We start from the raw sequence: 144,179 nt of genomic DNA, 5'->3' as shown, positions 1-144,179 counted from the left end.
TCCTCCAGAGTGATCCATGTTGATGAATGTGATCGGAGTTTCTTCTTCTATAGTTTAATAGTATTTCATTGTATATAAATTCCATGCTTTTTTACCCCCTCACCATTGACGGACATTTGGATTGCATCCGCACCTTGGCTATTGTAAATGCTAAGGCAACAATTCTGAATGTACTGACATCCTTTTGCTACCCGCTAGCCCATGAGTTTAGTATTTTCTTCAGAAAATTTTTCTTTGAATATGGTTGTTAGGAATTTAGGTATAGCATAGTACCCTGGGATAGGGTATCGTTTAACATTATAAAGCCCAGATTTGTGATGTTCTTCCCAGTCGGCTCTTTGTTTCTCTTTTTTATATTGTGAGATCTTTGTAGTATATCTCGTATCTTACAGAATGATTTCTTATTTTGTATCTTTTTAAAATGAAGTTTAAATTTGTCAATTATATACACACACAAATCCATATACACTAGTCACTTGACGTCTAGAGGAATTGTCACTGTTATAATATTTAACTCAATCATCCAAAAATATTGTTTTTTCCACTTAAGGTAGTCTTGTTTAACAATAATTATTTAATAATGGTTGTGAATGTTTTGATAAATTAAACTCTACATAATTTACAGTGTGTATTGGTGTTTTTAGTAATATTGATATTTGATTTTACTTTTTGGTTGGTATGTAAAATGCATATCATTTCTGTTGATTGATTAATTTAACAGCAAATTTGCCAAGTGATATTAGTCTAATCTTTTATTTCTTAATTATGTTTTTAAAATTTTCAATGATCAAACTGTCCAAAAATAATGAATATGTTATTTTTCTTCAGATCTTTACTTCTTATTTTAAATATTTGACAGGATTTCCAATAGCTTATTAGAGTCAATAACAAAATAAGAATCATCATTTTCTAATTCTTAATATTTAATGATAGACTTCTAGTGAATCTCCAGTAACTATGACATTTTTTATAAATTTTTTGTTTGTACCATTTATCAGTTTTAGGGAAATCCTATTTAATTTGAATTTGCCTATAGTTTTTTTTTTTTTTTTTCCATGCTGGGGATTGAACCCAGGGCCTTGTGCTTGCAAGGCAAGCACTCTACCAATTGAGCTATATCCCCAGCCCTATAGTTCTTCTTTCAATAGCTGTGTATTATGGAATAATTTTCCAGTTGGCTATAAATATCTCATTTCTCCTCTTTCTTCAAAAGGAAGAACCTCAATATTTAATTGATCTAATGATGAACCCAAATAAAGCTATTTCCCAGGAAGCCACGTGATATCTTGTAGAAGATAAGCAAACTATCACCAGAAAGTGTCTTCAATGGGAGGGCACAGTCTCATTTATCTTTTCCAGAGCCTCAATTAAGATATGATTGTGATGGCCAAAACACAGTGGTCTTCTTAAAACAAGACGGGGAGGTCACATGTGACATCTGTCATATGGTAAGTATCAGGAATCTATGTTCCTAAAAATAAAGAAGCTATGCCAACTCTCATGGATTTCCTCCTTCCGAATGGACTTTTTCATGAAAGAGAAATAAACATTTTTTTTGTTGTTGAAGTCAGTATATGTAAATTTTCTGTTATGGTTAAAGATTCTCTCAAGACAAATGTGACAATCTGGTAACCTCAAGGCTCAGTCAAACTTCTGGTCTGATAAAATGAACAATTTTTGTTATAAAGTAGGGTATTGAACAAAAGATGTACTAAGCTTGACACAGTATTTCTTAAAAATGTTTGGTTCCAGGATCCCCTAATTCTCCTGCATCATCCCCCAAATTTGAGCAGACATCTTTAAACATTCAGACATTGGAACACAAGTTATTTCACATATAAAAATTATTTTAGCCCGGCTCATTGGTACAATTCTGACATCTCAGCATCTCAGGAGACTTCAGCAGAAGTATCACAAGTTCAAGGGCAACCTCACCAAATTTAAGAGAACCTGTCTCAAAATAAAAAATACAAAGGACTGAGGATGTAGCTCAGTAGTAAAACACCCCTTGGTACATTCCCAACTACAAAAAAAAAAAAAATGTTATTTTTAAGGTACAAATTAATGAACTGCCTTCTATAGATTTAGGTAGCAAAATGTAAATTTCTTGTCATTACCAAATCTTCCTCTGGAATATGGACTTTTCAATAAGATATTTCAAAATGTTAACAAGTGCTGCTGATATTCCTAGTTAGAATGATTGAATTGGCAAATATCTGTCTTCAAGCTTTAGATGGAATTTAACTTGCAAATACAATATGCTATGCAAGGTATTTTAAAGTGAGTAACAGACAATTCTACACTAAATATGTCCAACAGATTATATGTAAGACATATAATAACCATATAACTTGATATTGCACAGCCATTAAATACAAAGGAAAAGTAAAACAACTAAAAATATTATACAGGGGATGATATATAACTTTTTCAGATGCATTTTTATTGTAAATCAACATTCATCTGTCCCTATCAAAATATTTAAAAATAAATATTGACCAAAAGAAAAGAAACTTTCCTTGACTTTGAAATTCAAATTTATTCTTTTGAGCTGATACAAGTAATACATAGAATTCATTCATTTTAAGTGTAAAGTTTGAACTTTGGCAAGTGTATACTATCTTTTAAATAACTCCTCATTCAAGATACAGAACCGTTGTTATTGATTTGGACCACTCGAGGCCGAGTAAATGCAATCACTCATGATATAGTCCTATGTCATCAAGCCAAAACTAAAGTTGTTTAATCTGACTTTCCAATAAATCTAGAGGGTTAGAGATAATAGCCACATCCTCAGGGAAGACAGCTTTAATTGGCATATTAAGGAGACCTCTTCTGCTGTCACTTTTATAAGAAAAATAACTGCAAAATGACAAATCTGCTTTTAGATCTCTCTATTTTCCTCAGGTCTTTTCTGTCTTAAAGCTAAATTCCTCTGCCAGTTAATGGACACCTCCTTGCATTGTATACAATGAGATGTTCAATTCTAAAATCACAAGTAAGGGTCAATTAAGATTTTTAGACTAAATTTGTTGTAATTTGTCTTTTGACAGTTCTACCATTTCAAAAGATCCCATGTACCCTTAGTATTTCCTCCCACAGGCGGTCCCATAAATTAATAATCTGCTGTCACAAGTCAGCCCTTTTCAGAACTTTATGTAAATGGAAATATAGAGTATACTATTTCTTGCAACTGAGTTATTTCATTTAACATAAAGCTTTGGTGATTAATCCATTTTTGTTGAGAATATTAATAGTTTGGTGAATTTTCCCCTTTTTATGGCTAAGTATTTTGTGATATGAATATGCTCTAACTTACTTATAAATTTTCCAGGAAGAAATTTGGATTTTCTTCAGGTTGCGGATTGATGAATGAAGTTTTAAGAATATTCTCCTACATTTCTTTGTACAAATGTTTTTTACATTTCAATTAATTAAGTAATGGGGAATGAGATTGCTGGGTCACATATTAAGTTTGTGTTTAATTTTATAAGATATACCAAACTCTTTCCAAAACATTTTTCAAAAAAGCTATACCATTTCGATAGGTCACATACAAGAGTTGCAATAGATCAAATGTTTGTGTCTTCCTGGAATTTGTATGTTGAAATTATCATAATCAATGTCATTGTATTAGGAGTGGGGCATTTGGCAGGAAATTAGGTCATAAGGGGGAGTCTTCATGAATGAGATTGTTCTTTGAAAATCTCCACACTGCTTTCCAGAGTGGCTGCACTAATTTGCAGTCCCACCAGCAATGTATGAGTGTACCTTTTTCCCCACATCCTCTCAACTCCTATTGTTGCTTGTATTCTTGATAATCGCCATTCTAATTGGGGTGAGATGGAATCTTAGGGTAGTTTTGATCTGCATTTCTCTTATTACTAGAACATTTTTTCATATATCTGTTGACTGCTTGTAGATCTTCTTCTGTGAAGTATCTGTTCATTTCCTTAGCCCATTTGTTGATTGGGTTATTTGTATTCTTGGTGTAGAGTTTTTTGAGTTCTTTATATATTCAGGAAATTAGTGCTCTATCTGAAGTATGGGTGGCAAAGATTTTCTCCCACTCTGTAGGCTCTCTCTTCGCATTGCTGATAGTTTCCTTTGCAGAGAGAAAGCTATTTAGTTTGAAACTATCCCAGGTATTGATTCTCGCTTTTATTTCTTGTGTTATGGAGTCCTGTTAAGGAAGTCTGATCCTAAGCCGACATGTTGAAGATTTGGACCTACTTTTTCTTCTATAAGATGAAGGGTCTCTGGTCTGATTCCAAGGTCCTTCATCCATTCTGAGTTGATTTTTGTGCAGGGTGAGAGATAGGGGTATAGTTTCATTCTGCTGCATATGGGTTTCCAGTTTTCCTAGAACCATTTGTGTTACTATTGCTTTGTAATAGAGTTGAAGATCTGGTATTGGGATACCCCCTGCTTCACTCTTTCTGCTAAGGATTGCTTTAGCTTTCTATTTCTTATTCTTATTTTTTCTTATTCTTCCAGATGAATTTCATGATAGCTTGTTCTATTTCTGTGAGGTACGTCATTGGGATTTTAATTGGAATTGCATTGAATCTGTGTAGCACTTTTGGTAGTATGGCCATTTTGACAATATTAATTCTGGCTATTCAAGAACATGGGAGATCTTTCCATCTTCTCAGGTTTTCTTTAATTTCGTTCTATAGTGTTCTGTAGTTCTCATTGTAGAGGTCTTTCATTGCTTTTATGAGATTGATTTCCAAGTATTTTAGTTTTTTTTTGAGGCTATTGTGAATGTGGTAATTTTCCTAAATTCTCTTTCTGAAGATTCATCACTTATGTATAAAAATGCATTGGATTTATGAGCATTGATCTTGTAACCTGCTACTTTACTGAATTCACTTATGAGTTCTAAAAGTTTTCTGGTGGAATTTCCAGGTTCCTCTAAATATATAATCATGTCATCAGAAAACAGTAATAGTTTGAGTTCTTCTTTTCCTATTCGTATCCCTTTAATTTCTTTGGTTTGTCTAATTGCTCTGGCTAGAGTTTCAAGGAAGATGTTGAATAGAAGTGGTGAAAGAGGGCATCCCTGCCTTGTTCCAGTTTTTAGGGGGAATGCTTTCAGTTTTTCACCATTTAGAATGATATTGGCAATGGGCTTAGCATAGATGGCCTTTACAATGTTAAGGAATATTCCCACTATCCCTATGTTTTCCAGTGTTTTGAGCACGAAGGCATGCTGTATTTTATCAAATGCTTTTTCTGCATCTATTGAAATAATCATATGATTCTTGACTTTAAGTCTATTGATATGGTGAATTACATTTATTGATTTCCAGATGTTGAACCAACCTTTCATCCCTGGGATAAAACCCACTTGATCATGGTGCACTATCTTTTTAATGTATTTTTGTATGCGATTTCCTAAGATTTTATTGAGATTTTTTGCATCAATGTTCATTAAGGATATTGGTCTGAAATTTTCTTTCCTCGATGTGTCTCTGTCTGGTTTAGGTATCAGGGTGATTTTGGCTTCATACAATGAGTTTGGGAGGATTCCCTCCTCTTCTATTTCATGTAATATTTTGAAGTTTTGAAATGAGCTCTTCTTTAAAGCTTTTATAGAACTTGACTGAGAACCCATCTGTTACCGGACTTTTCTTTGTTGGTAGGCTTTTGATAACTTCTTCTATTTCATTACTTGAAATTGATCTATTTAAATTGTGTATGTCCTCCTGGTTCAGTTTAGGTCATTCATATGTCTCTAGAAACCTGTTGATGTCTTCAATATTTTCTATTTTGTTGGATTGGAGTTTTTCAAAATAGCTTCTAATTATGTTTTGTATTTCACTCATGTCTGCTGTGATATTTCCTTGTTCATTCCAAATTTTAGTAATTTGAGTTTTCTCTCTCCTTTTCTTTGTTAGTGTGGCTAAGGGTTTATCAATTTTGTTTACTTATTCAAAGAACCAACTATTTATTTTGTCAATTTTTTCTATTGTTTCTTTTGTTTCAATTTCGTTGATTTCAGCTCTGATTTTAACTATTTCCTGTCTTCTACTACTTTTGGTGTTGCTCTGTTCTTCTTTTTGTAGGACTTTGAACTGTAGTATTAGGTCATTTATTGGTTGATTTTTTTCTTCTTTTATTGAATGCACTCCATGAAATAAATTTTCCTCTAAGAACTTCTTTCATAGTGTCCCAGAGATTTTCATGATGTATCTTTGTTCTCATTTACCTCTAAGAATTTTTAATTTTCCCTCTTGATGGCTTCTGTTATCCATTCATCATATAATAGCGTATTATTTAGTCTCCAGGTTTTGAAATAGTTTCTGTTTTTTACTGTCATTTATTTCTAATTTCAACCCATTATGATCTGTTAGAATACAACTTAATATCTCTATCTTCTTGTATTTACTAACAATAGCTTTGTGGCATAGAATATGGTCTATTTTAGAGAAGGATCCTTGTGCTACTGAGAAGAAAGTGTATTCACTCTTTGTTGGATGGTATATTCTATAAATGTCCATTAAGTCTAAATTATTGATTGTGTTATTGAGATCTATGGTTTCTTTGTTCAATTTTTGTTTGGAGGACCTGTCCAGTGGTGAGAGAGGTGTGTTAAAATCACCTAGTATTATTGTGTTGTGGTCTATTTGATTTCTGGAATTGAAAAGGATTTGTTTGATGTATATGGATGAGCCAATGTTTGGGGCATAGATATTTATGATTGTTATATCTTGCTGATTTATGCTTCCCTTAAGCAGTATGAAATGTCCTTCTTTATCCCTTCTGACGAACTTGGGCTTGAAGTCCACATTATCACATATGAGGCTGTTTACTCTGGCTTTTTCGCTGAGTCCGTGTGCATGGTATGTTTTTTCCCATCCTTTCATTTAATCTGTGGGTATCTCTTTCTATGAGATGAGTCTCTTGCAGGCAGCATATTGTTGGGTCTTTCTTTTTAATCCAATCCGCCAGTATGTCTTTTGATTGATGAGTTCAGGCCATTAACTTTCAGGGTTATTATTGAGATATGATTTTTATTCCCGGTCATTTGGTTCATTTTTGTTTTTTTACACGACTTGGTTTCTCATTTATTTGGGTGTTCCTTTAGGAACAGCCTCCTTTTGCTGATTGACATCATTGTTTTTCATCTCTTCCTCATGGAATAGTTTTCTGAGAATGCCAGCTTTCTTTTTGTGAATTCTTTTAGCTTTTGTTTATCATGGAAGGATTTTGTTTCATTGTCAAATCTTATGGTAAGGTTTGGTGGGTATAAGATTCTTGGTTGGCATCCGTTTTCTTTCAGAGCTTGAAAAATGTTGTTCCAGGCCCTTCTAGCTTTTAGGGTCTGGGTTGAAAAATCTGCTGATATTGTATTGGTTTCCCCAAATGTAATTTGATTGTTTTTCTCTCGCAGCCTTTAAAATCTGTCTTTATTTTGTATGTTAGGTATTTTCATTATAATGTGCCTTGGTGTGGGTCTATTGTAATTTGTATATGTCCTGTAAGCCTCTTATACTTGATTTTCCATTTCATTCTTCAGATTTGGGAATTTTTCTGGTATTATTTCATTGAATAGATTGTTTATTCCTTTGGTTTGTTTCTTTTTGCCTTCCTCACTCCAGATAATTCTTAAATATGGCCTTTCATAATGCCTCATAATTCTTGTAGATTCTTTTCATGATTTCTTACCATCTTTTCTGTTTGGTCAAGTTTGTTTTCAAGTTAAATATTTTGTCTTCAATATCTGAGGTTCTGTCTTCCAGTGTTCTATTCTATTGGTTATGCTTATCCTATGAGATAGTGTGGATTTCCTTTATTGACTGCTATCGTCTCTGTAGATTTCCAATAACTCACCTCCTAGCCTTCGGTAGCCTGAAGTCTTGGAGGAACTTGATAATGCGGTGCTCCACAAGGAAGCTGTCCCTCTAGGGGTGGTGGACTTGAGGTGGGGTATATTCCCTCTCAGTGGGCAGAGGCACCTCTACTTGTTGACTGATGTTCAGCCAAAGGGGGACTAGACTGCAGACTGGGGTACTTCTGTTCTGCGCCTGTTTCTCTGGTTCTACTGCCCCGGTGGGAAAGGCTCGCACAGCGGGGAAGACTCACATGGTGGGGAAATTTCGCTGGGCAACTCTCCTCTGAGAAGTTCCCTTCGGTCCAGAACTACCGTCTGAACTGGGCAGCCCTCCTCTGTGACATCCAGGCCTACCACCTGGGCTGGGGAGCCTACACCTGTGAGGGACTCCTTCGCTGAGCAGTCTTCCTTTGCTATGTTCCCTGGGGACCGGAGCCACAGTCTGGGCCAGGGAGCCTCACCCTGCAATGAAGCCTCTCGCTGTGAGGCCCTCCTCTGCAATGCTCCAGGTTGACTGGGTTCACGGCTCCAGCATGGGAGTCTCACTGGGCCACTGTACTCCATGAAGTTCCCTGCATTCCGGGACTACTGCCCCATCCAGGGAGCCTGCCTAGTGGGAGAGACTCACCTGGTGGCTCTGAGTTGGTCCCGAATCTCTCAATACTTCCTCTTCTTGACTCCTGGGTCCCATCAAAGGTCCTGCAGTCTCCTGCATGTATCTCAGGAAGGGAGTTGTCCTTCCAATGATGATGGCCCTGCCCTCAGAAATAATTCAAAATGACTGCACCAGCCTATAAAGAAGCTAGGGAGCCCCAGCGAGGGTGCACTGACGCACAGAGGCAAGTGCAGTGTCCCTCAGCAGTAGGGGGGCAGGCAGGCAGGCTCAGCAATGGCATCTGACCTCAGTGTGGGGGTTGGGCAGGCTGGTTCGACCAATGACTCACTTAGCAATTGCAACCGACCTTGGCGTGGTGATTGGGTGGGCTGGCTTGCCCGCCATCTAGCTGCAGGATGCAGGCGGGCTGACTCTCCCGGTTCACTCTGTGATTGAGACCAACCTCCTATTTTCTGTTTCTTAACAGTGTCCTTTGGAGATCAAATATTTTAAATATTGATAAATTCAAATTGATTACATTTTAAATGTCCTTATTCTTTGTGTCCTATCTAAAACACTTTGCCAAACTCAAAAATCACTAAAACTGTTTTCCTGCAGAATGTTCATGATTTTATACTTTATGATAAATCTATGATATATTTTAAGTTAATTTTCCCTCCTCTTTTTGACTTTTTAGAAGATGTTGTGAAGAATTGATATTAGTAGTAGTAGTAGTAATAGTAGTATGGATTGAACCAAGGGGTTCCTGACCACTGAGCAACATCCCAAACTCTTTTTATTTTTATTTAGAGACAGAGTCTTGCTAAGTTGTTTAGGGCCTCAATAAGTTGCTGAAGCTTGCTTCAAATTTGCAATCCTCCTGCTTCAGCCTCCCAAGTCACTGGAATTACAGGTGCACGCCACCACACACAGTGATATTATTTCTTTCTTAAATAGTGGTTCTCAATGTTCAAGTCATCTCAAGGATCCTGGAAGATGGCAGAATAAAGGAGATCACTTTCCTGGTTTCTTTGCGGCATGAAATGAAGAAACAGGGAGTTTCTCAGCATGGTGGATGAGAATTAATTCTGAACATTCAAAACCAGATCATGGACTCAGGAGATTGGCTATAATAAAATAAAGAAGAAATCCCCGGCACCACCATCAGTGACGCCTTCTTGATTGGTTTCCCACCCCACCATGAAAAAAGTAAAAAGGGAATTAAAGAAGCTTGCATTTTTAGGAGACCAGAGCAATGTCTCAGTACTTGAGATCAGAGATCAAAGACACTGCTCAACTAAACTGAAAGGCATGCTGCACAATATCCTTGTGTGAGAAAGAAGCCACATCACCCCTGTTGCCTCTGGAGGACAGAGGAAGGAACCATTTTGCAGCCACAGTGCAGGAGGCTAGCAGCTAGGGGAACTAATGGAATTCCTGGCAAATCAAGCTTGGCCCAAAATAGAATCCTGCTAAGCCCACACTTCATGACATAGAGTGTGCCTAAATGACCAGGAGAAAATCAAACATGGAGAGGGGTTTACACAGGGGAATGCAGGTGGTGGAAATTCCCTGGGTGCTCCCCTCACCCTAGAGTCCTGGGGCTCACAGGACCAGCTGGGAGAGACAAGTCCAGCTAGGAATTAAAAAAGGTAAGGATGGAAGAGTTTTGTTTGAGACTGAACCTTAGAGACCAGGAAATATGGGGTCTGTGGGTGATGGAGGGGACTAAGAATTGGCTTCTCAACAAAACATGAGGGAAACCCAGGGGAGATTCCCTGGGAGGAAGTCTTCCAGCATGGACCAGGAAGTGCTGGACCCTGGAGGTTCACTGATTTAAAATCTTCAGATCAATCACCATTCAACAAAGAACCTAAAATTTTGATGTAAAAGGAAATGTCATGACAGACACTAATGAAATACAGACAATAATCAGAAAATACGTTGAACATTTGTACTCTGATAAAAATAGGATATCTTGAAGACATTGACAAATTTCTGGAGACATATGACATACCCAAATTGAATCAGGAGAACATAGAAAATTTAAACAGATCAATTTCAAGCAATGAAATTAAAGACACCATCAAAAGCCTACCAAAAAAGTAAACCACAGAACCAAAGGGATTCTCAGCCAAGTCTACCAGACTTTCAAAGAAAAACTTACACTAATACTCCTCAAATTATTCCATGAAAGAGAACAGGAGGAAACCCTTCCAAACTCATTCCATGAAACTAGTATCATCCTGATACCAAAACCACACAAAGGCACATTAAGAAAAGAAAAGATGAGACCAATATCTCTGATGAACATAGATCCAAATATTAACAAAATACTGGAAAATTGCATACAAAACCATATTCCAAAGATAGTGCACCATGATCCAGTGGGGTTCATTCCAGGGATGCAAGGTTAGTTCAACATATGGAAATCAACAAACATAATTCACCATATCAATAGAATGAAATACAAGAATCACATGATTATTCCAATAGATGCAGAAAAAGTGTCTGATAAAATAGTATATCCATTCATGTTAGAAACACTAGAAAACCAGGGATAGCAGGAACACACCTCAAAATTGCAAAAGATATGTAAGTTAAACCCAAGACCAACATCATTCTAAACAGAAAAACTGAAAGCATTCTCTCTAAAAACTGGAACAAAACAGGGATGCCTTCTTTCACCACTTCTATTTAACATAGTCCTTGAAACTCTAGCCAGAGTAATTAGGTAAAAGAAAGAAATTAAAGGAATACACATAGGAATGAAGAGTACAAACTATCCCTGTTTGTGGACAACGTGATTCTATATGTAGAAGACCTAAAATACTTCACCAGAAAAATTCTAGAACTCATAAATGAATTCAGCAAAGGTTCAGGATATAAAATTAACACCCATGAATCAATTTATTTCCTATATACCAATGGTGAAGCAGCTGAAAGAGAAATTAGGAAAACTACCATATTCACAATAGTCTCAAAAATATTTGAAAATAAATCAAACAGAAGAGGTGAAAGGCCTCTACAATGAAAACTACAAAACATTAAAGAGAGAAATTGAAGAAGACCTTAGCGGATGGAAATTTCTCCCATGTTCTTGAATAGGAAGAATTAATACTGTCAAAATGGGCATACTACCAAAAGTGCTATTCAGATTTAATGCAATTCATATTAAAATTCCAATAATGTTCTTCATAGAAAAAGACAGTCATGAAATTCATATGGAAAAATAAGAAGCCCATAATAGTCAAAACTTTCTCTTAGTGAGAAAAGTGAAGTAGGAGGCTTCAAAATACCAGAATATAAATTGTACTACACAGTTATAGTAACAAAAACAGCATGATATTGTCACCAATACAGACATGAAGACCAATGGTACAGAACAGAAGACACAGAGACAAACCTGCATAAATACAGTTATCTCATATTAGAGAAAGGTGCAAAAACCTACATTGGAGAAAAGATAGCCTATTCAATGAATGATGTTACGAAAAACTGAAAATCCACATAGAGCAAAATGAAATAAACCCCCTATCTTTCACCCCGCATAAAACTCAGTTCAGAGTGGATCAAGGACCTATGTAACAGAAAAGAAACCCTGCACCTAATAGAGAAAAAAAGTAGGCCCAAATCTACATCATGTAAGCTTAGGAACTGACTTCCTTAACAAGACTCCTAAAGCACAAGAAGTAAAATAAAAACAGAATAGAGGACACGGACACAAACCCAAATAAATACAATTTTCTCATACTAGACAAAGGTGCCAAAAATATGCAATGGAGAAAAGATAGCCTCTTCAACAAATGGTGATGGGAAAACTGGAAATCCATATGCAACAGAATGAAATTAAACCCCTATCTCTCACCCTGCATAAAAATCAACTCACAATGGATCAAGGACCTTGAAATCAGACCAGAGACCCTGCATCTTATAGAAGAAAAAGTAGGTCCAAATCTTCACCTTTTTGGCTTAGGATCAGACTTCCTTAACAGGACTCCCATAGCACAAGAAATAAAAGCAAGAATTAATAACTGGGATAGATTCAAACTAAATAGCTTTCTCTCTGCAAAGGAAACTATCAGCAATGCGACGAGAGAGCCTACAGAGTGGGAGAATATCTTTGCCACTCATACTTCAGATAGAGCACTAATTTCCAGAATATATAAAGAACTCAAAAAACTCTACACCAAGAATACAAATAACCCAATCAACAAATGGGCTAAGGAAATGAACAGACACTTCACAGAAGAAGATCTACAAGCAATCAACAAATATATGAAAAAATGTTCACCATCTTTAGTAATAAAAGAAATGCAAATCAAAACCACCCTAAGATTCCATCTCACCCCAATTAGAATGGCAATTATCAAGAATACAAGCAACAATAGGTGTTGAAGAAGATGTGGGGAAAATGGTACACTCATACATTGCTGGTGGGACTGCAAATTAGTGCAGCCACTCTGGAAAGCAGTTTGAAGATTCCTTAGAAAACTTGGAATGGACATACCATTTGACCCAGCTATCCCACTCCTCGGCCTATACCCAAAGGACTTAAAATCAGCATACTACAGAGATACAGCCACATCAATGTTCATAGCTGCTCAATTCACAATAGCCAGACTATGGAACCAACCTAGATGCCCTTCAATTGATGAATGGATAAAGAAACTGTGGCATATATATGCAATAGAATATTACTCAGCTATAAAGAATAATAAAATTATGGCATTTGCAGGCAAATGGATGAATTGGAGAATATGCTAAGTGAGATAAGCCAATCTCAAAAATCCATAAGAGGAATGATCTCACTGATAAGCGGATGATGACACTTAATGGGGGATTGGAGGGGGACAAGAATGGAGGAGGGAGGGACTGTATAGAGGGAAAAGAGAGGTGGGAGTGGTGGGGGGAAGGAATAAAATAATGGAATGAATCAAACATCATTACTCTATGTAAATATATGAATATGCAAATGGTATGCTGTTACTCCATGTACAAACTGAAACAACATGTATCCCATTTGTTTACAATAAAAATAAATTTTAAAAAAACCAATAATAGGATGGAATCAAACTAAAAAGCTTTTTCACATCAAAGGAAACAATCAAGAACATGAAGAAGGGAGAAAATCTTTGCCACCAGCACCCGAGAGCATGAATATCCAGGATATATAAAGAACTGAAAAACTCAGAACCATAAAACCAAATAATGCAATGAATAAATGGGCAAAAAAACTGAACAGACACTTCACAGAAGAAGAAATACAAATGGTCAACAAGTATATGAAAAAATGTTCAACATCTCTAGCAATTAGAGAAATGCAAATCAAAACTACACTGGCATTTCATCTCACTCCAGTCAGAATGGCAGTTATCAAGATTACAACAAATAACTAATGCTGGTGAGGATGTGGGGAAAAAGGTACAGTCACACTGCTGGTGGAACTGCAAATTGGTGCAACCACTCTGAAAAGCAGTATGGAAATTACTCAGAAAACTTGAAAAGGAACCACCATTTTATCCCACTCCTCATTTTATACACAAAAAATTTTAAAGTCAATATTGGACAGTGATGTAGTTACATCAATGTTTATAGTAGCTCAATTCCAAGCTATGGAACCAATGTAGGTATCTTTCACCAGATAAATGAATAAAGAAAATATGATATATACATAATGAAATATTACCCAACCATAAAGAAAGAATGACTTTATGACTTTTGCTGGTAAATGGATGGATTTGGAAACTATCACGCTAAATGAATTAAGCCAATCCCATGAAACCAAAGGTTAAATGTTCTCTCTGATATGTGAATGCTAACACATAAGAGGGTCAAAGAGGGGAAGTATAGAATTTCATTGGATTAGACAAAGGGGAATGAAGGTAACGGAGGAGGGATGGGAAGAGAAAAGAGTAAAATGGATTGGACTTAAAAAACTGGTATATTCATATATGAACACACAAGCAGTGTAACTCCACATCATGTGCATCCACAAAAATGGGATCTTAATTAAAATAAGTTATACTCCATGTATGTATAATATATCAAAATACATTCTACTGTCATGTACATCTGAAAAGAACAAATAAAAAGTCATCACTACTTAAAATTATATTAGGTTAAGTATTTTAATAAGAACTTCAATAAGTTTATGTAAGCTATGCATAGTTTTTTGATGGAGCCTTGGTTGTTTCTGTGAAGGAGTTTATTATTTAATCTAGTTGCCCAAATTACTGGCATAAAGTCATTTATGTTATCCCTCTTAATATCTTTATGAAGCCTGAATGACAACATCCTCTTTTTCATTCCTGATATTAGAACTTTATGTGTGTTCTCTCTCTCTCTCTCTCTCTCTCTCTTTTTTTTTTTTTTTTTTGTGGTTATTTGGTACTATGGAATTGAACCCAAGGGTGTTTAACCACTGAGAAACATCTCCGGCCTTTTTATTTATTTGTTCATTTATTTTTATTTTGAGACAGGACCTTGCCAATTTGCTCAGACTGGCTTTGAATTTGAGATTCTTCTGCCTCAGCCTCCTGAGTTGATGGGATTACAAGCATGTGCCACCATTCCTGGCTCACTTTTTTAAAAAAAATTCTGACTGGAGATTTATCTATTTTATTTATCTATCGAAAGAGCTATCTTTTGAGTCAATTGATTCTAACATTTTTACATTCATTTATTTCCAATACTGTCTTTATTACTCTCTTCCTTTCACTGATTTTTAATTGAATATGTTCCAAGCTATGGAACGTATTCCATATGGGGCTGGAGGTATAGCTTGGTGGTAGTGTTCACCTGTCACATACAAGATTATCGGTTGAATCCCCAGAACTAAAAAAATAATACTAGCAATCATATGCTTTTATTTTTTTATAGTTCCTTAAAGTGACTGTTTAGCTTATTGTTTTTAGCTATATCTTTTTTCCCAATTATTTTAAAGTCTTAAATTTCTGTTTGTGTTGCGTTAACATTATCATACAAAATGAATATGTGGTTTTTCCAATGTTTACATTCCAAAATGCTTCCCACTTTCACTTTGCATTTTCTTTATCCCATGGGTTATTTGTAGTTTGAACTATATGAGAGTTTCCTGAAATTTTCTTTCATTTTCTTGTTTGCATTTTTCCTGTGATTTCAATCCTTTTAAAATAGATTAAGGCTTGTTTAATGACTCAGGATACTATCTTTGCTGGTGAATGTTCCTTGTGCTGTTGAAAAGTGTATGCTTTCCTTAATTTTTTGATGAACTAGGTCAAGGTGATTAAGTCATTCAGGTCTTCAGACCTCAAAGTTATCTTTTTGTCTCCTCTCTGTTATATTTTCACATCTTCTTGGCTACCTTCGTACTCAATTATAATTAATATGTAAATTATCTGAGCTTAACTCCAGCACCACCTAAATACCACATGCTCATAATGTCCTTATGTCAACTCTCAGAAAATTGAAAGATTCTTTATTTTTGTCTCTTTATTATAAAAAGATAATATCTTATGTGGTTTGTGTGCATGTAAATGTACGTGAACATGCACTTTGTGTGTGTATGTGTTTGTGTGTACACATACATGTGTTAATCTACAAAACATTTTCCTAACTTCTCTAGGTAGCCTTATTTTACAAATAAGTAAATAAAGAACTGTAGAGAGTTACAATATTTTCTAAAAAAGATCAAGTGAAGACAAATAAATGATTTTCTTTTAGGTAACCATCCTTTAAATAAAAAGTTAAAAATTCCCCCCCTAATTCCAAGTTAAGAAACCCTCAATGATGTTTCTGAAGTTTTTGGAGTAGAACAAACTTTCTATCCAAGTTCACATTTTGGTGTAGGTCATTTCAGACAAGAATTTCAGGCAAACATTCTTCCAGTTTCAGACAAAAATGTCTTCAGTTTCAAGATAACGAGTGACTTTCCATGAGTGAAAATTATTTTGGAAGAAAGCTCCATGAGGTTAATTAATTCAGACAGCAAAAGCTCTGGGTGAGAGGACTCACCAACTGGGTGAAAACCATTTTATAGATGTGAAGATAGCCTTCTTTCTCGGAAAAAAAAAAAAAAATGCAACTTTAACACGTCTTCATACTATTGACAAATATAAGCATTTCCATTTAATGTTAATTGCATTAACCAGACTTTTTTGTTGTTGTTGATTTTTGGTGTTTTATTTTTTTTTGTGTGTGTGTGTGGGGGGGGGGGGGTGGTGTTGTTGTTGTTTTTGAGACAGGGTCTTGCTACACTCTCCGGGCTGGCCTCAAACTTGCAATCCTGCCTCAGCTTTCCAGTAGCTGAGATTATAGGTGTGCTGCCACATCCATCTCAGTAACCAATTCTTGTCTGATGTTTTGTATTTTTTAAATTTCTATTTGAAAAACATGAAATATGTTAATTCTTTTCCATTTTCCCCTGACACACCTGTTCCTAACAATCCATTTATAGAATATTACCACTTTTCTTGCTAAACTATTTTTACTCTCCTTGAGAATAGGGACCATGATCTCTATCACAAGCAAGACTTAAATTGAAGTAACTGGAAAATTACTTTTAACACATAGCCAATGTCCTATTTCCCTCTTTATTTCCTTAATGGAAGCAAAGTTCCAAGTCATCTTTAACCTTTTGCTGTTTCTGTTGATAGTTTCAAAACTGTCATCCTAGGGTTCCTTCAGACACATTATTCTGCAGGAGTGCTGTTTCCATAAACAGACGCATAATTTACCATGGGCCCAAGTACACGCTCAGAGCCTTCCCTTGATTCCACCACAGTGACTTCTGTGGACATATGGCAACTATCAGGATGATTTCAATCAAATTTCAGGAATGAGAGAACATAAAGTTCATAGAAAATAAATTTTTTATCTTAATGTAATGTGACATTTTTTTCAATGATGTATCATTTAACTTCTAGAGTGCCCAGCATTTTAGATTATATAACCAGGATTTATCATCATTCTTTTTGAGTCCAGTACTTTCTCATTTTGCATCATGATTATTGTAAATGTCTCTTTATTGATACCCTTAAACCGACCCTCTCCATTACAGACTTGGCTATATTTCTAAAATTAAAACATTATAGCTTCCCTAGCAAAACCTTTCCATGTATCAAAAAATAAATCAAATATCACTAAAAAAAGAAAAGGGTGAACTGTGTCAATAGCATATTTGTGTATAGCTCAGGCAAGGAAAAAAATCCCCTGGCAAAGGCATGCTTAAAATCAGACCTTGTGTTCTTTCAGAACTCTGTTCAACCCAGATTCATGTTCGTTGCTGGGGAATAAAATGATGTTATTTCAATTTGAGACACATTTGCTTCTCTGTCTTTATTCAGTAATAACATTGCTCTGTGCTTTAGGCATTTCCAAATCCTTAGAATCCCAACATTCAAAATTGGAAAATTATCAATCTTTTTCATCATTAGTTAATTAGTTAAGTTTTAATGGTATTAGGGATTGACCCTGGGGTGCTCTACCACTGAGCAACATCCCCAGTCCATTTCATTTTTTATTTTGAGAAAGATTCTTGCTAAATTTCCCAGATTGGCATCAAACTTGAGATCCTCCTGCCTCAGCCTCCCAAGTATCTGGAATTACAGGTGTGGGGTACCACACCTGACCGCCATGCCTTTAATTCCTCCATTTGGAGTCCCATCATGAGTGAGCTTAGTTCATCAATCACCAGGTAACTCTCAGCTTATGTTGAAACTCTGAAGCCTGTTCTATAACACAACAGGAAGAAATGACCACCCCTTGTTCTAGGGTCTTTACCTATCCCGCAGTACCAAACACTTGCTCCTGACTAGCAATTCTAGCATTGCCTGCTGGTTATTTTTTATATGATTTACTCCACCATTTCAGTATAGTTCTAGAACTTGTTTTGGTTTGTTTGTTTATTTTCAAATAAGCATCTTCTGCATGAATGCTTCCAATTCTACACTGAAAATCAAGGACCTGCTTTATCTCTCCACTAGCTCAGAAACCTAATTCTGTTTCTGTTCCTTCCACCACTGAGTCTGTTCCTTCTACAGTGTTATCTCAGTTCATTGTAATTCCAAATAGATCCTGTTGCTCAGAAGAGAAACTTAGAGTCATTTCAAACTCTTCTTTTTTACCTAACATGGCAAATGAAATCTATCACCAAATTCTATGTACTATGGATTTTTTTTGTTTTTTGCTCTGCCTTTTTTTTTTTTTTGAGATGGGGTTTGTTATATTTTCCAGGTTGGTCCTTACACCTAGGATTCCCTAATAGCTGGAACTTTAGTGCACACCAGCATACCTGGCTGACTCTTAGTTTCAAAACACACACAGCTTAATCACTTTTCCCATCTCCACCTCTAGCTATGTGGTTTACTATTATCATCATCTTCTTGAATTATTAGAGTAAACTTGCTTCCACCCTTATTCTTGTTTCCAGGTCTACTCTTGACAAAGCAGTCAATGATCCTTTAAAAATCAAGGCAGACCAAATCTCTTCTCAGACCAAAACCTTCCAATAATTCCATCCTAGTCAAAGAAAAAGTCATGAAGTCTCAGAGTGACCTACAAGACCATAAATTACCTGGAGGCTCACATTTTTAGGACCTCATTCTGGTCCCTCCTCCTGAACAGAATGTTCAGGGGAGAAGAGGACATCAGAGGCAATGAGTTTGCATGTGTTTCAATTACTTCCTTGGATAGAATTTGAACCTGTTGATGTCTATGCTTATTGTCCAATGAAATTTTTGTGTATGGCTGAGAAAACTCACTAATATTTGTGAGTTTTCTTCATGTGATTTTTTTGTAACACATGAATAGGTCAAACTGAATTCCTTCAAACACCAAACACATTTCTTCTACATAGTTTTACAGAAAATACATGGCTAATAATAAAATGTAGAAAATAAATAGGTGAAATTAATGAAACACTAGAAAGGTCACTTCTAGAGGGAAATAAACTAGGAGTTTATGTCAATTTTATAGTATCCTAATATATTATGCTTATTTTATGTTATAAAATTTTATAATATGTTTTAATAAAATATTTTTTTTCATTTTCTCCCATGAGAACTATAGAAATTCTAGGAATAAAATTAATAAAGATTCAGCTGAGCATATTTGAGAATAAAATTCTAATTTTTGTCATGAACATTTAAAACTGTCTTCCATATCAGCTTTAATTCCCCAACCCTTCTAATTTTTTGAGATAGGTTCTCTCTATGTGGCCCAGACTGGTCTCCAACTTGCAATCCTATTGCTACAACTGGAATTACTGTTCCAGCTATCTTTGTCATTTTTCTTTCAACAGTGTCTGAGCTACTATAATTATGCTGTATTTACTTACTACTTTGTAAATTGCTAGTAAAATGTACACATAATAGTATTCATTATAGTTATTACACAAAAGTTCTTAGCATTTAATACAAATATTAAGGCCAAGTAAAATGTGTTTCTTCTTAGAATACGAAGATTTTAGTTTGTATAGTTATCCTTTTTAGAATATTTGACTAACTCATCATATTGGAATGCACATTGAACTTAATTTGGGCTTAGTTATTTTATGTAACTGTTGGGAAGGCAAGTTTATGCACATGAGCTTTCAGTCCACCCTGGGTCATTTAACAATGGGCCTGGAACAATTCTTTACTGATAAAGAGCAAACACAATCCCTGCCATGTTTACCATGTTTGGTGGAATTATCTTTACATATTTCAGGCTCACTGAGGCCTGACAGATTGCCTCCCCCTCTGAAAAGGAGATTAGTATGGATGGGCATAGTCCTCTGTGTTATTCATCAAGACAATGGGAGAATGATTCTAAAGGCTTTCGGGACTGCCTAGCTCATTGCAGACCAAGTATACTTGGTATTTGGGTGGAGACAGATTTTAAGACCCTACTCCACAGATCCAATGCAATGCTTCTCAACCAATTTAGCTATAGCACTAGCAAGGCCATGCATGGCTCATTCTGCCCCTTGAAAGAGTATAAGTGGTAAACCACAATAGCATCTATGTGCAGGATCACGGAGTGCAAGAGCTGTGGGGGCATGGATTCTTCCACCTAGATTTCAGGACCTGGGGCTCAGGCAGAGAACAGTCACAAGTACAGGGCCATTGCAAAGTCCTCACCAGGACAATGCCCAGTGAAACCATGGGGGCAAGCCTATCTCCAAGATCCCAGACTAGAAGAGTCACTACTGATCACCTTCAGCCTGGGAACACCATCCCTGATCCCTGGCATGTGACTCCAATCCATGGGAAATGCTGCCTGGGTGTCACCCACCAAAAGCCATTGGGGCATAGATTCCTGGAGCTTTGTAGTCCTTACACCCCTGCCCAGTACAGAAGATGGAAGATGTATTACCAAACTAGGACGATTTTGCTTGCTGTGCAATAAAATGAACAACAAAACTGCAATAGAGAAGGAGTTTATTTTACATGTTGTACAAATTGTGAGAAGACAGAACACCCAAGTCTCAAATCAGCCTTCCTGAGGATAGAATCAAAAGATATTCATGGCATTACAAAAAAAAGGATTGGGTGAGGTACAGAGAAAGGTGATTGTGGGTAATGAAAAGTAAAAAAATCAATGCTCTGTACATTAGTAATCAAACTTATTGTTCTACATAGGATACAAGTTCAAAAAAGTGGAGTGTTAACATGATCTGAGTCCATAGGGTTTGGGCCTCTGATATCAAATGGAAGCAAATTTTGTTATGTGCATATATGAATGTCACATTGAACCCCACAATGTATATAATTAAAAAGCATCAATAAATTTTTTTTTTAAAACAGATCACCTATCAGACATCAGCACAGGTTCAAGTGGTTTCAAGTGATTTTAGTTGTAGAAAAACAACCGAGACTGGTTAACATTGTGACACTCAAGTCAAAGTTGTTATTTATGATGCTGCTTAGCGAGATGACCTCTAACATTGGTGATAAAAGTAAGTAGCTAAAAGCTAGGAAAGCTAGAACATTTATTTGGGTTTTCCCTTGGTTTCACATGGAACCAAAAAAGATTACTCTCAATCTTTAAGATTCAGTATTATTTCTCTTGTTCTGTTTTGGATTTACTTGGAAACTATTATCTTTTTCTTCTTTCCTATTTCTTCTTTTGGAATGGGAATGTGTATCCTACACCTGTCCCACCATTGTATTTTGGAAGTCCAACACTTGTTTGATTTCACAGGTTCACAGACATAAAGAATTTTGCCTTGGGACTAATCATACCTGAAGTCACATCCATAACTGATTAAGATGATCTTTAGAGGCTTTGGTCTAGGGTTTTAAAGTTGATGATTGAATAAGCTAAGACTTTTGAGGCTATTGGGATGAAATGAAAGATTTTGCATGAATATGGAGGTATGGGAGGACATACCAGGGTCTAAATGTTTGTGTACCTCCAAAATTCATTTCTAACATGTTGCTGTTAAGAGGTGGAATCTTTGGGAGGAGACTCAGTTGTGAGGGTAGAATTCTGATGAATGGGATTAATGGCCTTATAAAAATAGCTTCTCCTTTTCACCATGCAAAGACACTATAGGAAACAGGGGTTCACCAAATGCCAGATTTGATCTTGAAATTCCAGCCTCCAAAACTGTGAGAAATAAATTTTGGTCATTTATAAATTACCCAGGTTAAGTTATTTTGCATGACATGAGCTAAAAGTTCAGAAATTCCAGGACCCAGCACAGAAATTTACAATTCCAAGGAGCCACTTTGGCAAGACATCAAAGAAGTATTCCAGATACAATAAGGCAAAAATTGTTAACATTGCACTCAATAAATAGAGAGGAAGACCAAAAACTAGAGGGCTTCTTTGGGTTCTGAAGACAGCATACACCCCACCTGTGCCTTCTCTTGGTCCCCACTGTCAAGGTGGCCTTCAAAGTCACCAATTTCAAATGGGACAGGCCTTAAAAGTCATTCAACAAGCACGGGACCTGGTAGGTCATAATAAGTATCAAAAATCATTCACTGAATATATCAATGGACTGGACGTGAATGTACACCTCAGATATTAAAATGGGCCAAGAACCAAGAAATGATCTTGGAAAATTCCAAGACTAACACCTTAGACCCTTTGGAGACTTTTATCCTGTGGAACTGTAGGTAGCTACAACCACCACACATGCTCATTGGAATCTGTGATGACAGGAAACCAATAGTGGTGTGCACTGGCCTCTAAGAATGAAAAAGTAGTTTGCCTAAGGTGATTACCAGAAACACCCTTTTCAAATATCAGCTCCTTGCTTGCCATTTAGCATGGTGGGGATTGAATATCTTATGGCCAGAGTAATTTTTCATTCACAAATACCACCAATAAAGTTGGATAAGCTCAGCAGAGCTCAGTCATCAAATGAATGGTAAATCTAAGATCAGATCTGTGAAATGAAATAGGTAAATCTAAGACCAGACCTGACCCCAGGAGACCAGTAGACCACATAAACAAATTCCCAGCCAATCAGAATAAATCAAGAAAAATATGGAGGATACTTTGGTCCCTCTTTTGAGTATCTGGAGTCCAATATTTAGTGGCATGCCTATTGATGACATAATTTACTGACTCCTCTGCAAAACTAAAGGAAGACAGGATCAGCTGGGCTGGGGACACCATCTGGTTAATAGATGTTATCTTTTAACAGATTATACATTGGACGTTTTACCCTGTGGGTCAAACTACAAGCTATGGTAATGACTATGCAGGTGACTCCTGACTACCATATTTTGCTACACTTTCACCAACATTTTCACTAAGCCTTTGCCAGTGGTCTAACTAACTGGTCAGGATGATAGCAACTAAATGAGTTAACTGTTAAGAGATTCTTTGTGTGAAGGCAAGGACTAAAGCAGCAGTTTGCTGCCTGGAAAAGACAAATACATAGTACTAATATGGATACTCATATAACAAAGATGTTTCTAAATTAAAATATACAAGACTTCTGCTGGTCAAGCTTATGCTGAAGAGGTAGCAACAATCACCCACTGGATACCTCAGTGAACTGGCTATATATAAAAATGAACCAAGACCCAAGAAATGTCTGGAAAAATGTTTAGATTAAGGATGCAAATAATTGTGATTCTTGACAATGGACCAAAATCATACAAAAAGAAGATGACTACACACTTTTTGAGGACTAGTACCTAAGTCTGACAGATTGACTACATCAGACTCCTGGTCCCTAGCCATGAGCCCTAAGGGTGTCTCATTCCCATTAATACCTTCTCCGGCTAAGGCATTGATATTTTAGTCAACCATGTGGTATATGGTGTTCTGATCAACAGGAACCAAGTATATTATAAATGATATGAATCCATTTTCAATTATTTTTTACTTGATTGTAAAATAAATAATACTAGAAAAAAGATCTCTTGTAAAGACCTCTCACGTTGTTGGATAGGCAGATTCAATATTGTGAAAATGGCGATACAAACAAGAGCAATATACAGATTCAATGTAATCCCCACAAAAATATCAATAGCGTTATTCACAAGCTATAAAAAAATTCCTAAAATCTATTTGGAAGAATAAGAGATGCAGAGTAGCCAAAGCAATACTGAGCAAGAAAAGTGATGTAGGAGGTATCAAAATAACCAATGTCAAATTATGTTAAAAAGCTATAGTAACATTTCTCTTATTACTAGAGATGTTGAACATTTTTTCATATATCTGTTGATTGCTTGTACATCTTCTTCTGTGAAGTGTCTGTTCATTTCCTTAGCCCATTTGTTGATTGGGTTATTTGTATTCTTGGTGTAGAGTTTTTTGATTTCTTTATATATTCTGGACATTAGCGCTCTATCTGTAGTATGAGGGGCAAAGATTTTCCCCAACTCTGGAGGCTCTCTCTTCACATTGCTGATAGTTTCCTCTGCTGAGAGAAAGCTTTTTAGTTTGAATCTATCCCAGTGGTTGATTCTTGCTTTTTTTTTTTTTTTTTTTTTATTGTAAACAAATGGGATACATGTTGTTTCTCTGTTTGTACATGGCGTAAAGGCATACCATTTGTGTAATCATAAATTTACATAGAGCAATGTTGTTTGATTCATTCTGTTATTTTTTTCCCTTCCCCCCACCCCTCCCACCCCTCTTTACCCTCTATACAGTAGTTCCTTCCTCTATACTTGCCCCCCTCCCTAACCCTAACTCTAACCCTTCCCTCCCCCCCATTATGTGTCAACCTCCACTTATTAGCGATATCATTCGTCCTTTGGCTTTTTGAGATTGGCTTATCTCACTTAGCATGATATTCTCCAATTTCATCCATTTGCCTGCAAATGTCATAATTTTATCATTCTTTATGGCTGAGTAATATTCCATAGTATATATATACCACAGTTTCTTTATCCACTCATCAATTGAAGGGCATCTAGGTTGGTTCCACAGTCTGGCTATTGTGAATTGAGCAGCTATGAACATTGATGTGGCTGTATTTCTGTAGTATGCTGATTTTAAGTCCTTTGGGTATAGGCCAAGGAGTGGGATAGCTGGGTCAAATGGTGGTTCCATTCCAAGTTTTCTAAGGAATCTCCACACTGCTTTCCATAGCGGCTGCACTAATTTGCAGCCCCACCAGCAGTGTATGAGTGTACCTTTCTCCCCACATCCTCGCCAACACCTGTTGTTGCTCGTATTCTTGATAATCGCCATTCTAATTGGGGTGAGATGGAACCTTAGGGTGGTTTTGATTTGCATTTCTCTTATTACTAGAGATGTTGAACATTTTTCCATATGTTTGTTGATTGCTTGTAGATCTTCTTCTGTGAAGTGTCTATTCATTTCCTTAGCCCATTTGTTGACTGGACTGTTTGAATTCTTGGAGTAGAGTTTTTTGAGTTCTTTATAGATTCTGGAGATTAGTGCTCTATCTGAAGTATGATTGGCAAAGATATTCTCCCACTCTGTAGGCTCTTTCTTCGCATTGCTGATGGTTTCCTTTGCTGAGAGAAAGCTTTTTAGTTTGAATCTATCCCAGTGGTTGATTCTAGCTTTTATTTCTTGTGCTATGGGAGTCCTGTTAAGGAAGTCTGGTCCTAGACCAACAAGATGAAGATTTGGACCTACTTTTTCTTCTATAATCTGCAGGGTCTCTGGTCTGATTCCGAGGTCCTTAATCCATTTTGAGTTTAGTTTCGTGCATGGTGAGAGATATGGGTTTAGTTTCATTCTGTTGCATATGGATTTCCAATTCTCCCAGCACCATTTGTTGAAGAGGCTATCTTTTCTCCATTGCATATTTTTGGCCCCTTTGTCTAGTATGAGAAAATTGTATTTATTTGGGTTTGTGTCCGTGTCCTCTATTCTGTACCATTGATCTACCTTTCTATTTTGGTACCAATACCATGCCGTTTTTGTTACTATTGCTTTGTAGTAGAGTTGAAGATCTGGTATTGCAATACCCCCTGTTTCACTCTTCCTGCTAAGGATTGCTTTAGCTATTCTGGGTTTCTTATTCTTCCAGATGAATTTCATAATTGCCTGCTCTATTTCTGTAAGGTACGTCATTGGGATTTTAATTGGAATTGCATTGAATTTGTATAGCACTTTAGGTAGTATGGCCATTTTGACAATATTAATTCTTCCTATCCAAGAACATGGAAGATCTTTCCATCTTCTAAGGTGTTCTTTAATTTCTTTCTTTAGTGTTGTATAGTTCTCATTGTAGAGGTCTTTCACCTCTTTTGTGAGATTGATTCCCAAGTATTTTATTTTTTTCGAGGCTATTGTGAATGGGGTAGTTTTCCTAATTTCTCTTTCTGAAGATTCATCACTTATGTATAAAAATGCGTTGGATTTATGGGCATTGATCTTGTAACCTGCTACTTTACTGAAATCACTTATGAGTTCTAAGAGTTTTCTGGTGGAATTTCCAGGTTCCTCTAAATATATAATCATGTCATCAGCGAACAGGGATAGTTTGAGTTCTTCTTTTCCAATTCGTATCCCTTTAATTTCTTTGGTTTGTCTAATTGCTCTGGCCAGAGTCTCAAGAACGATGTTGAATAGAAGTGGTGAAAGAGGGCATCCCTGCCTTGTTCCAGTTTTTAGGGGGAATGCTTTCAGCTTTTCACCATTTAGAATGATATTAGCCATGGGCTTAGCATAAATGGCCTTTACAATATTAAGGAATGTTCCCACTATCCCTATTTGTTCTAGTGTTTTGAGCATGAAGGGGTGCTGAATTTTATCAAATGCTTTTTCTGCGTCTATTGAAATAATCATGTGATTCTTGACTTTAAGTCTATTAATATGGTGAATTACGTTTATTGATTTCCTGATGTTGAACCAACCTTGCATCCCTGGGATGAAACCCACTTGATCATGGTGCACTATCTTTTTAATATGTTTTTGTATGCGATTTGCTAAAATTTTGTTGAGAATTTTTGCGTCGATGTTCATTAAGGATATTGGTCTGAAATTTTCTTTCCTTGATGAGTCTCTGTCTGGTTTAGGTATCAGTGTGATATTGGCTTCATAGAATGAGTTTGGGAGGGTTCCCTCCTCTTCTATTTTATGGAATACTTTGAGAAGTATTGGAATGAGCTCTTCCTTAAAGGTTTTGTAGAACTCGGCTGAGAACCCATCTGGTCCTGGACTTTTCTTTGTTGGTAGGCTTTTGATGACTTCTTCTATTTCAGTACTTGAAATTGGTCTATTTAAATTGTTTATGTCCTCCTCATTCAGTTTAGGCAATTCATATGTCTCTAGAAACCTGTTGATGTCTTCGAAATTTTCTATTTTGTTGGAGTATAGATTTTCAAAATAGCTTCTAATTATGTTTTGTATTTCCATCCTGTCTGTAGTGATATTTCCTTGTTCATTCCGAATTTTAGTGATTTGGGTTTTCTCTCGTCTTCTCTTTGTTAGTGTGGCTAAAGGTTTATCAATTTTGTTTATTTTTTCGAAGAACCAACTATTTATTTTGTCAATTTTTTGTATTGTTTCTTTTGTTTCAATTTCATTGATTTCAGCTCTGAGTTTAACAATTTCCTGTCTTCTACTACTTTTGGTGCTGTTCTGTTCTTCTTTTTCTAAGGCTTTGAGCTGTAGTGTTAGGTTGTTTATTTGTTGAGTTTTACTTCTTTTATTAAATGCGCTCCATGAAATAAATTTCCCTCTAAATACTGCTTTCATAGTGTCCCAGAGGTTTTGATATGATGTTTCTTTGTTCTCATTTACCTCTAAGAATTTTTTAATTTCCTTCTTAATATCTTCTGTTATCCATTCATCATATAATAGCATATTGTTTAACCTCCAGATGTTGGAATAGTTTCTGTGTTTTACTCTTTCATTTATTTCTAACTTCAATCCATTATGATCTGATAGAATACATGCTAGTGTCTCTATCTTCTTGTATTTGCTAACATTAGCTTTGTGGCATAATATATGGTCTATTTTAGAGAAGGATCCATGTGCTGCTGAGAAGAAAGTGTATTCACTCTTGGTTGGATGGAATATTCTATAAATGTCCGTTAAGTCTAAATTATTGATTGTGTTGTTGAGATCTATGGTTTCTTTGCTCAATTTTTGTCTGGAAGATCTGTCCAGTGGTGAGAGCGGCGTGTTAAAATCACCTAGTATTATTGTGTTGTGGTCTATTTGGTTTCTGAAATTGAGAAGGATTTGTTTGACATACATAGATGAGCCACTGTTTGGGGCATAGATGTTTATGATTGTTATATCTTGCTGATTTATGCTTCCCTTAAGCAGTATGAAATAACCTTCTTTATCCCTTCTGACTAACTTTGGCTTGAAGTCCACATTATCGGAAATGAGGATGGATACTCCAGCTTTTTTGCTGAGTCCATGTGCATGGTATGTTTTTCCCCATCCTTTCACCTTTAATCTATGGGTATCTTTTTCTATGAGGTGAGTCTCTTGCAGGCAACATATTGTTGGATCTTTCTTTTTAATCCAGTCTGCCAGTCTATGTCTTTTGATTGATGAATTCAGGCCATTAACGTTCAGGGTTATTATAGAGAAATGATTTGGTTTCCCGGTCATTTGGTTCATTTTTAAAATTTTGTTTATTTATTTGTTTGACACAACTTGTTTCCTCCTTTATTTGACAATTCCTTTAGGATAATTCCTCCCTTTGCTGATTTGCTTCTTTGTTTTTCATCTCTTCCTCATGGAATATTTTGTTGAGAATGTTCTGTAATGCTGGCTTTCTTTTTGTAAATTCTTTTAGCTTTTGTTTATCATGGAAGGATTTTATTTCATCGTCAAATTTGAAGGTAAGTTTTGCTGGGTATAAGATTCTTGGTTGGCATCCATTTTCTTTCAGGGCTTGAAAAATGTTGTTCCAGGACCTTCTAGCTTTTAGGGTCTGGATTGAAAAATCTGCTGATATGCGTATTGGTTTCCCCCTGAATGTAATTTGGTTCTTTTCTCTCACAGCCTTTAAAATTCTGTCTTTATTTTGTATGTTAGGTATTTTCATTATAATGTGCCTTGGTGTGGGTCTGTTGTAATTTTGTGTATTTGGAGTCCTGTAAGCCTCTTGAACTTGATTTTCCATTTCATTCTTCAGATTTGGGAAATTTTCTGATATTATTTCATTGAATAGGTTGTTCATTCCTTTGGCTTGTTTCTCTAGGCCTTCCTCAATCCCAATAATTCTTAAATTTGGCCTTTTCATGATATCCCATAGTTCTTGTAGATTCTGTTCATGATTTCTTACCATCTTCTCTGTTTGTTCAGCTTTGTTTTCAAGGTTAAATATTTTGTCTTCAATGTCTGAGGTTCTGTCTTCCAGGTGTTCTATCCTATTGGATATGCTTTCTATGGAGTTCTTAATTTGGTTTATTGTTTCCTTCATGTCAAGGATTTCTGTTTGGTTTTTTTTCAATATCTCTAACTCTTTATTGAAATGATCTTTTGCTTCCTGTATTTGCTCTTTTAACTGTCGATTGGTGCGATCAATCAATGCTTGCATTTGCTCTTTCATCTCATCATTCAATGCTTGCATTTGCTCTTTCATCTCCTCGTTTGCTTCTCTGATCATTTTAATTATGTACATTCTGAACTCCTTTTCTGTCATTTCTTCTGCCATGCTGTCATTGGGTTTTATTGATGTAACATCTAGATTTGTTTGCAGCATTTTCTTTCCTTGTTTTCTCATGTTGTTCAGATATCAGTGGACCGCTGAGATATTGCAGATTTCCTCTGTTGATTTACAATGACCCTGAAGATTTCTATATATATCCCCTCTTAGCCTTCAGTAGGCTGAAGTCTTGGAGGAGGTTGATAATGCGGTGCTCCACAAGGAAGCTGCCTCTCTAGGAGTAGTGGCCTTCAGGTGGGGTATATTCCCTGCTAGTGGGCAGAGGTGCCTCCACTTGTTGACCAATGGTCATCCAAAGGGGACCTAGGCTGTGGGCTGAGGCAAGGCCTGTTTGGGCCTGAGCCTCTGGTTTTACTGTCCTTGTGGGAAACCTCACCCAGCAGGGAAGACTCACCCGGTGGGGAGGTCTCGCTGGTCAGTTTCCTCCTAGAGGTTCCCCTCAATTTACATCTACTGCCTGGGCTGGGCTGCCTTCCTCTGCAAAGTTTCCAGGGGCCCGGCCCTACCTCCTGGGCCTGGGAGCCTCACCCTTCGCAGATGAATCTCCTTAGGCTGCCCCTCCTCAGAGAATTTGCCCATAGGCCTGGAACCTTCGCTCCGCCCTAAGCCTGTCTCTGTGCGGCTCTTCCACCCAGAAGCCTCCTAGATCCTGGGACCCTGTTCTGCACCTAATCGCCTGGCTGCGTGGCCCCTCCTCTGAGCAGCCACCTGTGGCCCCGAACAATCGCTCTGAGTCCCAGAGACCCGCCACAGGCCTCTTCCTCCAGACAGCTGCCCAGTATGCCGGTGCGGTCACTAGGAGTCCAAGAAACTCACTTCGTGCCTCCTCCTCCCACCAACCACCCGTAGCCCGGGGCAATCAATCACTCCGAGTCGAAGTGACCCTGCCCGTTCCTCCTCCTTCTCCAGATAACCCCCCGGGTGTTCAGGAGCAGTCCCTCTGAGTGGCTCTGAATCCACGTGACCCGCTGCACGGGTCCTCTGGGCCACCGCCCGGAGCTCTGGTGTGGTCCTTCAAGACCAAGCGTCCCACCACGCTTCTCCTCCAGGCAGCCCCCCTGTGTTCAGGAGCTGTCACTTTAAGACCAAATAACTCACCACTCGCCTTCTCCTCTGAGCAGCCGCCTGGAGCACTAATGCAGTCACTGTGAGTCCAAAGGACCCGCCGCGCTCCTTCTCCTCCTTCTCCTACTCCTCCGGGCAGGCCCCGGGGTTCAGAAGTGGTCAGGGTCCAAACAGCTCGCCACGCAGCCCCTTCTCTGGCAACCGCCTGTAGTTCCCGTATAGTCGCCCGAATCCAAGCGGCTGCTCCTCTTCCTCCTCGTCCTCAGGGCAGGCCCCGGGGTTCAGAAGCGTTGTTCTGATTCCAAACAGCTCGCCGCGTGGCTTCTCCTCTGGCAACCGCCTGCAGCTCTGGCGCAGTCTCTCTGAATCCAAGTGGCCACGCTCCTCTCCTCCTCCTCAGGGCAGGCCCTGGTGTCCTGAGTCCACACAGTTCTCCCCGCCTCTCCTCCCCCGGGCAGCCGCCGGAGCCCCAGTGGCTGTTCCGAGTCCCAGCGCTGTGCCGACCGGCCTCCTCTATGGCGCTCCAGCGGGGGGAGGGGCGTCTCGCCGGCAGTTCTACTTCACAAAGTTTCCTGCGTTCCGGGACCCCCGTCCCATCCGGGATGCCCCCCCAGGGGGTGAGAGTCACCCGGCTACTTTGAGTTGGTCCCAAGCGTCTCAATATCTCCTCTCTTGAATCCTGAGTTCTGGAGCAACACGTAATGCAGCCACCCTCTAGGCCGCCATCTTGAAAACCGATTCTTGCTTTTATTTCTTGTGCTATGGGAGTCCTGTTGAGGAAGTCTGATACTAAGCCGACCTGTTGAAGATTTGGACCTACTTTTTCTTCTATAAGATGCAGGGTCTCTGGTCTGATTCCGAGGTCCTTGATCCATTTTGAGTTGAGTTTTGTGCAGGGTGAGAGATAGGGGTTTAATTTCATTCTGTTGCATATGGTTTTCCAGTTTTCCCAGCATCATTTGTTGAAGAGGCTATCTTTTCTCCATTGCATATTTTTGGCCCCTTTGTCTAGTATGAGAAAATTGTATTTATTTGGGTTTATGCCCATGTCCTCTATTCTGTACCATTGATGTACCTATCTATTTTGGTACCAATACCATGCCATTTTTGTTACTATTGCTTTGTAGTAGAGTTGAAGATCTGGTATTGTGATACCCCCTGCTTCACTCTTTCTGCTAAGGATTGCTTTAGCTATTCTGGGTTTCTTATTCTTCCAGATGAATTTCATGATTGCTTGCTCTATTTCTGTGAGGTAGGTCATTGGGATTTTAATTGGAATTGCATTGAATCTGTATAGCACTTTTGGTAGTATGGCCATTTTGACAATATTAATTCTGGCTATCCAAGAACATGGGAGATCTTTCCATCTTCTCAGGTTTTCTTTAATTTCTTTCTTTAGTGTTCTGTAGTTCTCATTGTAGAGGTCTTTCACCTCTTTTGTGAGATTGATAGAATGGCTATTATCAAGAACACAAGCAACAATAGGTGTTGGTGAGGATGTGGGGAAAAAGGTACACTCATACATTGCTGGTGGGGTTGCAAATTAGTGCAACCACTCTGGAAAGCAGTATGGAGATTCCTCAGAAAGCTTGGAATGGAACCACCATTTGACCCAGCTATCCCACTCCTCGGCCTATACCCAAAGGACTTAAAATCAGCATACTACAGCGATACAGCTACATCAATGTTCATTGCTGCTCAATTCACCATAGCCAGATTGTGAAACCAACCTAGATGTCCTTCAATTGAATGGATATAGAAACTGTGGCATATATATATACAATGGAATATTACTCCGACATAAAGAATGATAAGATTATGGCATTTGCAGGCAAATGAATGAAATTGGAGAATATCATGCTAAGTGAGATAAGCCAATCTCAAAAAACCAAAGGACGAATGATCTTGCTGATAAGTGGATGATGACATATAATGGGGGGTGGAAGGGGTTAGCATTAGGGATAGGATTAAGTTTAGGGAAAGGTTAGGGAGGGGGGCAAGAATGGAGGAAGGAAGGACTGTATAGAGGGAAAAGAGGAGTGGGTGGGGGGGGGCGGGGGAAAAATGGCAGAGTGACTCAAACAACATTGCCCTGTGTAACTTTATGATTACACGAATGGTATGCCTTTACTCCATGTACAGAGAATCAAAATGTATCCCATTTGTTTACAATAAAGAAATAAATAAATAAAGTACCTAAAAAAGGTGCTTTTAAAATACTTAAAAAAAAAAAGCTATAGTAACAAAAACAGCATGGTATGGACATCAAAATAGACATGAAGACCAATGGAATAGAATAGATGACTCAGAGAAAAACCCACATACTTCAACCTTCTGATACTTGACTTCTGATACTTGACAAAGGTACCAAAAATACATGTTGGAGAAAAGATAGACTTTTAAACAAATGGTGCTAAGAAAACTGAACATCCGTATGTAGAAGAATGAAACTGTCACTCTGCACAAAAAATCAAATCAAAATGGATCAAAGACTTAGGATTAGACCAGGAACTTTGCATCTGCTAAAAGAAAACACAAGGTTGGCACTCCATCATATTGGTGCAGGTGTTAACTTCCTCAACAAGTAAAGGTCAAGAAATAAAACTGAGAATCAGTTAGTGGGGTGCCATCAAATTAAAAATTTCCACCTATCAAAGAAATGGTTAAGAAAATGAAGAAAGAGCCTACAGAATGGGAAAAAAAAAATCTTTGCCAGCTTCTCCTCTGACAGGGGATTGATATCCAAAACATATGAAGAATTCAAGAAACTTAACACAGATTTCATCTCAGTCCAGTTAGAATGGCAATTATCAAGAGTATTATACATAAAAAGTGCTGGTGAGGATGTGGGGGAGAGGCACATTTATGCATTGTTGGTGGGACTGCAAATTAGTTCAAGTACTCTGGAAAGTAGGATGGAGATGCCTCAGAAAACTAGGAATGGAACCATCACATGACCCAGCTATTCCACTCCTTGATATTTATCCAAAAGAACTTAAATCATCACACTATATCGATATAGTCACTTCGATGTTTATAACAGCACACTTCAAAATACCCAAATTTTGGAGTCAGCCCAAATGCCCATCAGTAAATGAACAAGTTAAGAAAATGTGGTATAGATACACAAAAGAGTTTTACTCAGTCTTAATGAAGAATAAAATTATGGCACTTGCTGCTAAATAAATAGAAATGGAGAACATCATTCCAAGTCATACACAGAAAATTAAGGGCCAAATATTTTCTTTCACATGTGGAAGCTGGAGCCAAATAAGGAAAAGAAAGCAGGAGGGGATACGATATCATAAAGCTAAAGAGAAGAGCAATGGAGCAGAAGAAGGAGGTTGAGAGGGAGGGAGAGGGATAAGAAAGGGGAGGAAACGTAGAATCAATTTAACAAAAATCACATTATGTGCATATATAAATATACTATAAAAATTAACTTTTATGTATATGTAGAAAGCATCGATCAAAAATAAATGAATGAAAGGAAGATTTTTAAGTAGAGAAAGGGGAATATAGGCAGAGGGGAGGGAAGAGAAGAGGGAAACTATAATGGAGTAAATTAAATTCCATGCATTTACAGTTTTATTGAAGTGCACCTAACTTCTGAGTATAACTAAAATTCTCTAATAAAAATGAATGAATAAATAGACAAATAGGAAAAAAATTCTCCTGTATTTGACTCAATATGTACTTTTTATGACTACTTGCCTTATTACACCCCTGTATAGCCTTGCCTGCTTACACAAACATACATATAAATGAACTTATAATTATAGAATGTTTTATGCAAAAATTCTATTAAAATTAATAAATATTTCTTGATATGGTGATACACATCTGAATTCCAGCCACTTGGGAGACCAAGGCAGGAGGATTGGCAGTTCAAGGTCAACATGGATGATCTAGCAAGACCAATAAATAAAAAGACTGTGGGTATAGCTCAGTGGTAGAGCCCAAGCCTAGCATGCACAAAGGCCTGGATTCAGTATCTAGCATAAAAAAAGGAAAAAAAGAAAAAGAAACAATAAAAGGCAATAAATATTAAACACATTCTATAATATTCTAACATTTTTCCATTTAAAAAAGTGTTTATTCTGTTTTCATTTTTTTGAGAATTGTTATTGTCCTTCATTTGAAAACTATTGGTAGTCTAAATACTTTCTTGACCCACACACACAAAATAATGGCACCAACTCTCTCCGGGAAAGGAATTTCTCCTTTTCCTTTAAATGTAAAATCTGAATGCTGGCATAATACATAGGTATCTTAGTGGCAAGCAAAGATGCCACTCCTAGTTTTTTTGAAAAAATTTTAAGAGTGAGGATTTGAAACTACTTTTTAGTTCTTTTAACAAATTGAGTTCAAATTGAGTCTAGGTAAATTCCATGTGATTTCTTACCATGATTTAACCAGCTAATTTGACCAGCCAACTGGCCTAAAGGAAAATTATTAAGAAATTCTTTATTTTATCCCAAGAGACAGGTGAGAATCAGAAGCTGATGTTATTGCACTCAGGAGACTTCAGATGACTAAAAACAAGCAAGGCAGCTCCTGGAACTGGTTTTCAAACTGAGGTTTGAACTGAGGAGTAATCCACAGTTCTCTCTATGAAGCATCCCTCCATAAAGGCACCTAAGAATTGCTCCAAAGTTTTGAAAGAAATATGTGGTAGCAACCCTGGATATAGATATCACTCTCTCACTGTGGAGAACAGCAACTGTAACCAGCACTGCAGGCAGCAGAGAGTTTGCAATTGGAAGTGTGGCTGGAGAGGAACACACAAAGCAGGTGCTGCTTGTAATTTGCTGAAAGGCTGACTTGTGGAGATATTTAGCAGTTCTGAATTTGTTCTGGTACAGACAAGGTGGTTGGGGGAGGGTCACAGTAATTTTGGTGTAGATATAATCATGCTCCTTTTGTAGTCACAGATGGTGACCCCAGGTGTGATACTTGTGTTTAAGAGTTCACTTTTTTTTAAACTACTATATTGAAGTATGATTGACATGAAAAACAAAACTGTACATCTTGTATAAGACTCAATGAATTTGAGAAGATATGCCCATGAAATAATCACCACCAAGGCCACACATATATCTATCACCTCCTAAAGTTTCTTACAATTTTGTGAGTTACAGACACTATGAGGTCTAGTACATGTCCAGAATAGGTTATTTATTCATAACTGAAACTGTACACCCTTTAACCATCACCCCTCCCCCCCAGAATTTCTTCTTCCCGGTAACTCCTGGAAACTGTGATTCTGCTCTCTACTTCCAAGAACTCATCTCCTTTGCTCTGCAACAATTTTCAATACCTGTGCAATGGCCTTTAAGATCCTTAAATGATCTGATTCCAACTCACCAGCCTCATCTGCTACCACGTTCCTCATCACTTGTACCGGTCTAGCTATTGTATTTCTCTTGGCTTTTAGAAAAGTCCCAGTATCATGACACTCTGATTCTAGTTCCTTTTTGTGGAATGCTCTTCCCCCAAATATTCACAGATTGCTTCTTGTTGTTCCTTGAGGTCTCTTCGCAAATGCTCCATTCTCTATGTGGCCCACCTGTTCATGATATTTAAAATGATGGCCCTTGTTTCTCTCTGTTCATCTCTTCAGTTCTCAAAGCACATCTCACTACCTTATATGTAATATTTTGGTTTACTTACTGTCTGTCTCCCAAACTCCCCCACTATCAATGAAAGCTCTGTAAAGATAGGGTATATTATTTGCCTCTGCTGTATTTCATTACCTGTAAAAGCATTGATCATATAACAGGTTTCTAATAAATATTTGTTGGATGTATAGAATAGTAGCAAAAGCAGAAATTTTAAAGAAATATTGTCTATAACACTTGGTAGTTATGTGACCTTTGTCTCCCCATCTATTATACAGCAATAATAGTGCCCACTCAAAATTATTAGAAGGACAACATGAATTAATATGAATAGGTATGCAAAGAGCATATGACCTACCAGGGACTCCATTCAAAGAAATTTTATTATTCCATCAGCCTTAACCAAAGAAGAGACACTTGCCATTTGCTTTAATAATTGAGTTCATGCTCAATATGTGATTAGTAATTTGAGTTACATTTTTGGTGGTGTTGTTCACACTTGGACCAGCATCATAAAGGGAATGAGAGATCAGACAACTTGTAAGAAGGCATTGGTGCTGGCTATTCAGGAAGAATGACAACACAATCCAAAGAAAGCTTTGATCTTGATAAACTAGTCCAACTCTGGGACTATTTGCAGAAGAAAGTGAGAATGGGAAAAGGGTAAAAAGATGATGAAGTGGTTTTCAGAAATTAAGGGTAAAGTCAAAGTTCCAGAAATCTCTAGGTACTTTCTGTGAGTAATATGAAGAAATAGTCCCATGCTTCAGCCATGCTGCTGCCTTTGAACACAGGCTCCAGGGCAGGTGCTGCATCCATATCTTTTCAAATCTGCAGATGGTGTTTTGAGAGGCCCAAGTTCCAGTTTCAGTTTATGATGTTCCTAAGCAGGTCTTCCACGTCCTCAGCTTAGCTCATTCATCAGGCAGAGAATATCACGCAGGCATCCTCCACCGCTCCGGTTCTCTGAGTGAATATGGCCACCATGCCTTTTTTGCTTTGGCCCCAGCATCTTCTGATTCTTCATGTTTTCCTGCAACCTCCTCTGACAACAATGCTACTTCAAGAGAAATTTACCAGCAAGAAAGAACGCTCCCCCAATCTCTTGTTCCCAAACTCAACATTTGTCATTTCTAGTATATTTGTGTTTGCAGTGGAACACAGTAAGATCTGGATTTGTACATTATCTTCTTGGTTTTATATTTGGTGGATGCAGAAACTGCTATCTTTCGTTCTTTTTAAAAAAAGTAGTTTCTGTGTTTGAGCCAGAATCATATAGTTTCCAATCCTAGATAGCACCTCTCTCCTAAGGTGATTTAGTGTCCTTTATAATTCAGTACAAACTTCTAAATCCTGAATTGGTGTTTTTTTTAATAGAAAAATCTGAAAATTTCTTCTCTATCTTTAGTTTTTTGTTACAATTTGTTTATTGAAAAACCAGTTTCTGTGTTATTTGAAATTCCACAGTTATGCTGATTGCATCCTCATGATGTAATCATTGAGTGAATGAACTTTCAAGGATACTTATTTTGAACTTGTGATGTTTAGGGAAGGAGGTCAGGAATCATATATGTTTATATATAATCTCAGTTTTTTAGAATATGTTTCATTATTTTAGTCTTTTTTTGTTCTTTTTAATTATACATGAGAGTAGAGTGAATTTTGACATATTTATACAAGCATGGCATATATCTCATTATAATTAGGATCCCAATCTTGCGGATGTACATGATGTGAAGTTCACTTTGATGTATCATATATGTTATAGAGAAGTTATGTAGATTCATTCCACTGTCTTTCCTATTCCTGTGCCCCCTCCCTTCTCTTCATTCCTCTTTGTCTAATCCACTGAACATCTATTTGTCCCCCTTGTTCTGTGTTAGCACTCATATCATAGAGAACATTAAATCTTTGGGTTTTGGGGATTGGCTTATTTCACTTAGCATGGTAGTCTCCAGATCCATCCATTTCCTCACAAATATCATAAAGTCACTCTGCCTTATGGCTGAGTAATATTCCATTGTGTATATATACCACATTCATCTGTTGAAGGACACATAGGTTGGTTCCATAGTTTGGTGATTGTGAATTGATACTATATATTATATAACTATAATATATAAATATTGATAATATAATACTATAAACATTGATGTGGCTGTGTCACTGAAATGTGCTGATTTTAACTCCTTTGGATATATATATATATAGGGAAGTGGTATAACTGGATCAAATGGTGATTTCATTCCTTGTTTGTTGAGGAACAACCAAACTGCTTTCCAGAGTGGTTATACCAATTTATAGTCCCATCTGCAATGTACCCTTTCCCCCACATCCTAAACAACATATATTGTTACTTATACTCTTGATAGTTGCCATTCTGATTAGAATTAGGTAAAACCTAAGTGGAGCTTTAACATCCATTTCTCTAATTGCTAGAGATGTTGAACATTTTTTTCACATATTTGTTGACTTTTCTTATTTCTTTTGAGAAGAGTCTGTTTTGTTCCTTTGTCCATTTATTGATTGGGTTGTTTGGATTTTTGGTGCTAAGCTTTTTACATTCTTTTTATGATGAAATTACTCAGTTTAAAGGTTTACATGGCAAGGATAGCATAAAATGTTTCTGACAATATCCCGAACTAATATTGAAAACTTCCCCAAATTATGTTGACTTGTTATTTTTTATGGAATGATTATATGTCCTCTGACTTTTTAAAAATTTATCTGTGTCAGTTTTATAAAAATTGAGAATGCACATATATAAGTAGCCCTCATCCATCTCCCCAAGAGGTATGTCTTGTGCTTCACTCAAATCTATGTCCACATCTCAACCATAGCACCTTCTCATAAAAAGAATCAGATTGCATTAAGTTATCATGTTCAAAGATCTAGAGTTTCCTGAGAATCAAAGCACACAACAGTCTTCTTTCCCTAGGAAATTCCCTGGGATTTACCAAAGTACAGCAAAAAGAAACCCAGAGTAGCACCTTATGGGTAACTACGCTTGCCAGTCTTAGGACAGAAGACTCAGATAAGATGCTCTGAGATTGCCTCCCTCTTTCCTAAGTCTACATTTATACATAAGCACACAGAAAGATAATAGCTGAAGGAAAGAGAGAACTTTGAGCATTTTTTCATCTTTAAACAATATAATGACCTACCTTTATCTTTAAGTGACACCAGAACTTTGGAAACTCCTGGAAATCTATCACTTATCAGATAAAGATCAGTGTCACTAAAAGCTCTTCTTGAAAGCCAACATTTAATATCATTTTCCAATTCAAATATATATTTATTATATATATATATAATATATATATATTATATATATTATATATATATATATATTGGCCCAATATGTCAAGCTATAATCTGATCAGGAGGCTACAAGCGTGATCAAGTCAGATGGAATTTAGGATGACATACTTCCTCTATTTTAAATGAAAAAGTCAATAAATACATAAAATGAGGTAATTACAACTAAATTAAATATTTAAAATAAACAGAGTATTGGAATAGGATATGACTGAGGTGGAGTGGGTTACTTAGACTAATCAGCAAATTTCTCTCTATACAAGTGACACTTGAACTGAGAAAAAGTTTGACATAATTGAGGGACAGAAAGAAATTAAGTGTCACAGAAACACAAGATGTGGTAGAGAAAAGATCAGGCATGGAACCATGGAAGTTGGCTTGCATCAGATGGGGACCTCAAAAATTATTGTGATGGCAATAATGGCAAAAATTATTTCAATGAGAAACATGGGAAAGATATTTTTCACTACACCCCTTGTGTCAGAATTGTACTTGAACCTCTTTATTTTGAAAGAGCTCACCCTTCTGGATTTAAACCATGGAGAGAACGCTTGACCGCCAACATTTGCTGCTCCAAACAACCCCTTAGAATTCTACTTTCCTCTCTGGTCTGGAGAGCGCTGCCCCTAGATAAGCTAACTGAACACATCATACAGAGGGTGATGGACTCTCACCTGTGGAAGGCAGCCTCATTGCTTCCTTCTTAGGTAAATACTATACCTGCATAAATGACCGTTGAACTTGAAAATGCTTCCCATGAAGTTATAAACTTGCACCAAGAAACCTCCATACTCTGTTCTATGATCTCATCCAAAGAAAGAAGTTGAATGGACATCTACATGAACTCTGCATTCTAATAGTTCCCTGCTTTCCAACAAGCTAATTCAAATGTACTGCAACTCAACTAGATAATTTAGTAATTTATATAAAAAGAAGAGAAACAAACTGTATAATGATGATGATGATGATGAAGATGATGATGATATGATGATGGACCAAAATAAAGTAGGCACAGAGCTAAACTGGCATCAAATCTTTCTTTCCAATCATTGCCTTTCCTCTGACTCTTCCCATTAAAATTGTCCTCAAATCCCATGTTGTCTTCCTAATTGCTCAAAATGTGACTTTTTTTCCCATAATATGCACATCAACAAAGACATACACATTCTCCTGGAAGTAAGAATGACAATTTGAACCCCTTCTTGCTTGACTGGTGATAGCTCACATGGTATTATTTAAATATCTTGAAGATGCATTAACACTAATCACAGTGTAGTCTGAGGCATTTACCTGCCTCCTTTACCTCTGGTCAGGTATAAAGGGAAAGAGGAACTGTTTTAATAAGCACACAGTCAAATGATGGAGAGATTTCAAAGAAGAAATGGGCTAAGACAATATTGCTTTATCTGAAAGTAAACACATTTTGGTCAGCATTTGTTGAAATACATTACATTTAGGCAGAAATAGAATCAAAATTTATGATGTTAGTGTGAAATAAAAATGCAATATTTCCTGGGATATTATGAAGCTTTAAACCAAGATGAGTCCTTTCAGGGCAGGGGACCATGTACTTACAAGTACACACACCTAAATCCTACTTTCAAACATCTTAAAAAAGAGAGAAGAGCAAAAAACCTAAGTAAAGACTGATCAGAGCAAGAAGAAATAAGTGTGTTCAGGAAGACCAGTCTAATCTGGGTAGTATAGGAGACCTTTCAATTGGGAGACCCTTGGAATCATCCATGAGAAGGAGGCACCTGAGTTACATCTCGAAGGATCAATGGTGATATACATATGAACAAAGCAAAACAGATATCACTGAAAGATAAAAAGCAAAGGTGTCCAAAGAGATCAATAGCTCTGCCAGAATAAGTTGTTTGAAGAAAATCGTATGTTCTTTAGAGATCATAAACCACATATAAGGAGTAGACAAGGAGTACGGAAAACCGTGCTCGCACAGCTCCTTGCTCTTTCGGCCCTACCAGCGGGACAAAAGACACGTACTCTTCAGAAGTTCATGAAGCAGCTTCCCCCTTTATTCAGATAATACCCTCAATATATAAGCAGTTTCATGCATAAGCAATGTAACCAGATATGTCCATCCAATCCTGTTAAAGGTCAAGTGATCACTTGTTCAAGCATACATGTAAAGTATATCTGTCCACGTGCTAGGTGGCTGAACTGATTATCATACAGCCAATTGTAAATGCTTCCTGCCTCTTTCCAGGCATAATCAGGACGCCGTTTGCTCTCTGCCAGTCGCCATCTTTAGATGCACGTGGCATAACCCTGGGCCCCGGGTTTTGCCCACCACAAAGGAGTTTACATGCAAGGTAAGCTAATGTAACCCTAGTTGGTTTAGACTTGTTTTCCATTTCAAAATTCTCATTTTGATCCATGATTCTGGTGTCAAGCGAAGCTGATGTGCTGGATTCCTGGGGTCCTGGGTTTTGGCTCCCCAGGGAAAGGCAGAGTTGGATAGACAAGGAGAGTGGATTTTCCAATTTGAGCTGTGAAAAAAGAAGAGGATTTTAATCTTCAAGAAGGGAATCACAGAGGAAGGGGAAAAGGGAAAAGATACAAGAAAGGAGAACAAGTTGACAGAGGATGAACAAAGAATAAGAAAAGGCCCACCTCTGCTTTCTATACCACGAGTGCAATACAATCAGCAGGACCAGGGTGACGATGGCAGTCAAACACATCAGAATGAGAAGGTTGAGGTATCCACCTGGTTGGGATAAAACAAGCAGAGGCATCCATGAAATCCTCCTGATCCACCACAGGTTAGGTTTCTGTCATGAGGGCAGGGGATTTCCTAGAGTTCTCAGCTGTGTTCTAGAGCCCATATTTTAATTCCTCTTGAATCTATGTCTGTCATGTACCCCCAACACTCTTCCACCAATTGATATTTTCCTCCTTCTTTTTTCTTTATTTCCTCTGATTTTGAATATTGAATTTCTTCAAATTTACTTGCTCTCATTCCCTACCCTTCTTTATGTGGATTTTTTCAGTTTTATGCTTCCCGTGCTTAGCATTCCTTCCTATTTTCCCAGCTCCTCACTCAAAATCTCTGGGACTATCTTCCATCATTCCCAGTAGGGTCCCAGTTCTCTCACCCCAGTGAATGATTATGTCATGGCTTCCCAGACTGCTGTGCTTCACCCTGCAGGCCAGTCCTGCTGCCTCCTCAGTTGCCACATTCAGGGTTACTCCAAGATACCACGTTCCATCTGCATTAGGTAAGGTGTCACCTCGCTGTGTGGCCCGTTGCTCCTGCTCACCCCGCATCCACATCACCCACACAGGCTTTGGGTAGAAGCCAGAGATGTGGCACACCAGCAGCAGACGTCCAGGTCCAGGACTAGGACCACTGGACAGCCAGACCTCGGGTTTTACTACACAGGAAAAAAGGGGAGAAATGAAAGTATGGTGAGCACTTTGGGCTAGAGTTCAGGTACTTGGGTGCCTTAGAAGTTTGAGTAATCACTTCTTTCTTTTCTCTGAAAAATAATCCTAAAGTCAGACATCTCTCCCTCTGACCTCATTGCTTGTTTCAACAAGATGATGAGAAAGATTAAATTCAAACACAAGAGTAAAAGCAATAGGAACAGGAGGGGAGGGAGGGTCAGGCTCACCTTGCCGTTCCAAATCTGACTTCCCTGCTTCAAGGAGGCCTCCCAGATATTGAGGACAAATGTCATCGAGAAGGCTCTGCACTATTTCCTTGATATCTTCATAGAGATTGAGCACCCTACAGACCTTCTGGGCCCGACTCCCTGCTCCTGGAGATGGCTCCCAGGAACTTCCTTGGAAACTCAGGAAATCTGATCCTTGATATGCTCCATTTAAGAAGCTCTCTGAGGCCTGCCCGGCATGCAGTCTACACCCTCCTGATATCTGGAGCTCAAAGGGGTCTGAAAGTAGACAGAAAAAAGATTCAGTATGAAAAGAGTGACAAGAAGGGAACTTAAAAAAAAAAAAAAAAACCAGAATGATGGGATTCATGTGAGAACATTGCTGGGGAATCATATAGAAAACTAGAATTGAGATGCAAAATGAAAGGTAAATTTGTGGGAAGAAAATTCGAAGACAATAAATGTATATTAGAATAATTGATAGGGAAGGGGTAGAAAGAAAGGCTGTCAGGAAGACAGGAGACTGATCTGGAAAAACTCACATAAGAGTGGTGAGGTACAGATCAGTCCATGTGAATCCTCAGGTCAAAGTTAGAGGGGCAGAACATGAGGGTGTATCCAAGGGTGTGAAGAGATTAGCTCATGCAGGCCCTGTTGTGTCTATGGCAGGGTGGGGGTGGTGAAGGGTGAAGCAGAGAAGTGAGTGTGAGCCAAAGGGAGACAGGGAGTAAGGTCAGGAAAGATGGAGAATGGTAGAAGCTGGTAAGCCAGCTTCCCCCTTTGAAGGGTCAGAGACCTCAGGCAGAAGATTAACTTGGAACATCAAACTCACATTCAAACTGGAACTGACTAGAAAAGGCCTGCACTACCCTGGTGAAACCATGGAAATACAGCTGGAACAGTGATTGAAGATTCTTCAATTCCTCCTTGCTGAAGTTTCCTTGGGACCAGGGCTTCAGATATTCGAAAGTGTTTACAACATTGTCCCAGCTAAGAATCTGCAGGTCATCCAGCCATCCTGAGGCCTGGGTGTTGGCCCAGCTGTGGTTGGCAAAGGAGGCGATGTGGAGTAGGTGGAAGGAGTGGGGCTCTTCTGCTGCTGCATGATGTGATCCAAGAGTCTGAGTAGCTGAAAGAGAGGAGAGTGACCATTGGAGAGAATATAAGGGATGATAGAAGAGATACTGCAGGAAGAAGAGGAATGGAAAGGAAGAATGGAGAGAGTTATAGTTTGCAAATATCCCAATAGCTGCTATTCCCTAATCCAGGTCCCCATCCCTAAAATCAGAAGACAGAAACAGTCGAGAAGCAAGAATCCTGTCTGAGGAAGTAGTCTGGAATGTAGACCCCAAGAGCATAGTGTAAGAGGATTGCCACCTTTGGGCAAGTACCCCAAGAGCTTTCTCTCCTGTGCCTGACCACAGATATCTTTCTACCTGAGCTCTTCTTACCAGTTGTGCTTTGCCCATGGCAGAGAAGTCCCTCGAAGAGGAGAAGGAGCAGGAATAGCATTTGGAGCTTTGATATCTTGGCCAGAAAACTCTCCTCAGAACTCAGATATATGCTGCCCTTCCTACACCTTCTCATGCTCTCATCTGTCTTTCTGTGTGGCACAGATTAACCTCTCCCTCTACCCACTTCCCTGTCAGAAAATCCTCAATTGCCTTGCTCAGCAGCAACCTCCCCCAGTGTCTCTCATTTCCCTCTACCTTTCCCACTGTTGGCTTTCAATTTTCTCTTCTCTTGCCTGCATTCTCCCGACTTCCCCTACTGCACCAACTGCACAAATCCTGGAGACTTGGATTTGGACAAAGAGTATAGTCTGTCATGTGGCTGAAAAAGATCAATGGCTTTTGGTCTTAGAGGAATCTAGCTCACATGTGAGTTCGTAATGTTCTCATCTGCAAAAAGAAGTGGCGGAAGTTGCTCAGATGGTGCACAGTTACCTTCCTGCAGTCTCCCCTTTTCTTGTCTATCTGTGGTCTTCTCCTGCTCCTCACCTTTTCTCCCTTTTATTGGTTCTCCCTATCTTTCTCTACTTAGCCATTATTTTTGCCTGAGTCTACTATTGTTCTGTATGATTATAACCCATGAATTTCTTTCTTAGAATGACCTGTTTGCTGGGGTGGTATCCTAACCTGAAAACAGGCACTGTGCTTCCAAGAGAAACTAAAACAGCAAAACCTCCAACAGAAACTCCTTAATTCTTGCTAGAAATTGAAGGAGCAAGTGCATCATATGCCAACAAGAGTGGGGCTTATTGTGAGTGACAGTTTCCTATTTGTACAGAAAATTCAGGTTGGTGTGACATATTTATTTTAAATAGCAGAAAAAGTTGAAGCATAGTATTCTACATATTTTTACTAAAGATATTGAAAGAGGTATATGTCATACAACATGATAAAAACAAATTAGAAAGCTGGTGTTAAAACAGATGGAAGACATAGAGGGATTTGCATGTAAGAAGTTAGTATTACAATTTAGGGAACAAAGAAAAGCAAAACAAGAGAAATGAGTAAGCCTCGATTATGAAAGATTATTCATGCAACACTGGGGAATTGTCTTTTGTTTTTTCAAGAAAGTGAAAGATGCCAAACACAAGAGTGAAGTGGCAAAATGCCATTTAGGAAAACTGCCTAGATCCCAATTGGATTTACTGGAGGACACATCAGAGTGATAATACAAAGATGGCGGATGATCACAGTGACCAGAATAAAGGCAGCAGCAGTGAGAACCAAGAGGAGTGCCCAAAAGAGGAAATGGCAAAGATAACATGGACTTCAGAATCGTGACTGTGGGGAGATAATATGGCAACACAAAGAGAGAGAACATAGTTGTTACATCTTCAAACTTCAGATGCACAGTTCAATGTGTCAGCATGGGCCACTTTGGGATTCAGGCTATATTTGAAGATCTCAGGAAGAACTGAGATGGTTCATGGTATGTGGGTTGTTGCAAGGGGGTGTTATGAACTACAACCTCCCACGCATATGGTGGCACAGAAAGAAGTGAAGACTTTTCCAACTTTTTCAAATCATATTTTAAACTTCCTTTTTATCATCTACACTTTGGGAAATATTAAATTATCTTGATGTGTGTTCATTTATTTATTCTTGAATCATTATAAATATTTATTCAGTGCTTACTCTGTGACAGGCATTTTACTTAGCACTGAAAATATATAATGGTAATTCAAATTAAGAGTGGGGAGAATATATAGTACTTGTCCGGGTAGAGTTCAACATGGAGAGAAGAAACCACACAAACAAATATATAACCATAATTGTGTAAGCACCTAATTGAGAAGTACACTGTACTTTCATAACAAATGATAAGAGGAATAGACTAGATCAAGGGACAATTTCCCAAACCAGTAACAGACCTGGGTCCAAGGGAAGATTAAAAGTTAACTCGGAAAAGAGAACACAGAGCAATCAAAACCTGTGTAAGTATAGGTAGGATCTCCCATCTGAGGAACTGAAAAAGTGATTCACATATATTTCACAACAAAATGTCTCAAATACTAAAATCTACTTCTCTGTTCTAATCATGTCTTTTCTTGAGAAGATGGGAAAAATATAATTTCAGATATGACCACTCATTGAATCTTATAGCATACCCTAGTAAAAGTTATATTAGTTTCTCATTTAAGTGACAAGCTCGGAAGACTTATCTTCTGATCTTGACATTATCCATGCACAGTAACCTGCCACGTCTGCAATTCTCCAACTCAGTAAAAGAAGTTTCAGAGCTCATTCTTCTATCCATTCATCAAGTTCTCAGTTTCCTTTGTTCTTGTCAACCATCACTTTCAGAGAGACGGCCTCTGGGGTAACCTCTGGGAGGCCTGGGTCTTCCTTCTCCCCACTACCATGTTAGGCAGAAATAAGCTAAACAGAGTACCTCACTTCTGCTACATCACCACCTCACTTCTGCTACATCACCACCTGGTGGGCCTCTGAGGTCCTTTTGAACATCCAACGAGACTCTTCTAAAGTTCTTTGATTCTGCGTGACCCTGAATCCTCACAGGAGTGAGAATATTCACAGGGCATGTTAAGACCATGCAGTTGAAGAGTTGTTGCTGTAATTTTACTGTGGGGAATTTCCAGAATGAGAGAGTAAAGAGCTTGGCTAATCATCTTCACCTAAAACAGTGATAAAACTGCACAACTGTGGTCAAACTATTCAAAACAATCATATTGTAAATCTGGAAAGGAACCGGAGGTATGGAACTAATTGAGAAGCGCTTATTCTAAACCACAACTGAACCTGGATAAGCACAATTGTAAGCACATCTTCTTCCCATATCCAGTAGCTTTGTACCAGTGCAGCCAAAAACAACAACAACAGAAAACAAAAAACAAAAAAAAAACCCCAGAAGCATCCTTGCTGGATGTGGCTAACATGATGAAGAGTAGGAGGAAAAACGAGAAACCCAACATTGTCATCAGAAACAATAACAAACCCCTTGGCAAACAAATGGGAAAAGTTTACTTCCCAGCCTGAGGATGTAACACTGAATGAGGTGAGCAGTATACCAGAAGATTAGCCAGAAAATCTTGAGACACATACTGTGAATAAGATAAGATTTGGAACCTAATTAGCCCCCTCATGTTCCTGGCAAACTGGAAGAAAACCTGCAGGTACACAGCTGCACACATGTTCAAAGAGATCAAAAATGACCATCCCTTGCTTTCTGTAAGTCCCTGCAGGAATGTGAGCCACCCCGCCCCCTTATTGTTTTTCCTCCTTGCACATCATGGGAGGAAACAAAAAAAAACAAGTGGAGCAGAAAGGAAAAGTCAGGACTGACTTGCAAAATTCCAGAGCTTGCAGTGAATTTCCTAGCCTCAGAGAAAATCCATTGGCAAAGGGTGGAAGCCTTAACAGCTCAAAATGCTGGAACAAAATCTCTGACCAATCACAAGGCAACCACTAAGCCATGTTGACCTCTAAGAAATTAGACTTAAAAGAAAAAAAAAAAAAAAAACTATTTCTACAACTCAAAAGGAAAAACAGCAGTGGCTATTGTTCTGAACAGCATTAGTGCAGGAGACATAGATCACACAATGCAGATCAGTGTCAATGACTATTGTAGAATCAGAATAAATACATAATCTGTAAATGCATTTTTCAAGAATAAAAAGTGTGTAAAAATGAAGAAGCACTGAAGCGGGGAAGAAGTCAATAGAAACATCTCTTGATGTTGCTTAGATGTGGAGCTTAGCACAAAGATTCTGAAGCTCCTATGAAATAGTATAACTGACCAAAGCCCATATTGAAGAATTATGCAAAGTAAGACAACAATAATGAGAATGATAGATAATATAATTAAAGAGACATAAATGATTTTTTAAAAGTAAATGGAAATTCTGCAGTCTAAAAATACAATAAATTTCTGGCAGGATGACAAGGTAAATATATAAAAGTGATAATATTTCTATATACTTAACATAAGTTTCGCAAATCTGAAGTGTGTGAAAATGATTTTATTCACTGAATTATCAGAATGAATAAAATATCTCTTATGATATTTAATCAAAGAAATGCAATTTTAATCAAAGAAATGCAAAGTAGGTACATTGTAAACTATAAAAATTGCTGAGACAAATTAAAGATTTAAATAAGTAGAGATAATTATTATGCATTCATAATGGCATGTAAAAGAATAAAATAAGAAATAAATCATGTAACACTTGTATTCATTGGCATATACATATATTGTAAACAACAACTCATCTTGTATTTCTGCCAATGAATTGATTTTCTTTTTGCTTGATACCATTTTAAATAAGTAAGGTTCAAAGAAAATTATACCTTATATTATTGCTGCATTTATTTAGCATGATTTTTAATTCTTTACTTTTTAATTTCTATTGTCTAACAGTTTCTGTAAGGGAAAATTCATGCTCATAAAATCTGCAATGAATGACCATCTTTCTTACACCATTTATTATTACTTACTCATTGGCAATAGCAGTAATACTTATCTTATTCCTAATTTTTATGTGAAATATTCCAAATTTTTATATTTAATTTTATTTGCTGCTTTTTGGCTCTAGTGACACCAAATCATATGATAAACTCCTTTTTTTCTTGGTTGATAAAGTGCTTTTCCCCATCAATTAATACTTAATTATATTGATGGTTTTATTAACCATGTGATTAAGAAATCAGGTGGCTTATTTTTTTCCTTTTAAATTAATTTTATATTCCATTTTGAATATTATGTAATAATCATACATATTTATGAGGTGTTGTGTGTATTCCGATAAATGTATGCAATGTATACTGACCAAAATCAAGATAATTAGCATTTACCTCTCCTTTCCATTTTTTAAATTCATTTTTATTGTAAACAAATGGGATATATCTTGTGTTTCTGTTTGTACATGAAGCGTGATGGACTGACAGATCTGACTCCAAGAGAATGTTATAGGCCAGACTCTAAGGGAAATGACTAAACAGACTCCATTTTGCCCTGAGACTCCATGTTATGTAGGAAATAAGCTTCTCCCATGGGAACACCCCGCCTCTGTGCCCATCATCAGTTACTTGGTGTGACATGTAATATCACATGTAATAATATACAATGGCAACTCCTATGTAGTAAAGAATTGCTCTCTTTTGATTCCTATTGCTCCTAAACAATGTACCATGTGAATGGTGATTGTGTGGATGTCAGCAACCATTCTTTAGTTTGTACCTAGGTAAGGGTCATTCTGACCCACTTCCCCTTCTGTCAATGATCTCATGATGTTAATGTGCAATTTCAAATCATAGAACAGACACTTATGACTAATGTGATATTTGATATAAGAACCCCTACAACCCTGTGGTCAGGGCTACTCTCCCAATAGCCATTTTTGGGGGCATTGTATGAGACAGTCAGCTGGTCAGCTTAATAAAGACTGTCAAATTGGACTTCTCAGTGGTGATCGGTCTGTTCTTAAGTTGCGCCCCATAACAGAGGTAGAGGCATATCACGTGTGTAATCATACATTTACTTAGGGTAATAGATTCTGATTCATTCTGTTATTTTTTTTCTTCCCCCCCGACCCCTACCAACCCTTTTTCCCTCTATACAGTCCCTCCTTCCTCCATTCTTGCCCCCCTCTATTATGTGTCATCATCCGCTGCTCAGCAAGATCATTTGTCTTTTGGATTTTTGAGATTGGTTTATCTCACTTAGCATGATATTCTCCAATTTCATCCATTTACCTGCAAATGCCATAATTTTATTATTCTTGTAGACTGAGTAATATTCCATTGTATGTGTGTGTGTGTGTGTGTGTGTGTGTGTGTGTATATATATAATCAATCACAGTTTCTTAATCCATTCATCAATTGAAGGGCATCTAGGTTGGTTCCATAATCTGGCTATTGTGAATTCAGCAGCTATGAACATTGATGTGGCTGTATCTCTGTAGTATGCTGATTTTAAGTCCTTTGGGTATAGGCCGAGGAGTGGGATAGCTGGGTCAAACGGTGGTTCCATTCCAAGTTTTCTAAGGAATCTCCACACTGCTTTCCAGAGTGGCTGCACTAATTTCACCCCACCAGCAATGTATGAGTGTACCTTTTTCCCCACATCCTCGCCAACACCTATTGTTGCTAGTATTCTTGATAATCGTCATTCTAATTGGGGTGAGATGGAATCTGAGGGTAATTTTGATTTGCATTTCTCTTATTACTAGAGATGTCAAACATTTTTTCATATATCTGCTGACAGCTTGTAGATCTTCTTCTGTGAAGTGTCTGTTCATTTCCTTAGCCCATTTGTTGATTGGGTTATTTGTATTCTTGGTGTAGAGCTTTTTGAGTTCTCTATAGATTCTGGATATTAGTGCTCTATCTGAAGTATGAGTGGCAAGATTTTCTCCCACTCTGTAGGTTCTCTCTTCACATTGCTGATAGGTTCCTTTGTTGAGAGAAACATTTTTAGTTTGAATCTATCCCAGTTATTAATTCTTGCTTTTATTTCTTGTGCTATGGGAGTCCTGTTAAGGAAATCTGATCCTAAGCCGACATGTTGAAGATTTGGACCTACTTTTTCTTCTATAAGATGAAGGGTCTCTGGTGTGATTCCAAGGTCCTTGATCCATTTTGAGTTGATTTTTGTACAGGGTGAGAGATAGGGATTTAGTTTCATTCTGTTGCATATGGATTTCCAGTTTCCCAGCACCATTTGTTGAAGAGGCTATCTTATCTCCATTGCATATTTATGGCACTTTTGTCTAGTATGAGAAAATTGTATTTATTTGGGTTTGTGTCCGTGTTCTCTATTCTGTACCATTGATCTACCTGTCTATTTTGGTGCATGGTATGTTTTTTTCCCATCCTTTCACCTTTAGTCTGTGGGAATCTCTTTATATAAGATGAGTCTCTTGCAGGTAGCAAATTGTTGGATCTTTCTTTTTAATTGAACCTGGTAGTCTATGGCTTTTGATTGATGAGTTCAGGCCATTAACATTTAGGGTTATTATTGAGATATGATTTGTATTCCCTGTCATTTGGTTCATTTTTGGTGTTTTTTTTTTTGTTGTTGTTGTTGTTGTTTGTGTGTGTGTGTTTTTTTTTTTTTTTTTTTTGACACAACTTGGTTTCTTCTTTATTTGGCTGTTCCTTTAGGCTAGTTCCTCCCTTTGCTGATTTACATCGTTGTTTTTCATCTCTTCCTCATGGAATATTTTGCTGAGAATGTTCTGTAATGCCGGCTTTCTTTTTGTAAATTCTTTTAGCTTTTGTTTATCATGGAAGGATTTTATTTCGCCATCAAATTTGAAGGTAATTTTTGCTGTTTATAAGATTCTTGGTTGGCATCCATTTTCTTTCAGAGCTTGTAAAATGTTGTTCCAGGCCCTTCTAGCTTTTAGGGTCTGGGTTGAAAAATCTGCTGATATCCATCTTGGTTTCCTCCTAAATGTAATTTGATTCTTTTCTCTTGCAGCCTTTAAAATTCTGTCTTTATTTTGTATGTTAGGTATTTTCATAATAATGTGCCTTGGTGTGGATCTGTTGTAATTTTGTGCATTTGGAGTCTTATAAGCCTCTTTTACCTGGTTTTCCATTTCATTCTTCAGATTTGGGAAATTTTCTGATATTATTTCATTGAATAGAATGTTCATTCCTTTGGTTTGTTTCTCTAAGCCTTCCTCAATCCCAATAATTCTTAAATTTGGCCTTTTCATGATATCCCATAGTTCTTGTAGATTCTGTTCATGATTTCTTACCATCTTCTCTGTTTGGTCAACTTTGTTTTCAAGATTAAATATTTTTCTTCAATATCTGAGGTTCTTTCTTCCAGGTGTTCTATCCTATTTGTTATGCTTTCTATGGAGTTTTTAATTTGGTTTATTGTTTCCTTCATTTCAAAGATTTATTTGTTTTTTTCAATATCTCTAACTCTTTATTGAAAAGATATTTTGCTTCCTGTATCTGCTCTATTAACTGTCGATTGGTGTGATCATTCAATGCCTGCATTTGCTCTTTCATCTCATCGTTTGCTTCCCTGATCATTTTAATTATGTACATTCTGAACTCCCTTACTGACATTTCTTCTGTCAAGGTCTCATTGGATTTTATTGCTATAATGTCTAGGTTTGTTTGGGACATTTTCTTCCCTTGTTTTCTCATATTGCTCAGGTATCTACCCCTCTAGTATTGAAACTCTGAGATATTGCAGATTTCCTCTATTGACTAATATTGTCTCTGTAAATTTCCAATAACTCACTTCCTAGCCTTCAGTAGCCTGAAGTCTTGGAGGAACTTGATAATGTGGTGCTCTACTAGGAAGTTTCCCCTCTAGGGGTGGTGGCCTTCAGGTGGGGTATATTCCCTGTCAGTGGGCAGAGGCACCTCCACTCATTGACTGATGGTCTGTCAAAGGGGGACTAGACTGCAGTCTGGGCACATCTGATCTTGGTTTGTGTCTGTGGTTCTACTGCCCTGGTTGGAAAGCCTCGCCCAGTGGGGTAGACTCACCCATAGGGGAAGTTTTGCTGGGCAGCTCTCCTCTGAGAATTTCCCTTTAGTCCAGAACTACCACCTGAACTGGGAAGCCCTCCTCTGCGATGTTCCCAGGGATCCTGACCTACCACCTGGACTGGGGATCCTATCCCTGCAAGGGACTCCCTCTCTGAGTGCCCCTGCTCTGCTATGTTCCTTGGGGTCCAGAGCTACTGCCCAGGCCTCAGACCCTCACTCTGCATCTAAGCCTCTAGCTGTGCAGCCCTCCTCTGCAATGCTCCAAGTTGACTGGGTTCTCGGCTCCAGCAGGGAAGTCTCACTGGGCCACTCTACTCCACGAAGTTCCCTGTGTTTTGGGACTACTGCCCCATCCAGGGAGCCCAACCAGTGGGAGAGACTCACCCGGTGGCTCTGAGTTGGTCCCAAGTCTCTCAATACCTCCTCTTCTTGACTTCTGGGTCTTGTCAAAGGTCCTCTAGCCTCCTGTAGGTGTTCAAATAGGGAGCTGCCCTTCCAATGATGATGGCCACGCCCTCAGTAATAATTCAAAATGCCTGCACCAGCTTGTAAAGAGGCCACTGGCTAGCTCCGGGATGCAGGCAGGCTGGCTCATCTGCCAGCTTGCTTCGTGATGGCAACAGACCTTGGTGTGATAGTCGGGCAGGTTCACTCAGTGATGGTGTCTGTCTTCGGCATGGTGGTTGGGTGGGTTGGCTGCCCACTGCCTAGCTCTGCAAGGCAGGTAGGTTGGGTGCCCACCTGCTACCTCCCCGGCGCAGGTGGCCTGAATCACCCACCAGTTCGCTCAACAACTGCAACCGACCAATGATGGTGCCATCCTAGGTGCAGGGGTCAGGTGGGGTTGGTATGTGGTGGCGTCTGTGTTTGGCCTGGTGATTGGGCAGGTTGGCTGCCTGCCACCTAGCTCTGCAAGACAGGCAGGTTGGGTGCCTGCCTGCTACCTGCGCGATGCAGGCGGCCTCTCCTTTCCATTTTATTATGTTGTGAGTCTTCAAGTTTCCTTGTTTTAGTTCTTCATAAAATCTGTAATGGCTCCTGTGAACCGAAGTCACTGTACTTTGCTATAGAATACTAGAACTTTATTCTCGTACCTAAGTTTTGGTGCCCATTGTTCTCCTTCCTGCCTTTCTCCCTCTTAAAGGTGATAGACTAGTTTGCTTGAAATCTCTTCAACTAAGATTAAAAAAAAAAAAAAAAAAAAAAACAGCATTCAGAGTGCAGCATGAATATTATGGGATACTTTTATCCAAATCTACAATAAAAATCAGGAGGCAAAGTTGTAGATTGGAAATATTTGAAAAATTCAGAGGACAGGAAAGGAGCATTTATTTGTAAAGGTACAAACAAGAAGGTTATAGTTGTTAGCAAACTGTCAATTTAAAAAAAAAAATGACAGACTGGGATTGTAGCTCAGTGGTAGAGCACTTTCCTACCATGCATAAGGCAGTGGGTTCGATTCTCAGTACCACATATAAATAAATAAAATAAAGGTCCATTGACAACAACAACAAAAACAAAAAATTAAATAAAATCCCAGTGCTTTGCATTAAGACAAAAGAAAATATGCCCTCATCTGAAAACCTGCAAGATTTCCTTGCCATGATAGCTGCATCAGAGACGGAGAAATATAAATTTGTTTCAAATACTCCAAGAAGGAATCATTTCAGGGAAGCACTCCACAATAACCTAGTGCCTCTGAATATGTTGAGATTTATTCTCCCATGCTCAACTAGTAAAAGACTAGGAGACCACTGCGATCATTGTTCAATGGCTGCCAGGTATAGCTCATGTCTGTGGCAGACCTTGGCATTACCCATGTGAGGCTGGTTTGGAAGACATACAGAAATTCAAGGCTTATGGAGTTATGTAGACTTCCACCAATATTTCAAGTCCTGAGAGTGGACCATAGGGTCAGGGTCCCCTAGGAAGCTCCTAGCTGGGCAATGTGTAATGGAGATTTAAAACCATGGAAGTTAAAGTTCACTGGGAACCCAAAGAAGGTCATGACACCCACAATGTGAAACTCCTGCCAAGGAAAAGTATAGGCAGCATGCAGAGCCAGTCCAGGAAACTGTCTATGTGCTGTAATAAGCAAGGCTATGGGGACAGGGCCATCCCAGACCTTGGTAGTCCACGTTCTACTCTAGTGTGCTGCAGATGTCAGACAGAGAGCTTTAGAATTGAATGGTTGCCCTGCTTGGTTTCAGTCTTGCTCTGGGATGATCCCTTCTTACTATTTTCTTATCCTCCCCTTTTAAACAAGAAATGTTTGATCTGTGCCTGCCTCACATTGTATCCTGGAAGTGTGGAACTTTTTTAAAAAACAGGGGCTCACATTAAATTTGCCTTGAATCTCAGAGCAGAGTTTGGACTTGAACTGTTGAGCAATGTGGGACAGTTTTCATTGGAACACTTAGTGATGGAATGAATGCATTTTGCTTTGTGAGATGTATAAACCTTGGGTATTAGAGGCAAAAAGCTATGACTTGAATATGGATGTTGTTCCCCAAAAGATCACATGGTAAAGGGAATTTCCCCAGATTGGCTCAATTTGCTCAATTAGAAGGTGCTCTGGGTCTTTCAGAGGTAGGGTTTTATAGGAGGTTCTTTATTAATTGAGGTGTGCCCCAAGGTTGATCAAGGTACCCAGACCCATCCTCTGTCTCTGTTCTTTCTCTTTTCCATGATGTAAAATGTCTGCTCTGACATGAACATGTCCTGTGGCATCCTCACAGTCTTACAGAAGTCAAAAGCAAAGGAGCTGCCCAATTTTGAGCTGGGGCCCTGAGAACTAGGAGCTAAATAACCTCTTTACCCATTAGGCATTTCACTTTAATGGTAGAAAACTGAATAACACAGTAATTAAATTAAAGATGATTACTTTCATTTTATTCTGATTTTCTATAAAGTATATGTGTTCAGTCCACAAACCAGCCAGACATCCCCCCACACCTGTATCCTCAAGACAGATTCTGTTCAGCTCAATCAGGAACCCATCACAACTGAATGATGACTGCAGAGTTTCTTTTAAGGACTCTGTGGGATGTATCACTACAACATACAGCTCTTCTCCATACACACTACCCACACTGTGATTTATTATATCCAATGACTAATGATTATTATTACTTCGTTCCTTGCACTATTAATGAGGTATAGGGTAGGATGGAGGGGCCATTGCAGAAGCTGGTTTCTCACTATCAGGAGTGCACTGTTCTGATCAACTCTAGGCAAAACAGGTGACACATTTAATAGGTTCAAGAAGCTACACAATGTGAAATATTTGAGTAATAGATTTTATACTGAATTAATTTCATCCCTTAAATATTTCATCCTAGTTAGTTCAACATGATGAATACTGATTTAAAATTTAAAATTTCCTTTCTAGTATTTCACTCCAGGATTTTTAAAATTTGCTTAGTTTTTACTTTAAATCATAGAAGCCTGTGACGTAGTTCATGTGGTACACACATCCCTGTTCTAACACTGTATGAAAAAGTCCTAAGTTTCTCCTTTTCCAAAATGTTATCAAAAAGTAAGAATTGAAACAAGAATAAAATAAGATGTGAGACAAGATGAATCCTAACCAATTTTATTGACTTTTAAAATATCCTGGAATTTTTACTTATGACAATGTTGGATTATATTATTTAGGGGAAGCTATCCTGATGAGTATAACTAGTAATAGATTTTGAAAAATTCTACCTATCTGATGACATCTGAGAGCTATTACCACAGTGAGGAATTAGAGGACCAGAGGCCAGGAAAGAAAAGAAGTCCTGAAAGGTAGAGCCCAGTGTCTGCAGCCATATGTCTCCACCTGCAGACATCTATGAATCCTAAAGGGAAAAGGGACTGAGCAAAGCATTTCACAGGCTATGGAACCAAGAAACAAAAATTAGGATATGGTGTCTGTATGGGAAGAGAAGTCCTGGAAAACACCATGGACTTTAGGGTGCAGTTCTAAAACCTACATCCTCAATTTCTATGCCCTAGGACCAAAGTGAATCATAAATAGGGAAAAAATATAGAGCAGTAATGGTTGAAATCCAGATCTGAATATTGTATTACTGATCTGATTAAGATCAACAACCTTTGTTGCTAGTCCAGAACCCTAAATGTGAAGTTGAGAAATGAAAAGGGTAAATAAATCAAAGTCAATATTACCATGTTGTGTTCAAAATTTATTTTGAATGTTTATTTACATGTGTTGTAAATTGAAAGACACAACAACTACAGAACACAGGAAGTGGATAAATGATAGGAAAATATTCCAAAGTCACTGAACAAGAAGAAAGTGGTAAAATATTAATTAATGTTAGGGTGTAATGTTTAGGATTAAGTGAAGGTTTAGAGGATAGCCAACAAAGAAATAGTAAAAGATCTTCAAACCAAGTTAATAATTGGGAAAGTAGTGTATATTAAAAAATATTTGATCTAAAGGAGGTAAAAAAATTTGATCTAAAGGAGGCAGGAAGAAAAGAAGCAATAGCAAGATAGCAGATTGAGCTGTAAACACAAATTCAGCAGTTAATTAAATTAAAATAAATAGCCTAAATGACTAAATGACAAAGACTCAAAGTGAGTAGGAAATGACTTACCTGTACTCTATTCACAGAGAACTATAAAAAATATATCTAAAGAGAAGGTTTAGAGTTTAAAAGATGCTATAAGAAAATACTAAATCCAATGACCCTGATAAGGCCCTACTAAGTCCTAAAAACATGACCTTACCAGAAAGGAAATATTAAAAGAAGAAATATATCACAAGGAAGAGTTAGCATTTGTAAATATTTAGGCATGTAATAGTACATTCTCTAAATTATGAAGCAAACAAAGTTATTTAAAAAAGGAGATATTAAAAATGTTCAATTTTGGTGGAGAATTTTATTAACATATCTGTGTGAATGATAGAAAAAGCATTGTACAAAAGCATCTGAATATGTATTAGATGCAAACAACATAATTAATGAAAGTGAACTAATGGATATATTTAGAATTCACATTTTTAACACCACAACCATAATTCTCTTCAAATAAACATAGAACATTTGTATTGAAAGTGATGCTTATCTATAAAACAATATGAACAAATTTCAAGAGTGAAAACACACAAAATATTTTTACTGACACAATGTAATTAAGTCAAAGCAATGATATTACTGGCAAATCCCTACCCTGCCTGGATGTTCAGAAACACTTTCTAAATAATTAACATGTCATGGTGAACAATTAGAAAATATACTGAACTGACAAAGACAATACAGTATATCAGATTTACTGACATGCACTGAAGCCCTGCTGCAATAAAATCCGTAGCCTTTAAATCAAGCAAATATGGGAGAATAGGTACTTAGGAATTTCCGTCAAGAAACTAGAACAATGAAAGCAAATTAATCCTGAAAGAAGTAGAAGGAAAAAACTGAAAATAAATTGCATGATTTGGATGACCTGTACAAAATATTTGAAACTTATCATATCTGACAAAAAAAAAAAAAAGAAAGAAAAAGAAAATTCTGAATACACAGTAAGAAACGTTAGAAATATTCTCAAAAACTGGCCACAAATCCCAGCTGGGGAGGCTAAGGCAGGAGGATCACAAGTTCAAAGCAAGCATCAGCAACTTAACGAAGCCCTAAGTAATTTAGGGAGACCCTGTCTCACAAAAGGGAGGGAGGGTGCTGGGGATGTGGCTCAGTGCTTAAGCACCCCTGGGTTTAATCCCTGGTGCAAAAACATAAAACCAACTGGCCATGAAATTTAATACTTTTCTATTTAAAAAAAAAAAACAAAAAACTTCCCAACACCTGACGACACTAGTGAATTCCACTAAATCTGCACACACACACACACACACACACACACACACACACACACACACAATGTAAATAAAAATAACTACATACAAATGCCACACACTGGAAAGAAAAAAACAACAACAACAACAACCATTTTTCATCTAATTTTATGTAGTCAAAAATTCTTAATATCAATACCTAATGAGGATATTGTTAGAATTAAATGAACATAGATGTAAAACCCAAAACAAAACATTTTAAAACTGAATTCACATGTATACATTGCATGCAAAACAGGGAAGTTAAGGACACATAATTTTGTTTTGCCTTTTTGAAATCATTAAAGTGCAAGTCACATATTTACTGGATAAAAAATATTTAAAACTCTCAAGAAACTCATAATATGTACTCGCAATGATGAAATCTGAGTGGGTACTACTTCTGACAGCATTTCAAAATAAATTCTCTGTTCGTAATTGTTTTTCTGATTGGATATAAATTATGATCTTTTTGCAATGTATGGGGAAAATGATTTGATCAACATGGATGATTACTTGATAAAATGTAACAGGATTGACTCCTGGGCTGACATCCTAAGTTTCTGGACTTCTTGGTACTTATTCCAAGTACCAAGACATGATGGGGGAGAAGACATGATGAGTGGTCACTGGATGTCCTGATATGACCTGTCAAGAAAGCCAGAACAAAAAGCCAGGTGTATTGAAGACATATGTGCACATCCACATTTGTAGCAGCACTATTCACAATGGCCAAAAGTGGAACTGATCAAAGATTCAGTAATGAATGCATGGCTAAAAAAGTGTGGTGTGTACACATGCCATGGAATATTATTCATCCTTAATAAGGAAGGAAATTCCGACATATGCTACGACAGGATTTACGTCACTGATGACAATTACTGTATGCTTTCGATTGCAAGAGTTACACAGGGTAGTCAAATTAGGAGACATGGAAAGTGGAATGGCCACCAGCCAGCAGGGAGGAAGGGAACAGAGAAGTGTTTTTAAGTGGAAAGTGAGTTTCCACTTTGCAAAATGGGAAAGACTTTAAGAGATGAATGATGGTGATGCATGCAAAGAAGGTGAACGTAGTAAACACACTTGATAATAATGGTAAAGATGTGAATCTTATGTGATCTTTACCATTGCTTTTAAAATTCCTTCTAAATGGGAAATAGGAGTTAAGAGGAAGTTTTGGTGGAAAGATGGAGGCTCTTGGGCTACAAAATAGATGAGAGGCAAAAAGAGAGGGAGTGAGACAGACAAGAAAGATTAAGAAAATAAAAATGCACCTGCGCCTCCAAAACCACAATGCAAGTCCCAGCAAAATGAGCACACAGGGCACTGTAATTGCCAAAATGATCAAGCCAATGGAGAGGGAGTGCCCTGTTGATTGAGAGAGAGAACAAGGAATAATGTCACTTCAAATCCCATACGTTCATCCCCTGGCCTTCTGTTGCAGAGCTACGTAGCCTTCATTCTCTAAAGTTCCTTTCTCCATTCTTTTCTCTCTCACTACACCTTCCATTTTCTTTCTCCCCTCAACCTTCTCCAATCTCTCCCTCTTTGCTTGAGTACCATCTACCCTCATCTCCAGCTGGGCCCCCTACCCTTTCTCACCCCAGTAGAGGACAAGGTCCTGCCCTCCAAGGCTGCTGTGCTTCACTCTGCAGGACAGGCCAGCTGCCTCCCCAGTTGCCACATCCAGGGTTGTTCGGATATACCATGTCCCATCAGCGTTGGGCAGGATATCACCTTGCTGAGTGTCTTCCTGCTCCTGCTCACCCTGCATCCACATTACCCACACGGGCTTTGGGTAGAATCCAGACACATGGCACACCAGCAGCACACGGTCAGGCCCAGGACTAGGACCACTTGACAGCCAGGCCTCAGGCTTCACTGGGACAGAAAAGGTAGGAAGGGTGTCGCATTATGACACTAACCCAGAGCACAGAGACTCAGAAACCCACTTCTATCATCCTTCTTTAGGAAGGAAGAAAGTTATCAATGAAGTCCCTCTTCTTTTTGGGGTACACTCCTATACTTGGGTTGAAGGAGGTAGTGGACAGTGAAACAGACTGGACCAACCTTGCTTCTGCAGATCTGCCTTCCCAGCTTCCAAGAGACTCAGGAGATATTGGGGGCAGGTTTCTAATAGCAGCTTCTCCACTGTTTCACAGATACCTTTGTACTTTGTGATTACCGTGCAGAATTTCTGTGCCCTGAGTTCACCTTCCGGGGAGGGCCAACCTGTCTTAAGGCTCAGAAAATCCAGTCCTTCTAAAGAACCCCTCAAGAAGCTCATGATGGCTCCCCCAGCGTATAGCTCACAGCCTGCTAAGCCCTGGATCTCAAATGGGTCTGTGCAGAAGGAAAACAGAAAGGTTATTCAATAGCAAACAAGAAAGAAAGGGTTGTGGGGAGGACCCAGGATGTTGATTCTGGGAGAGGAAAAAAATCTGGAAGGTGAAAAAATGAATCTGAATAATGACAGCATTTACTTTCAGAAAGAAATCACTGGAAAGGTATGAATATTGTGAACAGTAAGAACCTGTAAAAGTATACAGTGGGTATAGGGGAGAGGAAAGGTAGAGGATAAGGAAGAGTGCCATGCAGTTACCAACACAGCTTTCCAAAGGGAACCAGAGGTTCACATGGAGAGGAGAAGGTTGAATGGATGGAAGCGAGGAGGAGCCACACTTTAGGTCTTTCAGGAACAAGTAGGAAAGTAAGAAGCAAGTTTCACAGGAGACAAACCTGGAGCTGGTCATAGATCAGATCTATCAGATCTGGCAGAGACAGGTGCACATGTATCAAGATACGGAATATTTTGTGGAGGTGTGGAGTCTCAGAGAGGGAGTCTACTCCAGAGAAGTGTGTGCACACAGCTGGGTGAAGAAAGGAAGAGGGGGAAGGACCAAAGGGAGCAGTGCCCTGGAGCAGGAGAGAATAAGTCACTGACAAGCCCCCAGGTCTGAGGACTGGACTTACATTCCAACTCGAACTCATTGACATGATCCTGCACTTCACTGGTGAATACAAAGAAGTAGACTCGGAAGATCTCCTCCAGCATCAGAATGGTCTCACTGCTGAAGTTCCCCTTTGCCCATGGTTTTAGGAATATGGCAGTGCCTGTGTCACTATCCCAACCATGAATCTGCATATCATTCAACCAGCCTGAGCCACGATTCTGTGTCCAGGTGCTGTTGACAAAGGATGAGATTTGCATGACATGGAATGAGGTCGAACTCAGGGAGGCTGTAAAGAAAGGAAGGAAAGATAGTGAAGAGAAAGGGAAAAGCAGGAGGAAAATAGAACCTGTGCATACTGAAAAAGATGCAGGAAACAAGATCCCGGGGTCTGCAGAAACATAACGCCTGACACATCTGAGAGCCTGAGGACCTCAGCTGCAGCCCCACCTCCAGCATGATGGAAGACGGCTTGAGTCAAGAGGGGCAGGTCCTCAGAGGCCAGGTGCACCTGGGCAAGTGCAGCCTGCTTTCAGGGAGACCCTCTGCACCAGAGCAGGAGCTGGCTCAGCTAGGCTTACCTTCCTGATTGTCACCACCTGGGAAGAGGACTGCTAGCAATACAAGTAGCAGGAGCAGCATTCCACTGACAGAGGCCTTCTGACTCTCAGCTGGTGTTTGATCTCTCATTTCAGCAACACTTTCTCTCCACACTCTGTAGTGACTTCCTCTCTTCCAACTGACAAAACTCTTCCTCATACAAAGTGCATATTGGAGAAGAAATGTGCCTCCCACAGCCCTGGGTACTCCTACACCACCTCTCATTTCCCCTGTAGCCCTGGCTTCTAGACTTATTCTCACCTCCTTGGCTTTCAGCTTCTCTCCAGGTCTTCAGCTTCCTTGAGATGAGCTCAGAAAAATTCCTATGTGATTTCGAAGGGTCGCTTCTTCTCCCAAAGCCTTTATTTGTACGTCTGTAAATTGAGGGAGTAACACTAAGCAATTTCTCAGCTGCCGCTCTGCTGGGAAGGATGCTTCTGGTTTATCCACCCCAGTCAGCCTCTCCCATGTCCCTATCTTCTCTGGTCCTGTCATTCTCCTTCCCAAGGTTCTCAGTGTCTCCTTTATCCTGTGTCATCCCCCTTGTTTTGTCTCCCTAGTTCACCTTCTTATTTCTGATTTTCCATTTCATATCTTGACTGCAACTTTGTCAAAGCCTTTATATTTCCAACTGTAACTGTAAAATCAGCCAATCTATCAAAGTCCTGGGAGAAAAATAAATAGATACAATATAGACAATTAGATCAGACTACTCAAAAACTAAAGAAAAATATCTGTCTTATTTTACTTTCCCTTTTTTATTCGCCAAACAGAATACAAGGAAATGAACATGAAACCACTGATCTTGAAAGATTTTTCACTTCAGTCAAGAAAAAATATTATTAACACCTACAATGGAAACAGCAGGGTGCTGGGAGTTACAGCATATAGAACCACCAGACTGAAGCAAAACATAAAACACTACGAGGCTGCAGAGGCTTTCTCTGTTACAGTGCCCCTTAATGGTTTGTTGTTATTATTGTTTCCTTTTCCAACTCCATACACTTCGTGGTTGCTTGGGTTCTTTTTCTACCAACGCATTTTACTCTCAGTCCCCAGAACAGTACATGAAAACAGACGGACAATGCACAGAAAACATTTGAGGCAGAGCAGTAGGAAGAGTAGAAGGAAGAGAAAATAATGGATGAGACACAAGTACTGAGAGCCTCAATGCAGTTGGAATCCTTTGTTCTCTTCTATACTGGATCCTGCATTCTCTGTGTGTCTTCTTAAGAGAAATGTCTATTCAGATCATTTCCCATTTTAATTGAATTATTGGTGTTCTTGAGTTTTTGGAGTTTCATACATATTCGGGATATTAGTTCTTTTCAGACAAATAGTCGCAAAGGTTTTCTCCTATTCTGCAGGCTGTCTTTTCCCTCTGTTATTTCCTTTGCTGTGTAGAAACTTGTTAGTATGATAGAATCCTCTGTGTTGAGTTTGACTTTTGCTGAGTATGCTTTTGGGTTCCCATCCGAAAAAAGTATTGGCTACAGTAAAATCTTCATGTGTCCTCCCTATATTTTCTTCTAGCAGTTTCATATTTTCATGTATTATATTTAGGCTTTTGATGCATTTTGAGTTTTTTTTTTTTTTTTTTTTGTTTTTTTTTTTTTTTTTTTATTTACACAGGCAACTATACTCCATACCATGAGGACTCCTCTCTCAAAAGGGTCTTTTGTTTGACCCTTTTGTCAAACAAAATTTGAGTAGGAAAATATTTCAAAATTCAAATTCTTGGCTATCCTAGTCAAGGGTGTTCCCAGGACACGGGGCCATAACAAACTTTTGCACTAACAAAAAGTCATGTGAGAATAGAAATTAATAGTTGAAAATGGATCCCTCTTTTCTGAGTCCCCAGTAAAAAATATGTCAATACATATCGTAAAATCCTGCCCAAAAATCAAAGGAGATGATCATTTCCATTTATGTAGAAAGAGCATTTAACAAAGACCCAAATTTTGTCTTGATAGCAACTCTCTCAACTCTCTCAACAGTGAGACATAGAAGGGAATTTTCTCAACATAATAAAACATATGTATGAAAGTCTCACATAATCCACGTGGGAAAATTGAACACTTAGCTACAAGAGATTTAGTACAAGAAAGGATTTCCTCACTCATCACTTCCATCAAACACAGCACTAGAAATCCTAGCAAAAGCAATCAGGCAACAAATAAATAAATAAAAGTACCTAAATCTGAAGGGGAAGACTAAGATCATCATTGCTTTAAGATGATATGATCCTACAGATACAGGACTGTTAACACTTAGCTCAAATAAATAAATTCAGTAAAACTGAAGAATATAAAGTCAGCATAGAAAAAATGAGCATTTCTATACACAAATAACAATTGACACACACAAAACATGAAATAAAAAATCTCATGTAAAATAGTATTAAAAAATAAAATATTTAGGAAAAACAGGATGTGAAAGATATGCATGCTGAATACCATGAACACTAAGTGAAGAGGACACAAGCAAATGGAAAGGTATCCCTTGCTCATGGGCTTAAAGAAAATTGTTAAAATTTCCATATTACTCTAAGTGATCTATAGATTCCAAACAATACTTATCAAAAAATTACCTATAACAGAAAAAAAATTCTGGGAAAAAACAATCAGAGCCATCACCCCACCTGATTTTAAGTATTCGAGGAGATGGATGTGTTTTACCTGATTATACCATGTTTGAATGCATTTAAACATCACACAGTACTGCATTAACATGTAAACTTTTCTGCTTTTAATGTATCAGTGAAAAAATAAATACGATTTTTACATGAATAAATAAAATAATACATCAAATCTATATAGTAATCAAAACAGTGCAGTATTAGCATAAAAACAGGCACACACCAGGGTGACAGAATGATGAGTCCAGAAATTAATCCAAACATATTTGTTCAACTAATTTTCAACAAGGGTGCCGTGAGTGCATAATGGGGAAAGCATAATCTCTTTAATAAATGGTACTGAGAAAACTGTATTTCCACAGGCAAAATAGCTAACTGGATTCATATTTCACCATACACTAAAATCAATTCAAAATGGATAAAAGGAATCATGCCTGAAACCATAACATTCCTAGAGGAAAAGATAAGGGAAAACTGCTTGATATTGGCCTTGACAATGAGTTTTTTAATATCACCCCCAAAACTCAATCTCCAAGATCAAAAGATAAATGAACAAGTTTATATCAAACTGAAAACATTCTCCACAGCAAACAACCAAAAAAAACCTGTATAAACATAAAATACTTGCAAACTATATATGTAATAAGTTGTTAATACCCAAAATGTATAAAGAACTCACACAACTCAAATAGAGAAAAGCCAGTATCCTGATTTAAAAATGAACAAAGACTTGAATGTTATTTTTTTCAAAGAAAATATTGAAATGGCCGATAGATGTATGAAAAGATGCTCAAAATCACTAATCATCAGGGAAATGAAAATTGAAACCACAGGAGATATCACCTCAGACCTGTTAGATAGGCTATTATTGAAGGTGTGGGAAAATGGAGACCCCTGTACATGGTTGGCAGGAACATCTCGGTGCAGCCATTATGGAGTACAATACAGAGGTTCATAGATAAATTAAAAAGAGAATTACCATATGAACAGCAATCCCAGTTCCAAGTATATACCTAAAGGAGATAAAATTAGCATCTCTTGAAGTTATTCATTGCAACATTATTCACAGTAGCCAGATACAGAAATAACAAAACAAACACAGAAAACAAATGGCTAAAGAAACAAAGCAAATGGCTAAAGAAACGTGTTTGAATAGTGTGCGGCTTTTAAAAAAGAAAAAGAAGATGAAGAAGGAGACCTTGCCATTTGCCACCACATAGAATACACAAAGAGAATAGAAGAACAGTGACCAGGGAAGTGGGAAGGGGAGGAAAAGGGGAGAATTAGGTTTGATTCACTCTATGTCAAATATGCAGAATGAATAACTCCAGAGCTCCTATGTATGAGTATTTTCATCATATTATGCTATTACAATACTATAATATGGACTGTACTCAATATTATTAATATTGTTGTATTTAGAATATTTGCTAAAAGAACAGATTTTAGATACCCTTGCCAAAAATAAATAAATAAGTGAATGGTAATTGATTGTGAGATAATTGTTTAATTTCCTATGTAAACATTTCACTCTTCATATATATATATATATATATATATTAAAGCAATATGTTGTACACCTTAACTGTATATGATAAAAAAGTTTCTGAATACAAAACAAATTTAATAATCCATCTTCATTCAATACAAAATCTCTATTGTTTTCCGAAATATCAAACCTTGGTCAGAGTCTATGATTACCAAGTACAATGCCAATTTGAAACCAAACAATAAGGAGTGAATATTGATTTTTAATGAATAATTTCATATACACAAAGGGAGAGAAAGTAGTATAAAGAACTGACCTTTTCTACATAGGTTTGAAAATATCATCAACTCCTAATTGAAGGAAAATTCATATATCATGTTTCTTTCATGAAGTTTTCAAAAGGTATTTCTGAAACATAAAAATTATTTTCTTAACTGTAACAAAAATTACCATATGGTACCTAAAATTTAAAGTTTTCTCACTATCATTAAATAGATAATTACCACTCAAAATTCCCCCACTGTTTCATGAATTATATTTTTACAATTTATTTATGGAAGTAGAATAAAAGTAAGGCCATGCCTTGAAATTGGCTGATATGTCTCATGAATCTTTTTAACCTATCATTTTTCTTCTCTCATTTTTAAATAGGATAATATGATTTCAAAATTCCATTCCAAGACCTCTGTTGTTTGGTTTTCTTAGAACTTCTCAATGAAAAAGGAAAATGCTATGGTGTTTTCAGGTTAAATATCATCCTCAACTCATAGTTATACTTTCAACTCGAGATCAGAACAACAGGGTTTTACTCATCCATCTCACATCTACTTTTCTCCCACACAGAAAATCCTAGTTCCCAGTGAATTTACGTAATAACATATCATTACATGTTCACCACATCCCATAAATGCCCACATATCAGACATAAAGGCATAAACACTACCCCCAATGTCGTTACTGAAAACTGTTATTTGTTTTTTGACCCTAGAGTATATTCCCCTAGAACAGTAAAGTTAAATAGCTATACTTTAAATTTATTTCAAATAGTCCCTGGCTCTGTGGAATTTCATTAACTTGCATAGTGTTCTTGTTCAATTTATATTTTGCTTTCGATTTTTAGGAATTGATATTTTGTTCAGTAATTTTTACAAAATTTACATTTGGAACATGATTTCCAGAATGACAGGACAAAGAACAGACTATCATTTCCCCAAACTCAGTGACAACACAGGATAAAATTCTCAAAATAAAATATGTCCAAAACTGGAAATGAGTGAAGGCTATACAACAAATTGAGAAGACTTGCTCAAAAATAACTACCTGAGGTTACATAAGAACAGTGGGGGCTGTGGCAGCTTAACATGGTGAAGCTCCTGCCTTCTCATAGTCAGACAATAGATCGGGCTGAGGACCAGCAGTCTTGCTGCCACAACAAGAAGGGTAGACCCAATCTGGAACTCCACAAAAAAGGCCCCAAGCCCACAGAGCTTGTTGAAACAACAGCGACAGGTAGTAAAAACAAAACAAAACAAAACAAAAGAAAACCCCCCCAAAACAAAAACAAAACAAAACAACAACAACAAAAAAAAATAAAAAACAAAGGTCAGCATCACAGCTGCCAGAGGCTGTAGTACTGGAGGGAGAAAAAGACTAGGCAGGGTTTAGTAAAGATATCCTGGAGATAAGACAGGCATAGTGGACTCTGTTCAGTGCCCACTTGTTTCTAGGGGTCTGGAAGGCTGCACACATGTGAAGAGAGGCCAAAGATGGACAGATATCAACCTCTCCTGGTTACACATGAGGACTTGCACGAGGAGAAAGCACAACCCGAACAGATTTGCCAACTGCTCAGGTGGTATGTGTTTGCCCCAACCACCAGCAAAAGGTGGAAGATTTACTTGCTTAAGGTGTTAGGCACAGCCACTGACCAATCATTGCCTACCACAAGCTGCAGTGACCAAAGAGGTGTTCCTAGGAAACTGGGTTAAAAACTGCAAAAGTAAGTAAGAAAGGGAGGGAAGGAGATAGGGATTGAGGAAACAATTGTCGGACAAAACAAAACCAACAAAAAACACTGAGCAGAGACATCAGTGACTACAGACTGCAGGGCTGTAAGAATTTACAAAGTTAATCCAGGCTGGTAACTGAACAAAAACAAATAGAAGACACAAATAAGCAAAAGAAACGAAACCACAACAATGACTTGATTTAAAGAGAAACAACCAAAGTTTTCTTAAATGAGATGATGAATAATAAATATTCATACATGAAATTCCATTCAGCAATATAAAGGTACAGGTTCCTGATATAATTAGCAACATAGATTCTTTATATCCTTCAGATAAATGGAAAATAGAGAACCAGATATAAAAAATACCTACAATGTATTCCCACCTTAAATAGGTCAGGAAATATAGTTCTAAGCTCAACAGGCATGAAGTAGGAATAGGCCTACAAAAGGTCAGGTTGGGGTGGTTTTGAACAAAACCAATATAAGGAGTTATGGGATTCCGGATCCTGACTGTGGTGATATTTACCTGGGCAAATATACTTGTTAAAATAAATGGAACCATACACTTAAGATACATGCATCTTACTGAAAATTATACATTAATAAAGTTGATTCAATAAAAATTTTAAAGTAACAAAACCATAGACACAGTAAGAAGACATGGTCAGATGGAAAAAGCAAACATTCAGCTTCAGAGGGACACAGTCTCAACAAAGTTAACAAGCATTAAACAACAAGGGACAGAGACATCAATGACGCAAAAACTACAACAAAGTCTAGAAGGAATATAATGAGAAAAAAAAATGCCAACACAATAGATATCCTGACACAGACTGGTGAGGCTTTTGTATTTTCCACTGAGCAAATATTACATGCAAGAAGGGTACTTTGCCATGGTTCCTACACCTAGGAACTCAAAAATAAAAAGCACTGGGAAGACCCCAGTAACTGCGGCACAGGCAGGAAGTGAGGCAGGCATGCGATAGAGTCCAGTTGAAGCACTCTCTGGGCATAGAGGAGGGAAAAGCTGTTTTCCATTCAAGGGTCAAGAAAAATCAGGGATGCCTGATACTTGGCATCAGGGCTTTGAAGGCTGAGTTCTATGGTAAAAATGGTGAATCTAAGAATTCTATTCCAGAGTTACAGAAAATAGTTGGCCTTACAAGAGCAAGTGATTATTAGGTAGAAGGAGAAAAAAAAATAAATGGAGAGTAGAACAGAGGAAATTACTATGCTGTCCTAAGTTCCGAGGCTATCGGGTTCCCTCACATTGAGGGAGTCATGGTGAAGCATCACATGCGGTAAACTGCTATGAGCTGGGAAGGAATAGAAATGGGAGACACTTTAGATAAGCTGCGGAAGGTGACTGAGGATAAAGTAGAGTGATCAAGAGAGAAAAACTAATACAGGTGACAATGGAATGTAGAACAAGAAATTGGGAAGAGATAAGGAAATTTGAAAAACCCATGAGTACATCTACAAATTACAAGGACTATCAAAAGTATTAGGAGCACTATCACTGTCAAGAGGATGAAGTTCATGGAAAGGGGGTATCCTGTGGATACTGGAGACATACATGGATTTCATCTTAAACCCACTGCTGATTCAACTCTTTCCACTAATTTCCTTATTTAGCATGTACATTCTGGCTATGAGCCACATCAATCATCCTGTTACAGTCAGTTCATTTCTGCCCCTACCAAGGAAAGTTTTTTTGACTACCTCCAAATCTCATGGATCTATGTGTCCCTTGTGTCCCGCTCTTCCATTCCTGGAATTACCCATGTTCATTCCTTTCTCACAATTCTCATCTACATCAGACATCTCCAAACTTTCCTTTGTCCTATCCTGGGGATGAAGACCACCTACTCACATTTTCAACTCACATTTCCATGACCCTGGTAGAAGGTCATGTCCTGGCCTGCTGGACTGCTATGCCTCACTCTACAAGACAGGTCAGCTGCCACATCAGCTAATACACCCAGGATGACCAAAGACAGTTTTAGTCAGTTTTGTTTTCGCATGACCTAAATACAAGAGAAGAAAACTTAGAGGAGGGAAAATTTATTTCAGGCTCACAATTTCAGAGGTTTAGTCCATGCTTGACTGTACTGTTCTTGGTCCAAGGTGATACAGCAGCACATCATGGCGGAAGGGCCCAGTGGAGGGAAGCTACTCAGCTCATTGTGGAATCAAGAAGCAAATAGAGAGAAGAGAAAATGGGCTACAGGGAAGATGCACCCTTCCAGGACATGTCTCCAAAAACCCACCTCCTCCAGCTGTGCCCCTCCTGTCTGCAGTTACCACCCAGTCCCTTGCATTCAAACTAAGGTGGATCCATTAGGTTATAGCTCTCACGATCCAATCATTTTACCTTAGACTATTCCTACATTAACAGAGGAGATTTGGGGGTCATCTCATTTCCAAACCACAACAGAAACCATGTCCCATCAGCATTAGGAAGAATATCATTTTGTTTAATGCCCAGTTGGCGCTGCTCACCCCACATACACATTGCCCAAACAAGTTTTGGGTAAAAACCAGAGACATCGCAAATGAGCAGTAGTTAGTCACTTGAAGATTGGATGAAAGGACAACCAGGAATCTGGACTCACCGCGGACAGCACAAAAGAGATTCATATGTACTTATGTAGAGCTAAGGAAACATTATTCACATTAATAGAAAAAGTTATAGCTTTTCTTCTCTAGGAAACTATCACCTAGGCAAACTTCATTATGTCTTATTTAAAGAGTGTGATATAAAAGGGTCAAGACTTAAATCGAAATATCTTATGAGAAAGGGGCTGAATGGACTTGAAGTATCCTCCTGAGGCAACAGGGACGCCTGATACTTGCATTCTGATGAATGACACTAAGTAACATGTCAAGTTTCTGCTGAATGTGACCACCTTTCTTGAACTAAATAATTGAGTCTTAAAGGTCTGGTTCAAGCAATGAGACCAAAGGTTGCCTCCAGAGGTAAGGTCCCCAGGACTGGGTCAGAGGTTGGATTTGATATCTGGACATCTAGCAATCCAAGTAACAAAAAAGGACATACAAAAGCAAAAATATAGTCAGAAAATTAATAAGAATGAGAATTAGGGAGACCAGAGAAACAAAGAGACACTGAAAACCTTGGTAAGGGCTAATGACAATGCCAGAGAAAGCAGTTTAGTGGGAGGGAGAGAGGCTGAGTCGGGTGGATAAACCAAAAGAACCATTTCAGATTAAAGAAGACTGGAAGCTGATCAATGGTTCAGTATTCCCCTCTTATTGACAGATGGGTAAATAAAGGCTTAAGGACATGAAGTGACCATTTAAAATCATATAGGGACTTTTCTGAGCTCATCTCAAGGAAGTGAGGAGTTGCAGAAAAGCTGGCAACCTTGGAGGTGAGACAGTCTAAGAGATCAGGGCTGTGGAGGAAATAAGAGGTGGAGTAGGAGTTCCAGCTCTGTGGGAGGCACATTTCTTCTCTGACATGACTTGGTATGAGGAAAAAATCTGCCAGTTGAAAAGAGGAAGTCACTACAGAGTACTGAGAGAAAGTGTTGCTGAAATGAGAGATCAAACACCAGCTGAGAGTCAGAAGGCCTCTGTCAGTGGAATGCTGCTCCTGCTACTTGTATTGCTAGCAGTCCTCTTCCCAGGTGGTGACAATCAGGAAGGTAAGCCTAGCTGAGCCAGCTCCTGCTCTGGTGCAGAGGGTCTCCCTGAAAGCAGGCTGCACTTGCCCAGGTGCACCTGGCCTCTGAGGACCTGCGCCTCTTGACTCAAGCCGTCTTCCATCATGCTGGAGGTGGGGCTGCAGCTGAGGTCCTCAGGCTCTCAGATGTGTCAGGCGTTATGTTTCAGCAGACCCCGGGATCTTGTTTCCTGCATCTTTTCAATCTTTGTTTTTCTTATTTCCCTCTAGCTTCTCCCTTCAGTTAAGTCTTTTTTTCTTTTCTTCACAGCCTCCCAAGGGCCAACCTCATATCGTGTCATGCAAATCTCATCCTTTGCCAACAGCACCTGGACACAAAATCGTGGCTCGGGTTGGCTGGATGATCTGCAGATTCATGGCTGGAACAGCGACACAGGCACCGCCATATTCCTGAAGCCCTGGTCTAAGGGCAACCTCAGTGATGCGGAGGTCACAGAGCTGGAAGAGATCTTCCGGGTCTACTTCTTTGGATTCACAAAGGAAGTGCAGGAACGCATCAGTGACCTCCAGTTGGAATGTGAGTTCAGTCTTCAGAACTGGGGGGTCCTCTGTGACTTGCTTACTTACTCCTTTGATTCACTGCTCCCTCTGGTTCTCTCCCCACTTTCCTTCTTTACCTAACTGCCTGCACACAATTCTCTAGAGCTGGCTCCCTCTGTGGCTCCACTCCTCCACAAAGTGGACCTGATCTGGCTGCCTCCTCACTCATCTCTGATAGATGAAGGTATCTGCTCTATGATCAGCTCTTGGTGTGTCCCCTGTGAAACATTCTACTTATTTTCCTACTTGTGCCTAAGTGAACCAAAGTGCGGCTCCTTCTCTTATCCAAACTTTTCCCTGAGTTCTCCTCTCCCTGTGGACCTCTGGTTCTCTTGTGAAATTTGTGCTGGTGACTGCATGCCCTGTTCCTGCACCTCTGCCTCTCCTCTGCCCTGTAGTCACTGTCCTCTTTCCCACAGCATTGACACGTTCATGAGAGGCACATGTCCCCCCATTGCTCTACCTTGGAAAGTCTCTAAATGCTGCTATACTTATCATTTCACATTCTAGACTTTTTTTCCTCACCCAGATCTATATTCTAGGTCCTCCCCACATCCCTTTATTCTCATTTGATGTTTACTAACTTATTTTCTGTTTTTCTTCTGCACAGACCCTTTTGAGATCCAGGGCGTAGCAGGCTGTGAGCTACACTCTGGGGGAACCACTGAGAGTTTTTTGAAGGGAGCTATAGAAGGACTGGAATTCCTGAGCATCAATTATACATGTTGGCCTTCCCCAGGAGGAGGCAGCAGGGCAGAGAAGGTCTGTGAATTAGTCGCAAAGTACAAAGGTATCTTTGATACAATAGAGAACCTGCTTTATGAAACCTGTCCCCGGTATCTCTTGAGCGTCCTGGAAGCAGGGAAGGTGGATCTGCAGAGACAAGGTTAGTCCTGATATTTCACTTTCATTCCTCCTTAAACCTAAAAGTAGGAAAGCACCCAAGAAGGAGAAGGGCTTCATCAATAATCTATTTCATTCCCAAAGGAGAGAAGGGGGTCAATGTGCAAATCTGCCTGAGTCTGTGTGATCTGGGTTAGCATCAATATGTGACACCCTCCCTGTCCTTTGTCGCCCTAGTGAAGCCCAAGGTCTGGCTGTCCAGTGGTCCCAGTCCCAGACCTGGACATCTGCTGCTGGTGTGCCATGTCTCTGGCTTCTACCCAAAACATGTGTGGGTGATGTGGATGCGAGGTGAGCAGGTGCAGCTGGGCACTCAGCAAGGTGACTTCCTGCCCAACGTTGATGGGACGTGGTATCTCCGAGCAACCCTGGATGTGGCAGCTAAGGAGGCAGGTGGTCTGGCCTGCAGAGTGAAGCACAGCAGCCTAGGAGGGCAAGATCTTGTCCTCTACTGGGGTAAGAAAGGGTTGGGTCCCAGGCTGGAGATGGGAGGAGATGGTGCTCATGCATAAAGTGGGGAACTGTGAAGGATGGGGGAGGAGGAGGGAAGTAAAGATGGGTAAGGACGGTGGTCAAAGAGGGCAGGAAATTGAGAATGGACTTCTAGAAAATGAAGGATACATAGCTGGACAAACAAAGGCTAGGGAATGAATGCCTGAGTCAGTCTATGTCCTCCCTCCCAACTGGCAGGAAGCTCCATCTCTGTTGGCTTGATCATTTTGGCAGTTATAGTGCCCTGTTTGGTCTTTCTGATGGGTCTTGCATTGTGGTTCTGGAGGCGCTGGTGAGTTTTTATTTTCTTAATACTTCTTTTCTCTTCGCTCTCCTACTTTTCCTGCTTTTTGTCTGTTTACATTATATCAACCTCCAACTTTTCAAGAGAACTTTCTTCTTAACTCCCACCTCCCACAGAGCTCATATAAAAAATGTGGTAAGATACACATAATATGAATTTAATATCTTTACCTATTTGAAGTGTGTCAAATACATTTGCATTCTTTGTGTCCATCACCATCGTCCATCTCCCAAACCTTTTTCATCTTGCAAACTGGAAATTTACTTTCCATTTAAAAACACTTCTCTGTTCCCTTCCTCCCCAATGGTTGGTACTCCGTCCATTCCACTTTTTTTATTATGAACTTAACTACCCTATTCAACTGTTATAATTGGAATTGTGCACTACCTATCACTTTGTGACAGGTTTATCTTGTTTAGCAGTATGTCCTCAAGGTTTATTTACATTGCATCATATGTCAGAATTTCCTTCCATTTCGAGGCTGAGTAATATTCCACCGCATACAGACCACATGTTCTTTACCCATTTATCCACTCGTGGACTCCTGAGTTCTTCCACCTTACACTATTGTGAATTATGCTGCTGTGAATGTGAGTGTACACACATATTGTATATTGGGCTGTGTTTTGCTTGCTTTCTTGACAGGTCATATCAGGACATCTAGGAAGCATTCATTCCATCTTCCATCCCTAATAAATACCGGAAATCCCAGAAACTTATGATGTCAGTCCAACCTCAATCTCATTACATTTCATCAGATAATCACTGTTTCTATCGAATCAGAGTTTTAATAGTTTGCAAGAAAAAAATCACTATCTGTATAACAGCAGAGAAATAATTAAGAGCTGTGAATTTATTTTGAGATGGTATCAGTAGTATAAATCATCTATATTTCTTCATTTATTAGGTACATATTCTGCCTTATGGAGTTGAAAGTGTATTTTATCTTTTATTAAGGTAATGTTGTGACTTACACATAATGATTTTCAAATGGCAAAACAAAATTTTGTTTCTGTAACTTACCTGTTTTCTTGTGTAACACCAGCATACATATTGAAAATATTTTTTAAAATATTTTGTTTAGGGTTTTACATCTTTGCTCATTTAATTCTTACAATGTTGTTGCCAAATATTGGTATCAAGAATTTTTTGTTTATATAAAGGAAGCTATAAAATGTTTCTTTTTTTTTATTCTCCAGAATTTGAGACAGTTTGTATGTGTATTTTCATTTTTATTTTCATAAAGATTTGATAGACTTCACCAGTGAACCTTCAGGAAATTGTTTGATATAAAAGTTTTAAAATTTGTGGCCAGTTTAAAAAAAATAAATAAACCTAACTCTATTCAGAATATGTATTCAGATTTTTCTTTTTGTGTATTTGGTAAGCTTTAAATATTTTGTACAAGTCATCCAAATCACCCAGTTCATTGTAACATTTAGCTAATCCCTCCCTCTTACCATATTAAAATCTATAGGGTGTGTAGTTATGCATGTTTTATCCGATAAAAATCTTGACAAAGATTTATCAATTTGTGTAGGGTGTCAAAGATCTAACTTTTGACTTTGTTCATTCTTTCTAATGTCACATTTTCTTTGTATTTTTTTCTATTTCCTTTGGGTTTTATTTGCTTTCCTATTTCTAATTTCTTGGTGTAAATTCATACATAACTTATTTTCACAATCATTTTCTCATATTTGCTTTAAAAGCTAAATGTTTCCTTGAATCAGGGCTTTAATCTATATCAGAATATTTGGTGAACTTCATGGTCTTTGTCATTTTAATTTATTTTCTAATTGTCCATTTTTTTTCTTTCTTTCTTCTTTTTGTACTGGGGATTGAACCTAGAGGCGCTTTACCACTGAACCACATCCCCAGCCCCACACTCTCTTTAATTTTTTTGAGGGGAGTAGTACCGGGGATTGAACTCAGGGGCACTTGACCCCAGCCCTATTTTGTATTTTATTTAGAGACAGGTTCTCACTGAGTTGTTTAAGGCCTCACTTAGTTGCTGAGGCTGGCTTTGAACTTGAGATCCTCCTGCCTCAGCCTCCTGAGCCACTGGGATTACAGGCGTGTGCCACAACACCCAGCATTTTATAATACATTCATTATTTAATTTATATATTTCTGAATATCCAGACAAGGGAAAGTATTCTGCTTATGTTTTTAATCATTAGTACAATGATTAATAATCATTAATTCCACTGTGTCAGAAAAATACATCGTATTTTTTCAGCCTCTTGAAAGTTTTTCATATTGTTTTATGGACAAACTTCATTTTCATGTAAATGTTCCATGTTTACTTGAAGAGAATGTACATTTTTCTATTGTTAAAAAGTTGAATTCTAAATATATAATTAGGTCATTTTTATTTATTATGTAGTTTATACCTTATGCCTATTCAGTGATTTGCTTTCTGTATTATTCAGCAGGTATGTTTAAAAAATTCACCAAAGTTGTACATTCTTAATGTCTCATTTTTGCCATCTTTTTCTTTGTAATCTAGAAAACGCTCCTATTACATGCAGACCTGTTATATCTACATGTCCCTTCTTCCTTGTTTTGATCCTCCCTTTATCTGAATAATGTTTCCTTATCAACAGGATGACTGTCACAAGTCAGTGTGGCCATATCAGGTTCCTTGGGGTTCATGTTTTCACATTCTATCCTTCTCCCTCTCTCTTTAACTTCTAAACCATGAGTTACACTTGTGATTTCTCTCTTAAGAAAATAATATAGATAAGTTGTTTTTTATTCACTTGGAAAATGTCTCTCTTTTAATTATTTAGGCTACTTATTTTAATATAATTTACTGCTAACCTTATGTTTAGGCTATCATCTGCCATCAGACAATGGTTGCCTTTTATTCCTGCCTCCTCTCCCTTCTTGAGTCAAATACTTTGGTTTATACCATTTTTCCATTTATTATCTTTTTTGCTTCATGATCTTTTTCTATTCCTTTGTGGGTCGTCCTACAAACTTCCACATGATCATAAACATTAAATTTTAAGATGATTTAATGTTACCACTTTCTGAACTTTCTGCTAGCTGCTGGTTCAATCACCTTAAAACATTTTATGAAAGTTTATCTACTTCCTGACTATGTGCTCTGGTTGTTGGGCATTTTAAAAAATAGCTTACACAAATTTCAAATTCAAAATAGATTTTGAGCATTGTCCACGTGGTATGTATTTACTTCATTTCCCCTTTCAATTGCTCTACTTCACATTTGGGTTTGGAAACTAGCGAGGCTTCCTGATCCTAATCAGATCAGGAATTGCAAGTATTCAAATCTGGATTTTAATCACTTATAGGGCTGCTCTTTTTCACCCCATTTATGTTTCACTTTACTCTTAGTGCATAGGGATTGAGGAGGAAGAGTTTTAGGGTAATATCCAAAAGTGTGTTGTGTTGACCAGAGCTTCTCTTCCTATGTTGGCCTCAAATTCCAGATTTTCCCCCATCCCCCTAATCCTGCAGAATGTTCTGCTCAGCCTCTTGTGTCTTAGCCATAATTTTGGAATTTGCGGATGCTTTTAAGTGAAAGAAATGTGGCTCTGGCCCCTGAGCTCTGACTCTCAGGACTTCACCCCTTTTTCAGCTCATGGACCTCTAATTCTTCACTGTCTCGATAGCTCTCAGATGTCCTCAAATAGAGGGTGTTTTTCAAAATCTACCTCTAGTTGTACTCATCAAGATAGCTTCCCCTAAATAATATTGCCAGAAAGGAAATTCTAGTATTTTTAATGTTGTATGTTTTTAGTGTGTTATGGTTATACATAATATTGGGGTTCTTTTTGACATAACCATACATTCATGAAATATAACTTGCTCCATTTAGATCCCAGCACTTCCTCTTTGCCTCCCTTCTTCCTTCTCCCCCTTCCCCTTCCTCTACTCTACTAGTCTTCTTTCTATTTATTTGTAGATTCTTAAAATTAGTGCTTTATACATAAAGGTGAAATCTACTGTACTATATTCCTACATGTAAATACATGAGAATTTGGTAGTTTCATTCCACCATTCCTCCCTTTTCCTGTGCCTCCTCCAGTGATATTTTAAAAGGCAATAAAATTGGTTAGGATTCATGTTGAAACAAATGACAGAAGCTTCTTTGTAAAGACTGAGCAATGTCTTGCTGTGTATGCAGACCATGTGTTTTCTACCTGTTCTAATTAGTTATACAAGACAGCAGAATGCATTTTGACACATTATACACAAATGGAGCACAACTTCTCGTTTCTCTGACTGTACAGGATGCAGAGTCACACCAGTTGTGCAATCACACATATATATAGGGTAATAATGTCCATCTAATTCCGCCATCCTTCCCACCCCCAAACCCTTCCCTTCCTTCACTTGCCTCTGCTCAATCCAAAGTTCCTCCATTCTTCTAGCTCACCCCCATTACAGATCAGTATCCACATATCAGAGAAAATATTTGACCTTTGGTTTTTTGGGATTGGCTTATTTCACTTAGCATGATCTTCTCTAGCTCCATCCATTTACTTGCAAGTGCCATAATTTCATTCTTCTTTAAAGCTGAATAATGTTCCACTATGTGTATATACCACATTTTCTTTACCATTCATCTCTTGAAGGGCATCTAGGTTGGTTCCACAATCTGGATATTGTGAATTGAGCTGCTATGAACATTGATATGGTTGCATTACTGTAGTATGCTGATTTTAAGTCCTTTGGGTATAAACTGAGGAGAGAGATAGCTGGGTCAAATGGTGGTTTCATTCCAAGTTTTCTGAGGAATCTTCATTCTACTTTCCAGAGAGGTTGCACCAATTTTCAGTCCCACCAGCAAGTTATGAATGTACCTTTTTGCCACATCTTTGCCAGCACTTGTTGCTTATATTCTTGATAATTGCCATTCTGACTGGAGTGAGGTGAAATCTTTGCTGATGACATGATTCTGTATTTACAAGATCCAAAAACGTTCACCAGAAAACATCTAGATATAGTAAATTAATTCAGCAAAGTAACAGGGTATAAAAACAACACCCATAAATCAAATGCATTTCTTCTTTTTTATTTTTTAATTTTTATTGTAAACAAATGGGATACATGTTGTTTCTCTGTACACGGCATAAAGGCATACTATTTGTGAAATCATAAATTTACATAAGGTATTGTTGTTTGATTCATTCTGTTATTTTTCCCTTCCCCCCACCCCTCCCACCCCTCTTTTCCCTCTATACAGACCTTCCTTCCTCCATTCTTGCCTCCCTCCCTAACCCTAACTCTAACCCTAAAACTAACCCCACCCTCCCCCCATTATATGTCCTCATCCACTTATTAGCGATATCATTCGACCTTTGTTTTTTTGAGATTGGCTTATCTCACTTAGCATGATATTCTCCAATTTCATCCATTTGCCTGCAAATGCCATAATTTTATCATTCTTTATGGCTGAGTAATATTCCATTGTATATATATATACCACAGTTTCTTGATCCATTCATAAATTGAAGGACATCTAGGTTGGTTCTACAATCTGGCTATTGTGAATTGAGCAGCTATGAACATTGATGTGGCTGTATCTTTGTAGTATGCTGATTTTAAGTCCTTTGGGTATAGGCCAAGGAGTGGGATAGCTGGGTCAAATGGTGGTTCCATTCCAAGTTTTCTAAGGAATCTCCACACTGCTTTCCAGAGTGGCTGCACTAATTTGCAGCCCCACCAGCAATGTATGAGTGTACCTTTCTCCCCACATCCTCGCCAACACCTGTTGTTGCTTGTATTCTTGTTAATCGCCATTCTAATTGGGGTGAGATGGAATCTTAGGGTGGTTTTGATTTGCATTTCTCTTATTACTAGAGATGTTGAACATTTTTTCATATATCTGTTGATTGCTTGTAGATCTTCTTCTGTGAAGTGTCTATTCATTTCCTTAGCCCATTTGTCGATTGGATTATTTGCATTCTTGGTGTATGGTTTTTTGAGTTCTTTATATATTCTGGAGATTAGTGCTCTATCTGAAGTATGATTGGCAAAGATTTTCTCCCACTCTGTAGGTTCTTTCCTCACATTGCTGATAGTTTCCTTTGCTGAGAGAAAGCTATTTAGTTTGAATCTATCCCAGTTATTAATTCTTGCTTTTATTTCTTGTGCTACAGGAGTCCTGTTGAGGAAGTCTGGTCCTAAGCCGACATGTTGAAGATCTGGACCTACTTTTTCTTCTATTTTGCAGGGTCTCTGGTCTGATTCTGAGGTCCTTAATCCATTTTGAGTTGAGTTTTGTGCATGGTGAGAGATATAGGTTTAGTTTCATTCTGTTGCATATGGATTTCCAATTCCCCCAGCACCATTTGTTGAAGAGGCTATCTTTTCTCCATTGCATATTTTTGGCCCCTTTGTCTAGTATAAGAAAATTGTATTTATTTGGGTTTGTGTCCATGTCCTCTATTCTGTACCATTGATCTACCTTTCTATTTTGGTACCAATACCATGCTGTTTTTGTTACTATTGCTTTGTAGTAGAGTTGAAGATCTGGTATTGCAATACCCCCTGCTTCACTCTTCCTGCTAAGGATTGCTTTAGCTATTCTGGGTTTCTTACTCTTCCAGATGAATTTTATAATTGCTTGCTCTATTTCTGTAAGGTACGTCATTGGGATTTTAATTGGAATTGCATTGAATCTGTATAGCACTTTAGGTAGTATGGCCATTTTGACAATATTAATTCTTCCTATCCAAGAACATGGGAGATCTTTCCATCTTCTAAGGTTTTCTTTAATTTCTTTCTTTAGTGTACTGTAGTTCTCATTGTAGAGGTCTTTCACCTCTTTTGTGAGATTGATTCCCAAGTATTTTATTTTTTTCAAAGTTATTGTGAATGGGGTAGTTTTCCTGATTGTTCTTTCCAAAGATTCATCACTTATGTATAAAAATGCATTAGATTTATGTGCATTGATCTTATCTTATATCCTGCTACTTTACTGAATTCACTTATGAGTTCTATAAGTTTTCTGGTGGAATTTCCTGGTTCCTCTAAGTATATAATCTTATCATCAGCAAATAGGGATAGTTTGAGTTCTTCTTTCCTTTTTGTATCCCTTTAATTTCTTTTGTCTGTCTAATTGCTCTGGCTAGAGTTTCAAGGACGATATTGAATAGAAGTGGTGAAAGAGGGCATCCCTGCCTTGTTCCAGTTTTTAGGGGGAATGCTTTCAGTTTTTCACCATGGGCTTAGCATTAATGGCCTTTACAATTCAAATGCATTTCTATACATTTTATATATATATATTTTATATATATATATATATATATATATATATATATATATTTCAGTGACAAATCCTCTGAAACAGAAATTAGGAAAACTACCTCATTCACAAGAGCCTCAAAAAAAAAAAAAAACCTTGGGAATCAATCTAACAAAAAAGGTGGAAGACCTCTACAATTAAAACTACAAAACATTAAAAAAAGAATTTGAAAAGGACTTTAGAAGATGAAAAGATCTTGCATGCTCTTTGGTACGCAGAATTAATATTGTCAAAATGACCATACTGCCAAAAATATTATACAGATTTAATGAAATTCATATTAAAATCCCAATGACATTCTTCTTAGAACTAGAGAAGGCAATCATGAAATTCATTTTAAAAAATAAGAGACCCAGAATAACCAAAGAAATCCTTAGCAAGAAGGGTAAAGTAGCAGGCATCACAATACCAGACCTTAAACTATATTATGGAGCTATAGTAAGAAAAACAGCATGGTTCCAATGCACCAAAATAGACATATAGATCAATGGTACAGAATAGAAGAAAAAGAGACAAACCCACATAAATGCAGTTTTCTCATACAAGACAAAGGCACCAAATACATACATTGGAGAAAAGATAGCCTTTCTAACAAATGGGACTGAGGAAAGTGAAAATTCATATGTATTGAAATGAAATTAAACCCTTATCTCTCACCCTGCACAAACTCAACTCAAAAGGGATCAAGGACCTAGGAATTAGACCAAAGACCTTGTGCCTAATAGAAGAAAAGTCAGTTCAAATCTTCATCATGTTGACCTAGGACCTGACTTCCTTAACAAGACTTCTAAAGTGCAAGAAATAAAATCAAGAATCAACAACTGGGATGAATTCAAACTAAAAAACTTTTTCTCAGCAAAGGAAACCATTGATAACATGAAGAGAGAGCCTACAGAATGGGAAAAAGTCTTTACCACATCCAACACAGATAGAGTACGAATCCCCAGGATATATAAAAAAGTAAAAAGGCTTAACACCAAAAAACAACAACTACAAAAAAAAACCAATCAGTAAATGGGTTAAGGAACTGAACAGACACTTCACAGAAGAAGAAATACAATTGATAAACAAATATATGAAAAAATGTTCAATATCTCTAGCACTTAGAGAAATGCAAATCAAAACTAGCACACTTTTTAATTTTAAAATAAGTCATCCACAGTTACACTGCATGATACCACTTATAAGTGGAGTCTAAAAATCAAGCCTATGGGAGCAGTGTGCAGGGTCATGACTAAAAGAGACTGAGGAGGTTGGGTGATTGAAGCATGGGAACATATTGGCCATGGGTGCAAAGTTTGGAAGGGTCCACTCTTCTGAGTTTGCTGGGTTTCCAAGGACTCCCTGCCAAGAAGATAAGCTGACAACTTGTTCATTGTTGTCTGTGTCTTCAAACTTGATAAATGCATACATGCCCTTGAAAAATGGCTTGCAACTTATTGCAATTGACTATTGGCAGAGATAGCTAATGCTACTTCCTGAACTCTCCAAAACTAACAAAATTCAGTACTCTGATGTGTAACTGTAGAACATGCTGGCAGAAGAGGGTGGTATTTTATTAATACTAACATCTGTTGTTTTGTATTTAACAATAATTAAGAAACAAAGCTGAAGAAGATATGTGCTCAGGTCAGATGGTTGTCAGTTACACACTCATGGTTCTCCTAAGACTCATTTGTAGCCTCTTCAGTTGCCTTGTGCCAGGCACTTGGGGTCTCTGGATGAGGAGGATCCTCCAGGGAGGACTGCCTATCATCCTGAGTCTGGTTCTCCTTCTGACTCAGACTAAGTTACTTTCTTCAAATAAGAGAGGTTTTATGAGCAAACAGCATCCATACAAATTTTTTAGGGGTGTCTTAGGGCACAAATCTACCTCCAAATCCAGGTGGGTAGGGGTCCTACTGGATTTGATATGCTTAATCTGCTGCTTCAGTGGTCAGACTAGAGTTGGGGAAGGATCATTAGGAAAGAAAGTCTAGTATACATGGTACACACTTGGCCAATTAAGAATGAGTTTTGGCAATATGGAGAGTCTTCAAAAGACTAGGAATAGAACAATCGCATGATCCTGCTAATCCACTTCTTAGTCTTTATGCAAAGGAACAAAAACCAGCATACTGTAGTGGTACATGCACACCAATGTTTATAGCAGTGCAATCCACAATGGTCAAGTTATGATACCAAACTAGGTGCCTGCCAACAGATGAATGAATAATAAAGAAAGAAAATATAGCATATATATACAATTGCATTTCACTCTGCCATAAATAAGAATGAAATTATGTCATTTTCTGGTAAATGGGAGAACTTGAGACATACTAAATGAAATAAGCCAGACTAAGAAAGTCAAGGGCAAAATGTGTTCTCTCATATACAAAAGCAAGAAAGAAATCTGGAATAAAATAAGGGAATTCCATGAAAATAAAAAAGAGAACAGTGAAGTAGAGAAAGGAGATGGGTGGGGGAAAGGGAGGAGGGGTGGAAAAAGGAAGTAACTGCAGAATGAAATGGACCAAATTATTCTGTATGCATGAATGAATACAACAGAAAGAATGCTACTTTTATATATAACTATAATGCACTAACTAAAAACAATTCGAAATAGAAGGAACACCAGTAGAATATAGCAATCAGGGGGAGGAAGAAAGGGAAGTACTAGGAAATGAAAATGAGTAAATTACGTTATGTGCATTTATGATTTCATCAAAATGAACCCTGCTATTATGTGTACCTATAAAGCAATAATGAAAGCACTTTTTAGAATAATGATCTCTGGACCCAAAATACATTCTTTCCAAGAGATAAAGAGCTCTGCTATGGCCTAGATGTGAGATGACCCCCAAAACCTCATGTGTGAGACAATGCAAGAAGGTTCAGAAGAGAAATGATTGGGTTATGAAAGTCTTAACCCAATCAGTTAATTAATACCCTGGCAGGATTAGCTGAGTGGTAACTGAAAGCAGGGTGTGGCTGGAGCAGGTGTTCATTGGGGGCATGGCTTTGGAGTATATATTTTGTTTCTGGCAAGTGGAGTCTTTCTCTCGATACCGGATCATCATGTGAGCTGTTTCCCTCTGACATACTTTTCTGCAATGATGTCCTGCCTCCCCTCAAGCCCTGAGGAATGGAACAGGCTATCTATGGACTGAGACCCCTGAAACCATAAGCCCTCAAATAAACATTTTTTGTGTCAGGTCTTTTAGTTAGAGCAGTGATAAAAGTTGATTACATCAAGCTCATACTGCCTGTGCATGGCTTTTGGCTTTGTGTAGGTATGTCTTTTCAAATGTAAAACTCAGTGTGGGTTCCTTTCTTCTGTTTGAGCCTGTGTGTTGATGACTCTCGAGAGCATCTCCAGTTTTCAGTATTTCAGACCTCAAAGGGGAGAGACCCAGGGCCCTCTGCGGCATCACAAGAGGGGTGTGTGCCATCTGATTGCTGTGCCTTAGTTGCCAGGAGGGACCCACTGATCATGGGGGACTGACATATCTATTGAAGTTGACCTCATTTTGCCTCATTTATATCAATAAAATACTGTCTGATCCAATGTTTATGTTGTGTTTTTCTTGACAACCCTGACACCAAGATGCAGTACATAGAAATCTAGGACTTCCTCCTGTGGGGTTGGTACCAGTGGGTGTGTTCTGTTCAATAGGGACTCTCCATGATGATTAACTGTGGAATTTTTGGGGCTCACTTGATTATTATGTAGATAATCATTGTTGGTTAAGAACATCTTATTATTTTTTTCAAAGTATTCTTTATTTGTGATCACTTGGCTTATTACAAGACCCGTATTTATTCTTGCCTACTAACACACATGAATCTAAATGAACCTGAAATAATAGTATGATGTATGTATATAAAATTTCTATTTACTAAAATTGATAAAAATTAAACATGCACTCCTACATTCTAAATCCATATGCTTTGAAACTAAATACTTTAATTTCATATATTTAAAGTAATTGTTATTATTTGTTTGAAGACTTTTGGTAGCCTAAATTTTTTGACACATGAAATGGAACCAACGCTCTCTCCTAAAGAAATTTTTTCTCTTACCTTTGAAGGAAGAACCTGGGTGGTGGGGCACATGAATGCTATTTAGTGGCAGATAAAGGTGTATCTACTCATGTTTGGGGAATATTTTTAAGAATTAAAAATATTTTTAGATCTACTAAACATGCTTAGTTCAAATTGAGTTTACAGAAATCCTTTGCAAGTTGTGTGATTTCATTTATTGATATAAAGGAAGATGTTCAGCCAACTGAACTTGAAGAAAGAGAGGCAAGGAAATTCTTTATTGAATCTCAAGACACAAATGAGTCAAAAGTGAATGCTACTCTATTCAAGAAGCTCCAGGAGACTAAACACCAGCAAAACTGCTCTTTGAATTGCCATCAGATGAAGCAAAGGACTGAGGAGTAATACATACCCTGTGCCTCTCTATGGAATATCTTTACATTACAGCACCTAAGAACTGCTCAGGAGCATTGAGAGAAAGCAGTGGTAACAACCTCCAGTACAGATATCAACTTCTCACCATGCATACCATTGGCTAGGAGGCTGCTGTAAGGAGCATCGTGGACAGCAGAGAGTTGGCAAACAAAAGCATGCACTGGAGAGTAAAACACAATGCAGGTGTTACTTGTAACTCTTGCTGAAAGACTAGGATATGAGCACAAGTAAAATATTTAGTGCAGCTGAGTTTGTTCTAAAGCATATTAAGCAGATTGGGGTCACAGTAATTTTGGTGTAAATATGCCTCATTTTGAAGTCACAAATGGTGAGGCCAGGTGATACTGTGTTAAAGAACTCATCTTTTTTTTTTTTTTTTTTTTTTGATTGTATGTTGAGGTACCACTGACATGAGAAATTCTTGCACAACTTTTATATTACTCAGTTAGTTTGAGTACTTGTTTGAACCTGTGATATCATAACCACCATCAAGGTCATACAGGTATTCATTGCTTCCCAAAGTTTCTACCCTCCTCTTTAATTATTATTAGTGATACTATTTTGTGTCTGTACTTTTGTGTGTGGTAAGAACGAATAAGACTTACTCTCAGCAGATTTCAGTGTGCATTGCAGTCTTGAGTTACAGACCTTGTGATGTATCACATATGCCCAGAACTTGTCCCTTTGAACACTGTCTCCCCATTTCCTCCTCCAAATCCTGGAAACCACTATTCTGCTTTCTACCTCTAAGTACTCATCTCCTTTGCCACACACTTATCTGAGTCCTTCAATGACTGTCAATCCCTGCATTGACCTACAAACTTCCTAAAGACCTGTCAACTCACCAGCTTCATCTCCTACCATGTTCTGCATCACTTACTCAAAATCAGTTATTGTAATTTTCATGTTTTTAAGAAAAGTTCCAGTATAATGTCATTTCACTTCTAGTTCCTTAGTGTGGACACTAATAGCTTGTTTCTTATTCCAGACACTAATAGCTTGTTTCTTGCTCTTGCTTTGAGGTCTCTTGTCAAATGTCACCTTCTCAGAGTGGTTCGTCTGTCCACAATCTTTTCAATAATTTTTCTTTCTTCTCTGATTCAGCTCTTAACTATTGCCTATGTCATCACTTTACATATAATATTTTACTTATGTTTTCTTCCCCTTCCCCTCCACTATTAATGTAAGCTCTGTGAAGACAGAGTATATACCTCTCTTGAGTTTCCGCCATATTTCTTTGCCTATAATAGCCTCTGTAACTTGATAATTTGGATGTAGAATGTCCCCCAAAGGCCTATGTGTTAAAACCTTGGTCCTCAGCTTGGCACTCATGAAAGATGTGGGAAGCTTTAAAAGGTAGAATCTAATAAGAGATCATAGGTCACAGGGGACACACCCTAAAAGGGGATCATGGAATGCTGTTCTCTTCCTTTCTCTCTTTGCTTCCCAGCTACCATTAGATGAGCAAATTTTTGTACCATGTGCTCCTGGCATGACATTCTGCCTCGTCACAGGCCCAAAAGTAATGAAGTCAACAAATGATGAACTGAAATGTCAATAACTATGTGCCAAACCAAACCTTATCCCTTTGTGAGTTGGTTATCTCAACTATTTTCTTACACTACTAGGAAGCTGACTAATACAATAGCTTCCAATAATTTTTCTTGACTGAGTAGTACACTATTTCAAGCAGCAATTTTGGAACAATACCAGTTATATGATTGCCTCCTCATTTCTAAAATGGAATAAAGGTAAATTATTAGAATTCTTGTAAGGATTAGACCAGTTTATATATAAGATATGTAGAATTGTGTTTGGGTGTTTTAGTAGGCTTTTTTGCTGCTGTGAATAAAAGACCACCAGAATAATTTTAGAGGAGGAAAAGTTAATATAAGAGCTCACAGTTTCAGAGATCTCAGTTCATAAACAGTTAGCTCTATTCCTCAGGACTCCAGATGAGGTAGAACATCCTGGCCAAAGAGAGTGGAGGAACATGGCTAACCTGATGTTCAGGAAGCAAAGAGAGACTCTATTCATCAGATAGAAAATATGTACCTCAAAGCATGCCCCCAATAACCCACCTCCTCCAGCCACACCCTACCTGCCGTCAGTTACCACTCAGCTAATCCTGCCAGGGTATTAATTGACTTATTGTATTAAAGCTCTCATAACCCAATCATTTCTCTTCTGAACCTTCGTGTATTGTCTCACACATGAGGTTTTGGGGGGACACCTCACATCCAAACTATAACAATGGGCTACCGAGGTACCACTCAAATTACTTTTATTATTTAATCAGCTTTAATCATAAAAGAGGTACTTCTCTTATTTGGTTTAATAATTGAGTTGATGTTCATTATGTGATTATTACTATATTACTGATAAAGGAGTCAGTAATTTGAGTTACATTTTTGGCAGTGGTGTTTACACTCTGAATCATAAAGGGAATATGGATTTTTAAACCTTATTTTCTATTTTAAGAGAAGAAAGAATGCATGCATGTAGAATATGCAGATCCGTCTCCCTCAGGAGGTGTATTCTGCTTTGCCCAAACTATACCCAATTATCTACTGCAATATCTTGTCAGAGGCATTTTAGAATGCATTAAGTTATTTTGTTCAGGAACCTAAATGTTCCTCAAAATCACACAACACAACAATCATGTTTCCCTAGGAGATTCCCTGGGATTCATCAAAGTAGAGAGGTAGGGGACCCCAAAGTAGCATTTTATGTGAAATGAAGATAGCCACTTTTAGTACGGAGGACTTGGACAAAGTGCTGAGGGATCTTTCTCCTTCCTAAATTCATGTCTGTATTTTTGCATCTTGCCATATTACCGAAAGGTAATAACCCTGATAAAAAAAAGGGAACATGGAATGAACATTTTACCATCTTTAAACAATATCAATGCTCTATCTACATCTTCTGGTGACAGCATCACTTTGGAGACATAGCAGTACCTGAATTTCTAAGGCCCATCAGATAGAAGTTAGTGTTACTAAGAACTCTTTGATATAGCTTTTTTTTTTTTTTTTTTTTTTTTTTGTGTGTGTGTGTGTGTGTGTGGGACTGGGGATCAAACACAGAGCTTCATGTATGCCAGGAAAATGTTCTACCACTGAGCCTCCCCCGTCCCCAGCCCACTGAAAGCTCTTCTGGTAAGTAAAACTTTAATATTATTTTTTCATATAATTTTGTATTTATTTGTAATATACATATTCAATTTCCCAACATATTAGACTATAATCTAGGCAAGAGAATACAACTTTGACTAAGATGAAGAAAATTCAGGATACATTTAAATAGGAAAGGCAATAAATACATAAAATCAAGGTAATTTCTAGAAAATTAAGTATTCAAAATAAGAATATTGGAATTATATGTGAATGAGGTAGGGTCTACTGCATTACTTACTAATCAGGAAAGGGCTCTTTATGGAGGTGATACCCAAGCCAAGAAGAGGTTTAACATAATTGACAGACAGAAAGAAATCTGCATTCAGGAAGCATAATTTGCATTATAGGAAAAATTAGATATGGAGTGAGAGAATTTAATTTGAATCACATCAGGGGTTTGAGAATTTCTGTGACCAAAAATCTAAGTCAAGGGGAAAGTCCATTCAAATGTGAAACATGAGAAATACACCTTCACTAAATACACTGCACCAGAAACTGCAGGGACTATACTTGAACTTCTTTATTCTCACAGGGGTTGTTCCCTGTGGACTTGACTTTCAACACTTACTGAAAACCTGCCTTTCAACATTTATTGCTTCAAACAATTCCTTAAAATTTTACCTTCCCCTTGTCTATATAAATTTTTCAAAAGTAACTCAAATGCTATTCATCACTAAAATGGTCTAATAAAAAAAAAATTTCCACCTTCCTCTCTGGACTCTAATGGCCTCCCTCTAGATAAGCAGACTGTCATAGAGAAGGAGACAGAACCCAACAAAGGAAGGGCAGCCTCAGTGTCTTGTTTGAGGTAAGAGTTTTGGGTAAGTGATCACTGGATAAGTAATCACAGAACCCTGTGGGATAACTGGCAAATATAACTCCGTGTTCATAATGCGGAGTTATGAACTTTCACTAAGAAATCTGCTCAGTTTTCCTATCCAAGAAATGGGATTGGTTGAACTTCTCTATGAACTCAATATCTTAAGAGCATTCTCCAATGACATCTGTCAAATGTATTTGACTTAAGTAATTAGGTAATTTAATAAACCACATAAAAAACTAATGGTAACACAAACTCTAAACCTTAAAAAAATCAAGTAAAGTATCAAAGAAAATAAAATGCATAGCTTAAATGTTACTAATCACTTTTCATTCAATGTCCTAGATATAGCTATGATCATAAAAATTGTCCTAAAATCCTATGTTTTCTTCCTAATTGGTCAAAATATGAATGTCCTCCCTGACTTTGTTCATCCCAAAAGACTCATGTAGATATGCATTCTTTGGGAAGGGATGGCCAGTCTAACCCTGTTCTCACTTTGATAGTAGATATCCCATAGTTCAAGAGAATTTAACATATTGAACTTTCCCTGAAAAATATTAGTGCATAGGAATCTGCATATTTTTGCTAAAGAATACCAATAGGAGTATGTTCCATATCCCTTTTGTTTTGGGATTCAGGCTATACTCAGAATAATTTAAATAGTTCATGGCATAGGGGTGTTGCAAGAGAGAGCTATGAGTTCCAACCCCCTAAGCACATGGTGCCACAGAAAGTAATGTAGACTTCTAGTTCAAATTTTTGATGATTCTCCATACTGCTTACCAGAGTGGTTGCACCAATTTGCAGTGTCACCAGCAATTTATGAGTGTAGGAAATTGGTGCAACCACTCTGGAAAGCAGTACGAAGATTCCTCAAAAAATTTGGAATAGAACCACCATTTGACCCAGTTATCCCACTCCTCGGTATATATCCAAAGGATTTACAATCAGCATATTACAGTGACACAGCCACACATTAGTGTTTACAGCAGCTTAGCTCAATTCACAATGGCTAAGCTATGGGACCAACCAAAGTGCCCTCCAAATGATAAATGGATAAAGAAAATGTAGTATATGTACACAATGGAGTATTACCCATCCATAAAGAAAATGACTTTATGACATTTGCTAGCAAATGAATGGATCTGGATACTATCATGCTAAGTTAAGCAAGCCAATCACAAAACACCAAAGGTGGAATGTTTTCTCTAATATGTGGAAGCTAACCCACAATATGAGGGACAGGATGAAGGGAAAAAAAGAAGTACAGTAGATTAGAAAATGGGTAATGGAGGGAAGGGAGAGGGGATAAGCTAAGGAAAGATGGTAGAATAAATCCGACATAATTTTCGCTGTATGAAAACAACACAGTGAACCCCACCACCATGTACATCCATGAGAATGGTACTCTAACTAGAATAAGATATATTCCATGTTTGCATATTTAGATCAAAATGGAGTTTGAAATCATGTATAACTAAAAAGAATCAACAAATTAAAATAAATAAGTAAAATTTTAAAAATTAAAAACAATGAAAGAGAAAGAAATTCAGATTTTATAAATTTTTCCATCTCTTTTAAATTATATTTTTAACTCTAATAGTATTATTTGTGCTTTAGAAAATGTTCAAGTATCTTGTAATATGGTTATTTATTCATTATTTTAATCATTAAGTAAACATGTATTGAGCACTTACTATATGCCAGGCATTGTAATAAGAACTGAAAATATAATGGTAGTTCAAATTAAGAGTGGGGAGGTTCTGATAGAATCTAGCAGAGAAAGAGAAATATAAAAGAACATGTAAACAGAATTATCACAAATAATGAATTGAGAAGTACATATGTTATGATAACAAAAGAGAAAAGAAGTACATCAGATTGCATGGGTCAAGGAATTATTCCGAGAGCACAATAACAGACCTGGGTCCAAGGGCAAATTAAGAGTTAACCTAGAAAAGAAAACACAATTCAGGTAAAGCCCAGCAAACACAGGAGGCATCTTCCATCTTAGAAACTGAAAAGGACACAATTCACATATATTTCACATCAATGTTTCTCAACCGTTATTAAAATATGTTTTTGTTTTAGCTGTCTTTTGTTGAAAATTCTGAGCAAAAGATAAGTCTAGACATTATAATTCATTGAATCCCATAAAATATTCTACTAAAAGTTGCATTGTTTTTACATTAAGCAATGAGTTCAGGTTTGCCATCTACCCGTGGCAGCCTATAGCATCTTCGATTCTCAAACCCAGTAACATGTATCTTAATTTGTTGAGTGCTGGGGTCCTATGTGTTTGCCAACTGTCATATTTAGAGAAACAATCTCTTGGGTAACCTCTGAGTGGCAAGGGTCTTCCTCCCTACTACAGTATTAGACAGATATGGGATAAAGCTAAATACCTCATTTGTGCCAAAAAGTCCCTAAGTAGATCTCAAGGGCCATTTTGAGCATCCAAAGAGGCCTCTGATGAAGTTTTAGGATCTGGGCTTGACATTAAATTCTCAGGGAATACTTTTAGAAATATTCATAATGCATTTTGGGAACATGCAGACAAATCTGACCCTTTGACTTCCCTAGATGGGGAACTTCCAGACTGGCAGACTGAGGAACTTGGCTACCTTTCCCGAAATAGTGAAAAAACTAGACACAAAAGCAATCACACTGAGGCTCTGTAAAGGAATCAAAGTCATACAATAAATTGAGAATTTTTGTTTTTGGAAAACATTGAACCTGAGTAAGCACAATTATAAGAACATCTCCTGCAAGTTTGCAGTGGATTCTCCAACCAAAACAAAAATCTGCTGACAAATGGTGGAAGCCTTAGCAGCTCAAAGTGCTTCAGCACAACCTCTGACAAATTATAAGGGGACCACAAATCTATGTTGACATGTGCAGAAATGTTGATCTGAAAGAAATCAGGCTAAAAGGAAAAAAAGGAATCTCTTTTTAAATTAAGAGACAATAGCAACTTTAGATTGTGGAGGTGTCATCCTTATAAAACTTTAATGAAGGAGACACACAAAATACACACAAGGATGCACAGACCCATCAATATAACTATGGAGAGATCACATTATGTAATCCTAAATATATTTCTCAGCAACAATAAAAAAGGCGTTAAAAGAAAGAGGGAAGCAGGTAATATACAGGTAGAAGAAAAAGAAGTCAATAGAAACTGCCTTTGACATTGCCCAGAATGATGACAAAGCTCCTATGAAGTACATTCAAAAACAAAGCTCATGTTTAAGATTAAAGGACATTGTGAAAACGGTACATTTTAAAAAGAGCCAGAAGAAACCTTAGAAGATGGAAAGATCTCCCATGTTCTTGGATAGGCCGAATTAATATTGTCAAAATGGCCATACTACCAAAAGTGCTATACAGATTCAATGCAATCCCAATTAAAATCCCAATGACGTACCTTACAGAAACAGAGCAAGCAATCATGAAATTCATCTGGAAGAATAAGAAACCCAGAATAGCTAAAGCAATCCTTCACAGGAAAAATGAAGCAGGGGGTATCGCAATACCCGAACTTCAACTTTATTACAAAGCAATAGTAACAAAGACGGCATGGTACTGGTACCAAAATAGACAGGTAGATCAATGGTACAGAATAGAGGACACGGACACAAACCCAAATAAATACAACTTTCTAATACTAGACAAAGGCGCCAAAAATATGCAATGGAGAAAAGATAGCCTTTTCAACAAATGGTGCTGGGAGAATTGGAAATCCATATGCAACAGAATGAAACTAAACCCATATCTCTCACCCTGCACAAAACTCAACTCAAAATGGATTAAGGACCTTGGAATCACACCAGAGACTCTGCAGATTATAGAAGAAAAAGTAGGTCCCGATCTTCAACATGTCGGCCTAGGACCAGACTTCCTCAACAGGACTCCCATAGCACAAGAAATAAAAGCAAGAATCAATAACTGGGATAGATTCAAACTAAAAAGCTTTCTCTCAGCAAAGGAAACTATCAGTAATGTGAAGAGAGAGCCTACAGAGTGGGAGAATATCTTTGCCAATCATACTTCAGATAGAGCACTAATCTCCAGAATCTATAAAGAACTCAAAAAACTCTACACCAAGAATACAAATAATCCAATCGACAAATGGGCTAAGGAAATGAACAGACACTTCACAGAAGAAGATGTACAAGCAATCAATAAACATATGAAAAAATGTTCAACATCTCTAGTAATAAGAGAAATGCAAATCAAAACCACCCTAAGATTCCATCTCACCCCAATTAGAATGGCGATTATCAAAAATACAAGCAACAGGTGTTGGCGAGGATGTGGGGAGAAAGGTACACTCATACATTGCTGGTGGGGCTGCAAATTAGTGCAGCCACTCTGGAAAGCAGTGTGGAGATTCCTTAGAAAACTTGGAATGGACCCTCCATTTGACCCAGCTATCCCACTCCTTGGCCTATACCCAAAGGATCTAAAATCAGCATACTACAGAGATACAGCCACATCAATGTTCATAGCTGCTCAATTCACAATAGCCAGACTATGGAACCAACCTAGATGCCCTTCAATTGACGAGTGGATAAAGAAACTGTGGTATATATACACAATGGAATATTACTCAGCCATAAAGAATGACAAAATTATGGCATTTGCAGGCAAATGGATGAAATTGGAGAATATCATGCTAAGTGAGATAAGCCAATCTCAAAAAGACAAGGGACGAATGATATCGCTAATAAGTGGAGGATGACACATAATGGGGGGGAGGGAAGGGTTAGTGTTAGGGTTAGAGTTAGGGTTAGGGAGGGGGGCAAGTATGGAGGAAGAAAGTACTGTATAGAGGGTAAAGAGGGGTGGGAGGGGTGGGGGGAAGGGGAAAAAAAAATAACAGAATGAATCAAACAACATTACTGTATGTGGATTTATGATTACACAAATGGTATGCCTTTACGCCATGTACAAACAGAGAAACAACATGTATCCCATTTGTTTACAATAAAATAAAAAAAAAAAAAAAGAGCCAGAAGAGAAAAATTAGAAATTTCCCAAGACAAAGAAATGACAAAAATTTCAGGGTATGGTAAAACTAACTGCTTTGATTCGATTACACTTTTTGTACATGTAGCGAATTATCACACTATACCCCATAAATATGTACAGATATCTTATGTTAATAAAAAACAAACTAAATGGAAATTCTGAAGTGGGATGGTCCAATAACTTTCTTCCAGGATACAAGATAAATATTCCAAAATTAACTATATTCTTATCTAGTAACAATACATCTTTGCAAAATGAAATTAGGGAACTGATTTAATTCACATAAGCTTAAAAATAATAAAATGCATAAGAAGTTCAATGAAAAATATGTAAGATGTGTATGCTGAAAACTATAAAAGATAAATTAAAGATCTAAATAAGCAGAAAACATATCCTGTATTAATAATAGTAAGAGTTTTTAAGTAAATGAAAGGAACAAGTTAACAAAATTTAACACTTGTATTTATTTTATATCTTTATATATTATAAATAATTCATCATAAATTCACTTTCATTTTACAAGATTTTATGCCAATAAAGGTTTTTTGTTTTCTTCTTTTTGTTCCTTTAATTTTATTTTACTGCTGGATATCACTTTCAATAAATTGACTCAATGGGAAATTCTGCCATAGTGTTCCTATATTTATTTAGTATGTGAATTTTTTCTGTCTACCCACATGGCTAAATTCTTTCAGGTTTCCAGGGTTAATTTGTTGTATTAATAAATCATATTATCTTTAAATAATAATGATTTCTCCTTTCTTTATGCCCTTTATTATTATTTACTGACTGACAAGAACACTCCTATTTTCTTCCGTTAATCTTCATTTTAATAGTTAAGAATATTTACCATAATTTAGGTAAAGATATATAAGGAATATTCCTTTTATTCCAGAGAATTAAAGGAAGTTTCTCCATTAATAGGTTATTTCTATTGAGGACTTTATAAGTTATGTATGGAAATAATCAGATGGTTTATTTCTTCCTTTTAATTCTTTACATAGGCAACTATGTTAATGGATTTTTCTAATGTTCAATTATTCTTGCATATCTGCTTTTTACCAGAAGTATATGATACATCTGAATTTAATATACATAAATTCATAAATGAAATTAGATAATAGCTATTGGGTGTCAGATTTATTTGTTTGCTTGATCTTTATTTCTGTGCTTTGCTTATCTTCCAGTAGTTTTGTCAGGTTTTTGAATTTTCGTGTGAGATTGATTCTTGTCTCATACAGTGACTTCAACTATAGCATTCAACTCTCTGAAACTGTCCATCACAGAAGAACCTAGGATCTTTTGAATTAGTTATAACATTGACTTCAGGATCAATTTTTCGTAAACTACTATATTTAGGTTTCTTTCCTTCTTTGGGTATCATTTTCATCATTTTTAATTTTCAATAAAAATTTCATCTCATTTTGATTTCAAGTCACCAACATAAAGCTGTACAAAGTTATTTCATACATTACTCATTGCTGCATCCATTAAAAGTCACTTTTAAAATCTCAATGTATGAGCATTATATTTATCCATCCTTCTACAGTTTACGTTCATATTTTATTAACTTTTTTAAAAAATACAATTTATTTTACTGTATTTTATTGTAGAATAAAATTGTTTTTGAAGAATGAAATTGTGGCATTTGCGGGTAAATGGATGGAACTGGAGAAAATCGTGCTAAGTGAAACAAGCCAGTCCCCAAAATCCAAAGGCAAAATGTTCTCTCTGATATATGTATGCTAACCCATAACAAGGGAGAGAACGATTAGAAATTCATTGGACTAGACAAAGGGGAATGAAGGGAAGGGAGGGAGGATGGGAATAGGAAAGACAGTAGAATGAAACGGGCATATCTTTCCTATCCTTATAATATTGAATACATGACCAGTATACCTTCGCATCATATACAACCACAATAATGGAATCATAATTGGAACAAGTTATACTTTATATATATATATATATTATATGTCAAAATATACTCTACTGTCATGTGTATATAAAAAGAATAAGTTAAATAAATAAATACAACTTATGATAATTTGGTAGCTTCTGTTATATGATTAACTTTAATATCCATTCAAGTAATACTGCATTTATACTTGTTTTCTTTCTTCTATGATTTTTAATCTACTCCATGTTTCTTTTACTTTTGTTGAGGTGAGTGTCCAGATTATTTATGTGCAACATTTCTCATTTCCTACAAATTATTTTAAAATTTTAAATTGCTATCCAACTCTACCTTGATTGTATAAAACCATTATAATCTGTAGACATGACTAGATATTCAAGAGAATATATATACTAAACTACAAAAATGCAACATAGTAAAAATATTGAAATGACATAAACAAAACATCAACGCTACAAATAACTATAGTGATTTAAAAAATTAAGATCACTTACAAAATAAAACAAAAAAACTACAAGAAATTGTACTGTCATATGGGAGAAGATAGCCACCACTTGCTAGTTTTCAATTTTGAGGTTATAGAATTCACACTTTTATGCCAAGAACTAAGCAAAATAGAAAGAAATAATCTCTGCTAACAAACCAACAATAATTAACAAAATCATTGATGAGGTTTCTTCTTAACTAAAATCATGCAGAAGATAAATTCCAAAAGGAAAAATGTCTAACATTAACTTTCACTTTTGGAACATTACATGGTACAATTATTTCTTCCTTGTTTGGCCATATTGCATCATTGCCTACCCACATTTTTTATAACTATACTAGTGCGGAACAGAACATTTTCAAAACAAAATTCCCCCTCCTACCTATTCTTTGGGCCCTCCCAGTCTCCTTCACAGATCCCCTTGTGTTCCCCAAACTGGAAAATTCTCTAGAACCACATTTCAAGATGTGGCTTTGGACAGATCACTCTTCCTAAGTAAGGAAATAATGGAGGAAAAATCACTTACAATTGATTTAAAATAGTATATTTTAGTACATTTGTAAGAATGTAAGAAAATATTCTTTCTGATACTAACTTCTTCATGCAATTCTACTAAGATTTTTGTTTCTCTTTTGTCTTATTCCCATGAAAGATGAATATTTCTTAGGTACTTCTTTTCTGGTTTGTGTCTAGTTACATCCCTTTAATATTTATGCATATGTATTTTTTTTCCTTTTCAGCTTTAATGAGGTACATTTGGCAAATAAAATCAAATATAATTAATGTATACAGCATAATGTTTTGATATATGTATACACTATGAAATGATCACCACAACCACAGTAACTGACATTTCCAACACCTAACAGCTATCTATTATTCTTTTTTTTTGGAGATGAGAACATTTAAAATTTGCTGTATTAGTAAAGTTTAAGATATAGCATTGTCAATTATGCCAAACATTAGATACCCAGAACTTACCTTACATAACCAACATTTCTTAATCTTCACCTTCCCCCAACCCCTGGAATCCACCATGTTTCCTTGAGTTGGGCATTTTAGATTCCACATATAAGTGGGATCATGCAGTATTTTTGTGTTTCTGGATTGTTTCACTTTGCTTAATGCCCTTAAGGTTCATCTGAGTTGGTATAAATGGCACGATTTTCTTCTTTCTTAAGGCTGAAAAATATTCCATTCTATACAAGGGCATTAGGTATTTATGTATGTATAGCTCTCACACTTTCTATTTGTCCATTATTGAATGTTAAAACTACTTTTTAATCTTGACTTTTGTGAATAATCCAACAATGAGCATCAGAGTGCTGATATGTCTTTGAGATAGTGATTTTATTTCCTTCAGATATATATTCAGAAGTGGCACTTCTATTTTTACTTCTTTGAGAAAACTTCATACTGTTTTCCATAATGGTTGTACTAATTTACATTCTTAACAACAATGTACAAGTTTTCTCTCTTCCCCTCATAACCAACATCTTTATCTTTTTTGTCTTCTTGAAAATAGTGTTTGTTTTTTTCAGTACTAGGTATTGAGCCCCTGGGTGTGATACCACTGAGCTGCATCCTCACCCCATTTTTATTTTGTATTTGAGATCTCACTAATTTAAAACTGGCCTTCAACTTGCAATCCTTCTGTCTCAGACTCCTGAGACACTAGGATTACAGGAGTATCCCACCTTGCCAGGCTGATAATAGTCATCCTATTGGGCAGGGATGATATCTCATTAAATAAACAAATTCAGTGAGGATGCAGGATACAAAATCAGCATACAAAAATCAGTACTGTTTCTATATATAAAGAATGCACTATCCAAATAGGAAATTGAGAGAACAACTCCATTTATAGCCCCAACAAAAGTAACAAAATACCTAGGAATAAACTTAACTAAAGAAGGAGGACTGAAAATTATCAAACTTTGATGAAAACAATTCAGATGGACAATTGAAACAGCATCCCATGTTCATAAACTGAAAGAATTAATTTTGTTAAAATGTCCATGCTTTCCTAAGTGATCTACAGATTTAATGTAATAGAGAAACCAATAATGAGTTCACATATTTATGATTAGCTGATTTTTGACAAGAGTGCCAAAAATTTGCAATGGGAAAAGAGAATCATCTCCTCAACAAATGGTAATCAGAACACTGCACCTCTGTATGCAAAAGAAATAAATTCATCTCTTATTTCACACTAGATAAAAATGTCAATTCAAAATGGATTGAAGACTTAAGTGGAAAAACTAAAACAACAAAACTACCAGAATTAAACTTAGGGAAGAAATCTTTTACCAGTTACTGTTGAAAAGTACTGTCTTATGGTAGTGCTGTCTCATAGATCTACTTACATGATTGAAATGTCCTGTTCTGTGATGACCAGTACAGAATTGAATTGAATTGAATTGAACTGAAGTAAATTTAGGAAAAATACGTTTTCAGCATTTAAGCTCAAAATGGTAACTTTTTTTTTTTATTGTAAACAAATGGGATACATGTTGTTTGTACGTGGAGTAAAGGCATACCATTTGTGTAATCATAAATTTACATAGGGTAATATTGTTTGATTCATTCTGTTATTTTTAACCTTCCCCCCCACCCCTCCTACCCCTCTTTTCCCTCTGTTCAGTCCTTCCTTTCTACATTCTTGCCCCCCTCCCTAACCCTAATCCTAACACTAACCCCTCCCACCCCGCATTATGTGTCATCATCCGCTTATCAGTGAAATCATTCATCCTTTAGTTTTTTGAGATTGACTTATCTCACTTAGCATGATATTCTCCAATTTCATCCATTTGCATGCAAATGCCATAATTTTATCATTCTTTATGGCTGAGTAATATTCCATTGTATATATATGCCACAGTTTCTTTATCCATTCATCAATTGAAGGGCATCTAGGTTGGTTCCACAATCTGGCTATTGTGAATTGAGCAGCTATGAACATTGATGTGGCTGTATCTCTGTAGTATGCTGATTTTAGTCCTTTGGGTATAGGCCAAGGAGTGGGATAGCTGGGTCAAATGGTGGTTCCATTCCAAGTTTTCTGGGGAATCTCCATACTGCTTTCCAGAGTGGCTGCACTAATTTGCAGCCCCACCAGCAATGTATGAGTGTACCTTTTTCCCCAACATCCTCGCCAACACCTGTTGTTGCTTGTGTCCTTGATAATCGCCATTCTAATTGGGGTGATGGAATTTTAGGGTAGTTTTGATTTGCATTTCTCTTATTACTAGAGATGTTGAACATTTTTTCAAAGATCTGTTGATTGCTTGTAGATCTTCTTCTGTAAAATGTCTGTTCATTTCCTTAGCCCATTTGTTGATTGGATTATTTGTATTCTTGGTGTAGAGTTTTTTGAGTTCTTTATAGATTCTGGAAATTAGTGCTCTATCCGAAGTATGAGTGGCAAAGATTTTCTTCCACTCTGTAGGCTCTCTCTTCACATTACTGATAGTTTCCTTTGCTGAGAGAAAGCTTTTTAGTTTGAATCTATCCCAGTTGTTGATTCTTGCTTTTATTTCTTGTGCTATGGGAGTCCTGTTAAGGAAGTCTGATCCTAAGCTGACATGTTGAAGATTTGGACCTACTTTTTCTTCTATAAGACGAAGGGTCTTTTGCATTTTTATCCACATTGTCTTGGTTTATTATGATGCATATGCATCTGACCCACAAAGCAGCCAGGCCATCCCCTTATGTATAAATCTTCAAGATAGACACTGCTCAAGGAGGGGACCCAACACACCTGCACAGACTGCTTCATCTGAGAACTCTGAAGGGTCCATCACAATATCCTACTTTTCCATCCACACTACCTGCCCTGTGACACTTTATATTCAATGACTAAAGATTATAGTTCCTTTATTCCTTGCACTATTAGTGAAGTATACTAGAGGATGCAGTTGCTATCACATAAAACTGGCTTTTCATTACCATGAGTGACATTGCTCCAGTCAATTGTGCCAAGACAGGTGGCACAATTCAAAAGGTTCATGAAGCTACCCAGTGTGAAATATTTCAGTGACAGATTTACTACTGAATTTCAGCTTTTAAATTTCTCATACCTGGTTAATTGAACATGATGTACTTCTCTTTGTGGTTTAAATTTTCCTTTCTATTTCTTCCACTCCAGGGTTTTTATTTGCATTGTTCTGAATTTATATCTTAGAATACATCTCTGTAGCCTAAGTGCTGCTTCATGTGGCATGTAAGTGTGTTGGTCACATTATCAGTTAATATACATTAGAAATTCCTGACCTGAGATCTCTCTCTCTCTGTCTCTATATCTCTCTTCACTTTCTTCTCTCTTCTCTCCCCCCTCTCTTTTGTTTAGACTTACTACTTTTTAATTTCTTTAAATTTTAGACTGATTTTAGATTTCAAGAAATGGCATAAAGAGAATATATAGATTTGCCCTATACCTCTCACCAAGTTTCTGCTAAGATTATATCTCCAGTAACTGGTAAATCTGTTAAAACTAAGACATTAACATTAGCATCTGCTCAAAGTTTCCATTCAAGATCTCATACTACATTTAGTTTGTTTCTCTTTAGTTTTCTCTGATCTGAGTTTCTCCTCTTCAGTTTTCAGGACCTTGATAATTGCAAACAGTATTGGTCAGATGTTGTATAATGTCCATCGTTTTAGGTTAGTCTGATGTTTCTTTCACAATTGTCTTGGGGTGTGGAATGGAAGGGAGAATACCATATGCCTACTCTCTCATCTGTCACCTCATAAGCCCGTGACACCCATAAGACTTATCACTGGTGATGTTAAACTTGATCACTTGGTGAAGGTTCTAGATGCTAGGTTTATTCGCTATAAAGTTGTTATTTTTCCCTTTCCGTATTCTTCTTGATGGAAGTGGACACAAAAGCCAGCCCACATTAAACTTCATGTCCTGGGTTAGGGAGTATTCACATATAATATTTGGATTTCTGTAATAAGATTATAGTCTTCTTTTCTAATTATTAATGTATTCATAATTTATTTGTATTTGGGAGGACTAATGTGTATTTATTTTCTACTTTGGATTTTTCCTGGGTTTTATGAAATCTGTAAGTTACCTTTTCACCTTGCCCTATCAGTGACATCTCCAGGTTCTGTTTATCCATTTCCCTAACTTTCTCATGCACACTCCTTCCCCAAGTCTTGACCTGACTTCAAGCTCTACAGGCACTTCTATCCCTGTTTTAATATATGTGAGAAACTTTCTACAGGAATTAAAATAATATTAACTAAGTCATCTTGTCTATGTAGGTATAACTAGGACGGGAAGCCCAATTCCATGATTTTTTGCATCCACATCTGTGAAATGAAAACTTCACAGAGTCATTGTGATGATCAAGTGAGAAAATCAGTAAAAATCACAGAAAAAAAAAAAACATTTAATAAACACGAGCTCCTATATCACTAGAACTGCTACTATTCATCACAGATGAGATCAATAACTTGAGGAAACAATGATGTCAGCCTTGTAATATGTAATGTACCTGAAGGTGCTGATGTCATGCACTGATCAGTTTCATCAGCTTTTTGATGACTAAGTCTTTAAACTTTCAAAGTCTGGATCCTAACAAATTTTAGTTTTTGCAGGGTAACCCGCCAAATTTTACAAAAGTATTTTGTTTGAATTACATAACAGTTGTATTAATTATGGAGTACAATGAATCATTTCAATACATAAATGCATTTTGGAATTTTAAAATTACATTAATTAATTTGTTGATGGGCTGGGGTTGTAGCTCAATGGTGGAGCACTTGCTAATGAAGTACTGGGTTTGATCCTCAGCACCACATAAAAATAAATAAATAAAATAAAGGTATTGTATCAATCTACAATTAAAAATATTTTAAAAAGAAAAAAATTAATACATTTGTAATATATCCATTGCCTCACTCACATATGTGTAGGTTTTTTTTTTTTTTTTTTCCTTGATTTTTCTGTTCCCCATTGGGGATTGAACCCAGGGACATTTTTTTAGCCCTATGTTATTGACTTACAATAACACTTAAAATTTCGCATTTGGCCATGGTGATTAATATTATTTAGTGAAAACAATCTTGCTGAGTACAACTAGTAAAGATAGACTTTGAAAACTACAGTCTATTTAGAAATATCTGAGAGTCATCAAGACAGTGAGGTCCATGACCTAGGAAAGAAAAGGAGAGAAGTCCCGAGAGGTAAGCCTGGCATCTGGAATCACATTTCTTCATCTAAGGTGTCCAGATGCATAGCTCAGAGGGGAGAGACTGAGCAGAACATTCCACAGAGCCAGGGGGCCCAGGAGATAAACACTAGAATTTGGAGCCTATGTCTTGGAAGACACACAGTGGTAAATACCTCCAGTATGAGGTTGCATTCTCATACTGGATGTTTTAGACCCTAAAAACCTTACATCCTCAATCCCTATGCTCTAGGACTAAAGTGAATCATGAGTAGGAAAAATAAATACAGCAGACCTAATAAGTGATTAAAATCCAAATTTGAATAATTTCACTTCCTGATCTGATAAAACGCAACAAACATTGCGAGTCTCAAACCCCATAAGTATGAATAATTGAAAGGACAAATAAATCAAAATAAATATTTACTGTTTGCTGTATTTAAAATTTATTTATATTTTTAAATTCATGTACAACAAAAATTTGAATATCTAGTAACCATAACACATAGTCAGATGAAGGATAAATGGAATTAAATTGTTCTGTCATGAGCTAACAGGAAGTCAAGGAGCACTAGAATATTAATTTCTATTAAAATTTAATGTGTAGGATTATGTAAAACTTGCTAAGATGATCAATTAAAAAATGTTAAAAGATCATAAAATCAATAAACCAAGAAATGAGAAAATGCTGTAGTTGAAAATAATTAATCCAGTTGGGTATGTTGGAATACACCTGTAATCCCAGAGGTTGGGGGTCTGAGGCAGGAGGAACTCAATTTCAAAGCCAGCCTCAGCAATTTAGCAAGGCCCATAAGCAACTCAGCTCTCTAATAAAATACACAATAAGGGGCTGGGGATGTGGTTCAGTAGTTAAGTACCCCTGGGTTTAATTCCCAGTACCAAAAAAAAAAAAAAACAAAAGTTAAACCAAAATAGGCAGAACACAAGGGAGGGAGAAAAGGAACAGAAAAAGAGGGAAACAATCACAAAATGGTAGGTGGTAAGATAGTTAGTTTATTTATTTATACATGATGGGAATTGAACCCAAGGGCACTTAACCACTGACTCACATCCTTAGCCCCCTTATTTATTTATTTATTTATTTATTTATTTACTTGTTTAGACAGAGTCTCACTTTCACCAAGTTGCTTAAGTCCTTGCTAAGTTTCTGAGTCTGGTCTTGATCTTGCAATCATCCTGCCTCAGCCCCCTAGTCACTGTGACTACATGCGTGCAACCCCTTTAGACCAGAGTAGATAGTATATTTAAAATCAAATATATCAGTTCATGAATAGCCTAGATAATTAAAAGTCCAAAATTGTCAAAGTGACTAGAAAGCAATATACCTACATTAAACACATAATGAGAGTGAGATATATGCACAGTGAAATGTCACACATGTTATTAAACCAAAGATTTAGAAATTAAAGAGATGGAAAAATATATTCTACAAAAACACTAGGAACCTGGTATGGCAATACTAATTTTGGATAGTCATCTTATAGGCAAACAAACATTATTACACATGAACCAATAAATTCATCACAAGGAACATAGAACATTTCTAACATGTGGGCATGTGATGATGCATTCTCTAAGTTATAATGGAAAAATATGGTACATAAAGAGATATTTAAAATGCTCAATTTGGTGCAGAATTTTTGATATACTTCTGTGGACAACAAAAAATCACTAAGATTTAAACATTTTAATAAACAGGACCTAATGACACATTTAGAATTCAAAATTTTTAAAACAGAAAAATATACATTCTTGCATCAAAATCACAAGGCCCTGGGTTCAATCTCCAGCACCACAAAAAAAAAAAAAAATAAAATCAAGAAACAAACAACAAAAAAAATTCTTTTCAAGTAAATATGGAACATTCATTGTCAAAACAATGTTTGTGAAGCAACTTAAACTTCTGATATCTAAAAGCATTCGAAATGTTTCCACAACACAATCAAATTAAGTTAAAAACTAATGATTAAAAATGCAACCAGAAAATTCCCCCATCTAGAAATTCGGAAATACACATTTTGAATACCTAATGTGTCCAAAAGCAGACATTAGAAGACACTTGGAACTGACAAAGGTAGCACAGCACATGAAACTTTCCGATTTGCACTAAAGCCTTGCTTCAAGGAAATCTTTAGCATTAAAGCTCATATGAGAAAATAAAGGCTGAAAATAAGTAACTTAAGCAAGAGCATCAAGAAATTAGAAAAAAAAAAAAAAATACGAAAGCACATTAAACCCAAGGAACGTAGGAGAACGAAAATAACAAAGAAAATGATGAGATCATAGAAACAACCAACGATGCCGAAAGTTAGTTCTGTGAAAACTTTATGAGTTGATACACCCTTGTTCAGAATAAGAGAAAAAAAGAACAACAGTTACAGTTAGCTGGGAGTGTGACTCAGCAGTGGGTGCTTGCCCAGCGTGCACAAGGCTCTGAGTAGTTCAATTTCCAGAACCACAAACACACACACACACACACACACACACACATACAAATAGAGAATGAGAAAAAAAACTTCAATACCAGATAAAGGGTAAATAATTATTAATACAGTAATAATAAAAAGAGATGAACAAGCTGTTAGCAATAAATTAGGCACACTGAATAACTTGTACAAAATACTTGAAAAACACAATTTACCAAACTTACATAATTACAAGAAGTGTGAAATATATACCTAATAAATGATGAAATCTACCATTGATACCATCTTAAAATAGACAGTTTTGATTATTTTCAATTGTGATTATCTTTGAAGCTACAAGAACTATTATTTGTTTAAAATCAATGATTACTGGATGAAATATCACCAGACTGACTGCTGAGCTAACATCTGAAGTTTCTGACTTCTCAGGACTTTATTCCAAATGGGAGAGAAGACATGATGAGGGTTGACAGATTTCCTGGTAAGACCTGTCAAAAGAATGACCAAAAACTAGCTTTACATAAGTTATGGACATAGCCACATTCATTGTTCAAAATGACAGTTATTTTTTTTTTAAATTAAAACTTAAAATTTTATTTCAGAACATACGATGAATGTAAATGAAAATTGCAGATCTGAGAGCAGATTATTTGCAATGCATGCACAGCCAATGGTTTTTAACTAGAATATACAAAGAACTGCAAATCAATTTTTAAAAAGAAATAATTATATTTACTAAATAATATTATATTTTATTCACCCAGGGCTTCTCTAAATACCTGAATCAGAAGAAAATAATTTTTAGACTTTTAAATCCAGTAAAGATGTTTCTTAAACATCAGTTAATGTTAGTATCCAATTTTTAGAAACATTAAGAATCAATCTGACTGATAGAATATGGAAACTGAGTATCTTTTTATTGTGTTCAAATGTGAGAAAAATGTTTATTTTTATTGAAACAGACATACATCCTTCCTGCCAGAAGATTTATTGGGGACATAAACATATCTTACATATGTTGTGGCTAACTTAATTGAAAATGACAGTTATTTTTATATTGTTATTCACAAGAACAAAATGTGGAAGTAGTCCAACTATAAATAAATGGATAAACAAAATGTGGATTATTATACACACAATGAGATATCATTTCCTTCCTCAAGAAGGGAGGACACTCGACACCTACCACAGCATGGGTGAAACTTGAGGACATATTGCTAAGTGAAATGGACCAGGCACAAAAAGACAAGTATTGCAGGAAGCTGTGTACATGAGGCACAGAGAAAATACAGACTCACAGAGACAGAAGGTAGACTGGTTGCAGGGCTTTGAGAAGGGAGGGAATAGTGAGTTTTTGTTTTTTTGTTGATATTGTTTTGAAGAGAAGTGAGTTTCCATTTTGCAGGAGGAAAAGATCCTGGAGATGGCTACTGGTAATTGTGCAAGTGGACTTAAAAAAATGGTAGGGATGGTAAGTTTTATGTTATGTGAATATTACTACTTTTTTTTTAACTAGCTCCACACAGAAGATGAGAGGTAAGAGGAAAGTTCTGACAGAAAGATGGAGGCAAATGTGCTCTATATAGAGTAAATGGTGGAAAGAATGAGAGGGTGCAGGGAAAAGAAAAATGAAGAAAATAAAAACTTACCAACGCCGCAAAAACCATAATACAAGACCTGATGAAATGATCAAACAGAGCACTATAACTGCCAAAATGATCACAACAATGGATATGGAGCGTCCTGCCAGTTGAGAGAGGATATGGGATGTTAATTCAAAAGTCAGAACATCATCTCCTGGTTTTCCTTCACCCAACTACAGCTACCATGTACTTCTTCTCTGCATGTTCTTACCTCCTCCTCCTACTCCTACTCCTCTTCTCCCTCCCTTTCTATACCTCTTTCTCTTTCTCTTCTTCTTCCTCTCCCCCTCCCTCCCCATCACACCATCTTTCTCTACTGTCCCTCTATTCTTGAGAACCATCTCCCCTTATCTCCCATCTGGGACCCAACCCTTTCTCACCCCAATAGAGGATGAGGTCCTGCCCTCCTAGGCTGCTGTGCTTCACTCTGCAGGCCAGGCCAGCTGCCTCCCCAGCTGCCACATCCAGGGTTGCTTGGAGATACCACGTCCCATCAGCATTGGGCAGGAAGTCACCTCGCTGAGTGTCCTGCTGCTCCTGCTCACCCCGCATCCACATCACCCACATGGGCTTTGGGTAGAATCCAGACACATGACACACCAGCAGCAGACGGCCAGGCCCAGGACTGGAACCACTGGACAGCCAGGCCTTAGGCTTCACTGGGACAGGAAGGGGCAGGGATGGTGTCACATTATGACACTAACCCATAGCACAGTGACTGAGAAACCCACCAGTTTGAGCCTAGAAGAGGTGGTGGAAAATGAAACAAAAGAGACTAACCTTGTCTCTGCAGATCTGCCTTCCCCGCTTCCAGAACACCCAGGAGATACCGGGGGCAGGTTTCATACAGCAGCTTCTCCACAATTTGGAAGATGTCTCCATATGGTCTGAGCAGTGTGCATACTAGCTGTGCCCTGCTGCCACCTTCTGGGGCAGGCACACATGAAGAATTCCTGAAGCTCACAAAATCCTGTCCTCCTAAAGCACCCCTCAAGAAGCTCAGGATGGCTCCCCCAGAGTGCAGCTCACAGCCTGCTATGCCCTGGATCTCAAAGGGGTCTGTGCAGAAGGAAAACAGAGAAAAGTTACAATAACAACAATAAACAAGGAATAAAGAGAGGTGAGAAGCACCCAGGATTTGGGATTTGGGTGAGGATAAAAGTCTGCAATATGAAAACCTAAACATCAAAGGTCAAATGTTTTCTCTGCTCTGCAAATGCTGACCCAAAAGGGGGAAGTGGGGAATGAAGGGACTTTGGATTGTGCAGAGGGAAGTGAGGGGAAGGGAGGGGATGTGGGGATAGGAAGGATGGTGGAATCAGATGGACATTATTATCCTCTATACATGTATGATTACACTACCACTGGTGTGACTCCACATCATGTTCAGCCAGAGGAAGGAGAAGTTGTGCTCCATTTGTGTACAATGTGTCTAAATGCACTCTACTGCCAGGTATAATAATTAGAACAAATTTTATAAATTAATATAAAAGTCTGGAATATGATGAAATGAACCAAAATAGTTATACCATTTAGACATTTCCAGAAAGTAGAGCAATGGAGAGAGGGTTGCCTATCATAAATGGATCAAGAGTGTGGTAAAGTGCATGGTGGGTAAGAGGGTAAAGGTGAGGTACCGGACAAGGAAGGATGTAATGCAGTCACCAGCACAGCATTCCAGAGGGAATCAGAGGGCCATGTGGACAGAAGGCTGAAGGAATGGATAAAAGGAGGAGTCACACTTTAGGTTACTCAAGCACCTGGTAGCAAAGTAAGGATCAAGTTAAACCAGGGGCTGATCACAAAGCAGCCTTCAACTATGACAAATGCAGAAGCAGCCAGAGTTGGGGACACTTTGTGGATGCATGGAGTCACAGAGGGAGCCTACTCTACAGTAGTCTGTGCTCACATCTGGGTAAAGAAGGGGAAAGAAGAAAGGACCAGAGGGAGCATTTCTCTCACAAGAGAAAACTAGTAACTGAGAACCCCCGAGGTCTGAGGATTGGACTTACATTCCAACTGGAACTCACTGACATGGGCCTGCATTTCTCGAATGAACGAAAAGTCATAGACCCGAAATAGCTCCACCAAATCAGTTATCTCCGCATCACTGAAATTGCCCTTAGACCAGGGCTTCAGGAATATGGCGGTGCCTGTGTCACTGTTCCAACCATGAATCTGCAGATCATCCAGCCAGCCTGAGCCTCGATATCGTGTCCAGGTGCTGTTGGCAAAAGATGTGATTTGGATGATGTAGAATGAGGTCGGACGCTGGGAGGCTGTGAAAAACGGAAAGAAACATGGTGAAAAGATAGGGAGAAGCAGTAGGGAAAGAGAAATCATGCATATTGAAAAGATGCAGGAAACAAGATCCCAGGGTCTGCAGAAACATAACGCCTGACACATCTGAGAGCCTGAGGACCTCAGCTGCAGCCCCACCTCCAGCATGATGGAAGACGGCTAGAGTCAAGAGGGGCAGGTCCTCAGAGGCCAGGTGCACCTGGGCAAGTGCAGCCTGCTTTCAGGGAGGCCCTCTGCACCAGAGCAGGAGCTGGCTCAGCTAGGCTTACCTTCCTGATTGTCACCACCTGGGAAGAGGACTGCTAGCAATACAAGTAGCAGGAGCAGCATTCCACTGACAGAGGCCTTCTGACTCTCAGCTGGTGTTTGATCTCTCATTTCAGCAACACTTTCTCTCAGTACTCTGTAGTGACTTCCTCTCTTCCAACTGACAAATCTCTTCCTCATACAAATTATGTACCAGATAATTAAAGGTGCCTCCTACTGTCCTGGGGACTCATACTTCACTTCTTATTTCCCCTGAAACCCTGACTTCTAAACTTTCTCTTACCTCCCTGACTTCCTTTGTATAACCTCAAAAAAACCCCTGTGTGATTTTGAAAAAATCATTTAATCTCCCTGAACCTTATATACACGTTATTAAATAAGAGTGTAATACTAAATAATTGCTCAGTTTCCTATCTGTGAGGATTCCTTTAGTTCACCTACTCAGTTCATTCCCTTCCCTAACTCTCCTGTTTCTCTGACATTGCTGTTAACCCTTCTCAATATTCTCTGTGTCTCCCTTTTTTAACTGACCCTCACTGTTTGGTATCCTTGACCTCATATTCAAATCTGGTTCTGTCTCTGTGTGTGCATGTGTGTATGTATTCGTCTGTGTTGATATTCACCTATGTAAACTCAAAACATTTTAGACATTGCCTATATCCCAGAATCAAACATGATAAATGCTCCAATTTACAATCCAAACAAACTTATCTACTACATGCAATTTTTGAGGGTAAAAATGGCATTTGTTACTGATACTACTTTCTCCAAGTTCCCTCCTGACCTTTTGAGTAACAAACGTTCATGAGACAAGCAAAACTCTAGGATCTATGCTAGTCTCCCACTAAAGCTAACAATAACTTTTTTTGATAACATTCTATAAGCAGTAGAATCTTCCTCTTTTGCAGTAACTCACAATCTCTGTCTATATTTAACAGTTTCATATCACCATATAAGTCATTACTACAGGTAGAAATAACCAGTCACTTTTTCAACAATATATCTTACTTATTTGTTCTGAGATGTTAACTCCTATTTTCTCTTTGCAGGTCTTTGAAAAGTCTTGTCAATATGCTTAAAACATACTTCATTTAAGGATAATTTTTGGGATTTTCACCAAAAAAGGAAAAAAAAAAACAAATTTGCATATATTTTTGCATCATCTTGTAGAAATATGGTGATAAACAATTCCAAGAGTAAAGGGTTGTCTATTGCTAACTGATTTTTCTGTGCAAAATAAATCATAGAGCTTTCCCTGTTCCTGAAAATATAAGACTAACAAAAATAGAAAGAACAACTTTCATCCACAAATACCACTGCCTAATAGGAAGTCACAACTGCTTTCCAAATGTGACACTCAAATACATAACCTAATCTAATTCTCTATTTAGATAATAGACACAGACAACAGCATGGAGGTAACATCAGCTGTCTTTCATATAAGCATTATTGTTTTCTATGTAAGACTTTCATTTTGGGTAGAACACCCAGGGTTCAGCTTACTCCACATACTGCAGTTTTTCTTGCATGAGTAGAGCTTAGAAACACAGTGGTAAAACCTAAGAGGTGTGCAGACACAGGGAATAGACCCCTGCTTCTACACCACCACCATCCACTGACAGCCAAGAAGAAGCAGCAACACTTGACCCCAAGAGGATCCCTTGGGTATGAGCACTAGTGCGTGCAAGGTCTGTGCATACTCAGAGATGCACTGAGAAGCAAGAGGAACCAGAGACAGGGAGGTTCTCAGAGTTCTGTTCCCTGTATCAGGGAGCTGTTAGAATTCTCTTCATGGGCCAGCACTTGCCTGTCTAAGCCACTCTCATTCCACTGTTGCTTCACTGTGAATGTCCCAGTTTGACTTTAAACTTGGCTTGAGATACCAGGACCAGAATGATACCGGCCAAAGGAGCACTCAGCACTTCATTTTACACAGGCTACTACTGCACATGGTACATGAGGGCTCTTCTCTCCAAGAATGACCCTATTGCCAAACCAAACCCGAGTATGAACAAATATTTCAAAATTTTCACTCTTTACTCTCCTAATCAAGGGAGCCTAGGACATTGGGTAATACTTACATTAACACACACACAAAAATGTGAGAATAATAATTAAATGTGAAAAGTTATTGCTCTTTCCTCAGAATCTCCAACAATAAAGATCTTAAAATCCTGCTCTAGAAGAAGGAAAAATGCCTTGGATTCAAAGTAACTTATGCAGATCTGAAGCCAATAAAGGGCCTTCCATAGAATTTTAATGCAGATGCATAAGTGAGCTGGTATCTAATGGTGTCTGAGGTTCCCTCTCCAGACTGGGCAGTGACCATGGCATCTAAGAAAGCTAAATTAACAGCAAATGATTCAAGAGATAACATTTAAAAAAAATAGTTTATGAATTAAACCAAGTAATAATATTCAACAACATGACATGCATGCTTTCTATGCATGCTTTTAACATGTTAGTTTATGACAGGGATATTTTAGTCTCCTCATCCATTTATGTGCCAATTCATTTACTTATGAATTCAACTGAGATTTATTGAGTACCTTATATACACACCTGTACCAGTTCTGCAACACCCCTTCTGCATCTCATCTTAAACTTGGGAGTTCTCAAACTCTTTTTTTATTTCAAAAGCTCTTTGGTTTAATCTTTCAACAACTTTATTAAAGTAAAACTGATATATGAAGAACTGTACATGTTTAATGCATATAATTTGATGAGTTTAGACATAAAATTTCTCAAAAACCTCTTAGAGCTAATTGAACAAATACAGTAAAATCATAAAATGCAAAATCAATATACAATAATCAGTTACCTTTCTATATACCAATAAGAAATCAAGTGAAAAGGAAATTAAGAAAGTTATCCCATTTACAATAGCATGAAAAAGAATAAAATAATTAAGTATAAACTTAATCATTGAGGTGCAAGACTGGTACACTGAAAAATATAAGACATTGATGATGGAAATTAAAAGAGACATAGATAAGTGAAAAAAATGTCCCATGTTTCAGGATTGGAAAATCTGATATTGTTAAGATATACATACTACCCAAAGCAATTTTCAGATTTTTTTGTTAAATTGATTTTATCCCCACCAAAATTCCAATGGCATTTAAAAAATGAACTGGAATTGGAAAATATCCTAAAATTTTCCATGAAACCACAAAAGAATAACCAAAGTGCTGTGGAGAAGAAAGAATAAAATAGAGACCTCACATTTTCTGATTTCAAAATATAAAGATCCAGTAATTATAGGTACTGGATAAGTCAATGAGCCTAATTTAATCATTCTCAAATGTGTACATGCTGTACAGTTATATGATTATGTAAATGCATATAATTATTTTCAGTTGTAAATTAAAGATTAAAATTAAACAGTATGGCACTGGCATAAGAACAGATATACATATCCAAGGAACAGAAGAGTAAGTTCAGAAATAAACCTACATGTATACCATCAGCTGATCATTCACAAAAGAGTTCTTGGCTTGATGTTACCCAGCATCCAGGGATTTTACAAGTTGGAAGGAACTTAACAGGTTGTCAGTTATGGGCCCTGAATTCAGTGATAATGTACCTGCCTCCCATTTAATTGGACAGAGAGAGGTTTAAATATTTCTGACACAAACTAATTATCAAACCCAAAGTAGTCTGGACTGAAGGGCCATTGTTGCTGTTTTATAACGTGACCTCATTCTTGTAATTTACTTTCCTTTTAGCTGAATTTTATCCTTTTCAGGAGTTTACAATGAGATCCCTCTCTCTGAGTAATATGTATACTTGGATAACAGGTTACCCGGATTTCGAATTTTGGTGCTACTTTCTATTTTATAGTTTATAGAATCTACATTTGCTGATGAGGAAACTTCTGTAAATTGTTATTATTTTAAAGGCATTTTATTTTTCCTTAGTTCCCAAGACACATTTTGAAATAAATTTTATTGTGTATGTCTAAGGAATACAATGTGATATGATAGAACACATATAACAGTCAAAAGGATACTATAGTGAAGCAAATTAACATATCCATCATTTCAGTGTCCCACTTAGAAATAGCTAAAATTTACTCATTTATTATGAACCCATATACAGTACAATTTTATCATCTTTTACTCTGTGTGAGTTCATTTCAATATGTTTAGAAAATTTTATACATACTGCTTTGAGCAAAGTGTTTTCAATCTGTGTAATTGTAACTTTTTAAAATATAAATTAAAAATCACAAATATTATCTATCAAACAAATATTTTCTGCCTTCCATTCTTTTCTTATTGGATATTTATGGGTCAGATTCTGGAGCTTTACAATATAGTGTGTGTGTATATATATATATATATATATATATATATATATGCACACATATGTATAATAATTGTTTATCCATTTAAAAAAATTTTTACAGACTGCATTTTGATTCACTGTACACAAATGGGGTACATCATTTTGTTTCTATGGTTGTGCATGATGTAGATTCATACACTTTGTGTAATCATACATGTACATAGGGTAATGATGTCTGTCTCAGTCCACCATTCATACCCCCCTCCCTCTCATTTCCCTCTATGTAACCTAAAATTCCTCCATTCATTTTTAAAAATTATTTTCTCTCTATTTCTAATTGGTTCCACTTTAATACTCCTCAGTTCTCTATGTCCCTTTATTGTTACCAGGATAGAATACACCTTACCTATTGCATTTTCTTTTAATTTCAAGGGTTATATTTCCCATTCCCATGTCTTACACCAGTTATTTTTTTATATCAATTGAATTTTATTTTGTTTCCATCTACTTTTGTTCCACACATTTTCTTCTCTTACATACGAGGAAAAATATATTGCAGGTTCTATCACGTTTCCTAAAACTTAATATCTGAGAATCAGAGAAGTTAAACAAATAGAAATTGAATCTTTAATTTGAACTAATTTCATCCTATTTTTCCTTCTTCATCAAAAAACAATTACCAATCCTGTGCTTTGGCTTGGTCTCCTCCATGGCATCATTCAAAGCTGTGAGTCAGGCCCCGAGGCCTCCTCATGACAGCCTGAAGACAAAAGAGGTTCAGCAGGGGCGCCTTCCCTTCAGGCCGGGTGCTCAGGTCACGGCTTCTCTTCCGGGGCCCACTGTGACTAGCGGTCTACGGGAGTGCAGAGGGCCTGATCAAGGCGGAGCTGCCATAATGCAAGCCCCCTCTCTGAACCCCTGCCGCCCAGCTGGCAGAAACTCTGGTTGGCTTGCTTTCCAATCACTTTGGTTGTGTCGTTTTGAAAACTCCCAGCCTCCTCCCGTCTGGCCCCATCCTGAGAACTGACTGAAGCTGTGTGTTCTGGGATCAGGCCCGCTTGCATCCAAAGCCCTGGCGGCCCAGCAGGTACTGCGCCGGGGCTCGTAAGCTTCCCTGGACTTGGAGCAGGAGCAATTCCAGGGTCCGCCTGGACAGGTACGCAAGGCTGGTGCAGCAAACCATCCTGTGTTACCAGATATCCTTGCAGCTTTCTGCACAGAACCACCTCCAAGTCCCAGAGCCAGAGCAGCAGAGCTCTGGCCAGAAGGCAGCTTCAGGGACCAGGACAGGGTAGCTAGAGACTTGCCCAACCATCGTGGCCCCCTCCGGCGGGAGGCGCCTTGCAAGGCTAGCTTCTCTGAGCAGACCACCGACTTAGAGCCTTTGTACACAGAGCCAGCCACTAGTCCCAGAGCCAATGGAGAGCGCCAACCTGCAGGCAGCCTTTGGGACCAGGGCAGGGCAGCCAGAGACTTCTCCAGGCGGCCCTGGCCCCTCTGGCCACAAGCTCTTTTGACAGGGTGATCCAAGATGGCGGACTAGAGGGTGACTGCATCTCCAGTCTCCAGAACCCAGGATACAAGAAGGGGAGGCATTGAAGGACTCGGAGTAAAATAGTACCACGGGGTGAGTCTCCCCCACCGGGTGAAGCTCGGCCTGGGTGGCAGGCACGGATGGGGTGGCTTATCAGAGCAGAGCAGGGCAGCTAGAGTCTTCCCCAGGCAGCCCTAGCACTCCCTACGGTGGGCTCCTCCCACACGGCCAGCTTCTTGGAGCAGGCCCCCAGTGAGAGCCTTTGCACACAGAGCCAGCTCCAAGCCTTGGAACCAGTAGCGTGCTAGGGGGAGCTTTCTTCGGAATCACTGCAGTATCAAGTTACTCCAAGACTTCAGGCTTCAGAAGGCTGGGAGGTGATACACTGGAAATCTACAGGGACATTATAAGCCAATAGAGGAAATCTGCAATATCTCAGAGTCCCACTGATATCTGACCAGGATGAGAAAACAAGGGAAGAAAATGCCCCAAACAAACCTAGATACTATATCAATAAAACCCAATGACAGCACAGCAGAAGAAATGTCAGAAATGGAGTTCAGAATGTACATAATGAAAACAATCAGGGAAGCAAATGAGGAGATGAAAGAGCAAATGCAGGCATTGAAGGAAGAGATGAAAGAGCAAATGCAGACATTAAATGATCACACCAATCAACAGTTAAAAGAGCAAATATGGGAAGCAAGAGATCATTTCAATAAAGAGTTAGAGATACTGAAAAAAAACCAAATCAATCCTTGAAATGAAGGAAACAATAAACCAAATTAAAAACTCCATACAAAGCATAACCAATAGGATAGAACACCTGGAAGACAGAACCTCAGACACTGAAGAAAAAAAATATTTAATCTTGAAAACAAAGTTGACCAGAGAAGATGGTAAGAAATCATGAACAGAATCTACAAGAACTATGGGATATCATGAAAAGGCCAAATTTAAGAATTATTGGGATTGAGGAAGGCTAAGAGAAACAAACCAAAGGAATGAACAATCTATTCAATGAAATAATATCAGAAAATATCCCCAAGCTGAAGAGTGAAATGGAAAACCAAGTACAAGAGGCTTATAGGACTCCAAATACACAAAATTACAACAGAACCACACCAAGGCACATTATAATGAAAATAACTAACATACAAAATAAAGACAGACTTTTAAAGGCTGCAAGAGAAAGGAACCAAATTACATTCAGGAGGAAACCAGTAAGAATATCAGCAGATTTTTCAATCCAGACCCGAAAAGCTAGAAGGGCCTAGAACAACACTTACCAAGCCCTGAAAGAAAATAGATGCCAACCGAGAAACTTATACCCAGCAAAACTTACTTTCAGATTTGACAACGAAATAAGATCCTTTCATTATAAACAAAAGCTAAAGGAATTTACAAAAAGAAAGCCGGCATTATAGAACATTCTCAGCAAAATATTCCATGAGGAAGAGATGAAAAACAACGATGCAAGTAAACAATGGGAGGAAGTAGCCAAAAGGAACAGGCAAATAAAGGAGAAACCAAATCATGTCAAAAAACAAAAATGAGTCAAATGACTGGGAATACAAATCATATCACAATAATAACCAGGAATGTTAATGGCCTGAACTCATCAATCGAAAGACATAGACTGGCAGGTTGGATTAAAAAGAATAATCTAATAATATGCTGCCTGCAAGAGACTCATCTCATAGAAAGAGATACTCATAAACTAAAGGTGAAAGGATGGGAAAAAACATAGCATGCACACAGACACAGCAAATAAGCTGGAGTACCCATCTTCATTTCAGATAATGTGGACTTCAAGCCAAAACTAGTCAGAAGGGATAAAGAAGGACATTACATACTGCTTAAGGGAAGCATAAATCAGCAAGACATAACAATCATAAATATCTATGCCCCGAACATTGGCTCATCCATGTACATCAAACAAATCCTTCTCAATTCCAGAAATCAAATAGACCATAACACAATAATACTAGGCGATTTTAACACAACTCTCTCACCACTGGATAGATCTTCCAAACAAAAATTGAATAAAGAAACCATAGATCTCAATAACACAATCAACAATTTAGACTTAACAGACATATATAGAATATATCATCCAACAAAGAACAAATACACTTTCTTCTCAGCAGCACATGGATCCTTCTCTAAAATAGACCATATTTTATGCCACAAAGCTACTGTTAGCAAATACAAGAAGATAGAGATACTACCTTGAACTCTATCAGATCATAATGGATTGAAATTAGAAATAAATGACAGAATAAAAAACAGAAACTTCTCCAATACTTGGAGATTAAATAATACACTATTATATGATGAATGGATAACAAAAGACATCAGGAGGGAAATTAAAAATTCTCAGAAGTAAATGAGAACAAAGAAACATCATATCAAAATCTCTGGGACACTATGAAAGCAGTACTTAGAGGAAGATTTATTTCATGGGGCGCATTCAAGAAAAGAAGAAGAAATCAACAAATAAATGACTTAACACTACAGCTCAAAGCCCTAAAAAAGAAGAGCAGACCAACACCAAAAGTAGTAGAAGACAGGAAATAGTTAAAATCAGAACTGAAATCAATGAAATTGAAACAAAAGAGACAATCGAAAAAATTAACAAAATAAATTGTTGGTTCTTTGAAAAAATAAAATTGATAAGCCCTTAGCCACACTAACAATGACAAAGAGGGAGAAAACCCAAATTACTAAAATTTGAAATGAAGAAGGAAATATCACAACAGACAGGAGTGAAATACAAAACACAATTGGAAGCTATTTTGAAAATATATACTACAATAAAACAGAAAACCTCGAAGACATCAAGAAGCTTCTAGAAACTTATGAATTACCTAAACTGAACGAGGAAGACATACACAACTTAAATAAATCAATTTCAAGCAATGAAATAGAAGAGGTCATCAAAAGCCTACCAACAAAGAAGAGTCCAGGACCAGATGGGTTCTCAGCCGAGTTCTACAAAACCTTTAAAGAAGAGCTCATTCCAATATTCCTCAAAGGATTCCATGAAATAGAAGAGGAGGGAATCCTCCCAAACTCATTCTATGAATTTCACCCTGATACCTAAACCAGACAGAGACACATCAAGGAAAGAAAATTTCAGACCAATATCCTTAATGAACATCGATGCAAAAATTCTCAACAAAATTTTAGCAAATCGCATACAAAAATATATTAAAAAGATAGTGCACCACGATTAAGTGGGTTTTATCCCAGGGATGCAAGGTTGGTTCAACATCCAGAAATCAATAAATGTCATTCAGCATATCAAGAGACTTAAAGTTAAGAATCACATGATTATTTCAATAGATGCAGAAAAAGCATTTGATAAAATACAGCATTCCTTCATGCTCAAAACACTAGAAAAAATTGGGGTAGTGGGAACATTCCTGAACATTGTAAAGGCCATCTACACTAAGCCCATGGCCAATATCATTCTAAATGGTGAAAAACTGAAAGCATTCCCCCTAACAACTGGAACAAGGCAGGGATGCCCTCTTTTACCACTTCTATGCAACATCATCCTTGAAACGCTAGCCAGAGCAATTTTAGACAAAACAAAGAAAATAAGGGATACGAAGAGGAAAGAAGAACTCAAACTATCCCTATTTGCTGATGACATGATTATATATTTGGAGGAACCAGGAAATTCCACCAGAAAACTTTTAGAACTCATAAGTGAATTCAGTAAAGTAGCAGGTTACAAGATCAATGCTCACAAATCCAATACATTTTTATACATAAGTGATGAGTCTTCAGAAAGAGAAATTAGGAAAACTACCCCATTCACAATAGCAATGAACAAAAATAAAATACTTGGGAATCAATCTCACAAAAGAGGTGAAAGACCTCTACAATGAGAACTACAGAACACTAAAGAAAGAAATTAAGGAAAACCTTAGAAGATGGAAAGATCTCCCATGTTGTTGGATAGGCAGAATTAATATTGTCAAAATGGCCATACTAACAAAAGTGCTATACAGATTCAATACAATTCCTATTAAAATCCCAATGATGTACCCTACAGAAATAGAGCAAGCAATTATGAAATTCATCTGGAAGAATAAAAAACTCAGAATAGCTAAAGCAATCCTCAGTAGAAAGAGCAAAGCAGGGGATATCACAATACCAGAACTTCAACTCTATTACAAAGCAATAGTAACAAAAACGGCATGGTATTGGTAAAAAAAATAGACAGGTAGATCAATGGTACAGAATAGAGGACATGGACACAAACCCAAATAAATACGATTTTCTAATACTAGATAAAGGGGCCAAAAATATGCAATGGAGAAAAGATAACCTCTTCAACATATGGTGCTGGGAAAAATGGAAAACCATATGCAACAGAATGAAATTAAACTCCTATCTCTCACCATGCACACAACTGAACTCAAAATGGATCAAGGACCTCAGAATCAGACCAGAGACCCTGCAAATTATAGAAGAAAAAGTCGGTCCAAACCTTCAACTTGTTGGCTTAGGATCAGACTTCCTTAACAGGACTCCCATAGCACAAGAAATAAAAGCAAGAATCAATAACTGGGATAGATTCAAACTAAAAAGCTTTGTCTAAGCAAAGGAAACTATCAGTAATGTGAAGAGAGAGCCTACAGAGTGGGAGAAAACCTTTGCCACTCATACTTCAGATAGAGCACTAATTTCCAGAATGTATAAAGAACTCAAAAAACTCTACACCAAGAATACAAATAATCCAATCAACAAATGGGCTAAGGAAATGCACAGACACTTCACAGAAGAAGATGTACACACAATCAACAGATCTTTGAAAAAATGTTCAACATCTCTAGTAATAAGAGAAATGCAAATCGAAACTACACTGATTCCATCTCACCCCAATTAGAATGGCGATTATCAAGAACACAAGCAACAATAGGTGTTGGTGAGGATGTGGGGAAAAAGGTACACTCATACATTGCTGGTGGGGTTGGAAATTAGTGCAGCCACTCCGGAAAGCAGTGTGGAGATTCCTCAGAAAGCTTGGACTGGAACCACCATTTGACCCAGCTATCCCACTCCTTGGCCTATACCCAAAGGACTTAAAATCAGCATACTACAGAGATACAGCCACATCAAAGTTCATAGCTGCTCAATTCACAATAGCTAGATTATGGAACCAACCTAGATGTCCTTCAATTGATGAATGGATAAAGAAACTGTGGCATATATATACAATGAAATATTACCCCGCCATAAAGAATGATAAACTTATGGCATTTGCAGGCAAATGGATGAAATTGGAGACTATCATGCTAAGTGAGATAAGCCAATCTCAAAAAACTAAAGGATGAATGATCTCACTGATAAACAGATAAGGACATATAATGGGGGGTGGGCCTAAGATTCCATCTCACCCCAATTAGAATGGCGATTATCAAGAATACGAGCAACAACAGGTGTTGGCGAGGATGTGGGGAGAAAGGTACACTCATACATTGCTGGTGGAGCTGCAAATTAGTGCAGGCACTCTGGAAAGCAGTGTGGAGATTCCTTAGAAAACTTGGAATGGACCCTCCATTTGACCCAGCTATCCCACTCCTTGGCCTATACCCAAAGGACTTAAAATCAGCATACTACAGAGATACAGCCACATCAATGTTCATAGCTGCTCAATTCACAATAGCCAGACTGTGGAAACAACCTAGATGCCCTTCAATTGATGAGTGGATGAAGAAACTGTGGTATATATATACAATGGAATATTACTCAGCCATAAAGAATGATAAAATTATGGCATTTGCAGGCAAATGGATGAAATTGGAGAATATCATGCTAAGTGAGATAAGCCAATGTCAAAAAGCCAAAGGACGAATGATATCGCTAATAAGTGGATGATGACACATAATGGGGGGGAGGGCAGGGTTAGTGTTAGGGTTAGAGTTAGGGTTAGGGAGGGGGGCAAGTATGGAGGAAGGAAGTACTGTATAGAGGGTAAAGAGGGGTGGGAGGGGTGGGGGAAAGGGAAAAATAACAGAATGAATCAAACACCATTACCCTATGTAAATGTATGATTACACAAATGGTGTGCCTTGACTCCATGTACAGAGAAACAACATGTATCCCATTTGTTTACAAAAAAAAAAATGCTGTGAGTCAGTGTGTTCCAGGAATTTTTAAACAAACTCAAATGTCTGTCACAGGAAAAGGGGGAAATAAACTTTACACTTGTCGGCACTCAGCAGTGCTCACCACCAGAAGTCTTTCTCAGGGGTTGAAGAACTATTAGGAAATGAACACGCGCTTCCAAGAGATGCATAGAAGGATTAAAGTACAATATTCTCTACCCCAGTAATCTCATCAAACTCACTGAGTGTTCACTTCTGCCTTGCTGTCCACAAAACCAAAATATTCTCTTTATTTTACATACCATTATATATAAGGGAATTCTAAAAACAACTACAGTAATACAATGCAGACAATATAGAAATGTAACTTCTAATTCAAATAAACTTTCTCATGGTATGTCTTTCATGTCTGATAATAAAGTTCAAAAATTAAAGTGAGAAAAATATAAATTATAAAATAAAATCTTGAAATGAACCTCAATGGATTACAATTCAATCACATTATCTTGTATTTATGAATTATAACCCCATACAAAAATATTGAAGCTGCCTGTAATCCCAGCAGCTCCAGAAGCTGAGGCAAGAGGATCGCGATTTCAAAGTCAGCCTCAGCAATTTATCCAGGCCCTAAGCAACTTAGCAAGATCCTGTCTCTAAATAAAACATAAACATATTTTTAAAAAGTTTTCTTAAGTGTTGACCACAAATTAAAGAGCAAAAATCCAAAACCAAAACAAAACAAAAACCTAATATCTTTCCTCAACTTAATAATATGTTCATATTCTCAACTAATGTGTTCTCCAAGTTTGATTAGATTTGATCTCTTCAGAACCTGCCATCTATAGATTTTTCTATTGGGGGAGTTTTCAATTGAAATTAGAGAGTTATTCCAAAACCTTCAATGTCTAATTGAAATAAAGTAATCATGAGTGTTCCTCACTTTTTAAACTAATTCATTGAATCTGTATAGCACTTCTTGTAGTATGGCCAATATTAATTTTTCCTGTGCAAGTACATGGGAGATCTTTCCATCTTCTAAGGTTTTCTTTAATTTCTTTCTTTAGTGTTCTGTAGTTCTCATTGTAGAGGTCTTTCACCTCTTTTGTTAGATTGATTCTCAAGTATTTTATTTTTTGAGGCTATTGTGAATGGGGTAGTTTTCCTAACTTCTCTTTCTGAAGGATTCATCACTTATGAATAAAAATGGATTAGATTTATGAGCATTGATCTTGTAACCTGCTACTTTACTGAATTCACTTATGAGTTCTAAAAGTTTTCTGGTGGAACTTCCCGGTTCCTCGAAATATATAGTCATCATCAGCGAACAGGGATTGTTTGAGTTCTTCTTTTCCTATTTGTATCCTTTTAATTTCTTTGGTCTGTCTAATTGCTCTGGCTAGAGTTTCAAGGACGATGTTGAACAGAATTGGTGAAAGAGGGCATCCCTGCCTTGTTCCAGTTTTTAGGGGGAATGCTTCCACTTTTTCACCATTTAGAATGATATTAGCCATGGGCTTAGCGTAGATGGCCTTTACAATGTTAAGGAATGTTCCCACTATACCTATTTTTTATAGTGTTTTGAACATGAAGGGGTGCTGTATTTTATCAAATGCTTTTTCTGCATCTATCAAAAGAATGAAAAGACTATCACAACACTGGTCCCACACCCATCAAAATTTCAAACAAGTCTAAAATATGAAAACAATAATCTAGTCAAAATCATACTACCAGAAGAGAATATTTGGCATTGTTAAAGACCATGTCAGAAACTGAGTTGTGAGTTCTGTCTGGTGGTGAGGAACTCCCTGTCAGTCTGAATGTAGTGATTGCCAGAGGCTGGAAAGGGCAGGGTAAAACAATACATAGGTTTGGTAAACAGGTACCACATTGCCCAAAGTGAACAGCAGATTCAAAGAAATTCCTATTAAAATCCCAATGACATTCTTCATAGAAATATACAACATAATTTTAAAATTCTGGTGGAACCACAAAAGATACAGAATAACCAAAGCAATTCTAAGAAAGAAAAACAAAGTCAGAACCATCACATTTCTGAATTACAATTATACTACAAAGCTACAAATATCAAAGCAGTGTGATAATTGTGTAAATTCAGAATAGAAAGCCCAAAATCAACCCAACATATATGGTTAACTAATTTTTGTAATTGGAAGACAATGGGGAAAGCACAGTCTCTTTAATAAATAATGCTGGGGAAAAATTTGTCCACTTCAAATACCAAAACTTGCTGGGTCACTTTTACATGGTAGAAATATTTTGCCCGGTTATATATTGGCCAGTTGCTGTTCTTTGTTTATTCTGAATTCTGCACCTGCTTTAGACTAAGAATAAGTTAAATTTATGTACTAAGAGAATTAGGTATGGAGTTAGAAGAGGTCAGGATACTGAGGTTGCAACAGGTAAGAAACAGAAAAGTCAGTTTTTGCATGTAGAGAACAAAAGAAACTCCATTTTATGTATGATTATAAAAATGTATAAATGCATTCTACTATCATGTATAACAAATTTAAACAAATAAAAAAATTTAAAATAAAAGAATAAAATTTAATTATGCTCATTTAAAAAAAGAAACTCATGTAACATTCACTAAATATTGTTGGAAAATGTATATATAATTGAATAAAAATGCATTAATAATTGAATAATAAAAATTCATTTTAGTATAGTTTAATTGACAGTTGTGCATAGTTCAGAAGTACATTGTTGTGAAAACGATCTCCAGAATTTTATCTTGCAAATCTAAACTTTAAATTCATTATGCAACTCCTTACCCTGGGGGATTGAAAATTGACCACATATAAATCAACATCTGAATTGCTTATTAGTTTGTGTTTGCAAGATTTGAAGACGTAGTAAACATCAAGCTCCTAAAATTAGGGGGAGGCACAGAATTTTTCCCCTCCATTCCATCTCCACCTTGATTGTCATTAATAATTGAGTAGGCTTCAAATATCTATTAACTGGAAGAGTTTGTTATTTCATTTTTGAGCCAAAAGGAAGAAAAACATTTAAGCCATCAGAATTTAGTTTTGTATTTGTACTAAAGCAGGAAGGGAATAGATTTTCACAAGTTGTGTTTCCCTTGTTGTTAAAAATATCAACTGTCCTTAAATCTACTTGTAAATGTTGGAGAACTTGTATTGTTCTAAAAAAATGCAACCTAGTTTCACTTTCTTTTTATGTTAATAATATAATGATTAAAAATAAGATCTGTAATGAAAGAAGTCCTTACTTTAGAACAAGCAAAACAAAAAAATTCCACATTCATAATCACATTCATCATCTGCAAAAATCCTTTGAAGAGGAAACCATCAATAGCTTTGTTTTACAGTGATGAAACTGAGCTACCTAGGTGTCACAATTGAAAAGGGACAGAGGGAGATTCGGGCCTTGGTTGGTTTGTTGTACTATCATGTCTGTACTCCTAAACCCCAGGATGTGATGGCTAATAGTTGTACTTCTTCAAAACATTAAATTTAAGTAAATTACTTTTAAAATTTTATTTTGTGATGCTAAAATATGTTCCCCTAGAGACATGGAGTCAAATTGTAGTGCTTTAAATTCATTTCAAACAGTCCCTGTCTCTGTGCTATGTCACAAACTCAAGGAGAAGTGGTCATGCTCAATTTACATTCTGCTTACAAGATTTAGGAATTGATTTTTTGTTGATTTGATTCTAATTTTACAAAATATTCATGGAGTAGGACTTCCAGAATGGCAGAGGAAAGAACAGGTATCCTTTCTCAAAAACTCAGTGATAAAACAGGATACAATTCTCAAAATAAAACATCTCAGAATTTAGAAATGAGTGAGGGCATACAACAAATTGAGAAAAGCTTGCTTAAAAATAACTACCAGAGCCTTCATAAGAACAATGGTCACTTAACACAGTCACATCCCTTCCCTGACTGGATGATGGATACATCTAGCTGAGGACAAGCAGTCTTGCTACCACAGGAAGGACAGGCCCAATTTGGAACTACATAGAAAGGCCCCATGCTCAAAGAGCTTGTAGAAACAATAGCCACAGTGGTAAAAACCAAAGGTCAACATCACAGCTGCCAGAGGCTGCAGTACCGGAAAAGGAAAAGAATAGACCAGGCATCTGGTAAGATGCCAGGAAAAGAATGGACCAACGACATCTGGGAGATGAGACAAACAGTAGACTCTGATCAGCTCCAGCTCTGATCTTGTTTCTGGAGATCTGGAAGGCTGCACATATACAACCAAAAAGGAAGAGTCATTTGCCTTCCTGATCAAACAGAAAACCTTGCATGAAGAGAAAGCACAGTCCAGGTCAGATCTGTCAACTACTCAAGTGTTATGTGTCCTAACCACACAGTCTTCCTCAGCAAAAGGTAGAAGTCTTACTAGCTTAAGGTGTGAGGCACAGTCTCTGACAAATCATGACCTACCACTGAGCTGGGCAGAATTAGGAGTTGCTCCCAGGAGCCTAGGTTAATAACTGAAAAAAAAAAGAAGTAAGAATGGGGAAGAGGGAGGGAGAAATGAGTAAAGGAGGGATGAAAAAATTACATAGCTAAGAGAAAAAGACTGATTAGAGACATCAGTGTCTATCAACCACATAGCCAGAAGAATCTACAAGATTACTCCAAGCAAGTAACTTAGAAATAAAAATATATAAAACAAACGAACAAACAAGAACCAAACAAAAAACATGAAAAAGTATGAATTAGGCACTAGGATGGTTCCCCAAACACAGCAAAAAAAAATTTTTATATAAAAATAGAGAGAGAAGAAAAACCACCACAAAAAGTGACTTCTTCAAAGAATCTGTTACTAGAAAAGAAAAAAAAAATCATAAAAGAGCAGATGGATTAAAAAATTAAATGCATGGAGTTCTATTAGCATTTCCAAGGAATGGGTTATTGATATACTCAGTAACCAGAGTACCTATAACCATAAGCTCAATGGAAACAAATCTCATACAAAGTATGCTTACAATTTATTCACATCTGAAGAAACTTAGAAAATACAAATCTGAGCTTAAAATGCATAAAGCAGATCAGAAGTTGCAAATTGGTGGGTTCAGGATGGTTTTGATTACAAATGGGTGTGAGATGTTATAGAATTCCATATCTTATTTGCAGTCTTGTTTACATGGGCAACTACATTTGTCTAAATAAATAAAATTGTGCACTTAAAATACATGTCCACAGAGTGGACAATTGAGTGTCTCTGGCTTGTGGGTCACAGAGGAAATATATAACAAATGTATATTTGTTATATATATAACAAAACACAAGAAAAATATTCAAAAATAACAACAGTCTAGAAAATTTTAAAGAATCAATGTCTAGAATATCCCCAAAACATTTATGCATGCAGATCTTTATGGTGGAATGAGATAGTGTAAAATGGCCCTATTCATATGGACTTATAAGTTTACCAGAAATACAACAATCCTTGAAGAATTCCTTTGCTGTGTTGGATGAACTTACATTCGAAATGCAATTGACTAGCATGAGTTTGAATCTGCTGAGTTAAGCCAATGAAGTATTCATGAAGTAGCAGCTCCAGATTGACAAACTCCTCATTGCTGAAGTTGCCTTTGGACCAGGTGTGCAGGAAAATTATTGTGCCTGATTCACTGTCCCAGCCGTGAATCTGCAACTCGTCTAGCCAACCTGAGCCCAATGTTTTGCCCAGGATTGGCTAGTGAAGAATGAGATCTGAATGAGATGGAATGAGATGTGATCCTGGACCATTATGGTTAGAAGAATGCCAAATAGTATAAGGAAAACAGGAGTAGTGAGCAGGATAGGGAAAAGATGGAAAGTGGACTGTTCCCATAGAAAGCAGCTTAGCTATGACATTCTCCATATACAGGGCAACAGACCCTGTCACCGTCCTCCAAAAGAATAAACTGGGATACTCAGATTATAAGCATCCTAGTATTCTTAGGATCCATCTCAGGAAAGCCCACCAAACTCCACCCTGATGCCCCCAATTGGGTACCTGACAGTAGTGTTCATACCATCTGCATTGTCCCTGCCTAGGAGGAGAACAGCCAACAATGCAAAGTGCAGAAGCAGCGTTTCATCTGCAGGTGTTTCCTTCTCTCTCAACAAAACTAGTCTTTGATGGCTGATATCAACAAGCCTACCCTTCCGTACCACTCTTCTGGCTTTTTTCTTTCACCCGTCATTTTTACCACCAGTCACTGACGACAGCTAATAAAATTTGGAGTTTCCCTCAACGTTGAGCCTCCTACTCAATCTCTCATTTCCCCTCCAGTTCTGAACTACAGTTATTCTCTTCTCTCTGGATTCCAGCTGTTTTCCTTTTCAGTAAGCTCCATCCTATTTCCTTTCTCAACTACCCTTAAAGTATTATGTGACACCAAAAAGTCAGTTCAATGCTTTGAGTCTTGCATTCTGTCTGTAAAATAAAAAGAAGAACCTGCATGGTTTCCTGCTTGTTTTAACAGAACACAATTTTTCCAGTTTCTACACTGAGCTATGCTTCATGCTCTGTTCAGTCCCCTCTTCTGAGCACAGTCCCTACTTCTCTCCCCCTTTAGATTGTCCTCAGTGTTCTCTTTCCCATTTCACTCTTCATTCCTCCACAAATTTCATTTCTTGATTTTCACTGGTTCTTTTATAAATTGGAAAATTGTGTTCTCATGGCTCCTATGACTTCCCCATGCATTCTCCATTGTTTTTAGAGATAAAAATTGCAGCTCTGCAGAATATGTAAGACTATAAATAAGTTCTTCAATCACATTTAATTCATATATTCAGCCACTAAAAAGAGTTAGTCAATATATGGTTGAGTATGCCATCAATCACAGGCATGTGAACATACAGAGATTAACAATATAACTTTGTGTATCAAGGCACTTTAAACTACAGAAACACATTTAAATCAAGAACTAAAATGCATTTTGATGGTTTCAATTTCAATGCATAGAATTCCAGGCACAAACCTGATTCAAACAATATTTTCTAAAGAAGCATTTACCTGTCTGAAGTGGCCATCATTTAAAATCCTGAAGAGCATCCTGCATTTCGACCTGAGGGCTAACTTCTGTGCAGTGTGTGATTGTGTTGGACAGGAGGCTAAATGCACAGGGAGACCATGGAAATCCATGTTTAAGTTTCATTTTACAATCTGACCAAAATACATTGTTAAAAAAAGACATTCTACTGTCATGTACAACTAATTAGAACAGATAAATTTAGAAAGGGAGTATCTGTCAATATTTGAATTTATTCAAGTTCTCATGAGAGGTACTTAATGATTTGTCAGTAATACTGACTGGTTTATGTGTGTGGACACATGAAAACAAAATCATTTTGAGATCCAGGTAACACAATTATTAGTATAGAGTCCTTAAGGCTATACAGGAAGCCGTTACTTAAAATGCCACTTGTAACATTGTTTCTTTTTCTCACAATGTATTTTATTGTATACGTTTATTTCGTAAAACATGATGTTTTCATACACATTATGTCTTCCTCAGATTTTCCAACACAAATAATGAGGTTGGCAGGCACTTTCATGAATTCTTCCTATTACGGCTACAGATATTTGCAGTTTCTCTGAGCTACAACCTCCTTTAAGAGCAATTTACGGTTTAAGACCTACCCAAATCCCTCACCAGTACCAGCTCTCTTGTCAGTGGCAAGTTCTGTGTGGTTTTGGGAATGATAACAGATAAAATGCCATGCATTTATCATGATTCTGTTCTCCATGGGCCTTCGGGAGAAGCACGATTCTCCTAATCCCTTATAATGGAGGTAGACTAGGAGACTGAGTAATGGGCAATGATGTGAGTAATGCCACTTCCAAGCCTGACCATTTGAAATATCCCATTTGATCATCTTGCCATGAAGTACCAGCTTCCAAATAGCAGAACTAAGAGAAGAAGAAGGGCTGCCTATACTACATGGAGTTTGCATAATGAGAAACAAACTTCACTGTGTTCATCCCCTAAGATTTGAGCTTCAACACAACTGAGCCAAACTGGCTGATGTTATAGAGCTCTGAAAGCAATATCCTTTCCTCCCTCCAGAATTTAGAACCAGGTGAGATAAAGAGAGCATGAGACAGATGCATCAAATTGCTACCTTTTACTTCTGATAGAGATCCTGAAAGATTTGCCTTAAATGTGTAACCCAAGCAATGTTACTTGTATTGAACCCTAAATGGAGTGGCCTTACTCCCTGTTATGGACTGGAAGCGTGCTCCCCAAAAAATGCCTGTGTTGAAGCCCTAACCCCCAGTGTGGTTATGGAAGTAATCAAGTTTAAATGAGATCCTAATGGTGGGACCTTGTCTAATATGATTAGTTCCCTTATAAGAAAAGACAAACACCAAAGAGCTAGTGCTCACTCACTGCCCGTGTGTGTGTAAGTGTATATGTGTGTGTATATGTGTGTGTGTGTGTGTGTGTATCCACCAAGGAAAGGTCTTATGTGCACACAGTAGGAAGGCAGCCATCTACAAGCCAGGAAGAGACCCTTACCAAAAATTGAGTCCAGAACCTTGATCTTAAACTTCTAGTTTCCCGAACTGTGAAAAATATAATTTCTTGTTTTTAAGCTACCTAACTGGTTACATTTGTAATAGCAGCCCATGAAGACTAACACACTCGGCTTTCGCAATGTTAGAAAATTCCTCAGTCTGTCCACCTGAGGGGCTATTTCTGTGTGTTTGAGAATGGAAACGGAGAATAAAATGAATACTCAGAGAGCACCTTGGATCCAGAGGTAAAGAGTAGAGAAAAGGTGCTGAAAGGTCTATATGCCCAGTTTCTCTCCTGGATTCACTCCAGGAGAGTAATTTACTCCATTTTCATAACAGTAAAGACTGAGAAAAGAAGCAACAAATAATGGGGAAAAATCCCCTCAAGGGAACAAGTAGGCTCAGTACCCACTTCACCCTCACAGGGCAATAACCATCCAGTTACACAGACACTTGACACCCTGCTTTCTTTGGAAATACCTCTCCTTTACTTCCCGCTGTCACCATGTCCTCTCTGTTCATTTCTAAACTTGGTTTTTCCTTTTTGAGCTCACTGAAACCCAGTTCTGCTCATATTAAGTGTGACATAGATGATTGCCTGTGTTACCTTAACTGAGCATCACAAATCTCTTCTATTCACTTCTCTGCTTTAGAGTTATTATGCGCAATTTGAACCTGATCACATCAATCTCATTCCTAAAATATTCAATTGTTTCCATGAAGAGATTCTAGAATCCTAAGCATATCAATTTTATACACAAAGACATTTATATACCAATTACCCCCGAAGGAGAGGGTTGGTATAAGAAGGGAAGCTGATAGACTCTTCGTGTTGGTGAATACTTATGATCCAGGCATCTGAAATGTATACAAAATTCATGGGTAGAGAAGAAAGTAGTTATGGAGGCTCTCTGGACACATGAAACCCTAAATGGATAATCTGGAAAGAGGGGAACACCCTTTGATTAGAACTCAGCCTAAACTGAGGGTCCCAGTTATCATGGGAGAGCTCAGCAAACTCCTCTGTCACAGCTTGCCCTGGCTCCTTCCTGTGTCCTGTTGGTGCTCAGGCCACAAGTGCCCTCCTGTTCCCCTTTGCCTGGTCTCTTAGGTGGCATCTCCCTAACTCTACACCAGTGGATGACCTTTGCCCCTGAGCAAAAGAGCCTCTCCTCATGACTCAGATGTCGTGACCTCACCCCTCACAGCCTCACATTCTGTTCTGTCATCCCTTCCTTCCCCAAAAACAGAAGCCTTGCCCTCTGCTCACTTCCCTACTAGAGAAACCACAATCGCATGCCCTTTCAGGGCCTTTGATTGTCCCTCAGTGCTTAAAGTTATTCTCTCCATTTCCTGGCTTCTGTCTCTAACTTCTGTCTTCTTTCTTCCTAGCTCTACAACAGTGTATAGGTCCCAGCCTGAGAGCTAGGATGTACTCCTGCCTGGACCACTTAATAGCAGAATTCATTCCCCACTAAAGGATGACTGAGTTGGAAGAACTCGATAATCTCTAATTTCATTTCAACTTTAACATGATTTTACTTGGTCTGTGTACCAATTCATTTCTGCTTACACAGTTTCTTTTTCTTCATTGTTTCCTTTTGCTCATTTCTTACTTTCCTGTGTTTTTGTATTGTTTTCAGTTTATCCTTTATCTGAGTTTCCTGGGTCTCCCTTTTACCTAACTTCCCTACCCACTCGAACTAAAACACTGTTTCCATTCTGGTTAAATTTGGAAATGTAAAGAATGGTCTTATCTCTTAATCATTAGATTTCTGTGTATAAGTATATGAACCCCAAGCAAGACAATTTTTATTGCAAGATAGAAGATAAGCAAACAAGTTTAAAGCTACAAAACATAGATACTACTGGGTAAGCTATAATTTTTAAAATTGTTTATACATGAATGCAATAAACTCACCAGATAAGAAAATATGCAAGAAAAAATACATTGAAAACCAGAAAGAGAAATAGAAAGCTGACTTTTGAGCTCCCCAAGACATTATTAAGAACTAATTCCTAGAATCTTTGTCTATAGTATCCACCTGATAAATGTGCAAGTTGATGGAGATCCTCTACTAGATCCTTGACAAAATTGGTTTAGGAAAAACCTGTCCAATTGGACAGAAAAATAACAAGGAACCATGTGGTTACCTTAATCTCTATTTTGAAATTTTTAAACTTGTCCTTTCAAAACTTTTTAATCATAGGGTAGTCCTTGAATGCTTTTGGAGCTTAAAAAACTAAATGTCTTAACTTTCCTACATACATATATGAATATGCTACAGTAAATCTCCATACCATGTACATTCACAATACTGCAGCTGGGGTAGCAATCACTACTGCCATTTCATTGCACATTTCACAATACTGGTATCCTAATTAGAATAAGATATACTCCATGTTTGTATAACTATGTCAAAATTGACTCTAATGTAAAGCATAACTGAAAAGAACAAATAGAAATAAACCAGTAAATAAAGAAATAATAACAGCAGCATAAATAAAAACAAAAAATTAGGACTTTTCTCTGTGCCAAAAACTTAAGCAAAAAATTATAGGATCAATAGTGTAAGTGAGAAAACCCAAGAATTGTGTCAAAATCCATGATTATTCAGAAAAAAAAGCCTACAAATTGATGCATGATACTTTTATGTTGTCTTTGTTCAGAATTTTGTACTGGATGTGTCCTATTTGGCATGATATGGGATCTGGTAAGACCGAAATTAGACAGGGGTAGAAGAATTAAATGAATGCTGGAATCCAAGGAACGTGGTTATGAGGAAAAGTCGTGGGAACCTATGGTTTGATCAAGGCACAAGTCCAAAAAAAGAAGCCAAGACAAGAAGCCAAGAAGAGTTATCTCAGAAAGCGGGTGAGATGCCCCGAAACCACAGCTGGGGTAGCAATCACTACTGCCATTTCATTACACAGGTTGACATCTTTTGCCTCAACCCCATTTTAAAGAGCCTGGAGTTGGTCTTACTCCCTTGGCAGCATGTTGGCGGCATTTTGGCTCAGGTTCTGCCTAGCACCTAACAAGAGCAAGGTCTCTAAATTTCTGCATCTGTTATAGTGTCAGAAATCACAAAATCACAAAAGGTCTCTCACTTCTCCTTCACATCAGAGGATCAATTTCTATGCTACTGGGGTACATTTTAAGAGTTTCAAATATTTTAAGGATCTGTTGTGCAACATGGATAAAGGGGGAAAATTCTCTGTGTGCTGTGCCTTTGTTGTGATATAAACTATCACCAAGTGAAATTTAATACCATAATGATCATGAGAAAGAACAAAGGCAAATTTCTAATTTTTTTCTTGAAAGAATTAAGAAATTGCTGAAACATGTATTGATGTCATTATTTTGCATATTTCCTGCAAAGGATTTGATGATACTTTATGGAAATAGGGTCACAATCTTATTTAACTTGAGGCAGATGAAATGTTTTGTTATTTTTCAAGTAAACAAGATTTCATTTTAAAAATTATTTTTTTATTTTGTCAATTTTTTGTATTGTTTCTTTTGTTTCAATTTCATTGATTTCAGCTCTGATTTTGACTATTTCCTGTCTTCTACTACTTTTGGTGCTGGTCTGTTCTTCTTTTTCTAGGGCTTTGAGCTGTAGTGTTAAGTCGTTTATTTGTTGAGTTTTATCTCTTTTATTAAATGTGCTCCATGAAATAAATTTCCCTCTAAGTACTGCTTTCATAGTGTCCCAGAGATTTTGATATGATGTTTCTTTGTTCTCATTTACCTCTAAGAATTTTTTAATTTCCTTCCTAATATCTTCTGTTATCCATTCATCATATAATAGCATATTGTTTAATCGCCAGATGTTGGAATAGCTTCTGTTTTTTACTCTTTCATTTATTTCTAACTTTAATCCATTATGATCTGATAGAATACAAGGTAGTGTCTCTATCTTCTTGTATTTGCTAACATTAGCTTTGTGGCATAATATATGGTCTATTTTAGAGAAGGATCCATGTGCTGCTGAGAAGAAAGTGTATTCGCTCTTGGTTGAATGGTATATTCTATAAATGTCCGTTAAGTCTAAATTATTGATTGTGTTATTGAGATCTATGGTTTCTTTGTTCAATTTTTGTTTGGAAGATCTGTCCAGTGGTGAGAGAGGTGTGTTAAAATCACCTAGTATTATTGTGTTATGGTCTATTTGGTTTCTGAAATTGAGAAGGATTTGTTTGACATACATGGATGAGCCACTGTTTGGGGCATAGATGTTTATGATTGTTATATCTTGCTGACTGATGCTTCCCTTAAGCAGTATGAAATGTCCTTCTTTATCCCTTCTGACTAACTTTGGCTTGAAGTCCACATTATCTGAAATGAGGATGGATACTCCAGCTTTTTTGCTGAGTCCATGTGCATGGTATGTTTTTCCCCATTCTTTCACCTTTAGTCTATGAGTATCTTTTTTTATGAGGTGAGTCTCTTGTAGGCAACATATTGTTGGATCTTTCTTTTTAATCCAATCTGCCAGTCTATGTCTTTTGATTGATGATTTCAGGCCATTAACATTCAGGGTTATTATTGAGATATGATTTGGTTTGCCTGTCATTTGGTTCATTTTTAAAATTTTATTTATTTATTTATTTGACACGACTTGGTTCCTCCTTTATTTGACAATTCCTTTAGGATAATTCCTCCCTTTGCTCATTTGCTTCTTTGTTTTTCATCTCTTCCTCATGGAATATTTTGCTGAGAATGTTCTGTAATGCTGGCTTTCATTTTGTAAATTCTTTTAGCTTTTCTTTATCATGGAAGGATTTTATTTCATCGTCAAATTTGAAGGTAAGTTTTGCTGTGTATAAGATTCTTGGTTGGCATCCATTTTCTTTCAGAGCTTGAAAAATGTTGTTCCAGGCCCTTCTAGCATTTAGGGTCTGGATTGAAAAATCTGCTGATATACCTATTGGTTTCCCCCTGAATGAAATTTGGTTCTTTTCTCTCACAGCCTTTAAAATTCTGTCTTTATTTTGTATGTTAGGTATTTTCATTATAATGTGCCTTGGTGTGGGTCTGTTGTCATTTTGTGTATTTGGAGTCCTATAGGCCTCTTGTACTTGATTTTCCATTTCATTCTTCAGATTTGGGAAATTTTCTGATATTATTTCATTGAATAGATTGTTCATTCCTTTAGTTTGTTTCTCTAAGCCTTCCTCAATCCCAATAATTCTTAAATTTGGCCTTTTCATGATGTCCCATAGTTCTTGTAGATTCTGTTCATGATTTCTTACCATCTTCTCTGTTTGTTCAACTTTGTTTTCAAGGTTAAATGTTTTGTCTTCAATGTCTGAGGTTCTGTCTTCCAGGTGTTCTATCCTATTGGATATGCTTTCTATGGAGTTCTTAATTTGGTTTATTGTTTCCTTCATTTCAAGGATTTCTGTTTGTTTTTTTTTTTTCAATATCTCTAACTCTTTATTGAAATGATCTTTTGCTTCCTGTATTTGCTCTTTTAACTGTCAATTGGTGCTATCATTCAATGCCTGAATTTGCTCTTTCATCTCATCGTTTGCTTTCTGATCATTTTAATTATGTACATTCTGAACTCCTTTTCTGTCATTTCTTCTGCCATGCTGTCATTGGGTTTTATTGATGTAACATCTAGATTTGTTTGGGGCATTTTCTTCCCTTGTTTTCTCATATTGTTCAGGTATCAGTGACCACTGGGATATTGCAGATTTCCTCTATTGACTTATAATGTCCCTGGAGATTTCTAGTATATCCCCTCTTAGCCTTCAGTGGGCTGAAGTCTTGGAGGAAGTTGATAGTGTGGTGCTCCACAAGGAAGCTGCCTCTCTAGGGGTGGTTCAGGTGGGTTATATTCCCTGCTAGTGGGCAGAGGTGCCTCCACTTGTTGACCAATGGTCATCCAAAGGGGAACTAGGCCGTGGGCTGAGGCAAGGCCTGTTTGGGCCTGAGTCTCTGGTTTTACCGTCCTTGTGGGGAAACCTCAGCTGGCAGAGAAGATTCACCTGGTGGGGAGGTCTCGCTGCTCAGTTCCCCTCCTATAGGTTCCCTTCAATCTATAGCTACCACCTGGGCTGGGCTGCCTTCCTCTGCAAAGTTCCCAGGGGTCCGGACCTACCTCCTGGGCCTGGGAGCCTCACCCTTTGCAGATGACTCTCCTTAGGCTGCCCCTCCTCAGAGAATCTGCCCGCAGTCCTGGAACCTTCCCTCCGCCCCTAAGCCTGTCTCTGTGCGGCTCTTCCACCAAGAAGCCTCCTAGATCCTGGGACCCTGCTCTGCACCTAATCACCTGGCTATGCGGCCCCTCCTCTGAGCAGCACCTGGAGCCCCATACAATTGCTCCGAGACCCAGCGACCTGCCGAATGCCTCTTCCTCCAGACAGCCGCCTGGTGTTCCTGTGCGATCACTAGGAGTCCAAGCAACTCACTGCGTGCCTCCTCCTCCCGCCAACCGCCCGTAGCCCTGGACAGTCATTCTGAGTCCAAGTGACCCGCCCCGTTCCTCCTCCTCCTCCAGGTAGCCCCCCGGGTGTTCAGGAGTGGTCACTCTGAGTCACTCTGAGTCCACGTGACCCGCTGCACGCCTCCTCCGGGCAGCCACCCAGAGCTCTGGTGCAGCCACTCCAGTCCAAGTGACCCACCGCGCTCCTCCTCCAGGCAGCCCCCCGGTGTTCAGGAACAGTTGCTTTGAGTCCAGACTACTCACCACTCGCCTCCTCCTCTGAGCAGCCGCCTGGAGCCCCAACGCAGTCACTGCAAGTCCGCACTCTTCCTCCTCCTCCTCCTCCAGGCAGGCCCCGGTGTTCAGGTACGGTCGCTTTGAGTCCAAACAGCTCGCCACACAGCTCCTCCTCTGGCAACCGCCCATAGCTCTGGTATAGTCACTCCAAATCCAAGCGGCCACGCTCCTCCTCCTCCTCCTCCTCCTCCTCCTCCTCTGGGCAGGTCCTGGTGTTCAGGGGTGGTCGCTCTGAGTCCAAACAGCTCTCCTCGCAGGCCCTCCTCTGGGCCGCTGCCCAGAGCCCCAGCGGTTGCTCAGAGTCCAAGCACTGTGCTGAGCGGCCTCCTCTACGATGCTCCCAGTTGTCCGAGTTCACTGCTCCAGCAGGGGGAGGGGTGTCTCGCCGGGCAGCTCTACTTCACAAAGTTCTCTGCGTTCCAGGACTACCACCCTATCTGGGACGCCTTCCCAACAGGAGAGACTCACCCGGCTGCTTTGAGTTGGTCCCAAGTCTCTCAATATCTCCTCTTTTGATTCCTGAGTCCTGGAGCAACATGAAATGCAGCCACCTTCTAGTCCACCATCTTGAAAACCCCCCCATTTTAAAAATTAGTGTCTTAAAATGCCCAGTCCAAGGTATTAGCAATTAGAAATGGTTCTATGCTGGTAATAGTATTGTGTCATTCATCAGAAGCAACCACAAAATGGATTTCTAAGGATCCACAATCAGTGCAATATTCTTTTTTCTTTATAGATGATCTTTGCTTTGCACAGTTTCATTGTACACAAATTTTGGTTGTCATGGCTTACTTCAATAAAATCAGTCCCCCCAACAATGTGGCAAATTTCAGTTGCCCCAGTAGGTAACTATTAGGAATAGCATAATGCACAAACTTTACTACTAGCTCTTTAGTCCATGAAAAATTATGGAATAAAACAAATGCACACATCACAGGGGACCACATACATCACTATTTCAAAGTTTGTGTGTGACTATTGTTTTGTTCTGTACAGAGATAGCAAATCATGTAGTTGTGTTGCCTCCTTGTATCTCAGTAGCAAATCTGTGTGACATCTTCCGTGAAAGGATGATACAATATGGGAATTGGGCAACCTAGATTAAACTGCAGAAAAGAAAAGTGAGTTCATAAAATATAAAAGAAGTGTAGAAACTTCTTAATATAAAAGTTTAGAAGAAATAGCTTACTATAGGAGTGCAGATACTGTCGCTGTTTGAGATATGAACAAGAGGATCTTAGTAAAAGCAAATACATAAACCTAAATGAGGAGAGTGTAAAGGTGCTCAGGCGAAGAGATGCTGACAGAGATCTTCACCTTAAAGGAACTCTTAGAGAGTCCCCAGCAAGAAAAAGTCAAAGCTTTAAGCTAATAAACTAATAGAAGCTGATTCCAACATAGAATGCAGCACAGTGTGACATTTTGAGAGAGAGACCATATTCACATAACTTTTATTATAGTATATTTATAATTGCTCTGTTTTATTATCAGTTGCTAATTTCTTATTATGCCTAATTTATAAGTTAAAATTTGCCATAGGTATGTGTATATAGGAAAAGACACAGTCTACACAGGGTTCTCTATTGTCTGCAGTTTCAGGCATCTGGAGGTCTTACAATGCACCCCCATTGTTAAAGGAGAATGGTTGCATCTTGAAATTTCAAAATCCGCATTGCAGAATAGCACAGATTGAATTCTGAGTAACATAATAATATTCACTTGACATCTTCATCACATATTCAACAATGGTTTTAATTTTATATTTATTTATATGTTTAAATAAAATCCAGTATTTTATGGAAACTGAAAAGTAATACTATTCCTGTATAATGCTTTTTAAAAACTATTTTGAGAAATATTTTTACAATCTTTTACCACCATTTTTTTTTAAATAAAGGGCCCAGATCAAAGAATGTAGAATGCCATAGAATTTTCTTAACCATTTCAGATGTTGTCATTATACTCTTCATGAGTGGTGACATTGTTTATCCCTGAATCCTCAAATCAGTTTTAACCATATTCATTACTTGTAACTTGCATATCAGTGATTTATTTCATCTTTCCCATTCATCTTACATGATGCAAAAAGCCAATATACAAAATGTTTCAATGTTGAAAGATAAGCATTTGGAAAAACACAAATTAATAATAAAGATTTGTTTTACTTGTCATAAATTTGAGTCTATATCAGCAGATTTTGGTGAAAATATTTGACATCTCTTACCTTATTTAAAATTATTTAATTCATCCTACCTGTCCTCATCCTAATTGTTTCATTTTGTCTAATATACCCTACATGTTATATGACCTGCTGTAAATGTTAGTCTACTATACAAATGCTCTGCCACAAAGTTATCATAAATTGCTGAGGTATTTGCTCAAAGAGGACAATAGTACATATTTTCTTGGATGAGGCTCTGAATGTTTGACCTTGTCCTAACAAAAACTGAATCACCCAGACTGTTTCCACTCTCTCATGTCAATATTCTCATATTGTTTATATACATAAAAATGCAGAAATAATTTGGGACCTAGAATGATGTTATCTTCCTCTGTATTCATTTAGGGTATTAGTAAGCCAGAATTACTTTATTAATTCCAGACATTAAGATAATTCAGAACCGTGCTGTAATTTCTGCAAAGGTTACTCTCCTGCTTTGCTGCTTTGCATTTATTCCTAAAACGTAAACCTTTCAGTTCTCAACTTACAATAAGGGCTCCAATTAGATTTGTAAAAATTTACAAGTCTGCTCAAACCTTTGCTTCTCAGTATCATAAGCTGCTTCTCATGGAATCTGCAGATAATCTCTAGGGGTAAAGTTGTCCCCAATACAGAGTTTATCTCCATGAGTTTCTTCTCCCTGACATAAGTTTAGTAATTCATCTCTCCTTTGTTGGTTCTTCAATGCCTTGAGGCAGATTTTATTTTATATTTTTGTTGCTTTTCCTAACTGTCCTTGATAAGACAGCTGGTTCAAAGTATACCATCTATTTCTGAAGGCAGAATCTTTCATTTCATTTTTGGTTGTTTATTAATAGAATTTATCACCATTCTATGTATGAAGCCACAATTTTTATCTCAGAAATCTAAGCAATAATGAAGCTAGTATAAGCAAATTGAGACTATCTTGTAGGACATCACTATTGAGCATCTGTGCAAGGCACATATATTCAAGGTTATTTTCTTCACAGGTCTCCTTCTTGACCCTAAAGTCAGTTCAAAATAGTATGAAAGAGAAACATATCTAGGACAAATCATCTAGATTGTGTATCTAGTCTGGAATAAACTTCATGTAAAAACTTGCACTAATTGTTTTGTTATTTAATGTTTTAAAAGAATCTATGTCTAAGAGATTTCTCGGCCCATTTTAGAATCTTTGCCTCAGCCATTTTTGCTGAGGCAGACTAGTTGAAGTTCATTGCTTATAGAATCTCACACATTTTGAAACACTTGTATTGGCCATGTGATCTGCTTTCAATTCTGACTCTATTTCTGAGGGCTTTGCATTTATTTAAGCAAGCCAATCTCTACTTCCTTCTGTAAGAACACTTTTGCTCTAGTGGATGCTGGGTTGCCATTTATATATCTGTTTCAAGACACACATGCTTGTTTCCCAAAGCTTCAAGGAATATTCACTGTTGCCTGTTCACAGTGTGCCCTCTGCAGCAACTGCCTTCTGTGGAATGAAGCTATTTTGCACAAGGAGACATCTTTGCCCTGGAGAGGGTTCACATTAAATGTGAAAACATAAGACTTTCACCTCATTTTCAGAAGTCTCTGGGGGCTCTGCTAGCTGCAGAACTCTCTGCAAGATGGGTTGAGTACTGTGCAGTGACTACCACACAGTTGAGTCTCTCCCTCTGCTTAGTCCTGCTTTCTTCTCACTTTTATTAGTGCTGCTGCTAAGAGAAATCCCCAACATTCTTGTGGATACCCATCTGAATCTGTTTTCCCAGACACTGTAAGTAAAAATAGCCACTTGACCCTGGATGCCACAAACCTGAGAAGTAGCCACCAGCCATGATGAAAACCTCCAAGAGCCATTAGATGAGAAATCCTCAAAAAAAAAAAAAAAAAAAAAAAAAAATCCTGCAACTGCCTGTTTGGGCTATGTCAGTAAAGAGACATATGCGTGTCTTGTCAGAGTCAATCATGAGAACCACAGAGGCCACTGCACAGCAAGAAGTTCAAGGATTCATGTGATCACACCCTAATATCCAAAGTCAAACCATTTAAACTGACTCCACCAACAAATGTTTCACTTTCCTTTATTCCACAAAGTTGTCATATAACAAAGGCCCAGTAGCCTCAGCTGCTTCTCTCCTCAATTGAACATATTCTGCTAAACTGCAGACTTTAGCCCTTTCATCATACTTGTCAAATTTATAGAAAATGCATGACAAAAATTTATTCCACCATTTATTGTAACTTATAAATCCTTCTTGGTTTCTGTTTTGTCACAACTCTTTCCTAGATGTAAAGTAGATGAAGTTACTTTCTTTACTTTGAATTTAACTCAGTGAAATGAGTTGTGAAATATTTTATTCTACCATTTTCCCAGAGTTCGCTGTGATTTCTAACATGCTTTTTATCATATAAATTTAAGAATGGCTCATTGCATTTTCCTTCCCTGACTTAGAAAATATAGACCTAAAAATGAACTCATGTACAGATGACTTGGGTGTGATTGCAACAATCTGCTTTTGCATTAGCAAAAAAATAAATATGACATGTCCGTTACTAGAATGAGAAAAAGAAAGAGTTGCAGGTGAACATTTCATAAATCAGAGTTATCAACATTTTTGTTATATAATGTTTTTTATTAGGAATTTTATACACAATTACAGAGTTCATTTTGACATATTAAAAAATGCCTGTAACACAGATTGCTCCATTTCAATACCCATACTTCCCAGTTCCCTACCCTTCTCCCTTCCCAGAACCCTTTTCTTTATTCTATTACTCTTCCTTCTATTTGTTTTTATTTTAATTGGTACATTATAGTTATGTATCAAAGCATAATGCATCCTGTTATATTCATTCATGCATATAGCAAACTTTGGTCAACTTCATTCTGTAGTTCTTCCCCTCTCCCTTCCTTCCTGCCTCCCCCATAGTCCCCTACCCCTATTCTACTGATCTCCCTTCTACTTTTATGAGATCCCCTTTTTATTTCTGTTTTCTTTTGTCCATGCAGACATCTTGTGTAGAATAATATCAACTGATTTGTATTGATGAATATTTTGTCTTATTTTATTTTTGTTCTGCAAAGGAATGTGCCTCTCCTTTTACTAAGTTTACAGTGGGAGTAATTGACCATCCACTTTGCAGTTAATTTGGTTTGGTTTTGCTTTCTTTCAATAGTCTTCAAGTTCCCCTATCACTGCTTAGTTTGTAGGTTGGTACTGGTTTGCCAGTGGTTTTATTTATTTTTTTTAAAATACATTCCCAACCCTCAGCTTTTGGTATTTCCTTTTTAAGGCACTGTTGAAAGAGTCTGTTTATCCATAGAGTTTGGGCTAATTGGTTGCTCTGATACTTCAACTCTCTGATGGATTCAAAACAATATTGTCATTTTGATTATCCAGCATTTAAAAATTGTAAACATGGGTATGGAGCTCTTTCCAACCTTCTGCACCCTAATCTTAATTTTTCCAAAAAATTATTCTTTACTAAATTTCTGTGAGATAATTTGTTTTTTTTATAAACCATAAAATAATGAATGGATACCCAAAGCACATTTATAAGGATCATACTCACGAATATTTAAAAGCTTAAAAATTTATAAACACAATGAAAGAGGAAAGTAAGCTGTCCAGGAGTGACTGGCTTAAGACAAGATAACCATTCAAGTAGGACCAATGACAACAGAATCCTGGATTTAAGATTTCAGGATACTTTATTAACTTTACTTCTCACGCGTTCTGTGGTTTCCTATTAGGAGCAATAGTAAATTTACAGCAGAATTGTGTATGTGAACTTCATGCTTTGTAACACATGTTTTTATTCTAAGTACATCTATATAGGATTCTCTGTTTATAAGATTGCAATTACCCGGGCCTAGAGGGTGGCTGCATTTCATGTTGCTCCAGGACTCAGGATTCAAAAGAGGAGATATTGAGACACTTGGGACCAACTCAAAGCAGCCGGGTGACTCTCACCCGTTGGGAAGGCGTCCCGGATGGGACGGTGGTCCCGGAACACAGGGAACTTTGTGAAGTAGAACTGCCGGCGAGACGCCCCTCCCCCCGCTGGAGCAGTGAACTCGGACAGCTGGGAGCGCCGTAAAGGAGGCCGCTCGCCACAGCGTTGGGACTCGGAGCAACCACTGGGCTCCGGCAGCTGCCCAGGGGAGGAGTGGCGAGGAGAGCTGTGTGGACTCAGGACACC

At 37.6% G+C, this 144,179-nt stretch overlaps 3 protein-coding genes across 5 annotated transcripts; 1 reads left to right on the top strand and 2 right to left on the bottom strand.

Annotated features, from left to right (window-relative positions):
• Positions 1-41,803: 41,803 nt before the first annotated feature.
• LOC306638870 (T-cell surface glycoprotein CD1e, membrane-associated-like) lies at positions 41,804-44,766 on the bottom strand. Its single transcript, XM_079102290.1, has 6 exons — positions 44,569-44,766; positions 43,950-44,246; positions 43,118-43,396; positions 42,599-42,877; positions 42,117-42,210; positions 41,804-41,992 (listed from the first exon to the last, which is right to left on the bottom strand). Exons 1-6 carry the CDS (start codon positions 44,702-44,704, stop codon positions 41,821-41,823), a joined length of 1,257 nt encoding a protein of 418 aa, XP_078958416.1. The 5' UTR covers positions 44,705-44,766; the 3' UTR covers positions 41,804-41,820.
• A 14,212-nt stretch (positions 44,767-58,978) lies between these two features.
• LOC306638875 (T-cell surface glycoprotein CD1b-like) lies at positions 58,979-110,751 on the bottom strand (the record flags this gene model as incomplete). 3 transcript variants are annotated; one of them, XM_079102309.1, is made up of 6 exons in its annotated part: positions 58,979-59,593; positions 60,220-60,313; positions 108,407-108,685; positions 108,807-109,085; positions 110,039-110,305; positions 110,597-110,735. In XM_079102309.1, the coding sequence occupies 6 exons, from the start codon at positions 110,703-110,705 to the stop codon at positions 59,572-59,574; spliced, it is 1,050 nt and encodes a 349-aa protein (XP_078958435.1). In that variant the 3' UTR covers positions 58,979-59,571. The 3 variants fall into 3 exon arrangements, with proteins under 3 accessions (XP_078958435.1, XP_078958434.1, XP_078958436.1); XM_079102308.1 differs by lacking the exons at positions 108,407-108,685; positions 108,807-109,085; positions 110,039-110,305; positions 110,597-110,735 and adding exons at positions 60,548-60,826; positions 61,016-61,288; positions 61,919-62,185; positions 62,478-62,721; XM_079102310.1 differs by lacking the exons at positions 58,979-59,593; positions 60,220-60,313 and adding exons at positions 104,528-106,871; positions 108,033-108,126 and having other exon boundaries at positions 110,597-110,751.
• LOC306638890 (T-cell surface glycoprotein CD1b-like) lies at positions 72,080-75,930 on the top strand. Its single transcript, XM_079102340.1, has 6 exons — positions 72,080-72,302; positions 72,591-72,857; positions 73,491-73,766; positions 73,961-74,239; positions 74,474-74,567; positions 75,225-75,930. The coding sequence occupies exons 1-6, from the start codon at positions 72,116-72,118 to the stop codon at positions 75,241-75,243; spliced, it is 1,122 nt and encodes a 373-aa protein (XP_078958466.1). The 5' UTR covers positions 72,080-72,115; the 3' UTR covers positions 75,244-75,930.
• Positions 110,752-144,179: the final 33,428 nt, after the last annotated feature.

Source organism: Sciurus vulgaris (genome assembly GCF_902686455.1).
Source record: "Sciurus vulgaris genome assembly, chromosome: 1".
NCBI lineage: Eukaryota > Metazoa > Chordata > Mammalia > Rodentia > Sciuridae > Sciurus > Sciurus vulgaris.
The sequence above is the reverse complement of the archived record's forward strand: the minus strand, read 5'-3'. Positions and strand labels throughout refer to the sequence as shown.

Bases quoted from the DNA above. Each gene is read 5' to 3' on its own strand.
- LOC306638870 (XM_079102290.1), bottom strand. From the start codon at position 44,704: ATGAGAAGGTGTAGGAAGGGCAGCATATATCTGAGTTCTGAGGAGAGT. The intron at 44,247-44,568 runs GTAAGAAGAGCT...CCTCTCTTTCAG, and splicing joins CCATGGGCAAAGCACAACTG to CTACTCAGACTCTTGGATCA. The intron at 42,211-42,598 runs GTGAGAGAACTG...TATCCCAACCAG, and splicing joins TGACATAATCATTCACTGGG to GTGGATACCTCAACCTTCTC.
- LOC306638890 (XM_079102340.1), top strand. From the start codon at position 72,116: ATGACTTGGTATGAGGAAAAAATCTGCCAGTTGAAAAGAGGAAGTCAC. The intron at 72,303-72,590 runs GTAAGCCTAGCT...TTTTCTTCACAG, and splicing joins AGGTGGTGACAATCAGGAAG to CCTCCCAAGGGCCAACCTCA. The intron at 73,767-73,960 runs GTTAGTCCTGAT...TTGTCGCCCTAG, and splicing joins GGTGGATCTGCAGAGACAAG to TGAAGCCCAAGGTCTGGCTG.